The 131,228-nt window shown below is 44.9% G+C and overlaps 1 protein-coding gene across 2 annotated transcripts; it reads left to right on the top strand.

The window, feature by feature from the left end:
• The first annotated feature begins 26,255 nt into the window (after positions 1-26,255).
• On the top strand, positions 26,256-84,847 carry LOC138525853 (carbonyl reductase [NADPH] 1-like). 2 transcript variants are annotated; one of them, XM_069636121.1, is made up of 4 exons: positions 26,256-26,489; positions 29,263-29,594; positions 68,700-68,807; positions 81,631-84,847. In XM_069636121.1, the coding sequence occupies exons 2-4, from the start codon at positions 29,306-29,308 to the stop codon at positions 82,065-82,067; spliced, it is 834 nt and encodes a 277-aa protein (XP_069492222.1). In that variant the 5' UTR covers positions 26,256-26,489; positions 29,263-29,305; the 3' UTR covers positions 82,068-84,847. The 2 variants fall into 2 exon arrangements, with proteins under 2 accessions (XP_069492222.1, XP_069492221.1); XM_069636120.1 differs by lacking the exon at positions 26,256-26,489 and adding an exon at positions 26,804-26,980.
• The last annotated feature ends 46,381 nt before the right edge of the window (positions 84,848-131,228 follow it).

Genomic DNA, 131,228 nt, shown 5'->3' with positions numbered 1-131,228 from the left:
AGCGAGAAACCAATCTTTGCATATCAAAGAAGTAGGAACTTAAGAGATGAGCTGGTACAAACAAAACCAACAGTCGGAAAACCTATGACCCAGCGAACTGGGACTTTCCCTTGTTTACAGTGTGTTAACTGTAACTTTGTTATTAAAGGAAACTCCATTAACCATCCAAGAACGGGGCAGAAGATCATGCTTAAGACTTTCGCCACATGTGATAGTAGTAATATCATCTATGGCATTAAATGTCCTTGTGGGAAATTCTATGTAGGACAATCGACACGAACAGCCAAGTTGAGATGGGGAGAACATCGATCATGTATCCGTAATGCAAATGTGAATTCAGCTGTGGCACGACACTGGATGACCAATGGACATAACGTGTCACAAATAAAATTTGTGATTTTGGAAGTGCTAACCAAAAACAGCCCTCATGAAGATTTAGGCCAGCGCTTGAATCGCAGAGAGACATATTGGATCGACAAGCTTGGTAGCCTGGCACCCAATGGGTTAAACGAGGAGATTAACTATCACTGTTTTCTCTAATTGCGTTTTCTCTAATTGTGTTTTCTCTAATTGTTTTCTCTAATTGTTTTTCTTTGTTACACCTAACATCGTTTGTTTCAGATGGACACGAATACTCGAATGTATGTGAATGTTTCATATGATTATAATGCCCTGCATTCTGCGCGTCCTGGATCCCCCAGGACCCGAGGTGTTGTCTGTTTAGACAACACCACTAGCGGCATGCAGGCACATACTTCCATATTACATTATTAGCGACTTGTAGATACTTTTTTCCATTTAACACAGCTTTTTATAACTGTTATAGTATTTAGTTCTAGTATTTTGTCCAATAATTGTTTTAGTATTTTTGATTTAGTATTTTGTTTATGTCTATGAATGATAACACCTTCCCCCCCCCCCCCCCCCCCCCCCCCCCCCCTCTAAAGGTGATGACTTTTTTCACCACTTTCCCAGGAGGGCCCCTTAGTAAGAATTTTTATTATAGGTTTATTTTCGTCCAGTTTTTTTGACATAGGTCGTGGTCCGGGCCCATGTACACGGAGCCGTGATCACGTGCCGGGTTGCTCGGCAACGTATCCAAACAGGGAGGACACCTCGCCTCCCATCACGTGTCCTATTTAACAAGGTTGCTCGGCAACGCGCCGATGCAACGAAGGCAGTCTACTTTCAGTAAGACATGGTGAGAACACCTTCGTTCTCCACATAGGGTAAGTGATTATCCGAGATTACTACCAGGGATGTTGTCATATCTAGGATAAGTCCTTCAATAAAAATTTTTTCCTAATGTTCGCAGCACCTGCTCTCCGCACCCGGTAGAAGCAGCATGCACTCCGATAGCTTTCGCCATTATTCACCCACATGAGGTAAACACCCGATTACCTCCATTTTTGTTATAAGATGCTTTGACTGGCCTGTGTATTGATTTGTTTTTCTTTTTTTGTATTATCCTTCGGTTCCGTCTCATATCGTGGTCCGGTATGTGTATTCTTTTACTATTTGTGACGGTAACTGTTTATGTTGAAATATTCGTGTTGCTTTAAATATGGAAATTCGCTTATGTTTGAATTAACTATGAAAATGGTTGACATAATTGCATTTGAATGTTGAACTTTAGACTTGCCCTGATGAAGGATTTTATTCCGAAATGCATTGGCACAATTGAAGTCTATGAATAGAGTGATGGGTGGCTATCTCTTCCTCACTAAGGACATTTTGGTGGCTATTGGTCACCTCCACGCTTAAAATAATAATTTTCTAATTGAAGGATAAAATTATTACTGAAAAACCATCACACATTTGATTCTCGTATTTTTCAAGAGTTTACACTAAAGGATTCATCTTGAGCAGAATTACAATGAATATAGAACCCAATTTGGGACTTCAGAGAGCGGCTGTATGATTGGGTCTCCACCCAATCTTTGTTTTTTGTCGAGTTTCTGGGCCTGGGTGTCTCCAGGCCCTTTTTCAGCCAGCCCCTGCATATAGGATCCAACCATTTTTTACCTCAATAAAGACTTCTAATAAACGTCAGAAAGACGTGATATCTCTGTGGTGCCCACTCAAATTTGCTTTTTGCTTCTTTTCCTTCCCCCCATTGGGAGACACACAGCAGTGGTGGCACACAATCTTAAAAGTGATTACCTAACACATTGAATATGTCATTTGAGGATATCGAAGGTTTGTCTAATAAATGCGCAGAAACCTTAGGTTTCTCAACTGAGGAAGCATCAGCTATTCTGGAACTCATTAGCGAAACATCGATTGGTGTTCATGGTACCACACCAAAAGATCCGGCCAAACGAATTAAGCAATTAGAGTACCTTATACGTAAAGAGATAAACAGAAAACTACATGCAATAACCCTTGGAAGATATTTTAAAAACCAACGCATCCCAAGGGGTCTTCGCATTCAGCTTCGACCCACTTTGTGTAAAGAGAGCAGAGAGTTCGTTCGAAGGTGGGAGTCTATATTGAATAAATGCTCACTGGACCTGATCCTGTTAACTATCCAAGAGTTATCAAAGAATATAATAACCCTGAGGACGGAAATAGAAGAGATAGAGAAAGAACTGGTTGATACACTTGGGAGAGAAGATTATGACAACATACTACTAGAGGTCAACACTAAACTTGAGGAGTATAAATCCGAATTGGAGCAAAAGAAGATTAAGAAATTTAGAAGGGATACCTACGATTATATTAATGACGAGGTATATACCTGGATGGACAAATACGGCCAAACAGCACCAAAGAAACCATTTAGATACGCATCTGATAACACTTCTAGTTCCGACTCAGAAACTCAAAGAGAGTTGGATACTCCAGCAGAACAAAGTATAGAGAACCCTGTACAGACAACAAGCCCTTCGACGCGAGCACCACCCGCTGCATCTTTTTTAGGCGCCCGCCGAAAAGAACCCGCAGGGGGAGGAGGCAACGCAAGAAACAAACCTCTAACGAGATTACAACAGAAGAAAAGCTAGTGGTTAATATTTCAGAAAGGAGACTCAACAAGGCAGAAGAGGAGACTCTACAGAAAGGTCTCAGCTTTGTACCGACCTACGGTACTACCCTGTTTGACACAAAGATAGAACTATATAAGTTCGTTCGCAAACTGAAACTAAAAGTTTTCTTTAATGAACTGGAGACCCATGATAATCCAATTGAGATCCCAGACTTTCAAGAATTTAAAGTTAAGAGCGGATTTGTTCCACCTATCACAGTACCATCTATAGAAATATTTCAGAGATTAGTTACTCGGGACCTAGAACGTATCAACTACAGAAACCCTCCATATAGGAATTTGAAACCACACGAGATGAGATTGATTAGAGATTTATTTAGTGATAAGAGCATTACTTTTCGCCCAGCGGACAAGGGAGGAGCCCTGGTTATTCAGAATTCATGTGACTATGATGCTGAATGCAAAAGACAACTTCAAGACCAGACCACATACGCTAATTTGGATCATGATCCCACCCTCTCGATCAAACAAAATCTAAAGAGTCTTCTAACGAAAGCGTTTGAATTGGACTGGATTAACGAGCACACACAAAAATTCCTTCTGAATGAACACCCAAAGATCCCCTACTTCTATACATTGCCGAAGATCCATAAAGATGCCATGAAACCACCTGGCAGACCAATTGTTGCAGGGATGGAAAGCATAAACCAACCCCTGGGGGTCTATATAGATTTCTTCCTACAGCCATTGATACAAGGACCAGCACTTACACAAGGGATACCACCCACTTTTTGCAGAAACTGAGCTTGCTGACACCTTTGCCTGAAGACCTGATGTTCACAATAGATGTGAAAAGTCTATACACCTCCATACCCCATGACTTAGGAATGGAAGCAGTAGAATGGTTGTTACTGAGAGCACCTGAGATACGTGCCCAAAAGGAATTTATACTGGCATTATTACAATTTATTGCTGAGAACTCCTATTTTCAGTATGGGAACCATTTCTTTCTACAGACGTCAGGGACTTCGATGGGTGCCACTATGGCGCCCTCATATGCTAATAGCTTCATGCATAAGTTTGAAACAGATCATGTATTGAACAAACAAGAATGGAAGAAGGACATTAGACTATGGACGAGATACATAGATGACATCTTTGGGATTTGGAAAGGTACACAAGAGTCTTTTGAAACCTTCTTTATACATCTAAATAGCATTGACCAGAGGGTACAGTTTACCAGAGAGATCTCATATGAAACCATAACATTCCTTGATGTACAAGTTCATAAGAAATCAACTAGCTACAGCACCTCATTGTTTCGGAAAGTGACAGATCGGAACAATCTCCTGCATCGCCTCAGTTTCCATCAGCCGAGTTTATTGAAGAACCTGCCATACAGTCAACTATTGAGGGTTAAGAAAATAGTCAGTGATCCTGAAGACTACAGGACACAACAGATGGAAATGAAAGAGAAATTTCTGGCTCGGGGATACAAGCAGGATGAACTTGATCAGGCATCGAGCAGAGTTGATGCCATACCACGAGAAACTCTCTTATTAGAACAGAGTTCCAGAAGAAAGAGGGAATTGAAGTCACCGGTATTTGTATCTAAGTTCTCTACACAAAGCACAAAGATTAAGAAAACTATTATGAAACATTGGGAGATTTTCAAGAATGACATTCGAGTTCAAGATATCTTTAGCGAGAAACCAATCTTTGCATATCAAAGAAGTAGGAACTTAAGAGATGAGCTGGTACAAACAAAACCAACAGTCGGAAAACCTATGACCCAGCGAACTGGGACTTTCCCTTGTTTACAGTGTGTTAACTGTAACTTTGTTATTAAAGGAAACTCCATTAACCATCCAAGAACGGGGCAGAAGATCATGCTTAAGACTTTCGCCACATGTGATAGTAGTAATATCATCTATGGCATTAAATGTCCTTGTGGGAAATTCTATGTAGGACAATCGACACGAACAGCCAAGTTGAGATGGGGAGAACATCGATCATGTATCCGTAATGCAAATGTGAATTCAGCTGTGGCACGACACTGGATGACCAATGGACATAACGTGTCACAAATAAAATTTGTGATTTTGGAAGTGCTAACCAAAAACAGCCCTCATGAAGATTTAGGCCAGCGCTTGAATCGCAGAGAGACATATTGGATCGACAAGCTTGGTAGCCTGGCACCCAATGGGTTAAACGAGGAGATTAACTATCACTGTTTTCTCTAATTGCGTTTTCTCTAATTGTGTTTTCTCTAATTGTTTTCTCTAATTGTTTTTCTTTGTTACACCTAACATCGTTTGTTTCAGATGGACACGAATACTCGAATGTATGTGAATGTTTCATATGATTATAATGCCCTGCATTCTGCGCGTCCTGGATCCCCCAGGACCCGAGGTGTTGTCTGTTTAGACAACACCACTAGCGGCATGCAGGCACATACTTCCATATTACATTATTAGCGACTTGTAGATACTTTTTTCCATTTAACACAGCTTTTTATAACTGTTATAGTATTTAGTTCTAGTATTTTGTCCAATAATTGTTTTAGTATTTTTGATTTAGTATTTTGTTTATGTCTATGAATGATAACACCTTCCCCCCCCCCCCCCCCCCCCCCCCCCCCTCTAAAGGTGATGACTTTTTTCACCACTTTCCCAGGAGGGCCCCTTAGTAAGAATTTTTATTATAGGTTTATTTTCGTCCAGTTTTTTTGACATAGGTCGTGGTCCGGGCCCATGTACACGGAGCCGTGATCACGTGCCGGGTTGCTCGGCAACGTATCCAAACAGGAGGACACCTCGCCTCCCATCACGTGTCCTATTTAACAAGGTTGCTCGGCAACGCGCCGATGCAACGAAGGCAGTCTACTTTCAGTAAGACATGGTGAGAACACCTTCGTTCTCCACATAGGGTAAGTGATTATCCGAGATTACTACCAGGGATGTTGTCATATCTAGGATAAGTCCTTCAATAAAAATTTTTTCCTAATGTTCGCAGCACCTGCTCTCCGCACCCGGTAGAAGCAGCATGCACTCCGATAGCTTTCGCCATTATTCACCCACATGAGGTAAACACCCGATTACCTCCATTTTTGTTATAAGATGCTTTGACTGGCCTGTGTATTGATTTGTTTTTCTTTTTTTGTATTATCCTTCGGTTCCGTCTCATATCGTGGTCCGGTATGTGTATTCTTTTACTATTTGTGACGGTAACTGTTTATGTTGAAATATTCGTGTTGCTTTAAATATGGAAATTCGCTTATGTTTGAATTAACTATGAAAATGGTTGACATAATTGCATTTGAATGTTGAACTTTAGACTTGCCCTGATGAAGGGATTTTATTCCGAAATGCATTGGCACAATTGAAGTCTATGAATAGAGTGATGGGTGGCTATCTCTTCCTCACTAAGGACATTTTGGTGGCTATTGGTCACCTCCACGCTTAAAATAATAATTTTCTAATTGAAGGATAAAATTATTACTGAAAAACCATCACACATTTGATTCTCGTATTTTTCAAGAGTTTACACTAAAGGATTCATCTTGAGCAGAATTACAATGAATATAGAACCCAATTTGGGACTTCAGAGAGCGGCTGTATGATTGGGTCTCCACCCAATCTTTGTTTTTTGTCGAGAATTCAGCTAAATGTCACTTTAGTTCCCAGTTTTCTACATTCAAATCCAACTTGCATGCAGCTATTTTTTATATACACATTAAATAATTACTTCCTTCAAGTCATTTCAGAATATAGTTTTACATTGTATCCACCTCTTAGCAAGTCTTTCCTTGGCCTGGTTTGGGTTCATTTGTTCAGTTTTACACCAAAGTCTGGTGGTTTTAAAACGCCGGCTTTCTGATAGTGGTGAGCACCGGTATTGCATCCATTTTTGACATTAAGAAAATGAATTCCCCACAGTTCTGGGTTGCTTTTGGCAATCAGCATTGCCATTCCCAATGGTTTCAGGCTACTGTGTGTGTAGCCCAATGGTGGTTTTAGGCAGTGCCCTCCTGTGCTCACAACATAGGCAAAAATGGGTGGCAGCCTATTCTTCATGTTTTCCCTGTGCACTCTCTGGGGAGTTCTGGCCATCATGATGTTTTCAATGCCAGTAACGCACAGTTTTATGGTAGGGCTTGGATGCATGGGTAAAAACATCCCACAAGCCGGTGCCCTACTGTACACAATGTTAGGTTGTACATCAATGAACTGCACTCAGTCTTTATCTAGCAGCAACACATTCCAATGTTTTCTCAACAATTTGTAAATCACATTACTCTGTGAACAGTACTGTGTAATAAATAAACACTTATCCTGCTATCCGTTTTGCTTTTTGTTGTACATTGTTAATAATGCTCTGACTGTAACCACTCCTTAAAAATGTAGTTCTTAATATTTTACATTGCTCTTTGAAAAAATCTGCTTTACTACAATTTCTTTCTGCTGAGATAAATTCTCCATAAGGCAAATTCTTAGTGATACTATTTTTATGGCAGCTGTTAGCAAAGAGTTTTGTATTCACTTCAGTGGCTTTTCTGTAAGTATTTGTTTCAATCCTATTATGACAGAGTAATGTACCCAAAGCTAAGAAAGAAATGTGTGTCTGATCATATGTGTGTGAATTTGATATCAAACTCATTATCATTTAAAAATGGCACATATTGTATGAGTTCATGTTCAGTACCTGCCCAAATCATAAGGACATCATCATATCTACACCATTTTACTACCCACGAACAGATTCACTACTGAGGGAGAACATTTTGATCCTATAGCCACTGCTGTTAATTGCTGGTAAATGTTCCTATTAAACAGGAGAAATATATTTTTCAAGATCAGTTCAAGAAAGTCCAATAATATTGACTTTTCTAAGAAGTATGTGGCTGATCTCTTGTTTATAGAAGTATTCTATAGCTTGGATCACTGCCTCATGTTCTATTTAGGTATACAGTGCTACTACATCCAACGTTAGCAGCCAATAACCTTGTTTCCATTCTGCTTCTTTTACTAGCTACAAGATGTGCATACTATCTCTTGTATATGATGTCCAATTCCCCCCTAATAGGTTTATAAAGATGTCCACAAATTCTGAAATGGGCTCTAAAGTAGACCCTATCCCATTCACTATTGGTCTACCGGTTGGTAATTGTGTGAATGGTTTGTGTACTTTTGGTGAAAAATATTTAAATGGAATCCTTGTACATTCTAATTGCAAATTTCAAGTCATTTCTGGTAATCAGTCCTTCCTCATATCAAACTTTAATTAATTTGTGAGCTTCGTGTTTAAGAGCAATCCAAGGGCTGAAATGAACAATTGTATAGTTGCATTCTGTATGTAGAGGGTTCAACCCAATTTGGATATAGCCCTGTTTGTTTATTACAACAATATTCCCCCCTTTATCCGCTGGTTTAACTACAATGTCTTGGTCTAGTTGTATTTGCTTAATTTATCTATTCTCTTGGTATAGGATATGAGGAGTAGGTAGCAGGTACTAAGTAGGCATCAGGTTACAGTGTCAACTCAAGTAGGAGAGTATTAGGCTGTGTAGTACTTGCAAGCAGGTTGAATGGTTTTTCCCCAAACTCCCCCATACCTATCAGTTTAAGCAACCCTAATCCTCTTTCCGGTGATCTTAAACTCCCCCTACCCATAACCCATAAAAAACCTCTCCATAACCCTCTTCCCCTATTGGATGTCTTGTGGTGACCTGTCTACTAAGCATCAGGGACACATGCACAACCAAGGTGGGAGGGCCATATGCCTTTCAGCTACCGTGGTAAGGGAGTGGTTACGAATTCCCCTTCAGGTGTGACATAACAATCAACCCCCATAAGAGAAGATTGACCACCCAAGTCAAACGGAGTCCCACTCCCAGTCATCAGCCAATATACAGGGAATGCAGACAGAACTGGTTCAGTCGCAACAGGGGACGATGGCATTAAAGGCGCAGGTGAGTGGGTTGATCGCTGAGAGTACACTGTTACATGGGGCTGCATCATCTTCCATGGGGAGACCTACAACAGTGATAGTGAATCAACCATTAAATGTGCCACTGGCAGCCCCATGGTGATTTTCGGGAGACCCCAAAAAATATCTAGCCTTTCTAACCCAGTGCTAAATCCATTTCTTGTGCAAACCAGTTGCTTTTGACATGACACAAGCTAGGACAGTGTTTGTAATTTCCTTTCTGTCTGGAGATGCAGCGGCCTGAGCTATTCCATTAGTTCAAAAGGATGACCCTCTACTGTACAATTGGGATCCGTTTACCACCGAATTTTAATGATTGTTTGACAGGAAGCATGTTTTGTCAGCCCAAGATAAGGAGCTGCTTGCTTTGCGCCAGGGAACACAGGATTTAGTGACATATATAACACAATTGAATAGACTCATCATAGAGACCGACTGGCCAGAAGCCTTGAGGAAGAGTTGAAGAATGTGCTAGCACTGGTGGACCCATAACCCACTACCTGTACTGCACTGATTGATCTAGCTTTACGATTGGACCAAAGAATTAGTGAGCAGAGGGGGAGAGGAAAAGGTTGGAATTTCCATTTGTACGACTAGATAAGAGTGGAGAGTTTAGTACTAAACAAGGAGAGAGTGAACCTATGCAGATAGGAAGTATCTGGAGTCCCCTCACATCGGAAGAGAAGGAGAAAAGATGCAAAGATAATCTTTGCTTGTATTGCGGAAAATAGGGTCATTTCATTCGAAATTTTCCTAACACGCCACAGCAGAGGGGAGGGTCTAGGTTGAGAGCTGAGGCAGGAAAAGAACAGACTTTGTCCATAGAGGGGAATGTTTTGACGAGTCTCACACAATATAGGTTTCCAAATAGCATGCAAACATAGTACAGAACAAGACGCCTCATTTGTATATTTTAGTGACCTTGTTGTTTTCCACCACTAAGGCAACAGTGTCAGCCATGATTGATTCGAGCGCCACAGGGAATTTTGTGGATGTACTTTTGGCATTGAAATTAAAATTGCCCATACAGTGCAAGGACATCACAGAACTTGTTTAGTCAGTGGATGGTTCCATGTGGACCTCGGGCCCATCACCACTCAAACTCTGCCTCTTCAAGTGCGGTGTTTATCAGGGCACAAATAGATAACCTTTGACCTCATTGTGGTACCACAGTTTGGGGTGATTGTTGGAATGCCAGGCTGGTTGCTCATAATCCCTCAATAAATTGGATGGAGCGCACATTGTCCTTTGATGCTCCATGTTGCGTAGAGGCATGTGTGTGAGGGGTCAGGGGTTGCAACGTTTCTAGTGGAAGGAGCAGTTGGTCAGGGAAGCATTGGGGTAGTGGAAACGGTAATTCCAAAAATGTATGAAGAAGAGGCCGAGGTCTTTAATAAAGGGCAGGCAGAATCTTTACCGCCCCATCGGCCATATGATTGTTTGACTGAGCTAGAGGCCAATGCCAAGCTATCATGTAGTTGGAGTTACACCTTTACAGAACAAGAAACCCAATATCTCTGAAAATACCTGGATGACATGTTAGCTTTTGGATTTATTAGGGTGTCTAAGTCTCCAGTTTTATCTCCATTGTTTTTCATGCCTAAGAAGGAATCTAACCTGAGAACATGCATGGACTACAGAGCTTTGAATAAAGTGACCACAAAAAACAGATGGCCCTTGATATCAGTTTTGTTAGACCAGGTAAAATCAGCAGCCATTTTACCAAGCTGGAATTTAGGGGAGCCTACCATTTGATAAGTGTTAAGTCCGGGGATGAGTAGAAGACAGCATTCCGGACTAAGTTTGGATTGTATGAGTACCTGGTGATGCCGTTAGGGCTGTGCAATACCCCAGCAGCATTCCAACACTTCATGCAGGATGTACTAAGGGATTACATCGACATTTTTGTGATTGTCTATATTGACAATATTGTGATCTACTCCGAAACCAAGGAGCAGCATGTCCAGCACGCTCAGGCAGTTTTGCAACGGCTGAGGGAACACCGATTGTATGCAAAACCTGAGAACTGCGTCTTCCACGCTTCTCGGTTGGAGTTTCTAGGGTTCATTCTTACACCCCAAGGTATTGAGATGGACTAAAAAAAGGTACAGTTTCAGAATGGCCATCCCCACAGAATGTGAAAGAGGTGCAGTCTTTCTTGGGTTTTGCTAATTTTTATCGAAGGTTTATTGCCAACTTTTCCCAGATTATCACACCAGTCACTCGACTGCTCCGAAAGGCAAGTCACTTCAGATGGGACACGGTGTCATGCATGCTGGACATATTACCTCTGTACCTGGAACAACATCTTCACGCAGAAGAGTTATGCTCATAGAACTGCTAGACCGTTCTAGTCTAAATGGAGATTGTTTGATGCACTGCCGGGAAAACGACGTCTGCATTATTCACGCCGTTAAATTCACGTGATTCAGGTTAGTCACGTGTGTTATGGCAGTACGTTCATAAGCAGCGTGAATACGTCGCTCGCTGCTTCTGATTGAACCAATATGGCGTTTGGTAGCTGATACCCTTGATCTGCGTCCTCGCATTCTCTTCAGTTACTTCTTTGGCTTCTTCGGCGTGGCAGAACAGGCCAGGCAGAACAGCTGCCTCCACATAGACAGTATGATTGTCCGATTTAACTAATTCCCGAGGCTAAAAGTCCTACTGGTCTTGTCTACTCTTTAACTCCCAAAGAAGATGTTGTCCTGAAAGAATACATTGATAAAGCTCTTGATATGGGATTCATACGGCCATCCCAATCGCCTGCTGCCTCCTCATTATTCTTTGTTTCAAAGAAAGAGGGAGATCTAAGGCCCTGTATTGATTACAGAGCACTTAATGACATCACCATAAAGAACCAGTACCCTTTACCATTGATAAATGTTTTGTTAGATCAGCTAGGTACTTCCATGTACTTTTCTAAATTGGACTTACGAGGAGCATACAATCTGGTTCGCATTCGTGAGGGCGATGAATGGAAGACCGCTTTCAAGACGCGGTACGGCCTTTATGAATATCTGGTGATGCCCTTTGGCCTTTGTAACGCTCCCGCCACATTTCAGTTCTTCATGAACGACATCTTCAGAGACATGATGGACCGATTCGTGGTGATCTACTTGGATGACATATTGATATATTCATCATCTTTCCCAGAACATGTTAAACATATGTCTGCTGTCCTACAAAGGCTCAGAGAGAACAAACTCTTTGTTAAAGCCGAGAAATTTGTCTTTCATACACAAGAAGTTGAATTCATGAGTTACGACATTACCAATCATGGTGTTCGAATGAGCCGTTCCAAAGTGAAGGCCATATTGAATTGGCCCATTCCACATAATGTCAAGTCACTACAGTCAATCCTAGGTTTTGCAAATTTTTATCGCAGATTTATTTGTTCCTTCTCCAAAACAGTGGCCCCATTGACAGCTTTAACTAGTTCCAAAGTATCATTCTGTTGGAACCAGAATGCCCAAGCCTCTTTTGAGATGTTAAAGGAAGCATTTACCACTGCACCTGTACTTCAACATCCTGATCCTGATTGTCAGTTTATCGTTGAAGCGGATGCTTCCAGTGTCGCTATAGGAGCTGTACTATCGCAAGTTTGTGCAGAAACCAAGGAAGAGCATCCAGTCGCTTTTTTCTCTCGTAAGCTAACTTCATACGAACAGAACTATACCGTTACTGAGCGGGAATTGCTTGCGATCAAGGATGCTTTCCGAGAATGGCGACATCATCTTCTTGGGGCCAAACATCAGGTGTTGGTGTACTCTGATCATCGGAATCTTCAGGCATTCAAAACTATGAAATGTCTTACGGCTCGACAGGCCAGATGGCATGTGTTTTTTGCTCAATACAATTTCCAGATTACTTATCGCCCTGCCAGACAACATGTCAAATCGGATGCTTTATCCCGCATCGGTGAGGAGTTGAAGGAAGAACCACTGGTGCAAAATACGTTGTTGGCAGACCATGTGATATGTAGTTGTTCTGCACAACCTTCCCTAAAACGTGAATTACAGGAATAGGTGAAACAAAATCCCCGATTGGTTCAGGAACTGAATCGAGACATACACAACGGTTTGCCTTTCACACAAGGGGTGCTTTATCTACCAACAGTTACCCCTCGGCACAAGGCTCTCAGTTGGGGACACGATTCCTTGATGGCAGCCCATCCTGGACAGAAGAAGACCCTAGAGCTGCTCAAAAGATGGTGTTGGTGGCTTTCCATAACACGAGATGTTATAGATTATGTTTCAACAGGTTCTGTATGCATCTAATGCAAGAACACTCCTGGCAAACCAGTGGGTTTACTCCAATCCTCACCTGTTCCTCACAAACCATGGGAGATGATATCGATGGATTTTGTGGTAGAACTCCCAAGAAATAATGGTTACAATACCATATGGGTGGTGGTGGACTACTTTACGAAATTGGCTCTTTTTGTTCCCTGTATTGGGTTACCAACAGCTGCTGTCCTAGCTGACCTATTTATCCGGCATATATTCCGGTTTTTTGGTCTACCTTCAGTGATAATTACCGACAGGGGCTCTCAATTTGCGTCACGTTTTTGGAGAGCACTAAACTCGGCATTACTAATTGATGACAGGATGTCTAGTGCTTATCACCCCCAAACGGACGGACAGACTGAGAGGGTCAATAGCACTATGGAACAATACCTGCAGTGTTTGTGTCTGCAGTTTCAGTCAGACTGGGTGAATGTCCTGCCGGCAGCGGAATTTGACATAGTCATAGTGACATAGGTACTTCACCTTTCTATGCTCTGTATGGACAAGACCCCCGATCCATTCCTTTGGATTACGGTTTGTCTATGGATACTTCTGCAGCAGTTCGTAATGTCAGAGATCTAAAGAGTCTACAGACGAAGGTGAAACAGCAATTGGAGCAGGCTAAAAAACGAGATAAGACCTATGCTGATGCTCATCGAGTCCCTGCACCAGTCTACAAAGCAGGCATGAAAGTATGGCTGTCTACTTAGAACTTGACGATACCTTGTAAAAAGAAACTGTTGCCTAAGTACATCTGGCCATATGAAGTGCTCAACGTGATTAACCCGGCTGCTGTCTGTCTGGCATTGCCAAAACGATGGCGAGTGCATCCAGTATTTCATGTGTCACTCATCAAGCCATGCTCCGATGCTACTAGATTGCCTATACAGCCTGTTGCTGTTTCTGTGAAAGGTTCGGACGAATTCGAGGTACAAGAAATACTGGATATGAGACTACGTTCAGGTAGGCCGTATTATCTTTTGGACTGGAAAGGCTATGGTACCGAAGATAGGTCCTGGGAACCTCTTTCCAATATCCATGCTCCCGCTTTATTAAGAAAATTCCATTTGAAAAGGGGAGAGGCTGCTCCTTTGGGGCGTGGCACTGTCATGCATGCTGGACATATTACCTCTGGACCTGGAACAACATCTTCACGCAGAACGAGTTATGCTCATAGAACTGCTAGACCGTTCTATTCTAAATGGAGATTGTTTGATGCACTGCCGGGAAAACGACGTCTGCATTAGTCACGTCGTTAAATTCACGTGATTCAGGTTAGCCACGTGTATTATGGCAGTACGTTTATAAGCAGCGTGAATACGTCGCTCGCTGCTTCTGATTGAACCAATATGGCGTTTGGTAGCTGAAACCCTTGATCTGCGTCCTCACATTCTCTTCAGTTACTTCTTTGGCTTCTTCAGCGTGTTTTCTTCCACATGCAAATTCCTGGAGCTGCTGTCTGGAAGTCACAGGTTGGCCGCACTGTCTGCGTGCTCTTCAGTCGCATGAATTCTGACACGCGGGTTCCTGATTTCTTCGCATGCTGCTTTCCTGACTACGTGAAGTTGGTTGCGTGTAAATCCCACGCGGACGCTGTTTCCAAGCGCGGCTGTCCTGGGCGGCGTGTACTTTGGTCGCGTGTTAATTCTCACGCGGACGCTAGCGCGGCTGTCCCGGCTGCGTGTACTTTGTTCACGGGTAATACACACGCGGACTCTGGAACTCTTCAGGTACTGCTGCTCTGACTGCGTGCACTTCTGTTTGCGTATCGTACGCGATCTACTCTACTCTTTACACGCTGCGGTCCTAGTTGCGTGTCCTTGTGTTGCGTGTGAATCCTCACACTTGCAAGAGCGGCTGTCCCGGCTGCGTAAACTCGGTCACGTGTAAACCTGCACGCAGGCTTTTGAACTCTGTTGAAACGTGTAATTCCACACGCATACAATTCTTTGCTTTGGAGTGAATCCCTGGCACCTCTGATGAGATAACAGGTGGACTTATTTCATCATATTTCTGTTCTACGTGGGAAAGGAAGTATTTCTTTTTGAAGGGGATTGTGCACAGTACTTTGGGCGCTATCCTGTGGAGCACCAACCCGGTATCTAGCGTGAGCCTCGTGCCGTTCGGGATAGGTCTCCCTTACTAACCTTCCCCTCCTTTTCGTTGTTTCAACTCCTGGATTTCTTCAGAGACTTTGGTGGAGATTTCAGTTCTAAGCCTACAGGTCAGTGTTGTTAATTAGTGCTATTGATATTCTATGGTTGATTTGGGACAGTTTCTCATGATACTTTATTTATCCTAGGCTGACTTCCTATAAAGCTCCCACGCCCTTTCCAGGGATCCCTCTCTCTGCCTGTTTCACCGGTCATAGAGTGGTATCATTTGGAAGTTCTAATTTGACTTCACTACTATCAAGTTGTGTGAATAAGGATCCGGAAGAGCCCTACCAATTGTATCCTTTTTGGTTACCGTATCCTTTTCAGAAGATACCTTGATGATTTATGACACACGGAGGCAGAGGTGGCCCTCCGGGAACTAAAGGGGCGTTTTAACAGGGCGCCAATTTTACAGCATCCAGACACAGAGATACCATTTCAAGTAGAAACTGACACGTCTAATGTGGCACTGGTGGCGGTCCTCTCGCAGAGATCTCAGGAGAGGGTTTTGCACCCAGTCGCATTCTTTTCTCGCAAATTGACTAGTTGTAAGCAGAATTATTCTATCACAGATAAGGAACTGTTGACCATTCGAGCAGCCTTTCAGGAATGGAGGCATTATCTTATGGGTGCTCGACACCAGATAACAGTGTTGACTGATCATAAAAACGTGCAATACCTTAAGACCGCCAAGACCCTGAGTTGGAGGCAATTACAAAGGGGTCAGTATTTTGGGGAGTTTGATTTTGTAATCACCTACAGGCCAGGAACAAAATATGGGAAGGCAGATTTGCTAACCGGACAGCAAGCTTGTTAGATGACTGTACAGGAATCTCGACCCATAATAGTTGCAGAAAGGACTGTGGGTGGCGGTCACACAAGATCTGTTAGACAAGATTCAGAATCATTTCAAGAAGAGAGAATTGCAAGAGTGGTTGACTCAGGACGCTCTCAGGTCAATACATAATGGGTTAACTTATCATGCTGGCAAGCTGTTTCTTCCCACTACATTATTGACAGAAAAAGCATTACTATTGTGCCATAAGTCCCCTTTAGCAGGGCATGCAGGGGAACGCAAGACCCAGCAAATGTTGGGTAAATACTTTTGGTGGCCAGATATTAACATACAAGTGCATGGTTACGTTCAGCAGTGTGATATATGTATGAGGAGCAAGGCAGATCATGGGAAGAGGCGAAGATTGTTACAGCCATTACCCACCCCGGACGGGCAGTGGTCTCACATCTCAATGGATTCTGTTACAGAGTTACCTAAAGATAACAAGTACGACACCATTTTGGTGGTAGTTGATTATTTTTCTAAACAAGTACATTTCATTCTCTGTATTGGTATTCCAAGTGCGAGCAAATCAGCAGAGTTGTTTCTGCACAACATAGTTCAACTACATGGTTTACCTTACCCGATCGAGGCTCACAATTTACCTCACGGTTTTAGCGAGCATTTTGCTAGAAGCTGGGAATCAACTGTATGCTGTCCACAAGTTACCACCCGCAAACAGAGGTACAGACCGAGCAGGTAAATCAAACCATGGAGCATTACTTGAGATGTTTACTGGCTGATGGAATGAGCTCCTGGGTCTATGCCTTTTGGGTAGCAGAATTTACCTATAATAACACTGAACATGCCTCTCTGGGGATGTGGCCTAACATGTCTTCATATGGTCGAGAATAAAATATGCTTCCCAAATGCCACCAAGCAACAAGTAACATGCCAGGATTTATGGAGCGAAAACAGGTGCTTTCAAGCATCAGGCAAAAGACAGGTGCTGGGAGCAGAGGGAAGTTCCCCAGGCGTTCACATCTGCAGACCAGCGAGGACAGTGCTTACAGGTGCTCCAAGGAAGGCAGTGGGGTGAAGCGAAGTCCTTCGGAAGGGAACCCAAAGCCATGGAAAGGTACTACTCAGTAAGAAATGTTGATATATTGTGGACCATATGAGTTACATCACTTAGAATAAAAGGTGTTGCCACAAAAAATGATTCAATCCCAGGTTATTTTGCTTTTTGGTCATAGCAGAAGTCGCTCATTCGGCTGGTCCCATTCTTCCCAGATGTTTCACGGCGGAAGAGGAGCATCCCAATAATGGGACAAATGTCCGAAAGTTTGATTTTTCCCCCCAAAGGGTTCATTGCTTGCAGATGACAGTGGTGTAACAGCAGTACGCTAGTCATGTGACAAGTTAGGTCAGAGGTCAGACAGCGTTGTTTATGCACAATTGGACGTTTATAGCAGATGATGACTGGGTTTTATAGATAATGCAGGGTTTTCTTTTGGAGATATACTTGCGCCCTGACAGGTGCGGCACCAGGTCCTGAGTGATTCATCAGAGGCTACATGGCCAAAAAGGTGGCGAACATCAAAGGACACGTGTAATAGTGCTGTCTATGGCCCTCATTACGACCCTGGCGGAAATCGAAAAACGATGGCGGAAATGCAATACCGCCATCGAATAGCGCTCGGTGCGATTATGACCCGTCACCGTAAAGTACGATGCCATTAGCGACACCGTAGTGAACGCCAACGCTAACTGCACCAAGTACGCGCGCGCGCGCCATGCCAAACCGTAATTAGCACCATGGCGCAAGGGTACGCGAATTCCGACCCTAGCGGACATGTACTTAACGCCATCAAGCACGGCGGAAAGTACCATTCCGCCATGGTGAGAAGTACGGCATCGCGAATCAACCGTAAACGGCCCCACTGAGTGCCTGTACACCGCTCCCTGGCCACATAGTACAACTCCCCGTAGGTGCAACGAAGTCACAATGCAACCAGTGAAATGTACAAGTCACCCATGCATGCCAACGAACAAAAGAATCACAAGAGGGGCCAATGGGAGCTGCAGGGCACAGATGGCACGAATACAGAAGCTATACCAATGGACATGACCTCAGTCTCCCACCAAGAAACGCACGCAAACACAGGCACCTGTGACCAGCAATATTCCGATAATCACATCATTCCACCAATCCACCTGGCTGACCGGCATCTGTTACACAAAACCTAATCCCCCGCCCCTGAGCATGACATCATCAAAACAGTCATAATGGCAGCCCTTATCCCTGACCTCACTGGGCTCCGTAGGCAAACGCGCCCAGCACAGTACCACGCAACTATACTCCGAAGCTGGAACCCAATGCAGATCTCCTCACAATACATCGCTCCCCAAATAGGAATATGCCACATCACTTGCAAAGAAGAACGCTACACGGCCCATATCAGAATAGAAATTTAATGCACAACAAATTCACCAAGCCCATACAGCCATTAGGCCATGAACTCCAAAACACATTTCACCATTGTGGGCTGCATCCGCAATAAATGACCAGCTACTTCTTGTGTGACGCCCTGTTCCTTCATGGTACACAGGGGCTACATTCTCGTACGAAAAGGCAACATGGAAGCGCCTAGAACCGCAGGGCCGTCCCAATAGGGAGGCACTAGTCCAGCTGAAAGGCCGAAATGTTGCTCCGAGCCACTAGTACTGCGTAAGGGCATGTGGCCCATTGGCGATCGTCCCATAAGATCGTAATGCTGCTCCACTGATTAACACGAAGCAGCAGGTGTCGGGAGTAAAACCCATCTGCAGGAGTGGCATACAGATGGCAGTGGCAAAAGGGGAGGAGATACCTGTCAACCAAAAGAAAAGAAAAAGAATAGAATGGCCATCAGAACTACATTCGAACAACTCACTTCAATGATCACACTAGATCCACAGCCATATGCATGCTAGCCCACTCCAAAGGATCATCACCACCCCAAAACCACTTGCGACTCATAACTATCCATATTGAGGTGAAAACACCATCACAAACGAGTGTACCTGTGCATGCGTCTGTGAAAACAGAATCCATCAGATGGGATTGGTAACGTGCATGGACACAAGTGTCTGAAGGCGCGTCGAGACAGGGAGGGCTCAACAAGGCCAGATAGACGATGGTCCCACTATGGCAGCCCTGCATCACATAGCGCAGGGGAGGCGGACAGATTCCAAGAAGTCCTGTACATGGCAAACACCGTATCAAATCATCTGTCCATGCATCCATTCATCATTCCCTCATCCCGTAATGATAACGCCTGTTTCCATACTCACATAACATGTGAGAATTCCATTGAGTCTGTGCGTTATGCAGCCTGCAAAATCCACTGTGCCCCAGCCCGTAATTCCAGTGTTGTGAAGTAACATGTATTTGGGAACGTCCGGCCTCATCATCCACTTCGCTATTGCGCATCCCAAACTATTCATATCAATCATTGCATCCTCGCCATGGCCCCTGTCCCAAGGACACTGAACAATAGAACGTTATATTTGCAGTCAGACCTGTGGGCATCTCCTCGCCGCTAGCTGAAGACCGAAAGCGCCGCCCTTCGAATTCCTCATTTGCAACATCACGTCGAAAAGGCATCTGTGGCCGCTTGAAATCACAAATTAATCCATCTAGTGCGGCTGTGTGTGAAAATGGCAACTGCCTTCACTCACAAATGGGAGGCCCCGCCCGTCGGTGAACCTCGGTACAGTGATGCATGAGGGTCCACCGTTACTCGAGTACTACGTTCCACTGACCCTTCACAAGTCTGTTCGCGACTGCAAAGAATGCATGTGAAACAATGGGACCATAGCCGAATGAACATATCAACCAATGTTACACGGCCATCGGGTACTAATACATGATTGTAATAGCAAGATGCCATTCCTCGAATTGCAGCGTTGTGTGCGGGACGTGCTCGCCCAAAGGGGAGAGCAGCTTGCACAGGTGGAATGAATCACCACAGGTGGAGGCCATACAGCCTGAAAACACATAAATTGCACACCCAGTCTCCTCCCACAACCACACCCACTCCGAAATGCTACCGGCAGGACTCGCGATGTTGGCCCTGGGGGACCTGATAGCACTGCAAGTACTCCAACTCCAAGAAGAAGACGAACACCAACTACAACCGGCCGCACGGAGGAGACGCAGGAGGAGGAGGAGGGCAAGGCAGGGCCAGCAAGGGCTGCCAGCACAGCCACTACCACCACGCAGGCAGCCCGCAATCCCACGCCTCCGAGCACATCCGTTCAACCTCACTGATGAGCAGATCCACACCCTCTACCGTTTGGACCGGGACACCATAGCCGCCATTGTGGACATGACACAGGCTGACCTTGTCAGCATGATAGATAGCCCAACCGCCATCCCACCCCTACTGAAGGTGGTGTCTGTACTCCACTTCCTGGCCACAGGCACCTACCAGCACACAGTCGGACAGTTGCATGGCATTTCTCAGCCACTGTTCTCACGGACACTATTGCAAGTGCTCGATGCCCTCCTGCAGCACGCAGACGACTACATCTCTCTACCACGCTCGGAGCAGGAAATAACCAACACAAAAGTGGGATTCCATGCACTTGGCGGCATACCGGGTTGCATTGGTGCCATCGACTGCACCCATGTGGAATTGGTCGTCCCACATGCCATGGAGGCCCAGTACCGCAACCGAAAACAATTTCATTCACTGAATGTACAAATGGTGTGTGACTCCAACAGGATCATTACACATTGTTGTGCCCGATTCCCTGGATCAACCCATGATTCTATGGTCTTGAGGAACTCAACAATACCACGCTACATGGAGCGACACGCAGGGAACAGATCCTGGCTACTCGGTGAGTCTCATTTCATGCATGATGATGTGGGGTATGTGATGCGGCAATGACCTGGCAGGAAGGGGGGGGGTGCGTACGTAGCAATGGCATTCCACATAATTCGTTTATCGTCCACATACAGGTGATGCCGGATATCCACTGAAGAGATGGCTCCTCACACCAGTCCGGAACCCACGGGACCAGCATGAGGAGGACTACAACCATGCCCACTCACGTACCCGTGTAGTCATTGAACAGGCATTCGGCCTACTGAAGACCCGTTTCCGGTGCCTCAGCAGGTCTGGCGGGGCACTCCTGTGCCGCCATGAGAAGGTTGCAAAGATGGTGATGGCATGTGTCATGCTACACAACATGTGCGTACGTAGAAATGTGCCCATGCCCCCTGACGCAGAACTGCAAGCACCTGAAGATGGTCATGATGAGGGTGGGGATGTGGCAGCACCTCAAGGAGTCTGCGAGGCACAGGAGGGCCGTGAAATTCGTCAGCATCTCATAGATGCATGCTTCTAGCACTCACGCCTGGTGGCTGATACATGGACACGGGACTCGTGGCACTGTGTGTGTCTGGTACATGCACAAAATGGACTGTACGCCTATGATGGCCTAGTACACGAAGATCATTGTCCACACATCTCATTGGTTAATCGTGCATTGTTTATGGCATATGTGATATCATGTTGAACACCCTATCGACCCGCAACCCAAGTGAGCCCAACACACCCCCTCCACCCTCCTACCTCCCCCCCGAACACCAGTGTCCAAAGATGCTCATTGTCAGTGGGCAGTCGCTATTGCAAGCCCCCTCTGCGGGTATCAGGGGCACCCCTGCCTGTGGAGCGCAGGTTCCTCCCAGATCTACGTTGGGGGCTGCCCTGGACGGAACTTGCAACGGATGATGTCTCTGCCTGCTCACGTCCATGCATGTCCCTAAGGGTTTGTGAGAGCTCAGTGAGCACACGGCGCACTGCGGCAAGTTCGGCACATACGTCTTTGGACGTCGCATGCAGTTCCCCCCTGAGGCTCTCGGTGCTTCTCTCCATTTGGACTCTCAGGCTCTCGGTGCTACTCTCCATTTGTGCCCTAAGTGTCTCAGTTGATGTTTCTATGTCTGCCTTAGTGCCCCCACATCCATCGGCATGGTCCTTGAGGAGCGTGGCCAGTTGCTGCTGTTGCACGATTAACTGGTCGAGGGACTGTTGCCTCTGCTGGGCCATGGCCATTTGCGGTGGTGTCACAGAGGGGCTGTTCGCCTCATGTTGCCCTGCCACAGGGCTTGTGGGGGATGGCCAGTCGTCGTCTTGTGGGTGCCCCTGCGTGGTATCCTCATGGTGTACGGGATGGAACAGACAGGGGGATTGGGACAGGTCATGGATGGATCTGACTTCGACATCCCCGTCTTCTGTGTCGGAGCATGCTGCCATTAATGGGGTGTCACCTATGGTGCTGCTGCCACCAGAGGCAGTACCTTCTGTGGCATCCATTGGGGGGACCTGTGGTGGTGCTGTTGTGGGCATGCTGGCTGCTGGGGTGCCTGTTGATGTTCCCTCCTGTGTGCTGCCACTTGATATGTGCTGCTGCCGTGTCTTGATGCGTGCAGCTGAGGTGGAGGGTCTTTGGCCGTCGGTCTTGGCCCTCTTTGCAGGTGTGCTGGTAGGGGTGTCCTGGAGCTCGTCGTTTGGATCGGACCCTGTGGTGGATTAAAGGAGGGCGAGCGTTATTAATGGGTCTGTGGGAATTGGAATGGCAATGTATCACATGCATTGGGGTGGTACCTGAGGGTGATTTGGGTCGGGGCCTTGGAGGTGCTTTCATTTGTGTGTGGAGTGAGGGTGCAGTTGTTTGGCAGCCTGCAGTTAGGGTGTGCCTGCTGCACGTGTAGTGGGTGTTTTTGGGGTTTTTACTTATTTATGTATTTATTGTGAGTTTTAAAGTGCGCTATCAGGCCAATGTGTGTGGACGTTCTCCTGGCCATGTGTTGCTGTTGCGCTATGTGGACACATGTGAGTCACATGATTGGACATTGTGGATTTGGCATGGTTTTATTTGGGCCACCTACCTGATTCTCCGGATGTCTGCACTCCTTTCTCCATCCCTCCGACTCCCTCTATGCTCTCCATTCCAATGGTGGAGGCACAGATTTCTTCCCAGGGGGTCAACTTGATGGGTGATTCCGATCCTCCCCCGGTGGCTGTGGCAATGTTGCGGTTGGCAGAAAGTATGCTACGGACGCGTATCCGCAGGTCGTCCCACCGCTTCCTGCATTGCTGTGGGTTGCGGGGTGCGGTCCCCACCGCACTTACCCGCTGTGCCACCAGGGCCCATATGGCCTTCTTGTTCGCAAGTGCCGTCCTGGTCATTTGCGTGGAGAAGACGGCGGCGGCATTCTCCTGGAGGGTCTCTGTAAGCACGGTGAGTTCCTCACGGGAGAAGTGGACCTGCCGCTTGCGGTCGCACGCTTTCTTCGCTACTTTTCCCATTTTTCTTGGTTTCACTAGGGTGGATGACGGGTTGGGATGTGTCTCAGGGTGGTGTTTTTAGTGGTTGTGTGTATTTTGTGGTTTCATAGGTGTACGGGGTGTTGTTTCCCGTTCCGGGCCCATGTTTTTACTTCCGTTTCCGTATATTTACGGTCACCGTACTTTCCGGTTGGCGCTCACTGCGGTGTCCGCTATGATGGGTGGCGGTATTGCACCTAGGGCGCCGTACGGCGGCGGTGTGGGCCGTTTTGGGGTCATTTCCGCCATCGCGGACTTTGCACTTCCGCCATGGCGTGGTGCTCGTGCCCGATGGGTCGGAATGGGCCGCACTTTGCTCCATCGTGCAATGGCGGAAACGCTATTTACGCTGTGGCGGTCCGGTCAGTCACTTTCCGCCAGGGTCGTAATGAGGGCCTATGCCTCTTCACATGTGTTTTATGAACAATACTTTCTTGGTTCACAGGAAGGCCAAAGTCAGCTCGGTGAAGAATCTCCCAGAGTTCAACAGCTGGGTGGTGTATCACCACTTCAAGAGGTAGGGTATTCACATGCTGTAAGATGTGTTTCAAGATGTGGAGTGGTTGGATCAGCTGTACCGTCAAGACACATACCTGCAGCTGCTAATTTCTTACCCATGCAGAAGATTTCTCCAATGTTGTTAAAGGTATTGAGTGTGGGAGTTATCAAGTCTTCCTTTCAGGCTTTCTTCTACGCCCTGGTGTTTCGCCAAGTTGGTAAGACTGTTACCTGTGGCCCTTCGCAGGCACAGTGTGCACATTATAGTCTTTCTGGACAAAATGATTTTTATGTCACAAGAACGTGGGTTTTGGCAGCTCAGATAGAGACAACGGTAGTCCTACACAACAGCCTACATTCCTGATCAACTGTACAATGTCAGAGTTGACCCCCAACAACTGGAATTTCTGGAATACAGGATAGATACATTCTCCATGATGTTCCAATTACTCTGCCGCAAGGTGGAAGTGTGAAGAAGTAATTCAGCTCCAACCTTGCACAGAGGCTGCATATCACTGTGAGGGCTAGCCTGATTAGTGGTTCGGGTAGCCTCCTCTATTCAGGCTATATTCCCAGGCCTTCTACGCCACAGAGCTCTTAAGAGGTTCACGATTGGCCACTTGAAGAAGGGCTTGACTTATTATCAGATGTTGCTGAGTCACAGAGGTGTCCAGACAAGGTGAAGCTTGGAATGCGAATGCGATTATTGGACCCACTGCAGAGTTGGTCTGCTAGTCAGATTCTAGCCAGTTAGGATGGAGGGCTGAGCGCTGAGAGACTTCTATTAGGGGAAATCTTCTCCGGAAGGCCTCAGCCTCCCCAGCAATTGTCTAAAGTTTCTAGTAGGTTCTTTTGTGATTTAGTCACTTGTAGGAGACACAGTGAATATTGATGTCCGTGTCAGCACTGTGATAGATCAATGACCTGGGGGATACCCGGTCTAAGCTGCTGGAATTAATGGAAAAGGACTTTTGGCAATATTGCCTCGGCTGGGCTTAGTTGTCACAGTGGAACATCTTCCTGTTCTCCCCATTCTGTTACAAGACTGGAGATACAGGTATCTTAGGAACCTCAGCGATTGGCCCCAGGACCCGCTGGTGTTTTAGGTTGTTGAAAATGTGGGCCGGTTGCAGAAAGTTCTTCTCAACTTAGTGCTGCCCTGCTTGTTGAGCTGAAGGCCAAATCCTTTCATAGCAGTGACCATGCATTTCTGCTGCCAAGGGATTTAGGAAAAGGTTATGCTTTTCCCCCATTTGCCATGATAGCGTGGGTGATAACCAAAGTAAGAAGAGCACGCTCGTCCTCAGTGCTGGCGACTGCCTTTTAGATGACACACACATGATGTCATGCCCTGCTGGACCGTCCTTCAGATTTTCTAATCCTACTTCCCCCAAATACTGCTTCTTCTGACAGATCTCCTGGGAGAATTACATTCTCTAGAGTGAAGGTTGCTGAGCTTGGCGGGCTTGAGAGTTTTGGGTAAACTGGAATATCAATGGCCTTTAATGATTGGCTGCAGATCTCATTCAAGACTCATGGTCCTCAGGATTTATGAGGTTGTCTGACTGGGCTGGTGTTAGTGGTGAGGTTTTAAACCCCCATGATCCACCATACTTGTCGCTATGGGGTGTGAAGTGTGAGTTGCCTCTTTGAGGTGTATTGTGGGAATTCCTGTCTCAGCCTAAAGAAGCTGCCTGTTAAGCTCACCACTTTGCTTTATTTGATATTGTGCAAATGGGTTTCTGATGTGAGGTCTATGGATGTCTCAGGAAGGTGTCTAATGGTGTCACCTTGTAACGTGTCCTACGAAGACTAGTTCCAAGTTGGTGTCTTACCCAGCCTTTCCAAAGTATCCTCATCTTTGCATAGTCATTGTAGGCAGAAATGTGAAACTTAGCACACGTTGCAATCACAAATGTGTAGTCATCAGTGTCGTATTAAATAGGCAAGATACGATCTCTTCTGTCCACACGCATGTGTTTGCGGATTGGGGTGTGCCAGATTCACTTGACAGAGGTTGAAAGCTGCTGATTCATCCTGACTCGATGAAGCAGCGTGTTGAACAGAGGACACCACTCTATAGCAACGGAAACCAACGTGACGCAGCCGCAGGGTGCTGCCGGGGCATGCGTGAGTGTAGCAGGTCGAGCAGGTTTAATAGAAATTTGAACTGCAACAAAAACAAGCACTAATCCTCTGCCCACACAGGCGAAATGCATAAAACGGCAGGAATTCAGAAGGCACCGGGGAGAGGCAGATGTGTGCAGCCTGAGCTTGTGCGCGCGCACTAAAGAAACACAATGCGCGAGTGCTGCTGTACTCGGGGCAGACACAGGAAGTGCTCAGTGAGTAACTTGTAGCTGCATTCGAGGGAGCCTCCAGCTCGGATAGCGCTTGTGCAAGGAACAGAAAGTAAGTTTCTTTTAAGTACGAACGCGGGAGCTGCATCAGGGCTTACTATTTTTTACGTTGCATTGATTTTGAAGTCAGCGTGAAGGTCCACATCCCTATGTTTTTGACGTGGTTTGTCGCTTGGTGATTTGTCGTGCAGTATGTTTTGAAGTTGGGTTTTATATATATAAAGTGCTTCCATTGGCTGACTCTTGGCGCTGGAGTCAGCGTAGAGTGTTGAGTGATGTGGTAGGGTAATTTATGGTGGAGTCTGAAAAGGCTAGTAACAGGCTGCAATGTGGCTATCAGTGAGAACATATGAAATGTGGCTAGCAGGCAGACACCGGGGAGAGGCAGATGTGTGGAGCCTGAGCTTGTGCGCGCGCACTAAAGAAACAAACTGCGCGAATGCTGCTGTACTCGGGGCAGACACAGGAAGTGCTCAATGAGTAACTTGTAGCTGCATTCGAGGGAGCCTCCAGCTCGGATAGCGCTTGTGCAAGGAACAGAAAGTAAGTTTCTTTTAAGTACGAACGCGGGAGCTGCATCAGGGCTAACTATTTTTTACGTTGCATTGATTTTGAAGTCAGCGTGAAGGTCCACATCCCTATGTTTTTGACGTGGTTTGCCGCTTGGTGATTTGTCGTGCAGTATGTTTTGAAGTTGGGTTTTATATATATAAAGTGCTTCCATTGGCTGACTCTTGGCGCTTTCGGACTTGCACGAATATTGGATGGGTTTGGTCAGTAGCACAGGGAGCAATTGTTTATTTGGTCTTAATTGCTGCTTTTGCGTGAAATCAAACCTTTCACTGTTTGTCATCAGATAAAAGACAATTGAAAATGCATCACATTAACAATGCATTAGCATAAAAAAAAAGATTTTCTATAGTGTTGATGTCTGCAGATTGGAATGAACCAGGCTCTGTGTGCAGTAAACTTCTTGTTTTCTTGGGGCGTGTTTGAGCGTTATCTGCGGAGGTCGGTGAATATCTGTCAGACGCGGGTAATTGTACATGCCTTGCCTGTGCTTTATGGCGATTCTACTCGTTGGAGTCAGTGTAGAGTGTTGAGTGATGTGGTAGGGTAATTTATGGTGGAGTCTGAAAAGGCTAGTAACAGGCTGCAATGTGGCTATCAGTGAGAACATATGAAATGTGGCTAGCAGGCAGACAGTATTACAGCACGAAAAGAGCGGGAAGCATATATCTCAGTGCACTTAACCAATGAGTAAATATCACATTGTGAGTAGCGGGGAACAATTGTTGCCATGTAAATAACAGGGAGTAAGTATCACATTGCGGGTAACAGAGGGCATGCGTTGCATTGCTGTTGACCATGGAGCAATTTTCACAATGTGAGTAGTGGGGAGCAAATATTACAGTAGGGATAGCAGGGACATTATACCAGGGACATTATACCACAGTGCACATAGGGACATTATATCACAGTGCGGATAGCATGGATCAAGTAGCTCAGTGCAGAGGGCAGGGACCTTATATCACAGTGCGGATAGCATGGAGCAAGTAACACAGTGTGGATAGCAAGGACATTATATCACAGTTGGGATAGTATGGAGCAAGTAACAGTGTGGATAGCAGGGACATTATATGACAGTGCAAGTAGCATGGAGCAAGTATCACAGTGTGGATAGCAGGGACCTCATCACAGTGCGGATAGCATGGAGCAAGTATCACAGTGCAGATAGGGACAGTATGTCAGAGTGCAGATAGCATGGAGCAAGTATCACAGTGTGGATAGCAGGGACATTATACAGGGTTCGAAAATTAAGATTGGATAAGCAGGAGCTAAACGCATCTCCTGGTTATTGCGCATTAACCAGTGACCAGGAGCAACTACTGGGGAACGACGAGCTAGAACATAGCGTTCAGCAAATAATATTTCCACACAAGATGTAAACATATCATTTTGCCCATTATTTATTTCCTTTCAAACTTACAATGTCATATATATGTGTCCTAATGTTCATTTAGAGATTGTCACAAATGCACAGAGTTAAATTCACACAGGTGTGTCTGTTTGGTATCAGTTAGCTTGGGGAGCCAAAAGTATCTCCTGGTTGCGGTTGGTGTCAAGCTAACCAAGCTCTTCTAGGCTACAAGCAGGAGCTAAATAGCTGCCAGATCCCCTCAATTTCGAACACTGTTATATCACAGAGGAGATAGCATGGATTACGTATCTCAGTGCAGATAGCAGAGACATTATATCACAGTGGGGATATCATGTATTAAGTATCACAGTGTAGATCGCAGGGACATTATATCACAGTGGGGATAGCATGGATCAAGTATCACAGTGCGGATCGCAGGGCTCTTATATCACAGTGTGGATCGTACAGACCAAATACTGTATCACAGTGTGAATAGCAGGAAGCATACAGCACAGCACGCTTTACTCAGGAGCAAATATTGCTGTACGAAAAGCAGAGAGCAGATATCAGGGAACACATCTCATCGCAGTGCGGACCAGTTGACTAGGTAACAAATGACTCTGAACAAGCAGAGTCTCTAAGGGGGATGATGCAGCCTTATTTTCTCCACTGAGGCAATAGAGAGAAAACATTGTTAGGTAAGTGATGAAGGTTTGCTGGGGGGACTGGGAGGAGAGGATATGAGACTCGTAGAGTGTTGGGAGGGTGGAACGAGTTCAAAGAGAGTGACAGCTTACCAATGAGGGACAGCTGAGAGGCATATTTTAATGCATTCTGTATGTGGAGTATTTTAATAGATACCATACTTTTTGTGTATTCTCTCTCTGTATTTTTTCTATTGCAGGTCATCTTACGTCTTCAGAAAAACATACAATCACAGCGCGAGAATGTCACGCAGTGCCAGGGTTGCGGTGGTGACGGGAGGCAATAAAGGCATTGGTCTGGCCATTGTGCGGGCTATGTGCAAGCAGTTTGATGGGGATGTGTACATGACTGCCCGGGACCCCAAGCTGGGAGAAGAAGCAGTGCAAAAACTACAGCAGGAGGGTATAAAATCATTGTTTCATCAGCTGGATATCACCAACCTCCAAAGCATCAATGCTCTCAGGGACTTCCTGAAGCAGGAATATGGAGGCTTAGATGTTCTTATCAACAACGCCGGAATCGCTTTCAAAGGTAACACCAGGAATCTTTGCTTTTAGGGCAGCATTTAGAAAAACCTCTCTGTAGCAAAAAGTAAATATGGGATTGGTTCACTGTGGTGTATGGCAAAGGCACTCAGGGTAGAAAATCCCTTTCATGGTAAATGGTCTTCTTATAATTATGATTGTTCTTTTACAACATGCTTAATACTGGAGACCAGTTTCTAAGCGCAAGACCGGGATTCGAATCTGACTGCTATGCGTTTTCTTGCTTCCAAGACAAACGCGTTGCCCCTGAGCTATCCTCCCGGCCTCATGATAATCATTGCTGGAAGCAGGGGTACCATTTTCAAGGTACAAGTTACAAGCTAGCCATAAAGTCACTCGTCCCCTCTCAATTCTAAACACACAAACAGCACACCATTTCTTACTCGCCAAAAGTCAGTTTACACTAGCCAATGGCTAGTGGCAAGTGCACATTTTGCACCCTGCTGAAAGAATTCAGGCATACTCCCAAGTCCGATACCCAAAAGCAAAATCTACATAATGTTTTTCGAACTATCCATATAAAATACATTCAAATGCAGTGAATTTAAATGGGGAACATTTACCTACTCGATGGTTATCCGAAAAGCCTGTTATGGTAGGGGCCCTCCAGGGCTGGACGTGGAGATGTCCTAAGTGCTCTCAAAGATGGGGGCCGCAATCTTCACGTGACCTAAACTACTGAAATAGATTCTCCCACGCATCTTGTATTTTTCTGTTTTTACAGCACAAAGCTAGCTAGGCAGCATCACAGCGCGTAACAAGTAATTTGTGATGAAACGCGGTTGATGGAAGAGGAGCTTACAAGTTCTCATGCCTTAGCTAGTCCATACTATAGGAATGGTATATGCTTAGTGATGTGCAGAGTCAGGCGTTTAAGGGAAGAGCAATGGGAGCCCTAGTGTCTGAAAGGCACCCAGAAATCTAATTTAAATAACCCCAGGTACTTTAGAGCAGGGACCACCTAGATTATTCCTTGAGGGGGATTTGGATAGTTAAGGCGTTTGCCTTTAGGCCCTCACCTTTAGTAAGACAGGCTGTAGACAGTAGGGGTTACCGATCTCTAGTGACCATCCTGGGGTTGAGATACGCCTGGGTTGGGATGGGAACGTTCAGCTCTAGATTAGATAGTGAGGAACGGCCTTAAGGAGCCCCTGTCCGTTGAACAAATAACCCTTGAACTGTCTTCGAGAGTGGGTGTGTTCTTGAGGCCATCTGTGACTCCAGGTATTCCTTAAGACCAGCATATGTAGACATTTGTAACCTGGTGACAGGGCCTCATAACAGTGGTAACAGTACAACAAAGTGGTATTTTAAATGAAGTTGGGATAAGCATGGGATAGTCCCGAGGTGGGGTACACAGAAACTGCTACACGGCGTGAGTAGCCGATATTTACCCCAAGCAGTACTTTCTGTGCACCGCCTGCCGTAAATATTCCATCCGCTCTCAGCCAGTAATTCGGTGGTGTTTTGAAAACGGCATACATTCAAAATACCACCTGTCTTCGCCATTATCACCGTACCTACCATGCAGCCCATCTATCACTGTACCTATCATGCAGCCCACCTATCACCATACCTACCATGCAGCCCACCTGTCACTGTACCTACCATGCAGCCCACCTATCACTGTACCAATCATGCAGCCCACCTATCACCGTACCTACCATGCAGCCCACCTATCACCGTACCTACCATGCAGCACACCTATCACCTTACCTATCATGCAGCCCACCTATCACTGTACCTACCATGCATCCCACCTATCACCGTACCTACCACCGTACCTACCATGAAGCCCAATCTTACTGTCTTCACATGCTCTTCCAGTATCTTTAACCAGTGATCAAATCCTTGACAGCTACATTCGCTCAAAGGTGATTTCATTTGAGGCGGGCTATACACATTTGATTTTGTACTGCATCTGCTGGGTTCCATGTAATCTCATCGAAGGTTTTTTTTTCGCGATTTCTTTTACGAAAAAAACCCATCCAAATTTTTTTACATTATTTTTGGGGGGCTCCCCCCCAACCTCCCAATTTTCTTTAATTTGTATTCATTCCCAAACACCCACACCCCATATATATAATTTACTAACCCCCCCTAAAAAATTCAATGGTTTTTTCCCCAAAAAATGTGCAGTAAAAAACCCAGCGAAAAAACACTGATGCTCTGTAGTACTCGGTAGGAATAACATGCAGCTGTCCCATTAGCCGTATGCAATTAGAATGTTCAATGTTTTACAACCCTAGATACAAATGCCACTAGTTCAATGTGTCATGCTAGAGCACACACTAGATCAGGCATGTGTCACAGAAAAAACGAAAACCCTTCCAAACCGAAAAGGGAGCATATTTCACAGTCCAGACAATCAGCTCAATGGCTCCCGGTCAAAGAGCGAATCACTTTCAAAATTCTCACCCTCTCGCACAAATGCCTCACCCTCTCCACACCGTCATACCTATCAGAGACAATTACCAAATCCTCCTCTACACGACCCACCAGAACACAATACACCAACCTACTTCACATCCCGCGAATCACCCAGGCCACAGCTGGCGGGATAGGCTTCCCATACATCGCCGCCAAATCCTGGAATGCACTACCAGCAGATATTAGAGCAGAAAACTCGCTCCTTGCCTTCCGAAGAAGACTCAAAACTTCACTTTCCGTACTGTAAATTGCAATTGTTTTACCTAACCGCTAGCATTAACTGTCTGTAAAATAACCACCATACTGTAATTTGCAAATGTTCACTTATCTGTAACTAAGAATTGTTCTGTAACAAGCGCCACAATGCTCTGGGGCTGTTGCGCGCTTTACAAATCCGAATAAATAAATAAATAAACTAGCAACAGACTCTAACTGCAACCTTTGGCTCTCCACATGTTTATGACTGCAATTTCCATCAACCTTGGAAGGTATAGTGAATGGGAAGGAATCATGGAACTTGTAGCCCAAAACCCCTAGAGAGCCGCAGTGCCTAAACGATCTATTGCCATTGCGGAAACCTATGTTAGTCTTCACACCCCAGTACAAAGCAAGCAGAGTAAGAGTGAGTGATTGCCTAGGTGCCAACATGGCCCATTCCATTCTGCTGAGGTGTGTCTAACCGTGATGTTATCTTTGCATTGTGCAGTTTGTCTTTTTGTAATTATGACTCCATGATCATAAGAGAAGATAAACAAGCATTGGCAAAGCCAAACGGTTTGGCTTTTGTGTCTGCAGGCGATAGGCAGTTGCCAGGCACTGCCATGAAGGCACTACCTGGACAGCTGGAAAAGGGTGGGATTATGACATGCATGTGCCAGACACTGGTATTGCCAGGCCGGCATTGCCAATGTAGGAGTGTCTGGCAAATGCTTATCTGATACATAGACGCAAGTCAAAAGGTTGACTTTGTCAATGAGTGTTCAGTGCAAGGAACAGATATGCAAATCAATTGGCTGATGGCGCACTTGGTTAAGATTCTTTTTATAGCAGTTGCACATTTTCATAGCTGCAATGAAACCATTAACTCCCAGGAGACTGCTTAGAAACACCACTGGCAGTCCAAAGTCTGATGCTACTGCATAACCGAGCAAGCTCAAAAGTATCCCAGGAGGTTTTATTTTAGGTGGAAAAGGGCAGATATTGTGTGGGAATGGGCATGGGTATTAGCATGGGCATGGGCAGCCAGTGGGTGGATAAATAACCAAACAACACCCACAAGATGTGTGTATCTCCTCACATGCCATCCATTCTCCCTCATAGCGGTATTACAAGATGCAATAGTTTTGGCTTATAGCTTGTGCTTAAACGCCACCAAAACTGAAAAGAGGGCTGGGCGTTCAAATCCCAGATGGAATTCAATATGTTCATGTGTACAAGTGAGTGAAGGACAATTGCGTAGCGCAAATATCACAGACTTAACTTCTGCAGATAACTGTACTGCATGGAGAATGGAAGGTGGCCCCCAGGAGAAATATAGATTATTTAAGGTCTATCCTAAACCCCGCCCCACCCAAAGCTTTCGCTCACTGTACGTGGCCGGGAGGGGTGGGACTCCGCACCATGGAACCTTTTTCCCTAAAGACGCCTGAGTAGAAAGAGGCACAACCAGTAAATCTTGGTTGGCTGAGCAAATGTTCCTTAATGGAATTTAATAGCAAGTTGCGGAGAAAGACTGAGGCCATATTGCAAACCCCTTTTAGTAACAGCTGCCACCAAGTTAATGACTTGAGTGTAGTGAGGGCGCTTAATGGGGGTGTTTGCGGCGGGTTGACCCTGATGCATGGGAAATATTGCTTTTAGCTCCTGCTTCAAGCAATGCAGGTCCTAATGTGGCGTTAAGAAATCGTTTTTCTTTGATGCTATTCTGCTCTCCGTGCTTGACATTGCATTAAAAAAAAAACTCTACCAGCTTCCCACCTTGGGAGTAGCGAAAAAGAGCTTTGTACAAGCCCCTTTTCACTGTTCATGTCAGATGAATTCTAAAGGAGGGCTGAGGTGTGGGAGCGGGGCCTGGTGTTGCCAGAGGCTAGTATGGGGAATTGTTTTACAAGTTCAGGTTGGCATTGGGAGGAGCACAGGGGCAGATTAAATCTGGTGCCACAGGGTGTAAGTTTCAGTGAGCTAATGCAGGCTCCAGGGCCACCATGTCCTCTGTGTGTTCATGCCTTCCTTCAGGGGCAGCTCGGCCTAGTTGACTGCACTGCTCTGTGCCTTGTCAGTCACGTTTCTCATGCTCTCAGGCTTCTCTCCCAATTTCTCTACCGGGTCTCCCTCTACACCTCCTTCCAGGTCTGCCAATTGAGTAAAGCCCACATTCTCTGATTCTGAATTGGCCAGTCATCCCAACCGAATTACTCATGACTTTTAAAACTCTGCAGAAAAAAACAACCAAACAGTCCCTCTTAAATGGGACTCTGGCTGCCACCACGTACCATTAGAGAGATTTGCATAGCTGGGCTCTTTTGGCTGGCAACAGTTCCCCCACTTTTCCAAGGAAGCCCATTGTAGATTTCGAAATTGCTCAGAGCTTGGTTGGAGCTGTTAAGCCCCTTGTTATAGCCTACTGGAGCCTGGTTGGGTGGACACCAACAGCTACCAGGAGCTATGCTTGACTCCTAGGTCATATGGTGTTATACACACATACACATCTGAAATTAATTCAGTGTGTTTGGGAATGCTTATGATGGAGTACTAGGATACATTTAAAAGACTTTGATGGCATAATGGGTGATATATAATCATAATAAAAGTATTGTTTGCACCTCATGTGGTAGTTAGATTTGCAGCACGCTGTTTTGCTAGTTCCTGCTCACTCCGATGCCAGATAACCAGTTACTGCTTATCTCATCCTTACGTCGATTCCTACTTTGAAAACCCTGTTGCAGTAGCCAAGCCAGGTTTTAATTATGCTGACCACCACAAACCTTTACTCTTCGAACAACATTGTTATTTGTTTTGTTTGGTGTGGTGTAAAAATACACTGGTAATGGAAGCCTTACTTTTAATTCTCAGACATGTCATTGTCCAAGAACACCATGAGGTTTTTTGCCTTTCCCTTGGTTTTTTTGTGCCACAATTTATATTTTTATTTTTACAAAACAAAACGGAATAATATCAGAGAGTCACATAAAATGTCATCATACATACAACATATAAAATGGAGACGACCAAATAATAAAGGCCTGCATCATTCTATGCATTGGTGGCTATGTTTAAATGCCACCAAAACAGAATGAATGGGAAGCATTGAGTCTTGCTTATAAGAGCTTTGATGCAGATGGTGGTCGCATTGCTGTGGCGGAGAAAGTAAAAACCCTCAGACTTTATATGGAAGTATCGCTTAACGCGGATGACCATGTGAACCATGTGGTTAAAAACTCAAATTATTATTTGAGGGTCTTGAGACAGATTTGTTGTCTTGTCACTTTAAAAAAACGCGAGAAGCTGGTTTGAGCCATTGTCTTACCCAGACTTGATTACTGCAATTCCTTGGTAGGTGGGGCAAGTAAGGAACGCCTATGTAGGCTACAAAAGATCCAGAACAACGCGGTTCGAGCAGTTTGCAACATTGCTTGAGCGAAACGGTGTCTGGGGCCAGGAAAGAGCTCCATTGGTTCCCGGTTGCTGAGAGGGTTCAGCTCAAGATACTCATGCTAAGGTATAAGTGTCTGTTTGGAAACGCGCCCTCCTACCTGAAGGAGGAATTGGAAATGTATATACCGGCCTGGAACCTACGGTCTTCTGACACACTTAGCCTTAGCACTCCCCGGTTCAAGAGTTCTAGAGGAAATGGACGCTCCATTCCTGTATTGATGGCTCAGGCTTGGAATTCGCAGAGGTCTGCGAATCGAAAAGAATCACTTTGCGTTTAGGAAAGGCTTGAAAACTCTGTTATTTGCCTAGGTAGGGCCTGGAGTTTACATTTGGCCCTCTTGTGGTGTTTCTTGTCTGTTGCCGTTATTGTTTTTTGGTTTGTGTAGCGCCCTGATGCCTAATGGTTTTTTGCCTGTCAATAAAAACAACAGAAACATAAATAGAAATAGAAAATCCAAGTGATAACATAACAGATTGATCCTACTTCATTTTGAGGCAGGTTTATGCCTATTCTATTGATCACTAAGGTATTGTAGCTAGCAATCGATTTTGGGGTTTGGGTAAGAAGGGTATTTAATTTGAATTGTAATCAACTGTGGGGGGGGGCCATAACATGTGAAACGTATGTATTGATCTGTGAGTATTGCTGTTCCCTTTTCCATTTCAAACAGCTCCCCCCGATTTTACTCCACCACCTTGTTGTTTGAGGGCCACCTGGATCTTTGCACTTCTGTTCCAAGGGGAGTCTAGCCTCGATAAGCATGCGTGATATCAGGGTGCAAAGTCCTTTCATCGCGGGATGTTTTTTTCACATTTTTTGTACTGCAGAGAAAAAGAAATCAAAGTTTTTAGGGGGGTTAGAAAAATATGTTAAGGGGAATGGGGGATGAGTTTTTTCGTTAAAGAAATCTGTGGTTAAAAACCCTGCGAAAAAAACATTCCACAATGAAATGACATGGAACCGATATCAGGAACGTCAGAGGTCCTGCCTTTCGGTTATTCCCATTGTCTCCACTATCTCCAAGGATCAGAATCCTAGGGTCCATATGGAGGACTAGGCCACATATTTCTTGAATTTTTGCCAATATTTCTTTCCAAAATATTTGTGGCCGTAGTCACAATCACCAAAAATGCCCAACTTTTTGCAACCTCTCCAGCACAGAGGTTAGATGGTTGGAAGGTGCATATTCTTCGTGGATAGAGGTACAATCTGAATATAATATTAAAAGTGCATTCTTTCTGTATCGTATATCTAGGTGATTTCTTTGCTTTTGTCAATATCCCAGACCAATTCGTAGTGTTTAATTTCAGATTCAGTTTCTATTTGCTCATGTAAGACAGCTTGTTTCTTTCTAATAAACGATAAAGCTTTGACATCCTACCCTTCTCTTTGTCTTCTATATAATGCAATTTGAGTGGTGCCAGTTGTCTCAGCCCAGCTGCCCATGTCCTTGGATGTGAAACCCAACGCTCAATTTGTGTGTATCTGAATCTTTCACCCTGCCCTAGTTGGAATTTTGTTCTTGCTTCTACATAGAGGGGTGCCATGCATGAAGAAGCCAATAGTTTTAATAAGCTCCTGTGACCCCTTTGTTGAAACTTCTTCCAGTCCACCCTCGGGAGAACTCGTATTATGGGTGAACAAGGTCATAAACCCAGTTTTACTTGCAAGAATCGAAGGGCCCTGTCTCAAACTTGCATTGAGTATTGTGTCTCTTTTAATGGTAGAACCCCTTGTATTTTGCTACCTTTATTTAAACATTGGAGGGAATTAAGTGGGACTCCTGCTGCATGCGTTCTGTCGACATCCATTCCTTTATGGCTTTTGCTTTGGACCATTCCAATATGTTAATTATCTGGGATGTGGACATCTATTGTTTAAGGTCTACAAACCCCAAGCCATCCTTCAGCAGTGGAGCGTGTGAGGATTTTTGTAGTGATTCTCGGCCTTCAATTTGCCCAAACAAGTTTAGTGGGTTCACTTTGTACTTCTCATTTTGTTTTCTCTGGTAATCTCTCTTGGTAAATTCCTAAAAGCCTATAAAGGTCTTGGGCATATGTTCATTTTAATTGTGATCATTCTGCCTTGCCACAGAATCTCTTGGTGGTCCACATGTGTAGGTCCTGTGATAAATCCTAAGATAGGGGAGGGATATTTGCCTTGCATAAATCAGAAAGGTTGATTTTAGCAGATAACCAAATATTCTTTGTGTGTGTTTGTCCATCTAACAGCAAACTGTTCTTCTAACATGTCCATAACTTGTGGGGTTTGCAGATATTGAGGCCACTGGATTTTGTGTAATTTGTGGTAAAGCCTGAGACCTCCTGAGTACTGGAAGCTTTTACGAGTATTCCGCTCCACATTTAAATCTTTGAATATTGAGTCTGATTCTCTGTGCAAGTGTTTCTACGGACAGTGCCAAAATAAGGGTTGAAAGGGGGCTGATTTGTCCTCTAGCAATTGGGATTTCAACAGTAAAGGTACCGTTGTGTTTTATTTTAGTACAGGGCAGTGGTAGAAGTGTACCAAGAAATGCAGTGGAACAGGGACCCAGGCGGGGAGCTACATGCAACACATTGTTCAAGGGTTGCAGCCACGCTGCTTGACAGCCAATTGAGTTGAAACAGATTTCAGTTTAGCTGTAAAGCGATTGGGTGGCAAAGTGAAGAAATGTGTTTTAACTTCACAACAAACAGTTCCAGAAAGGTGAAAATGGTAGCAAAAAGTAAAAAATAAAAGTAGTGGAACTCTGCTTCCGACCGTTCCCGCTCACTTCGACCACTGCTACTGGACATTTTGAAAGCACTAATACACATTTTGTGAATTTTGGGTCAAATCCACAGGCTTCGACCACAGTTTCTATATGCCCCCAATCCAGTCTATCGAACACTGTGTTGGCATCCATGGACAGTATGGAAAAGTGTTGCCCATCCTTTTAACGCATTCTATCAAGTCGAACATATTCTGTCAAGTCGGACGATCACCTTATGTTATAATGTGTGGCTCTATTTATGATGAAGCCTGATCTTTCATGTGACTTATCTGGAGGTTTCATCCCTTCTTCCTTGGAGGGAGCCACCCTATTTGAAGGTAGGGAATGAGCCCGCTCAGCAAAATGCTCTATAGGGGTTTGGGAAAGTGGGACCTCACTGGGAGAGACTCCCTTAGGGGACAGGGACTCCCATTCCGTTAAGGAGGCATTGTAGAAAGTGCATTTGAACAGTTGCCTCAAGGCAATGCTGGCCTCTCAATGGACTTGACAGTTAAGAACACCCCTTTTGGATCTGGTAGCAAGAATAAAAAGACTTTCCCCCTTGAATGGACGTGGAGAAACAATATGCAGAGGCGAGCCTCCAATGTACCAACGTCATTGGGAGGCAGAGCCGCGATGCCGAGCATAGCAGACTGTGGCACGGAGAAAGACCTGGAAGGAGGTGCAGAGGGAGATCCGTAGAGAAATCAGGAGAGAAGCCAGAGAGCACGAGAAACGTGGCCGACGAGGCACAGCCCCGGAAACCATGCTAAACCTGCCAAGCAAGAGATGACCGAGTCCCTGCACACACTACGCAAAACCAGAGAGCAGCATAGGGGCGAGCGAAGGAACATTCCTGCTTGCGTTTTGGAGAGGAAGCCCAGGAGCTGAGGAGAATGCCAGCATCACTGGGTCAAAGTCACCTCTCTGGAGCAGGACCTGTTACAGAGAAGGTATGCAGGTTGCTCACAGTAGAGGGGGCTCAGAGACCAGATTGGGAGAAGGAACATAGAGTCTAGATCCCTAAAAGGCTTTTCAGGTCCAGCGAGGGACACTGAAATAAATAATAAGAGGTATTATGAGGGAATCAGCCAAACAGCTGAAAGCCACACCCAAAAACCAATAGAAAGATATACTAGAAAGGGATACACATACCCCTACGAGTCAAGTGAGAAACTGGGAACAAGAGAACCCAGGGAGCCTGGATGATCCTATCAAGCAAGTTAGGAATCATCCCAAAGGGAAACCAGAACCAAGCAAGTCTGGAATCTCGTGGGGAGAGACCCACATAGTTGGTGGAGGAGGGTTAAGGACATATCCCTTAATCTGCGATCAGAGAGAGAATTGACCTTTTTTTCTGAACTTCAGAGTGTATGCCATATACTTGAATTTATTTGCAACTCTGACAAGATGGATACAAGCTGATGTAGTCAGGAGATCTGTCTCCTATTAAACATTTGTGGGAATTGAAACTAGGAGAGATTCCTGGAAATACTGAGAAATGGCAGAGTAAAGAACACTCAGGGCAGCCTATATTGCACACTTTCCCCTAAAGCTGCTTTTCTAAGTGGTGGGGCCAGTTTAGGAGTTAGGATTTGGACAGAGAACAAGATTTATAATTTTGCCAAATTTTGACGTGCACCCTTGGTTTAGTTTGTTAGGTAGGGAACTTCTCCATTAGCAATAGGGTCAGTAAGGCGTTTTCTTTAATTTAAATCTTCTGGTATGCCACATTCTCTATCAGTGAGGGCAGGACACTCATTAGGCAAGTTGCCTGGATTTTGGCATAGATTTCAGCGTCTACATTTAACAGAGAGGTTGACCCATAAGCCTCACACTCTTTGCCTGGTTTCAGTAACAAGCCTGTCACTGACTCGATCATGGTGGGTGGTAATTGGCCAGAGGTTTGGATAGTATTAAGTAACTTGACCAGAGTCTTGAATATTTGTGGTTTGAATACTTTATAATATGTGGGAAGAAACCCATCCTGTCCTGGAGTTTTATTGCTCAGCATAGGATTAATGACATCTTTGTCTTCATCCTTGGCAAATGAGGTCTCCAATGCTTCACTATCCTCCTCAGACATCAGTGGGAGATTTTCTGTGGCCACATAGTCATTTTGTCTTGTGTGGTCTAAATGTAAGCCCTTCATGAGTTTCCCAAAGTGAGCTATTAAGATGTCAGATTTAGCTTTTTCTTCATAATGTGGTAATCCTAGTTAATCCTCTATGCAAGGTAGACGTTCCAGGTTTGTAGTTTCTTCAGTTGATATGCTACACAGTTATTGGCTTTTGTACACTCATGAATAATACACTTGTTTGGTGTAAAGCTTTATATGTGCTGTTTTCCTGACTAGGTGGGGCTCCAGTTTACCCCTTGCTATCTGCACTTTGTGCACATAATTTAAGGAGCCTTTGGATTCATGAGCTTTTTCTTTCTCAGATATCTCTTCTTTCAATTGTCCCTTGAGTAACCCTGTTGCTTTCACACAAGCTAATTGATTCTCACATGTAACATTCCCCTATAGTGAACCGTTTCCTTGAAAGTACTGTTGATAACCTCTGCAATTTCTTTTTTATCTATTGGGGTCATGAAGCATGATATCTTTCATACGCCAACGTGTCTTTGGTCTTTTGAGTGCCTATCTATTGTTAAACCTATAGTCACCAGTGAATGGTCTGAAAGTTGTCTACTGTTTATACTTGAAGTAGACAAATATGGACAGAGCATTGAAGACATCAGCAGGCAGTCTTTTGGTGAATTACCTCAATGTGCATGAAAGAAAAATGTGTAGTTTATTTCATAGGATGTTGAAAGCGCCACATGTCTAGTAATCCTGGTTCTCTCAATCAGTAATGTGGCTAATGCTTTAGCTTTCTTGAAGTCTCAGGGAGAATGAGCCAATGATTTGTCTTTCATCGGGTCAAGCACTACCTTGAAATTGCCTCTGATCATAACATAGCCCTCTGCAAGGGTTGCCAAGGTTGGAGTAAGTCGGTCAAAGAATTCTTCTTGTTTCTCGTTTGGGGCCTACATTGTTGCTAATCCTTTAATAGGAATCTCCCCCAGGATTTCTTAATTATGTCTGGGCTTTGAAACAGGACACCTTTAGCAAATAATATAGCTACTCCGTAGCTAGGGTTATTCGACAAGGAAGTCCAGGAATTGAATGAAAAGGGAATGCTAGTCCATGTTCCAGAGGGTGCCTCCAATGCACTAGAGCAATATTTTCTTGGTGGAGAAAAAAAATAACAGTGATGAGATGAATAATATATTTGAGAGTATTGCACGACTTGCTATGCATTTGTTGATGCACACACACACTCCAGAGTGGGGATTCGATGGCTTGCTTGATTTGAAGATGCAAATCTGTCAGTACTGGTTTGTGAGGCAGATCCAGACTGCTCACTGTTCAGATGAGGAAGAAGTAAGTGCTGGTCTATTTGTTTACTGTTCACTTTGATTACGGAATTGTGGTGCTTCACACAAGAGAGGAGGCTGATGCTGATATGGTTAAAAAACAAAGGGGGTGAATACAAGTTTATCTGGTCAACATTTCTATTATGGCCATCGTCTCGGGAGGAGAGGAGGGAGGATAGCTCAGGGGCAACATGCTCACCTTGGAAGCAAGACAAAGACGACACGGAGCAACACAGGTACGATCCACGGGTCCGTGCTTAGAAACCTCTGGGTATTAAGCGCGTTATAAATAACCAATCATATCATAGCAAACAGATGGTGGTCAGACATACAAGGATGGCAGTATGGTTGTAAGAGAACTGGGTTTTGTGTTGAACTCGGAGAAATAAAGTCTAAAATCCGGCTAAAGATACATTTCTTGCCTTTTGTACATCCATGATGCAGAGGGTATTGGATCACATTATTGTGGATATGTTTTCGTGGTAAAGGTTTATGCTGGGTTGGGTTTAGCAAAAAGCAAACATTGAGGGTAACCCGTGTTCTGAAAACTGGTCCACACATTCAGCAGGGGTGGGGAAACCAAACCGATAGCTGCGGAATGGAAGACTGCAAAGAGATTAAATAATAACATCCAGTCCACATAGATTATCCTCAGGCACCAGATGGAGCAAATGAATGAGGTAGATTCAAGGAAAGTCAAGCTCATCACATGCATATAATTCAGATGCTGACCAAAATTGTCCTTTTGTTGAGCATTTCCATGTAGGCTATTTTCCCAGCGCTTTTTAATTATCGGATGTTGAAATGGCATACATTTCTCATGGTTTACTCAGATGTTGTGACAGTGATTGAGGATGCAAGGTGAGGTATACATTAGTGGTAGAGTTACTTGGATGCCTAGAAAGGCAGGCAAAATGTGGAGGTGTACCAGATGCTGCAATAGTCAGAAGTGAGTTCAATAGGAAGTGTGGGGTGCAATATGAAGAGGGGATGGCAGGAGAACTGTCAGGATCCAGGATTGGAAACATTGGAACCGCTGGCAGTTCCGACGGTGAACGGTCTAGTCCTCACCCAAATTGGCGCCGGAGCCTATATAACCAGGCTCCGCCCACTTTTCGGCGCGTTGTATCTGTGGCTTGTTTACTTTCTCAACGCTCCGACTTTGGACTACTGCCATCCTGTGTTTACTCCCTTGATATCATACCTTCTGTTCCTTCCCTGTGCGTTAATATCTCTGTCCGTTGCCTTTTTTTTTCCCGTGTTCGCTAGCTTTCTACTTTAGTTCGAGGTCACCGCCGCTGTCTCTGGTACGGTGCCTCTCCTCCTCGCACTCATCCCTTCGCTCTAACTTTCTTTTTTTTAACATTACTGCTGCCTGGTCTTCCTCCTTTTCCGGCCACGGAGGTGCTTCTTGCACGGGTCTCCGCGTCCTTTAACAGGAGCTTCCTAGCTGGTTCCGCTATCGGCGGCACTCTCAGCCCTTCAGTCTTGTATATTCTGTCTCTAACGAGCGCAGAAGCGCTGCGCTTTGCCGCTTCTGCGTTGCCTATTCCTACCTCCTTGCCGTCTCGGCGTGCTGCTTCCCGGCGGGGTTCTTCCTTCCTTCTCCGCCGTGGTTATATTGCACTACGCTGTTTCAGGCTCTTACTCCTACCTCCCTGCCTTCTCGGCGTGCTGCTTCCCGGCGGGGTTCTTCCTTCCTTCTCCGCCGTAGTCATATTGCACTATGCTGTTTTGGGCTACTCAGAACATACCTACCTTCCTCTTCCTGACTCGACAAGATATTCTTCTCATATTCTCAGCTAACCTTCATAGACTATATTTGATCCTCCTTTCCTTACCTATCTCTCGCTCTGGGTTTAAGACCCTTCCACTCTGTGTCTTGACATTTTCTTCAGTAGCACTGAGTACGTCCTTTTACCTAATATCCAGGAAATTCAACCTTAAGGATTTGTACCATCTAAAGACCCCATCTTCGGAACCCACCTACGGACTAGGGTTTTTTCTGCCTACGGGCTTTTTCCCTAGAGCTGAGGCTGGCCCCCTGGGGTTCCCCTGTGACAGGCCTACTCCTCTGTCAGAGTGGCCTCCGGAGGGGCCAGACCTTACCTTCACGAAAAGAAGACCAGAACTCAGAAAGGCAAGGGACCAAGAGCTAAAGTGAAACCCAGCAAGACCAAGACGGATCCTTACGAATTTACCTCGGAGGAGTCAGGTGAGGAGAAAGGGGAGGTGGACTCGGATCTTGACAAGAACATTGAATCAAAGAGGAGAAAATGGACCGATAATCTGTTTGGAACTTTTGGGGGTTCATTCACAGCCAAGAGTCAGCCAACGGACAAGGTGCAACGTGCAATATTTGTGGGCCTGCACAGTGTGTCTACTGTATGTGAAAAAGTTAGGGGAACCACATTTGGCAATGTTAGCAGAATTAGAAAAGTAATTCTAACATTATTCTCTGGACAAGAGCATTTTCATTGAGGCAGAGTATTTGTCAAGGCTCAAGAATTTGGTGATGGATTAGAACTCCTAATGAGTCAGGGATTTAAATGATTGCAGTTTAGAAAGATAGTGTTCAGAGGCTTGAGGATGTGTCTAGTCTGTCTGAGGTGGATCTTTTGTCAAACAAATTGAATGCCAAGGTAGAGAGGATTTTCAGTTGGAGCCTGCACACTGAGGTACAGAGACTTGATGCGTATCAGCAGATGCTGGGGCAGAATGTATCAATTTCCCTTATTCACATTGATAGCAAGGACTCTTACGAAGATACATTGGTTTTAGGAGTACGAGTTAAGGTAGTGCCGTTGAGATCACAAGCTTGGTTTCTGACAATCATGGCAATGCAGGTAGAATCTCCAATTCACGTGCCTCATACGGTGGGGATCTAAGAGGCCCAGCATTGGAGGTGCATGAGTTGGTGGAAGAAAGGCATCTGGGGATTTTGGCTGCAGGATTTAAGGGAACAGTGGTTTGTGTCAGGTTTATCGACAGGAGCTAGGCAAGTCATTAGCTCCCAGCACAACAAGGCTGCACCATAAGCTTAAAGAAAGGGCTATGTTTGGTGCTGTAGAAAAAGTGTGCATCCCATGTTGGCAGAAGTGGGCCTCATTACAAGTTGGCTGGTGTGGAATTAATGTGCCAGTATTAACGTATTCCGGCACGTTTCTGCACCGGCAAAATACACGTTTGCCAATGGGGTAGTGGACTTGCCTCCAGCTAAGAGTCGGAGGTTATTCCGCCACCCTACCGGCAAGAATCGCCAGTATTACAGGCGCCTGTAATACCGGCAAAGGCCCCCATGAAGTCCTATGGGACTGCATGGAATGGGGACTAACGCCACACACTGACACTTGTAATCCGGTGGACATTCCATCGCACTGAGTGTCGGTATCAATATTTCAGTTTGCCGGTATCCTGGCGGATTTACCACCAGGATACCAGCAAACCTATAATGAGCCCCATTTTAAGTTATTTGAGAGCGTTGTTTTATCAAGGGCTGGTGTACAGGACTATTAATGTGCGTCGGTCTGTGATATCGGAAGGCTGGAAAAAGGAAGGTCTGCGGCAGAGAATGTTTTGATGTGTAGTTTAATGAGAGGCGTTAGGCTAAGAAAGGTGCTAAAAATGTTACGGGATGTGAACTGGTGCTAGGGATGCTGTTCAACTGGCCACAAAGTGACATAGGATTTGTGAAAATTGATGTGAAGAATAGCAATGGTTAGATTCGGTCAGGGCGGTTTTGGATGTCCATGTGCTGAGTGTAGACAGCCATTTGAATCATCTAGATCAGGGGTCTGTAACGGTTGCCTCGCCAGATGTTTTGGACTGCTACTCCCATGATCATTTCTCAAAGAGTATGCTGGATAGTTCTGTTGGGAGTTGTAGTCCAAAACATTTGGAGAGCCAAAGGTTGCAGACGGCTGATTGTTTTTCCACGTGAGGAGGACGAAGGCAATGACAACAACTTTATTTTTCCCACATGTTACGTGTGTGCGGGGTGGAGTGTTTGAAGGTACAGGAGGATATAACAAGGGTGCACGCGAGACAAAGAGAGAGGCATCATTGTAATCACTAAATCACTACTTTAATCATGGAATAATCACATACCAAAAAAAGCACAATACACACTTATAACCACAAAATATCATATTACAAATTCACTTCTTTTAACACCACTGACGTATATCAAAGAAACAATCATTAAATAGAGTGGATTACAGTGATCCAGATAGCAACAAAGTTACTTTAGCAGCTATCCCATTGTGTTTTTGTCATAACACACAGTGCAAATATATTAAGTACATTGTATGTAACTCTGGCAGAATTTTCCTACAGTAAGTATGGAAAATCAGGTCTACACTGTCGGAAATTGGTTCACTTGGGACAAGCTGTTTTTCCTAATTTCCTTATATTCCAGGCAAAATAATACAAAGTTAGTGGTTATTTCTGTTGGGCGGAAAGGGGATCTGTTATCTACAGCATTCGTTACAGCGTAGCAGGATTAACATGAACACACCTGAAACGTAACCTAGTATCATGACGATTAAACAATGAGGACCCGTTCATATACAGTTGTATCCCATTGGGGTGAGAGAGGTTCTCCAGCATTCTGATCAGTTTTTACCAATTCCCCCTGCTCCCTCTGCAGTTCATAGAATTCCAATAGCAGCATCCGAATTTTGATGACCAAGCTTATCCCAAATGTATCCTGCCATCTTCTGAATTAATCCAGGGGACTGCCAAAGTGTTTCCAGATATCAGATATTACTCTCTGGGTTAACGTAGCTTTTAGAATAAAACCAGACATATAGCAGGGAATGACCTGGCCTCAATGTTACTGAGTCTTCAATATATTGCAGACCCGTTTTTTATTGGACGCAAAAATGGGGGTTAAGGTGCTAGGGCCTAATAATCTTTTACAACTGTTTTGGTTCCTTTGCAAAGCTCCCCCTGTGTTATGCCCATGTAGCTATATAGTGCAACAGATTCTACTTGAGCTTAGTAGGTTCTCAGCATAAATCTAACTGGCTGAGCATTGAAAATCTTTGCAGAAAGAATTCCCCCTGCGGCTTGCATCCTACTAACCACCTTATGTTTTTTTTATTGTTAAGGATCAAGGATTTGATTAAGGATTGTTACGGATCAAACCTCCTGCCCAAGTAATTACAATGCTTCGCTTTAAAAAACACTGTTATGACTGTTTTAAATGTGTTGTGTTTATTTGTCATCTTAAATTATCTCTGTTTTCTGTATAAGCTTCTGTAAGCTTCTTCAAGAAACATGAGGTTTGCGCTTATAATGCACTGCAATCACTGTAGGCTCATAATGGATGTTCATTCATGTGTAGAACGAGTGGATGTATACGAATTGTTCGAACTACAATTGTTCGAATCACAATTGACCTTTGCACAATTGACCGAATTGTGAAGGTCAATTGTTACATATCTGCGGGGGAAACCCCCCGCAACCCCCCTTTTTATATATATATATATATATATATATATATATATATATATATATATATACGGTCAATTGTGCAAAGGTCAATTCGGACCCTTGACTTTCGATCAATTGGATCATTCGAACAATTGTGTTCGAACAATTTGGGTAATACCGAACGAGTTTGTGGATAAATGAAAAAGAAGCTGGGAAAGAATGCATCACTGTCACTCTCCATGTTTCACGTTAATAGGCGGAGTCACCAGCCCTTTCTGCTATACCTGCAGAGTTATTGGAATTGAATATACAGTATTAGCATAATTGTTCATTTTTTTTTTTTTATCGAATGATACATTTGGCCAGTACCATTTGATCGAAAAAAACGAACAATTAGATTAATACATACCAAACATGGGGAGTGGAGGTTTCAGGGGTGTCCCCCGCTCCCTATGATCGGTATGTATTGGCCTTGGGAGGTTGCGGGGGTGTCCCCCACTTCCTCAGTATTGGAGGTGGGGGACCAGAGGAAAAAAAGAAAAAGGGACCGTGCAGCGTCGGATCCGACCCGGGTTTGAGGGGGGGATCTGATGCTACAGGGCTGAAGTGGACCAGTGCGTGGGCAAACAGGTAAGTGGGGAAGGGGGTAGGGGGGTGTTGGTGGAATTTATGATTCTTTTTTTTCATTCTATGAACTCTATACAGAACCTAACATTCTATTTGCAATTGCGCAAAACCGTGCCATATACAAAAAATGATCAGTTGTTACATGCGTTTTATTTTTTTTCTGTTCGAATTGCCGTGCCCAATTTACATTCAATCTAACATACCTTCTTAAACGATGATTTGATACTCTCGGGTTACATAAAATATCCCACAGTTCATCAGAATCCACCAAGTAAAAGGCAGTTTCTCAATCCATTTAAGCAGCATAAAGTTGCCACGGTATCAGGAGGTAGAAGATTTGGGAGCTTTTTTTATTAACTTTGGACGAATGGCCACCCAAGTCCATTGGGACGATGACCTAAAGGTATGCTATTTAGCAGCTTTATTCTAAGGGGAATTACAGGCTGCATATGAAGCTATAAACCCACAAGGTACAACCTCCTTTCCTGGCATATAAATGGCACTATTAGCCTATAAATGGTCTCTGTTTATCCCATCCATTCTAATATTTTGGGACATTCTAACATTAACAAATGAAGGTCCCCTACAACTAGCAGGGCGAGTACAACACGTTCTGGCACAATGGTTGGAAAACAAAACCTTTTAGAAGCACTAGCTTTGGAACAGTTTATAACTGCCCTATCCTCCTCCCTAAACAAGGTATATTACAGCAACCTCAAACCTCGTTAGAGACGGTTAAACAGGTTGCCCAAGCCCATTCGGAAGCAGCAAAATATTTAAGACATATCCCGATAAAGTGAAAGTATATTACTGTATCCCTCAACCTTTCCAAACACATGAGAGGGTACAGGTAGAGGGAGTCTGGGCTAAAGCACTTAGCGACTCCAGCAGTAAGCAAACGGCTGTGAGGGCAGACCTAGTGTATTCACAAGATCTTCAGGGTAACCAAGCCGTTCAAATTACTTGTGTACATGGCGATGAAGAAACCTATCGCATGGTCCCTCTCCTATTAACAGTCAGATATAAGTCCACAGCTATAACAACTGCCATTGTACCCGTTCTTCCTGAAGAAGTAATCATTGGTATTGGCATGGTACTGACCTCCCTTAGTACACAACACTGTCCGAAATGATTCTCCTCTACTATTCTGGGAGGCCTTGTTCGACCTACCTGTTAATTCCATCTGGAGCTGGGTAGATACGCTATCAACAGAAAAAAAAGTATACATATGGAAGTTGGTAGAAAAATCTCTTGACCCAACTCAACGAAGAAGACAGCCTACCATCCACAGAGAGGTGTGGAAGCCAACACCGTAGGGGGAAGGGTGTGTTTCGAATTGCAAGTATCCTTCCCTTCTCCGCAAGTGGAAACCCCCCGCCTCCCCCTGTGAGGCTAGGGAGTTGCGCCCGCTCTGCAAAATCCTCCCTAGGGGATGAGGCAAGTGGGACCTCAACGAGACTCTCCCTTTGGGGACAAGGACTCCCTTTCCTTTGAAGGACTCCCTAGGCCAACTTAACTACCATATTTGCATACATAGGACTGCCTGCTAAAGTAAATAATGTGACATCTTTATCTTTGGCTGAAGGCAATGCAGCAAGACACCCAACTGTGCAAGAAAAGGAAGATGTCTCTTTAACAGGAGACGCATATTTAACTGTGACGAGTAGGAGAAGACGGAGAAAACCTTGTGTGCAGGCAAAGCCCCCTGACAGCATTACTCCTTGTGGAGGGGGAGCGAAAGCTATCCACAGAGCCCATGACTTTCATTGTGGCAGAGAACGCTAGTACGAGATTCTGGAGGTCTTCAATATGCAGATGGGAGGAGAGAATTGTGAGGAATAAAGGAGGAAAGTACTACCCGGTGGTGACTTACCACCAGAGTAGCATGGTGAGCCGGTCGTCCGAAGAATGACACAGAGATCACCGGTATGGGAAGCGTGTGCCGTTTCCAACCATGAGCAGCCGTGCAGAGCAGGAGCCCAATGAGGATTTGAGAAAGGGAACCCTGAGAAGCGAGAAAAACAAGAAAGCAATCTTGAGCGAGAGCCGTGCCCCGCCACTGTCCTCAGAAGACAGAGTAAGTCCATTGGGACATCATTATTAAGAGGAAAAAAACTTGTTCCAGTCCTAAGGACGAGAAAGTAGAACTAAGATTGTGTAATTGGAGTAGTCAACACATATCAAATAACCCAGACAGGGAAGAGGGTTATTTCATGAGGATAGCAACTCGTCCCAGTGCACAGGATGAGATATCAAGCAGAAAACCAAGTAACATAAGTAGTGAAAATCCCAGAAAAGAGCAACCAAGGTATGGAACAAACACAGCCTGGAAACAAGTTCCCTGGGAGGAAGGGAAGCAACTACTTTCCTTTCAATTTCAAGACTGGAGGCAGTCTAACAGTGAATCATATAATGGGAGACCGCATCTGAAACCCCTGAATGAGCAAACTAACAGAAGAGACTATAAGACAGAGAATATATCACAAGGACAGCTTAAAGAGCGGAGAAGACACTCTCCACAGTCTAGCAATGACAGCCTCTTGACTTGAAACCAGATGGGCTGCGTCAGAAGCGGCTGTAACACTCAAATGCAGTGCTGCTTGACGCTTCCTGTTTGTTTAGTGGGTCATTTCTTCTAATCCGTTAGGCTGCTCTGACCCGTTGCCTCTGGATAGAAAATCAGCTCTGACGGCAGGAGTTGCAGTGTTCTGCTGCCGAGTGGGCTTACGGCTATCCAGTCATCGGGCTGTTTTCATTTCCTGGTGCCTTGCTAGTGAGGTTCTTTACTGCCTGCCTGTTCCCGTACGGCTTACGGTTGAATGGTGGAAAAGCAAGTTTACAGGTATCTCTTGCCACGGACAATGGAGCGATACGCCCCACTGGTCGGACTTCCTATTCGAAAAGCGGCTCTGCTTTTTTATTTAAAATGCCTGTATGGTCTAATTCTGTGACCAAGATCATACATGTCTCGATGCCTATTGCATGATACCACGATTTCCAAGGTTGTGGTAATGACCCCAGAGCCCAATAAAAGATTGCCTTTCTGAAGTATTAGCACTAAGTTCGCGCAGGAGGCAGAAACTCTGTGCAAAGAAAATTGACCTGCCCTCTGATACTAGATACTGATATTGCCACTGCTCTGTTTTCTGTTTACAGTTGAAAATCACTTAGAAAGCAGCTGTGTCATCTAGACGTCTCCATCCACTGTAGCACACCTTTTAAGTGGAGACAGACTTAAAAATCAATTTTTGAACATACATCGCACTCTATCCTGGATATTGGGAAAAATTCCACTTCTGAGCTTTCAGGCCAAAATCACCACTGACCTTAAAAGATGTGATAGCTTTTGCGATTTTGGGGTATGGTTGGAATATATGGAGAAATCTGCTAAGAGACATTTTTCGTTTAAAACAGAAAAATGCTGCCAAACAGATCCCAAGCACTACCGGTGTCACACTTGTTCACTGATACAGTGAACAGCTTTTGTCAAACTGACTTATCATTTGAGAAAGTTGATAATTATGTACAACCCTGTCACACTCAGGGTAGGAATGAAGACAACACTCACTGTTATCAATCCTTACGTAAGTTATTTTTAATTCCTTTCTTACAACACAGACAACAAACTTATGTTTTTTGGAGTTGATCAAACACTTGTACTGAAGTGGTAAAATAACACTGGGGTATTCTCCTTCTCCCTTAGGTGTCTCTTTGGGGCTGATTTCAAGTCTGTCCTTGTCCTCTTTGGGTAAAACGTATGTTCATGGGCCAGCTTTCGTTTCCCCCAGTAATGGAGGGAAGTTGAAGGGTGTCTCTGCGATGTTTGGTCAAGCTTTCTGGACTTTTAGAGTTATTAGTGTACCATCGTGGGGTGCCACTCCTAGGAACAGTCCCCTTTAGTGTTATAATTGTATTCAAAGAGCGGTGTCAGCTTTGTTTGGGGGCCATTGTTGTTGTGGACAGAGATTTCTCCTTTTATGTCAATTTCACTTAGCTTCGCTGTGAGACAGCTTTCCTCCTCCAGCGGCGCTGCTAGGGATTACGTTCTGCTTGACTGCAGGTCAACTTTCTCTCTCTGCATGTGTGTGTCAGTTTAATTCCGGGTGGAATTTGTTGCACTTCGCACACTGCGCTGGCGCTAGTGAGAGAGAGCCTCTCAGCTGTTTCTTCTCCGACGATGGTCGGACGTGAAATTACTTGCTCTCTCTTTTCCTCAAATGCTCCAGGCTCTGAACGCGAGCCTCGTCGGTAACACCCCAGTCTCTGTGGCAACAAGATACACAGATTTCCTCAGCGGCGTCCCTCTGACAACGGCACGGCACGAGGCAGGCACTTATCCCTTTACGAGCCCAACGTGGCTATTGATCGAAAACAAACTTCTCTTTCTCTTCTTACATCAATACGGTTTTCCTCATGCGTTGTGGGCCTCAGTATGCCCATTCATACTCAACCTCTTTCTCTCAACACATGCCCTGATAACAAACCCAAAACAAAAATATTAGAGGAAAGTCCCTTAGCTTTTGGTTGCGCTTTTCTGGTTTGTTGCAGCATGCATCCATCATGCCCCATTGTCCTTCCTCCTGCAGGTATCTTTGCACCCCATTCAGTGCTGTGACACTCTTTGTGGCCACTTCTCCCTCAGGGCTCTCCCTTTGTGAGTTAACACCTTCACAAACCCACATTGGGTGTGTCAGCGTGTTCGAATAGTGCAGTAACGCTGTTGCTGAAGGTTGTTTCTTCCCCCACATCCATTCCAAGAAAGGAGTGTCCACAGACTTCCAATATTGTATCTCCTGCTATCGCTAAAAAAGTAGAGACTTGTCTGGATGGCACGACTGGGTATCCGGATATCAGACCCAAACTGGCTAATCTACTGAATCTGCGTCTAAGAAAGTCTTGAATGACAAATCCCTAAAGATGGTCAGAGACCTGGTCATGGCCATAAGAACTTAATAATCACTAATGTTGAAAAGCCATGGCAGAGAGAACCACGGCAAGCACTACTAAATAAAGTACTGGCATGGCTTCGTTTAAGAACTAGTCCTGGGGAAGTTCGAAGGTCTGATTTGAAGTTTCTACGAAGAGTAACAATTGATGACTAGTGGTATCTGAAGAACATGTAAAAAAAGAGAGAGGTGAGGCGCGCACTCCAATTCCTGGCCAATATACTACTACCTGAAAAAAGAAAAAGAATAAATGGGTTAAATCCCAAAGTTTCCAATTCACTGGGTTAGATCCCAATTGTTGCAAAGATATTCAAAGGGTTCGATCCCTTATGCTGCAGTGGTATTGCTGTTCTCCTCCTTCAAATATTCACAGGGCTGGATCCCTTATGCTGCATTTGGGCTGTTGTTCTCCTTCTAGCGCTTTCGTGTCCCAACACTCTTCAGGGAGGCTGTGTTGCCTTTCACTTCAGGTGATTCCAATTAAATTGCTAATGCAGTCTCTAAGAATTGTGGGAGCTGTAGTGATATCATTAGTTCATTTCAGGTGACCAAGGAAAGACTCCCCTCCAGGAGCACACATCTTACCCTTAGCAAGGGGAGGGGGGAAAACCATAACTATGATTCTCCACTGTAGGGAAAAATGTCCCCGGTGCTGCAGCCTCTGGAGTCGGGATCGCCACAAATTACTCTGAAGAACATGAATTGTATTTTGATGGGTTGTGGAACTATTAATCTCCCTGAGTTATAAGTATTTGTAAATATCTGCCCGTGGGCTCTTCGAGCGTAATACTTTTAGTTTGATATTTAACGGCCACCAAATGATTTTGTCTTTTGGGGACTTTTCTGATTGTAATTTGGTTGTTTTTATGTATGTTTTGTTCACCTAATTTTATTTGTCATGTCTGTAAATTATGTTTTTGTAATGCTTTATACGAATTAAAACAAACAAACAAACAACTCCACCTCAGGAAATCCTGGAGAGAAAGGGACTCATCACAATCTGGGTGGAGCGTTAAAATGTGGCAGTAACACTTTTACCACCGCATTTACTGCACGCCCAATCTCGATTTTTGGCCTATTGCTGGAGGTAAACATCTCCATGTTCTGCCTGTTTTCAGCGCTACTAGCGCTTGCACTAATAGTTCCAAGAAATCCCCATTGGGTCCACAGGACCCAATCGGAACGTGGATTTACCTCCCCACCACAACTTGGGATCTGGCGCAAATTGTGCCCGACCGAGTGTAGTAACGCTAATACCGTTGGGTGGTATTCCCTCCGCAATTAGTGCCGGATGAGGCCCAAAGTCTGAGAAGAATAAATAAGTGATAACCACAGTGTGAGGAAAGGTCTGAGAGGAAGTACAACACATAGGAATATGAGTATTTATTTAGAGCTACAAGAATTGATCTCAGAGACTATCAAAGGAGATTATAACCATAAATATCTGTACCACAGAGAAAATATCTAAATCCAGAGACTTTCAAAGGAACTGAAGAGACCAGGCGAAGATAAGACATTTCCTTGGTCTATTTAAGCTAGTTAAATATAGTGGTAGGGTCAGATAGGGTTAGTTTGGACAGAAGACATTTTTACTTGCACTTCCTGACAAATGACAAGCACCTTTAGTTTCTTTAGACAGGTATGGTATTCCCTCTAGTAATAGGGAAATGTAGGCCTTCTACTTATAGATAAATATCTTGAAATATGTCTTCCGAGTGTCCATCTCCTTCCACCCAGCCATGGCCCCTAACACCCAACATAAATATGCTAAATTCCTCTACATTCTTGCACGGGTCAGTATGCCATGATAAACAATAATTGATAGCTGACTCAAAGTCCGGAAAAACCTAGCAATGGCATCATCCAGCAGTATTATTATATTTGTTGTTTTACAACGCACTTAATACCAGAGACCAGTTTCGAAGCACAAGACCAGGATTCGAACCTATGTTGCTACGCGTTGTCTTGCTTCCAAGACAAACGCCTTGCGCCTTAACTATCCTCCCGGCCTATTGTGTTGTATTTAATTGTTCTATGATTAGCAGACACACTACCTTGCTATACCCTTGAACTCTCACTAGGCTTACGTAGACTTGGTGAAATGTGTATAGTAAAAGAGAGGGCGGAATGATTGCTATCAGATCTTATAACAATTCAGATTTTCAACACGGTTATAGAAAGTCTTAATTCTATTAAAGACACAGAGGCGAAAGATTATGCTTATCTCAAAACTTTACTTCTTGAGCAGAAAAAGATGAACAATAGTAAACACACAACAAGCATACAAACTACAAAAACCAATAAAGTTTGAGTCCTTGGTAGTTCATATATTATTGGTCCTTGACAAAAACATGTGACTTCCTTATCCAATCCGTATACTTCTAGTCCCATAAGCACTGAATACTCTTTGACCATATACTATTTGCACCTCAACCGGTAGATGCCAAAATAGCTATTATCCTGTAACTACCATTTCAGGCCCCTGTCAGTTTCCTGCCCGCATTGGAACCTACAAAATGAAATATATCTCAGAGTCCTGATCCACTCGGGAGGAAAATCTCGATACACCATTATAATACAGTATCATAAATCATCAGCACATACAGAAATTATACACATTCACAATTGCTAGGGTGGGATAATCCTTCACCTCTTTGTCTTTAATAGAATTGTGATTTTGTATAACGTTGGTGTTGAAAATCGGAATTCTTTGTCAAGACCGGAGACTCCAATTATGCTTGTTCAAAGCTTACCTACCACCAACGTTGCAATCCTCTCAAATGGTTTGAAGTAAAAAGTCTTGAAGTTCTATTCACTCGACCAATCTGTTCACTTTATGATATCCTCCAGCCGTGCCCCTACGCTGCACACTTTAGAGGGCATTTTCCCCACTCACAAAGTGAGCACAGTAGCTTTCCACGTTGATACCCGCCTGTTGCATCATCCATCTTACTCATCTCACCAGGGTTACAGTCCCAAAGGGCTTCTGCAACGCTGTGAGCAACTGAGTCACTCCTGCGGGCTGTAGGTCTCTTATCATCTTCTCAGGCATCGGACTGGACAAAGTTAAGGCTGGTTTGGGAATGAGTCATAAAATACCGTCCTCTAGCTGGTCTTTCTGCTTTTCATGTTAGAGAATGTCACCCCCGTTGGTGATACCGACTTCTTGCTAACCTCCAATGCTCTCACATCAGATACTCTCTTGCACGATATCAGACAGAGGAACTTTGTCACTTTGGCTATCAGAGCCTTCATGGTTAATTCAATGTTGTCAGGCCATGCTGAACAACAACCTCAATGCCCTATCGAAATTCCATAGCTGAGAATGTCACTGTAGGATGCTTTAACAGTTTTATGCCTCTCCGTAGTTTACATATCAATGGGTGTTCTACAACTATCCTTTCGACACGCGAGTGACCCGCTGAAATTGCAGAATGCGCTGTATTGATGGTCCTGTATACTTCCCTTGTGCATCCAATTGTGCTAGTAAATCTGCTACGGTCACTACATATGTTCCAGAGGAATGCACTTTCCACTCCATACACCAGCTATGCCATTGTGCCCATGCTGATCTATAGGCCTTCCTCGTCCCTGTAGCCCACGACTCCTCAATGATGCGTTCAGCCTCTCCCGATAGCCCCAGCCTAGCCCAGGATCCCTGGAATGTGCCCACGCAATGAGGTTGAGGCTGCCCATCTGTACCAACGGGTGACTGCTCCCCGTGGGTCCTTGCACAATTGACTCCCATCTCGGGAGAGCTATCAGTTTGCCGTAAGTCATTTCCAATAGATTGGGGAACCAAGCCTGTCTCTTCCAATCTGGTGTGACTAACACTAGGGAGGCCTTCTGCCTCTTTGCTTGAACCAATGTTCTTGATATCATTGACACTCTGTCTGGACCCTAGGACTGGAGAAACGCATCCATCGCTTCTGCTTCCGGATCCGGTCTCTAACTGAAGAATCGAGGCAACTGGTTGTTTAGCCTCAAAGCAAACAGATCTGTCCGACACAGGGCCCATCGTGCCATTAGGTCCCGGAATACCTCCACATCCAGCTTCCAATCGCTGGCATCCCTGAGGAATCTGGAGTTCCAGTCTGAAACTTCGTTCTGCAGGGCAAGTAGATATTCCGCTGTCACAGACACGTTTCTCTGTAGGTATAAATGGCAAAAGTATTTCGCTAACTCTGCTAGCATTTTGGATCTTATTCCGCCCAGCCGGTTGATGTATCTGACTGTGGACACGTCAATTTTGAAGAGTGCACATCATTGTACTCTCTCTTGGGTCCAACATCTCACTGCAAATGCCCCTGCTAGCAACTCCAGGCAGCTGATGTGAAGATTGAGCTCCCGACATGACCATCTGCCTCCTGTTGTGATATTGCTGTCCCATTCCAGGCCTCCATTTGCAGGAACCAACACTCCAATTCCACACTCAGTTCCTGCGATATCAGAATTCTTTGTTCGTATGAGAGTCCCCTCCTGCGATGCTGAATCTTTAGCCTCGGCAGGGCACTGTAATGGAGTAGTCCTGGGAAAATAGCCTGAATTGATGAGGCTAGATGCCCCACCGGTCTGGCTAAAGACATCATTTCTTTCACCAGCATGTGCTTGATCTCTTTTTTGATGTTTTTTACCTTGTTTAACGGTAAACTGAGGGTTCCCTGGTTCATGTCTACCATGAAACCCAGAAACTCCATGGTTTGTTCTGGCTGAAGTTGGGATTTCTCCTATTTCATTAGGAAGCTCAGTTGCTGAATTAGGTCTATTTTAACTGTTACTTCATCTCGTAGCAGGTCCCTGTCCTGTCATATTATACATATGTTGTCTGGATGATCAAATGGATGCCCAGCGCCCTTAGTCGGCTTACTGGGGTACCGACGCCAGACCGAATGACAGACATGTGAATTCCCATGTCTGACCTCCACAGGTGATCCTCGGGCATCCGGTGATCTGCACAATGGGTACTGTTAGATAGGAGTCCCTGAGATCTAGTCTGGCCAGCCAGTCCCTTTGCTGCAAAATGTCCCTTAGGAGGTAAATACCCTCCATTTAGAAATGTCTGTACATTATGAAGCTTCAATTCCCTTAGATTGATCCCCGGCCTCAGCTTGTGCTTTCCTTTTACCAGAAACATATTGCTTATAAAAACTGCCTGCAGCATTTGAAACTTGAATAATGGCTGCTTTTCGCTCTAGCTCTTTTATCTCTGTGTCCAGCCTCTGCCGGCCCCTTCACTTTGCACTAATGGCCTCAGCAGATTCGATTGCACTAGTTGGTTATAAAAATCTAAATGAAACCCTTGTATTGTATTTAGTACCCAAGTCTCTTCGGATATCAATCTCCAGTTCTCTGTGTTGTGCCACTCTCCCATCTACGGCGGGTATGTCTCTGCCTACTGTTTGTAAGTGCTGCGCTGCACATGCTCTCACCTGTGTTATGATGTTGTCGCTTGGTGTGACACCAGACCCTTTCCCTTACTCTGTCTCTTCCCCTCAAGGGGAAGAATGGTTTTGCTTGCAGTCGTCCTCCTCCTTTGTCGCTGTAGGACTTGCCATAAATGTAGCGGCTGACAGAGCCCGCCCGAAAAACCAACCCCACAAAGTCAAGCATCTTTTCTTGGCATGAGCGCCAAGATCTATCCAGACATTTATTCACGTCCTTAACATATCTGCCCATGAAGGTGAGCATACTTTCATTTATCTCTGGGGTTTTGGCAATCCCTTCAGGCAGATGTGGTCTGGGACACTACACTCTAAGCTTGTTTCTGGGTTCCTTGGCCAGCCGCTATTTTTGCCGGCGGCTCCCATTCCGACTACCATGGGTAAATGAGGGAGTCTGGGCCAAACCCATCACCATCCTCTTCATTCTCTGTGGTCTTCATTTTCTTGGGAGCTTATTTGTTTCTTTCCTCACTGGTTGGATGATATCGTTTCCACCTCATCTTCACTGGATTGTTCTTGCCAGCTTTCATCGCTCATCCAAGCTGTTCGAGGAGATTTCTTGACACCTGCTTTCTTTCACCATCGACCTCACTGGTTTTCTCTTGCCACCTTTCACCTTCCGTGGCATACCCGGGGCGGGCGGGTGAATCTGGGCAGCTTGTGTCCTAAGGGCTTTTCTTCCCCTTTCTCCCTGCCAGGCTCACCTGCTCCTCTGAGCTCCTCCATGCCTCGAGAGAATTTCAATCAGTCCTCCATGAGGGATAAATGCTGGGAACTATGTTCCGGACTAGCACCCATTGCTTTCTGGATGACTTGGCCCATGCTGGGCTGCAGCCTTTACTGGCTTATGTGTGGTCTTCCATCCTCAGTAGAGCTATTCATCGTGCTCAGTTAATGATATTGGAGATCCAAAAATACAGGATTCCTGGTCCTGTTCCAGTCACTTTAGTAAACAGTAAGTAAATAGTGGGTCAGGTTATCGCTGATTTAACAGCTTAACTGTTGTTTTTGGGACTGTGCCCGTCACAATGTGTACATATATATATATATATACATATATATATATATATATATATATATATATGTATATATATATATAACTTACTGCCAGTAGTGGTCGGTGTATGCTGGTTGTGTGCTGCTTCTTGGCAGTCTCTCTGATTAGACACTTTCACCACGCCTACTGCGGGTATATCCTGACACACAGCTGCCAATTCAAACAATTGTGCTCACGCAAACACTCATTGCGGTATCCAAGCACAGGATCGCTCACTCTCATTGACCGCCAACTGTCACGGAAGCATGATTGTCAAACGCCGGAGCTGTGGGGCCCCGTTGCACTGACACACCTTCTGTGACAAAGATTCCCCCTTCCAGGTGGCCCTTGACGGTGCAGGTGCAGGAGCACCCACCCCGCCGCATCCCGAAACAAACACAGAGATGCTCTGCCTCAAAATAAAACATACCCGCTGTGCTTGTACTGAATAAATCCCCTCAAGCGTGCATGCGGTGCTGTTCAACAAAAGAAACACAGTGAAATGTTAAAAATAAAAAAAGCTGTACTTCACTCGCTGCCCGAGCAGCAAAGAAAGAGGATATGGTCAAAAAGTATTCAGTGTTAATGGGACTAGAAGTATACAGATTGGTTAAGGAAGTCACGTTTTTTTTGTAAAGAAAACAATAATATATGAACTAACAAAGACTCAAACTTTATTGGGTTTTGTAGTTTTTATGCTTTGTTGTGTATATATTATTGTTCCGTTTTTGCTGCTCGAGAAGTAAAGTTGAGAGATGAGCATAAACCGAGCCTCTGGTTTTGACATAGAATTCTAAAATCTACAATTACCTTTCAGTGAGTGGCTAGCAGAAACAAATAACAGTTGAGCGTTTAAAGGTATGTTTTCCTGGTCTGCCTGGGGATACTCCTGTTTATAGACCTCATCCCTCAGCCTCCCAGGTGGTTGTGGAAGGTCAGATCATAGTGGTCATCTCATAAATCAGTCATGTTTGGTAGGCCACATATTTGTAATAGTCAAAAAGTGCCTCTGGTGGACCGTTACCTAATTGTAAATTGAAATCCCACTCATCACCAGTTCAGGAAAAGAGTAACAAAGGACATGTATCATAACGGACATCTCAGACTGTAGAAGAACAAAAATATATGGGGAGGGTTGCAGCAATTTATCACTGTGTCCTAAGCTTAAATATTTGAATCTGATCAACGCTCAGGGCACTATTGACAAACTAAAAGGTCAAGAGCAATAAAAGTCAAGAGCAAATCAAATACAATGACCACATGAGTTTTGTCCACTCCTATTTTGAGTTGCTGCACTAGATAAGGGTAAGTAGCCGTAAAGGAGACATGACCAAGGTGTCTTGGAACAAAACAGTAGTGTGGGTAGTTTGTTTCCCAGCCTGGAATTATTCCATTATAACATATTGTGAAGAGAGGTTGTCAAGCTATCAACCTCTGGTATCCATCCTCCCTTCACAGAGTCTGAGAAGACAAATCTACTGCGTTGGATTCCAGAGAATCCATCCATCTTGACTTGGGGTCCAATCTTGCGTCGGGAAGTGGATGTGGCATGCTTTTGACCCCTTCAATTCATTATAGGGGGCCAAAGAGATTATCTACAGGGATCGAGGGCAACATTATTTGTCCTTGTGTCACTTGGAAAGCTGACATGATTTCCAAAGTTGACATGATTACTAGCAGGGGATACAAAATAGTTTAGATGTAATATTACAACCTGCGGCTCCTCTAAAAGAATTCCAAATTTGAGCTAAGCAAGTAAATCATTAATTTCAGACAGGCCGCAGCATAAACTGATGGAGATATCAACTGTGGGCAGGTGGGTAAAAGCTTTTCGCAAAAGGCTCTGCCGGGATGTTTCCATTTTTGGGGCTCAGTCAATGAGGCGTGCTGTGGTGTAAAAGGTGTATATATTAGCGGGACAGTTGGAGGAGGCTATCCTAAAGTCTACCGTTTGAAGTAAGGATTCATTGTTTAGAAAATTCTATTTGAAATTGGTAGCGGAAAAAAGAATTTCATTAAAAGGCTTTCAATTTTAGCCTCTGTGCCTTCCAGTAAAGTTCAGCTGTTCCCACTTCTTAGTGAGAAGAAAGCAATGATGTTGTAATAGACATGGAAGATAGCATCCCACCTAGTAATTACCCTCTATGCCCCTAAATCGGTGTGTTTGTTATTACAAAGCAGTAGGTGTGCTATAGAAGAGCTAGCTTTTGGCACAATCATCATGGCAGAAAGGAAACCTGAGGAGGCAGCATACGCGATCAGGGAAGGGCATGTCAGCATGGAGGTAAGGTGGCAAACATAGGCAGAAGGCACTTAGGGAAGAAGTTATAAGAAAGGAAAAGAATGTTGAAATTCTAGATTGAAAAATGTATTTGCACATATATGCTTCGTTTTATATCGAGCAAACTTGGCTGTGAAACAACGATGCACTGTAAAACACTGAGCGCGCTGCTGTGACTTGCATAAAAGAGGAAGATATGCATAATGTATCTTTTATAATATCATTATTGTGTTCCTAGCAGGCAGTGGGGAACCTGTAGTTCATTTTACTGTGAGATTCCAACAATGTCAATAATCAAGGTTGTGATTGTTTTGCGGAGCTCAGGTCTGACAGGTAAAAGTTCTAGAGCATTAGGCGAGCAGTGGGGTGAAAACGTTTCTATGTGAAAATATAAACTACAAAAATAGCTACTTTTTCTTAATTTTAAAATCTCCAAAGATTTGGAATTTGTACACTTCATCCAGAAAACAATACAGCCTGTCCACCCACTTTACACCATACACTTTGCCAACTCCCATCAAGCATTTTGTGGCTCAATCCTTGCATTTGAGAATCCTGCATATCCCCAAAAAATCCATTTCCACTGCTCCACACCTTGCTCAGATACCCATTGTCATGGAAAACAAACGCTGGTCTGGAATCTCGTATGAGGTAGATTTGGTAAATCATTTATAGCAGCACTGCAGGGTGAGTTGCTAATATATGCCTCTGTAATGTCTCAGGGTGTTCATTACACCCGCTGACCCCCCATGTGGCTCTGTAATGGGCGATCCACGGTTTCCCGTGAGGGCTGAACCAAAGCTCCACAAGACCACACGGGGAAGGAAGCCCAAGGCAACAGAAAGTGATGCCATGTAAACAGTACCTAAGATAAAAGAACACTAATTGACAAGGGATCTTTTCTCGAACATGTCTAGAGACGGTCTCCAGGACTCTTCGCTCAAACGAGACACAGCTTAGAGACTCTGCCTTTACGATCCAGTCGTGACTCACCATATTGACGGTGGAGATTACCTTCCGGGTCGGTTGACCAACAAGGGGAACTATATCCCATGAAGTCAGAATAACACTGCAACTCCAACAAGAACGCTACAAATGAATTTTTCTTGATTGAACTTTCGCTTAGTTTTTTGTGATGTTGAGTTATATTGTAATATGTTGCATGTCCTACTAACCCCGCACACAAGCCCCTGAAGAATTTCCGGGTATTCAACACGAGACACCTTGTACGGAATGAAACATGTCGGGCACTTTTTATGGTTGTGGAATGAAATTTTGAAATTGAATGAAGGTAGAATGAATGGAATGTGATTGAGTGAGTTGTGAGTAATGAGGTATGGCCTAGTGCAATTAGCAGCACAGCACAAGACACTTTAACGGTTAAGTATCCTAACCACCATACTTACCGCTTTAAGGGGGTCAACACATGCAGAGACAATAACACACAAGGTTTCCTCAATTTTCTTTGGTAGAAGACCACACAGGTATTTCAACATTGTGAGTTTTAACTTTTTGTATGTATTTGACAAATAAAATATGTATATTTTTTGATAATTCGGTTGTCACGCAAATGTTCTTTGTAGTACTATTGGTGAAAATAGCTAGATAATGGAATCCACCTAGACAAGGTAGCAGTTACAAACCACAAGCTCTGTGTTTCAATTTATCAAGGGTTAATCCCTTTAGTTTAAGGGTTTGCTTGTGGTTGTTGTCCCTTCATCTCTCTCTGTTTGATCTTGAACACAAACATAGATAGCATACCAACCCCATGCAATCCCAGACTGTTACACTACCCCTCTATCTACAACTTTTATAGGTTTTCAGGGCATTGATTTCGAAACAATAAGTGAAAGATTCTATGGGGCAGATTCTTTCTGTGCAAATGCTGACTTGAGCATCACTTTACATCAAAAACATGTGCGTCTCCTCAGATGCCTCATAAATTAGTGCATCTACCCTAAAAAACACAAGCAAAGTATTTCAGACCATTTGTTTAATGTTGATGCTCTTTGTCTTATGTGATTAATACGTCTGAGAATAGGACAATAATGCATTTTTTGCAACTTCAGCTGTGGGGTGAGTTTACCTTGTAAAGTGAAGCACTTTACAAAGTGAACTCACTATAATTGTGAAAAACCTGTTCTGTATGACTTCTAGAGAGCCACAAGAAAAGTGTTTTACTTCTGAAAGTGTTCTCATTCCTGTAGATGTGTTCTATGGGTACAACGGTATGAAGATATGAGGGTCACGTAAGTGCTATCAATGGCAACACAAATGCACAGTACCAAGCTGTTGTAAAATGCCCCCACTATTTATTATTTTGTAAGGGTGTCGAAAGAAGGTAGCTGACACAACAGTGTCATGACTATTGTTATACACCTTTTTTTATAGTAAAAAGAAGCCCTCACTATCCCTATCTTCTAATCGGGGTTTCCCTGCCTCAAACTAAAAACGAAAGGAGCTGTCAAAATGTCTGTCAAAATCCAACTCCACTGTCCTGTGTCACCACCTACTTCTATCCCTCACACTACAACAAAAGAATAACTCAACAGAATGTTCCTTCTCTAGAAGAATGACTCCCTTCTCCTAGTTTTTGGGTGATTTCCCAGGTTATAGGTCAAAGGTTCGACTGAAAAGGATCGAATGACAAAAGGGTCGAATCAAAAGGACTGAAAACAAAAGGGTCTATTTTATTTTTATTTTTTTTATTTTTTTTTTTCGGGGGGTCCCCCCACAAACCCTCTTTTTTGTGGTAAAAACCACTTTTTTTCCTATACGAAAACCCCCAAAAATATATTTATTTTAAAAAAAATGTGACCCTTTTGTTTAAGGTCCTATTGACTCGAACCTATGGCATTCGATTCTTTTGGATTCGAACCTTTGACCGGACACCCTCCAAAAACGTGTTGTTTTGTAAAAGAATGCCAGGGGGAATGGCTCCCTTCCCCTGGCTGGTGTTTCCAATGAAACCTTTGTTGAATTCAACTCTTGGGACCAGGGGAATGAGTCCCTTCTCCTGGTGTTGGTCTGTACCTTCCAATATAGTTCACAATAAAGCCAGAGGGGAATGACTCCCTTCACCTGGCGTCCCCTAAGTATATTCAAACACTTCACTTTCTTCTCCAGGAGAATGACTCCCTTCTCCTGATGTTTGAAAGTTCTTTTCTGTATCTGTTAACTTGATCTTTTTTTGCCACTCTTTCACGATATTAGCAAAGTCCCCAATCCTTCTCTGAGTTTTAGTGGACCTATCTCTTCCACTGTGATGAGGAAGATTTCCTCGTAGGTCTGCTTCACTGGTAGTGGAGTTCCAGACCTTTCTATGGTTGTCAGCGGACTTATCCCTGCCACTGCGACTAGGATACTGTTCTTGGATGCACAGATATTCTCTGTGAGGGTCAGTGGCTTTAGGGCTACCACTGAGACGAGGAAACTTTCCTCATATGCACAAATCTTCACCTTGAGGTTCAGCGGCCCTGGGACTACCACTGAGATGAGGAAACTCTCCTAGTATGCAAAACTCTTCATTATAAGGGAAGCCAATCGGAAACTCTCCTAGGATGCACAACTCTTCATTATAAGGGAAGCCAATCCCCATGAACTGTACTCCATGGCCTGAGTTTGCTGGCCTATACAGAGAAACGGTAGGGATTTGGCCCCTGTTAAAGCGTTCTAAGTCCAGACACCCACCCAATGGGGGAAATAGGTGAGTTGTATTGTTTAGGGAAAGCCACCAATCATCTTTGGAGAGGGTGGGATATTTAAGGAGATCACATGAAGTGGGTAACAAGAGACCAGCAAGAGACTATGGTGGTAGAGTGGGGAGGCTGTTCTAGGAGAAAGAGTACTGCGAGTGTGCATGCTTGAAGAGGAGAGAACGGAGTTGTGGTAGTAGGAGCTATTGATAGTGAGTGGTAGTGAGAAGAGGGAGGTAGTAGAGGGCGGGGGAGTAATAGTTAGAACAAGGATGTAGTGAGAGTTAGTGATAGTAGGGTGGTGTTAGAAGTGGAAGTGAAGTGGTAGCAGCAGAGGAGTGGTAGCAGCAGAGGAGTGGTAATGGTGCAGAGGCTGTATTGATGGAGAGGTGGTAGGAGATAGTAGAAGTGGTAAGAGGAGAGGTAGTTGTAAGTAATAAGAGAGTTAGTAGTAAGTGGGAGAGAACATAACATCTGAGGGTGGAGGTGGGAAGGTGGAATGGAAGATCAGAGGGAAAGAAGGTTGAAATAGAAGCAGAGGCAGTATTGTAGGAGGGCGGGGCAAATATGCATGACTTGTGGGTGATTCCAAAAGAGCGAGGAGAGAGGAGTGTCGAAGTGGCCGAGGGATCCAAAAAGATGAGTATAGAAAAGACCCTTCTTTGGGGAGCATTAGAGAGTAAGTTGGAGGGATACATTAGAGCAGTCATGGTGGAGTGTCTACTATGGAAACCAGATTGAAGTGGATTTCCAAGTCCATTCTCCGCAAAGTACTAACTTATCAGACAGAAGACCACCTGCTGAAGACCTTTGATAATGGAAAAGGATGGAAATTGGGCTATAGGTCACTGGGACATTTAGGTCAGCAGGGGTTTTGACAAACGCAGTAGGAAGTTCCATATTTGGAGGAGGAAGGGAAGAGTACGGTGGGGAGAAGAGAGGGATAGAGACAGGTGTAAGAGCTGAGAGATATAAGAGCAGGTCTTTGGCCATTTGGGAAGTAAACAGGTTGATGGGAGATCATGATGGGTTAGAACTGCGAAGATTAGGTGCTAATTCAGAAGGGGAGAAGTAGTTGAGACTAGAAGGGGTAGGGGAAGAGGTGGTGGACAGAAGGGGGGTGGGCGAAAGAGAGAAGAGCTGTGAGAGTTTCATGAATTTTAGAAGTTTTAATGGAAAGGTAGTGAGCAAATTCATTCACAGAAAGGGAGGGGGCATTGGGTATTGGCTTGGGAAGTGTAAGCAAAGTTTGGAGGATGAATGGAAGTTTGCAAGGTGGTTAAAAAAGGAGCATTAGGTTTGTGAAGTAGGCAGATTTGGCAGAGTCAATTGCAGAGGTGACAGCATTAAGGGATTTATTGTAGGCGGGGAGTAGGGTCGGGGTCTTTGATTTGTTTTTGTGCAGGTGTAGTAGTTTGTTTTGGTTGTCTGGGACTCAGAAATGATCCAGGGTTGTGGACAGGGACGGGAAGTTGTGAATGTGCATGCAGGATAGGATTGGTCAAAAGGAGGTATAGGTGCAAAGTGAAATTCTGAAAAAGCATGGTCGATGGAAGAGGCATGAATAAGGGAGAGAGGCAGGAACAAGGTCTTCATATCATCAAGAGAAGGGGTAGAAGAGTCCTGCTTAAATTCTCTCTTGGAAATTAAAAAGGGACGAGGAGGAGTAAAGGGTGGAGGAACCAAGATATTAAAGTGAAGAACAGAATAACCAGAGGGTGAGTGGTCAATGGAGAAGTCAAAGGACGAGGGCGAAGTTGGGAGAAAGACAATTCGAGAGAGTTCCAATCTTAGTGGGTAGGCTGGCCATGGAGGGGCTGGTCAGATATGAGCATGTAAATTTCAAGGGTGGGTGGCTGTGGAAGGCTTCGGAAGGTTAAATAACCCCTGTATGACAATGGGGATGTTGTGAAATGTGATTCAAGAAGAAGGTGCAGGTCAGGGAAGGCGCTAAGGACCAGGACTTTGTTATATCCTAGATCAGTGAGAGGAGTAGTAGGGAGGAGTTCAATAGTGGCACATTCAAAAGAGGAATAGATGATGTTAGAGGGGGGCAGGCTGGCAGTGGTAAGGGCTTCAAACCTCACTACACCATCCTTCCCAACAGGTTTAAGAGAGTACGAGAAAGTAGCAGGGTCAGTGTGGAGAGCCGCTTGTGTGGTAGAGTCGTGGAAGTCCATGTTTCTGTGATGGAAAGAAATAAACGTTGAGTTGATGAGTCAAAATGGTCACTGATGTAGGAAAACTCAATCCAGAGGGTTTATGCATTACAGAGGCCAGGTGAAAGTGTGATAGGAGGTGTGGGTGGGAGAAGGCATTGTGCGGGAGGCAAGGGGAATAGGAGAGGTTGGAGATTGAGATCCTGGGAGAACGGACGCATCTGGCTTGAGGGGTTTGAGTGCAGGGGGTGAGAAGAGACATGGGAGGGGGGAGTTAGCTTGAGTTGTGTCTGAAGGCTACAAGAGAAGGGGAGGAAAAGAGTGAGTACAAGAAGGAATGGACCGAAGCCAAGATGCATGATGAAGGGTAGAAGAAATAGGCAATTGAAGCAGTGGAGAAATGGTGCAGCCGAAGAAGAGGGTTGCAGAGTGATAGGAAAGGCAAGGGGTAAATGTTGGCTGCGAAGGAGTAGATGCAAGTTCTGAGTTTGGCTAGAAGGGCACAATAAGTAGCCAAAAAATGATCAACAGGCCCAAAACTGGGATGTTCTTTGGTCTTTTTGAGGTTACAGCAGCGCAGTGGTAAATGGAGAGTTACAGGTACAACGGATCCCCGGAGAGAGGCAAAGAGTGAGCACAACAAAGTCATGGCATGAGTAGGGGTCAAGGCCCTTACAACCCTATCAGAACAGACAGGGAACTGCCTATTGCTACTTTTGGCCCTTCGCTGCAGACACACAAGCTGGACGCCCAGGGGAGACCTAATAACAAGGAAGGCAGTGTGTCACAGGAGCCTGACAAAACTATTTCACAGTTAGCAGGAACTATATAATGAAGGACTAGAATTAGAGGATACCTAAAACAAAAACATTATGCATGAACATACATTGCTACAGGCAGAACATGGTACTAAGCGAACAAGTTCCACGAGTGGTTGCCACTTCAGTATATGCTTGATGTGGAAGGCCAGGTATACAACAAAAAAATCAGGGAACTTCTGTTCTATGCTTGGAGCAAATTGGTTGTATCTTAGTTATACTTGATCATACAAAGTATGATTCACTCAAGGGCATTTGCAACTATCAATAAAGGTTGCTCGATGAATTCCTTGCATCACCAAAACTTGCAACGCCAATAAATGAGCAGATAGTAGAGTACATTAAGGTTTGCACTCGGCTTAAATTAATCTTGGGAATCCTTCTTCTTTCCAAAGGAGCCGATCCTACTCCGTTTGATGTTCAAGCAGAAGTGACTCTCAAGACAAACTTCTTTGCAACCAGAGACGTGTGTACTCAGTTACTGCCACTCATCAAACCTCACGGTAAGGCTATTATTCTAATATGCTTTAACAATTAAGAAACTTAGTGAGAAAACAGAGTTATTTCATAAGGTGTGGGTTGTCGCTCACTTCTGTCTTAGGGGAATTTGACTGCTTAAACTGCTAGAGGATTTTCTATACTTTCCAATTGAATTCCTACAACCACATTTCAACAACATAATTTACAAGATGTCATGTTTCGGCATGGTACAAACAACCACTCAACACCAATTTATTTCATTTCAGTTTACAGACCAGCAAAGTGATTGTTCTACGTTCAATGATGTGCCTGCTTATGTCCTTAAAGTAGCAATGATTGTGGAACTACTCTCTTGATTTAAAAGCACACGGTCTCCTGCAAATTTGTTAGTGTCATAAATGAATAAGAATAAGGCAGATCTGTTAATCTTAATGCGCAAGGTACTGTTGTAAGGCCCAAGCGACTTTAGGATGGTAGGTCTTCTCTCATAGAACATAGAAAACGCATGACATGCATTACAAATATTGTGTTGAAATGAGCCATGAATAATGTTAAAGAATATATTAATGTTAAAGGATATTTGTACCGCGCACTATCACTACAATGTTGCACTAGAATTTGGAACCATTTAAGGATATTTATCAAAAGCAAAAGTGATCGGGCACACTTATGGTCAACGCCTACCATGATTTGTGAATGGCCTGTCCTGCTTGTGTCACAGATGGCTTCAAAACCCTGATGACCCAGATGTGGAGTTTAGGTGTTTTATGGTCAACTTGAACTACTTAAATGATTTGTGACTTATGAAGACCTGTCTATGAGGTCTCTAGTATTGCCCTAGTCTTTCTTGTGGTCTTCCTCCTCCCCAACTGGATTTTCGACTTTAAGACTAAGGACAGGTTACCCCTTCCTTCTTTTTCTAGCTTAGTCTTGCATGAGGGCTTAAAGGCTGTAACCTTTTCTATCTGTCTCCCGTTGGCTCTACCTATGGTTTCCATACTTTGATGGTTTATGTGAGGAATCTGAGAGCATCCTCAATTCTTTCCCCAATATATTCTCCTCCCAGGTGGCCTAAGGAAGGCTGTCGCTCTCGGATCCTGACCTGGGGTGGATATGCGAGGCAGGATCACCTTGGTGGAGGAGACTTGGGGCATGGGGATCAGGCACCATGGGTGAGAAGCAGTGCCCCCCATTTCCCTTTTGTAAGGAGTCTAATGTCACCCAGGAAAAACAGGGCATTAACACTCTTTTTTTAAAAATAGGTTATATAACAATACAACAGTCATTATCGTTAATGCTTCAATAAAGAAATCTCAATTAATTAACCCCCCTCCCTACTGTCCCTCCCAACTCCCCCAAGACCATTATTTCCCGTATTCAGTTCAGTCTTTGCCGGATGACCATCATGGGCTGCTTGTGTCATCACTGGAGGAAACTTCCTCTCTTGGATGGAATAGTGACACTGTGAGCGTCACCCATTGTTGTAGGTGTTTGCTAGTGTCCTATTTCTGCTCTCGATGCGCGTTCTCACGTGCCCCAGTTTCTGCCGCAACCATTTTCGGAGGTTCCCACCACAATGTTACACTGGGGATATTGGGGCTTATCCACCTCATAGCAATGCGTCTTTTCGCTAGAATGTACATCAAGTCCTTGAGCCTGTTCAGAGGTTTGTTATTCTTGCTTTTTTTGTATCTGCCAAGGATGCACGCCTTTGGTAACTGTACATCCAAGGTGTTGTCTGCCCTGGCCACCTTTGTAGCAATTTGTGACCAGAAAGATTGTACCGAACGGCATCCCCAAAACATGTGGGTCATCCCCGCACGGGGTTCAAGCATTTTGGGCATTCTATGGCTCCTGCCCTTTAAATTTGGAGATGACTTCAGGTGTGAGGTATGCTCTGTTAATGAAGTAAAACTGCATAAGTTGCAGTCGGGCGTTTCTGGATACTTTTTTATGGTAGTGTGTTATGGATTCCCATTCTTTATCTTCAAATGGCAGGCCTAGCTCCTGTTCCCATTTCTCTTTGCACTTGAGGTCTTGCTTGGTTGTGCTGTCTAGCAATGTCCCGTAGACCCTCGAGGTTTCGTGTCCTCCCTTGACGGCGTTCAGCATGTTTTCAATGGCTTCGAGCCCATTTTCGAGGTTCTCTGCCTCAAGCCATCAGTTTGTGAGCTTTCTTACCACCGCTCCGTGGAGTAGGAACTGCCCTGTTGGTAGTCCCGAGGTCTCATGCAACTCTGCGGACGTTAAGATGCCCTGGTCATCCACTAGGTCACCCAGGGTGGCAATTCTGCAGGATTCCCATATATTCCTTATCTCTTTCAGGCCCCCTGGTCTGTTTATCATGGTAGCTGCTATCGGGATCTGGGGGGAATATGGGTCGTTTGTTTTTGTGGCTTTGCATGCTCGTTTCCAGATCTTGATTCCTAGATTAATTAAGTATGAGTTGTGTTGAGTTGCCATTGGCGGGGTCCAGAAAAAGTCCCTTAGAAGCATGTGGGGGATAGCCGGTTGTAGAAGCCGGGTGTCCGTTGTAGTTTTGTCTGCCATCCATTGTATTACGTGTTTCAGTTGGCCTGCTGGATAATATAGTTCAAAGTTGGTCGATTTTCAGGCCTCCCTTGTCATAGGGTCCCTGTAGTACTTCTAGCACGACTCTGTGCCTCCCTCCCTGCCATGGGAATCTTCTGCAGAGTTTGTTTAGGTCTTTGAAGAACTGCAGGAGGATGTTGAATGGGATGTTGGTGAAGAAATGTAGGAGTCGGGGCAATGCCACCATCTTAAGAAGCCCCGCTCTTCCTGCCACTGAGGGCGGTAATCTGCCCCAGAACTCCATTGAGCATTAACACTCTTGTCCATATTTCACTAGGAACCACTCTCCCAATGCCCACCACTCTGGTACTGAGACGAGGAAGAGACAATCCATAGTCAAATAGCCTCTTTTTATTAACACAGACAAACACAAACACCACTCTTGTACTGGGATGAGGAAGAGGGATGCCGAGTACCAAGACAGTTATGCAGTCAAGGAACATTGCCTGCACCTGGGGCCCAGGAGGCGGTATAAAGGGCCAGCTCAGGTGAGGCTAATGTGATTGCCTGGAAGTTTGCCTGGGAGATCCCTGGAGAGATTACCTGTGGAACACTTGCAGGATAAACCAGAGCTGAGACCAGGGAGACGCATGCCCGAAGCGCCCAAAAGCTGCAGAGTCTTGTCAGCGGAAGCGGATTGTGCAGGAGCCTTCATGAGGTCTCTGAGAGCAGAGCTGGTCTGCAGTCTTCTTGGAGTCGGCGAGACTCCTTTTCTGTTCAACCGAGGTGGAGGAGATCCTGGAACCGAGGTGCACCTAGTCAGGAGCAGCAACAGCCACAGACGGCGTGCTGACGTGGAGTGCAGCACCCAGAGACAGCGTACCCTTGAGTCAAAGGAGTCTGAATGACTCTTGGATGCTGTGGGGTGAACCACGTGGTTTGTGCAGGTCAGACCGCTCGCTAGTGAGTGAAGGACTTGGTAGGCAGTGTGAATCCCAGGCCAGTATTGAATTAAAGACTTTTGACAGTACGATAAGCAAAAGGCTGGGAAAACGGAATGAAAGGGTTTTCTTATGTATACCGAACTGTGAATAAGACGAAATTGAAAAGGCCAAGAGAGGGCCACGGAAAATCAAAGTTTGGAACATGTGAAAACACCCGTGAGCAGGGTGAAAATTCCCAGCAGGAGAGTGAACTGGGAATTTGATGATAATGGATTTAAAGTGACTGAAAGGAGTGAGATGAAACCGAACTGAAAGAAAGCAAGTGTGATTGAATACCAATTGAAAGCAGTTGGTGATATGCCCTGATACAAAGGAACTGTGAATTGTATAAGGAGAGTGCCATAAACATATAAAGAACTGTGTGTACTGAAAGCATAATCAGTGGTGAAAGCTTTGAGAACATTTGAAAGTATAAAAGTGAATGGTGGCAAACCAAGCATTGAGAAAGCTCCAAGAGAAAAATCCGATACCACTTTGACGCTGAACAGAGGCAGTGTAACTGTGGAAAAGAAGCAAGCAAGGTGTGTCGGTTGCATGACCTGTAATGGGTGGACCGTGTTGTCCGACAACTGCACCTAGACCGAATACACCCATCTAAAGTGGTTGACTGTCAAGGAGAACTTGGGTGAGCTGAAATTTAGGAGCGAGCTTTGAGATATTGGTGAAATTGAGGAAAGGCAACTCCACTAGAAAGGCTGGGAAGTGTCCCAAGGAATTATGTTGTCTTGGAACATTGAAAGTTTGAAAGTTTGGGGAAGGGAACCCATCTGTTTGACAAAGTGAACTGTCCTGAATCTTGGGGAAGGGAAAACCACCTTTGCAATAAATATTATTTGAACACTTATCATTTCGATGCTGACATCCCTACACATTATATTCAAGTAGTTGTGAGGGCAAGTATAGGTTTTGGACACAGACAGATATTTAGTTTGGACTTCCTGACACAGACCATCATTAGTTTCAGTTAGGTAGGGAAATTCCACCTTAGCATGGGGCAAGTCAGGCCTATTTCCACCCTTCTTCTTATTTTAATAAAAATGTGCGACCCAATCTTTACTCAGTTGTCTTTGTCTGCTTCCCGATGCCTTCACATTACCCAGCGCCTGTATCGAAGATGGTAAGATGATATCTCCACACTCTCGGCCACTTTCTCGCTCCTCTCCTGGATCTCTTTCTTCCGCTACTCTCTGGGCCTCATTACGAGTATGGTGGTGTGGCAGTAAGTCCATTATCGCTGCATTGCCACACTGCCATACTGCGGGTTTGGTGGTGAAGTGAAGGCTTTACTCCAGCATAAAGCTGGAGGTGAATCTACCACTTTACTTCCGAAAATTGGTAGAATTACTGCAGCGGAATCCCCACGGAGTTCTGTGGACCCCAAAAATGGGGACTTACAATGCCCTATCATCACTTATAATCCTGCTGTAAATCCTCACGGCTAAATGGTGTTCACAGTAATCCAATTTGGCGGTAATTCGATGGATTTACCACCAAACCCGTAACGAGGGCCACATTTGTTTCCTCTGATCCCCTCTCTCCTCCATCTTCCCTCTGATGTTCCTAGGTGCACTTTCTTCCTCTCATCACTGTCTCACCTCTCTCCCTACATGTGTTCCTCTCCTTTTATCCCCCTCATTCTCTTTTCTAGTGTGTTGGGACTCAAAGCTTTTGCTCTACTCACTATAGACTCAGCGTGCAGGTTCCTGGGTTCTGTAGTCCTGTAAAATAGTGAAAGGAACTCTGGACAGAAAAAAGGCTCACATTTATGGTGGGGAGATCAGCGGCACCAACATGTTTACAGTAAAAAAAACTCTAAGTGGAGTCAGCGACTGTCCCCTCTCCCACTAACTACCTCCCCCCACCTCTGGGATAGGGTCAGCTCCTGCAAATGCCCTGCTAGGCCCCCCATCCCAGGCTGGGAGTGGTCTCTGATCCTTTCTGACAGGGCTAAGTCCCTAACCCTGACCATTACAACCAATGTTCCCTCTAATATTTTGTTCTCTAACTTTAGAAAAATGGTTGGCTTTCATGCGCACCTTTATTTTCTATTTGCGCAGCTGCGTAACAAGGTAAGCCACTTTTAAACCACTTTGTGAGTGTGCATAGTTAGTGAGCTATCATCTCTGAAGAATTTGGAAGGGAATTTCCACTTCCTGAACCATTGCAATTCTTTACACATCAGTATACATAATATTGAATATGTGGTTATAAAGAGATCTCATCAGCCAGTCCAACATTTCAAGAACTGCTGCAGTACCTAGCAACAGTACCCCTATGCAGAGAAATCATGTGTATGCACAAAATAAGCATTGTAGGCTCAGTAAAAGCAATGGGTTTATCAATCAATCAAGTTTATTCTGAATAAAATAAAACATAACAAGCAATATATATATACGTAAATAAGATTGATGCACGGATTGTATAAAAACAGCAGTATAAGGTAAAATAGGATAAAATACAACATGAAATAGTCTAAAATATGAGCACACATACAGCTTGTTGAGCTAAACTGGTTACAAGCATGCACACACCAACAATACGCGGTAAAAAAAAGCTACCTTGTTCATTCTCCCTTTCAAAGCCCTCTACAAGTATTTGGCTACAGCTTACGGTGTTACTTCATTGCTCGCTTCTTTGCATGTTGAATAAGCTTCAGAAACGGTATACATACCAAAGACTACAAATTTAAGCTTTAAATATACTCTTCTCAAATTCAGATATTGCAGGGCAAAGCAAAAGGAAGTGCTGTGCCGTTTCCTGATCTGTCTAACAGTAGGCACACTTATTTTAGCACTTTTTATCCCATGTGTTCAAATTATATGCTAAAGGTAAAATTCCAAAAAGTACCTTTAGGAACAATGTGCCCAACATTTTAGGCGCCATTACATCGAAATATAGCTCATAGCGTGGTAATTACTTGCTTTTGCAGTATTTCAGTAGGAGATCGGAGAGCGGAATGTAGGATTAGGAGGTGTTGCTCGTGATTACCCCCGGGTTTAGCCACACATCCAGTTGCCCTATGCCCTCCAACAACTCTTTGACATGGACACACCATGGCAAGGAGCAACCTTTTGGTTGTGATGTGACATCATGTATGGCTCGCCTATATTCATAAAGACCAGAGGCACTCCACAGCCTCACCCAATATAGCACTGGCCTACTGGCAATCAAGTTCCGTATGTATGGTAAGTTCAGTTCGTCATGTAGAAGAATCGTTGGGGTGCTTTTAGGGAGACTCAGAATAGATTTCAAGAAAACATTTTCTTGAGTAGTTAATTTGGTTGCATTGGTGGGACCCCATATCTCAGCACTGTACAATATAGCCTGTCTCGTCTGGAGTTTGTACACTTCTAGGGTTGGGCGAGGAGCTCTATTTGCCCGATCTTTGGAAAATGTTGGTATGTCTCCTCCATATCTAGCCATGTAGTTGATGCTTTTTCTTCCTGCTGATGAAAATCCTGTGGATGAAAATCTTAGACCCATATAATCGTAACCCTTGATTTGTTTCCTGGGTGCCTTATCCATCACGAGCCTAAGGGTGGGGGTTCTTCCTTTTTCCAGTGAAGACCATTAATTTCGTTTTTTATGGTTCATTGTTAACCCCATCTCTTTACAGAACCCTTTGAAAATGTAAAAATGTTTTTTTTAGACCGACCGGGGTCAATGATATTAATACTGCCTCATCAGCAAATAGTAAGATTACACCTAGCACCTAGAACCTGGGGGTTAGGGGAGGGGAATTAGAAGTCAGAAAGACACAGAGAACTTGAGAGGGGTGTTGAAAGTGCCTTGAACCTGAAAGCAGTGCTGAGAAGCCTAAGAAAGTACAGAAAGATCAAGAAGGGGTGCTTAGAATCTTGCAATATGTCTAGAACATAGCTGTAAGAACCTTTAGAAAGCGCCTAGAGCCTGAGAGGTCTGCTGAAAATCTAAAATATGCTTGAAAACTGAAAGGGGCATTCAATCACCACCCCTGAAAGCTATCGGGAAAGCTGAAAATATGACAACCTAAGAAGAAAGATTTAGAATTGTTGAAGACTCAGAAAAGATACTAAGAAACCAAGATACAGAGACTTGCACTAACAAGAAAGGAGTAACACGGTGAAAGATCACTCTTTTGTTTTTTATTTATGTACAATTATTGAGCAGGGAGAAACCTAACGATATGAGAGACCCCCGATCTTTGAAAACAATAACGAGCATTTGAGACAAAGTACTTTTTTTTTTATTAACACTGCTGTGCAAAACTGCACACACACTTTAGTCTTTCTTTTATCAAAGTGTGGCGCATGGTCACAGACACACCCTAAGAGAATGGCAGGTGAGATTTTGGCTACCTTTTCTTGTATGGCCTCTTTTGTGGGTGCAGAGGAAACACGCTCATGATATCCACACGGGTTTGTTGAGGCAACATAGGGCTGTATTTTTCATACCATTTTTACGAAGTGACGCATTGTATTGTTCACTATTTTATTTTTATTTTTATTTAAAATGATATAGTTTATATATAAACTTTTCATTTCATATATCTTTCATTCGTTGATACTCTGATATATTTCAAGTCTTATTTGCTGGTTCTCTCATTGTCCTCATATTACGGATCGTCTGGGCTGCTTCTCACTGGAGCTTGTTTCATGATTTTTTTCCCAGAATGATGTTATGATAAATATCAGTTTGTTATCATGTCCCAGCAGTATTTGTGCCCATTGTTCATCTGAAGAGTGGGCTTCTTTGCTGATGGTAAAGTAGGTTCTGCATAGTGTTCTTTGGGCCTGTAGTGTTGGACATACCATGATGATGAGGTATAAGGTTTCTAATGTTTCTTTCTGATCACAGAATCTGCATTGAGTGTCTCCTTTGTCCTGTTTCTTGATTATCGCCAATCTTGCTCTGGTGGGCAGTAGATTCAGATGCAACCTCATGAAGAGCGATCTGATTCTTGGATCTGGAAAGATCATCAAGTAGGCTGGTAGTTGTGTTATTGGCCTTGTGTCAAGTGCGCAGTTCAGGTTTTCTTTGTAGGTATTTTTCTCCACAATTGTTTTGCACCAGTCATTCCATCTCAGTTTTTTCTTTACGTTTTGTGGGCACTGTAGCAACATCATCTCCCCTGAAATATCTTTGTGAACCAGGTATTGCTTCTGCTCTCCGTTGCCCATGTTGTTAGGTGTTGCAGCACGATTGTGGCAAAGATTTTCCCCAAGGGATCTAGCAGGGCTATTGGCTATAGTTGGCTGGATTTTCTTTTGGCCCTTGTTTGTATATTGGTATGAGCGTGGCGGACCTCCAGGTTGATGGTATTGTGTTGTGCTCATTTATTATGATTATGAGTTCGATCATCAACGTTGCCCATTGGTCTGGGTCCTTCTTTATTACTTAGTTTGACAGCCCATCAGGCCCAGAAGCCCGTGATGTATTTAGTTTGCCGATTATTTGGATGATGTCCTCTTTGGTACAGACAATGGACCTTTTGATGGCATTTAGAGTCTTATCAGTCACTGCCGTGTCCCTCTTTCCATAGAGTTTAGAGAAGTACTCTATCCAGTGCTTTTCAAGCGCATTTTGTATAAGATGATGTTGTGCCGAGTATGCCGAGTTTAGGAGTGCCCATAAGTCTCTAGTGTTCCGATTCGTAAGGCAGTCAAGCATTTGTTCTGCATCTGCCTGTAGTAATGCACTTTGATGCGTCTTTAACCAGTTTCGATAGGTATTTTATTCTTTTTTAATTGTTTGCTTGGAGCTTATATTGGAGTTTTTCTGTAGGAGTTTTGCATTTTTTCCTTAACTCTCTTTTTTTTACTCTGATTAGGGGATCATAATGATATTTGTGCACGGGTTTGTCGTTCACACTTGGCTTCATTGTTCTCTGATATGGAATCAGGAGCCATCCGTAGTTGACCTTTTCGATCGGAGGTTTCTCTGTCGACAGGAAGTTTCCTATCATTGCTTCTGTCTGATTTGGATTGATTCTTAGCCACGTTTGTTGCATGTTAAGTAACAATGGAGGAAGATATTGTTTCTGTCTTTGTGTGCCGTGCGTTGACCATGTCAATTTAAGTATGCTATGGTCACTGTAAGTGGGATGCAGTATTTCCATATTTTTTTGTGCCTGATAGATCCTGATGAGATGAAGATATAGTCCAGAATAGACTCCGCTGACCGCTGTTTCCAGGTTGGGATCATTTTGTGTTCTTTTTGATTATAGTATGTTCCTGCATTCATCAAGGATCTCATCTGCATTTCTTTAATCCCCAATTTTTCTTTGGTCGGTAAAAGGGTCAGATCTATGGCTTTCCCTTGTTGGTCCATTAGATGCAGGTTCAAGTCGCCACATATCACTATTTCGATGGAGGGATATTTTGTGATTATGCGGTCGAGTTCAGTCATGAGTTTATTGATAAAGGTTGTTTCATTGATGGCCACTGGGTTCCAGTAAAGATTGACAATGAGTAGGGTTGGGTGGTCGCATACATTCTTCTTCTGGGGCCCATGTGCAACTTCTCTTTGTAGTATAACATACTGTATCCAGGGATTTATATTTTTATATTCCATCGGTGTCCATGGTGAATCAAATCTTTATCTGCATCAGTTGCCCTGCTGACGGTCTTCCCTGTTGGTGGATTTCTGCTGGATTGTGGATGACCATGTATCCTTTGCATGCTGGTGGCTGCATCATCCACGTTTCCTGTAAACATATGATGTGGCCATCAGTTAACGTCGTGTGTGTCTGCTCAAAAAGATGTCCAAACCCCATAGTGTTCCATGAGACCAATTTCACCTCATCCTGGTTGGCCTCTGCTGATTATCTTTCTTGAGTGAATGGGTTTGATCTTGTGTTCCTCTCTTTGCAGTTATCCGTTCCCGATGTATGGATAATATTCTGGTTTCCTTTAGATCTCTCTGTTGATGTTATATAGGATACATCAGAGTCTGTGTATTCCGTGTACATGCTTCTCTCCGTTGATTCACGATAAAAGATTCTCTGGTTCCTCTGCTGGTCTTTTTTAGAGTTAGTTATTATATTCGTCATTGGTTCTGTTCGTGTCGTACAGCTAAAGACTATGTGATCAAATTGATTTGCGATGTCTAGTATCTCTAGCATGGTACACTTCGCCTTCAGTTAGATTTCTGCTATGTTGAGCGTGTCATCGTCTACGAATCTGACCAGGTTGATGTCCTTAGATCTTATGTGCTTCAATTCCTGGAAAGCTCCTAGTAAGCGTAGTGTGTTAGTTCTGTTTAATATCACTGGGCATGTTAATGGTTTTGTTTGTTTCAGTGTTATCCAGTACTTTTCTTACATCTTTACAGGGTTTATGAAGAATGGCGTTCGCAACAGGGGGTATGCGAAGTTTCTCTTTTCAAGCTTTGCGCTGTCGTCATTGATTAGGTTTTTGTGTTGATCCCTGGATCGTGGGTTTTCTTTCGGGTTGCGTTCGGGATATCTTCTTTCGTATTGCTCACTATCCATTCATAGATGCAGAGCAACACATTTGCATGGAGACACACCGAAACCATTTAGAAATGTGCCTACAATTGAGGTTGTCTGCCGTAAATGGAATTACTTTTTTATAACGGAGACAGCCCAGGCCTACTTCCTTCAGGTTAAATTGAATTAGAACTGCGTTCAGATTTTGTTTTGCCTACAAGCCTCCAGTGGGCTTTTAAGTAAACGAAAACATCTAACAAAGAAATAGGACTGGACGTCCACAGGCGTCGTTTGTAAGCTCCTGTTACTCCCGCTGCCAGTTCCCAACCCGTGGCTCATATCTCCATGTTCTGGGAACTGCCCGAATGCTGGTCCAACACTGAGCCCACCTGCTCTTATGGGGCGCTCTTTCTTTGGGGTCCAGAGCTGGGTTTTGGTCAACCAATTACTTGATAGTTGAGCTTCATTCGGCTTGCCTCCACTGCCACCGCAGCCCTATCTTGTTTGCTCTGCTGCATATTTGTCATATTGTAGGGAGGATAGCACGGCAGCAACATGCATGCCTTGGAAGCAAGGACACAGCGCAACACAAGTTCGATCCCCGGGTCCGCGCTTAACATATCATATCATGTGGAAACATTTAGATTCCCGGATGCTGATATTTCTGGTCGCTTGACTCATGATTGAAAGACTGGTGCACAGCATTTACATACCAGTGAATAGCTACTGACATGTATTCAAATGGGGATCCGCTCCCCTTCCCACCAGTATTTCTTGCCTGACTCCAGTGTGTGCATATGTTAATCTTTCATCCAAAAAGCAGGGACGATGTACTCCAGAAAAGGCTAAGTAGCAGGATGCCGAATCAGAAAAGGCTAAGTAGCAGGATGCCGAATCAGAAAAGACTAAGTAGCAGGATGCCGAATCAGAAAAGGCTAGTAGCAGGATGCCGAATCAGAAAAGATTAAGTAGCGGGATGCCGAATCAGAAAAGGCTAAGTAGCAGGATGCCGAATCAGAAAAGGCTAAGTAGCAGGATGCCGAATCAGAAAAGGCTAAGTAGCGGGATGCCGAATCAGAAAAGACTAAGTAGCTGGATGCCGAATCAGAAAAGGCTAAGTAGCAGGATGCCTAATCAGAAAAGGCTAAGTAGCAGGATGCCGAATCAGAAAAGGCTGAGTAGCGGGATGCCGAATCAGAAAAGACTAAGTAGCAGGATGCCGAATCAGAAAAGGCTAGTAGCAGGATGCCGAATCACAAAAGACTAAGTAGCAGGATGCCGAATCAGAAAAGGCTAAGTAGCAGGATGCCGAATCAGAAAAGGCTAAGTAGCAGGATGCCGAATCAGAAAAGGCTAAGTAGCAGGATGCCGAATCAGAAAAGGCTAAGTAGCAGGATGCCGAATCAGAAAAGACTAAGTAGCAGGATGCCGAATCAGAAAAGGCTAGTAGCAGGATGCCGAACGCGTGTTTATTTTCCAGTTTTAGGAAATGCGGCTCAGCAAGGTGTGATAAGTAGATTTGTTTAAAGGGCAAGTAGATTTCTTGAACGTTTGTGATATACAATACTCATAATATATCTTTGTTTTAGTTGCATTCTTTTTTTTTCTCCACGCTATGATTAGAGGGAGCATAAACATAGTACAATATGTTCACTGTTGTACGCATGAAGAAAATACTATACATGGTTATAGTTAAAAAAAATAGGTATTGTTTTTTCAACTGATATCGGTTAGAGCACTATCACTGAAATAACATGGGCAAAGGCCAGTCTTTAAAAAAACACATTTCAAATACATGTATGTATATGTAGTGTATGTAATGCATTTATGTTGGGCACGTGCAGTAACGGCCATTGCTGATCATTGCATTTCTTCTTGCAGGTAGGGTAGTGAATGTGTCCAGCATCGTTAGCTGCACGGCGCTGGCCGGGTGCAGCCCCGCGCTTCAACAAACCTTTCGTTCGGAGACCATCACTGAAGAGGAACTGGTGAAGCTCATGGAGAAGTTTGTAGCGGATACCAAAAATGGGATCCACCAACAAGAAGGCTGGTGCAATACGGCCTATGGGGTGTCGAAAATCGGAGTGACGGTACTGTCCCGGATTCAGGCGAGGGAGATCGAGAAAACAAGGAAAGCGGATGGCATTCTACTCAACGCCTGCTGTCCTGGATTCGTGCAGACCGACATGGCGGGATCCAGTATGCCCAAAACTCCAGACCAAGGAGCCGAGACCCCTGTATATTTAGCACTTTTACCCCACGATGCCAAAGGGCCCCATGGGCAACTTGTTAGCGAGAAGGTTGTTAAAGGGTGGTAAATGTGCCTAGGAAGAATCTGTTCACCGGCACCTATCACATTCAAAATAAAAGGCCAGATGTTACGGAGACCAAAGACCAATACAAGGATTTCTGCACATAACATATATTATGTCAGAAAGCATACAAACGCGTGCCACCCATTTATATCATCTAATGCATGCTTACATTATCTCTCTAAAACGGTGGACATGCTTCCACTGCCCCTCTGTATCACTGTGGATCAAATGATGTTTATATCCATGGAATAGTTCCTTGTTGCTACATTTCAACACGTATATTCCCTGTATGTAGCAAATTCAACTTTCAGCTTGGCGATACCCATTTTCAGTGGTATTTGCTGCATACAGCGAATGTTGCATGGGTGTAAACATTCTCAGTGCTGCTCAGAAAGAACCCCGTGCTCTTCTCTGACTCTTAGCCTCCTCTCATCCCAGTCTTTCTTGCTTGCAGGGCTATGGGCTGCATCACATGTCCATGGACAGGAAAGAAAGACTCACCACTCCTCAATGTTTGGGCATCCTCCAGTGCACTTCACCGCAGTCACTAATTCAATAATGTTTTAGATGCAGGGCTGCATGAAAATATGACCCTGACATACTCCTTTTCTTCCCTGTGTGTCCAAACCCCCAGACAGCTGCAGAAACTCCACCTCATTTCCATAATGCACTGTGGCATTCCGCCGCTGCGAAGGAACTGCCACACTTCCTTCTGTAAGTTTCTTTTCCGCTTCCAAATAGTTTGTGATACGAACAGACAAAATTAACAGCTCTGTTTTCATTAAGACACAATCCTATGAAAATTGGACCCTGTGAGTTGGTGCATGTATTTTATCAAAAACATCAGTAATAAAAAAGGCCTTCATTAACATAACCATCCTAACTTCTATTCCCGTTTGAGGCTATCAAGCTCTCTTTTAGAAAGCTTTGCATATTCTAAGAGACTTCCCAACAAGTACCTACTTTTCTTGAGTCTTGAACAGAGAGTGGGATAAAAATGCATGCATATGATTTCCATCAGAGATGCTTGGCAAACAGAAGAAGGCATCAGAACGCAAGGATCTTCTGTTGGGCGCGTCGGCGCACCCATTGATTGAAGCGGATGGTCTTTCATTAGTGGCCGTCATGTTTCTTGGACCCTCATCAAAGTCATACTTTAGATAATGACATCCAATGCTGTTTTAGGATGTAGGTCTGGTCCAGTTGACTCCATGTTTTTCGCATGCCCGCACAAAATAAATGTTACCACAGTGAATTGAAATCGGGGTGATTTACATAGTCTCTGGTTATAATGAAAACCTGCTGAGTTTCTGGCTCTCGAAGGCTCAAGTAGGAGACCCCTTCTATGAATGCTGCACCTCTACTGAGTCTAATTTCTCTTCCCTCAAAGCATTCAGCTGTTCCACTCAGTTTATAGTCATTCCATCAACAGCCAACGCATCTAATGCCATAACATCTAAACAAAAGCATCTAAAAAAAGCTTCTAATGCATTAAAAAAAAATGTTAATGAGAGTTCCCCCCAAACCATAATTTTTTTAACCTTTAAAACCCTTTTTTATTAAACTAAACCCTTTACCATCTAAAAAAATGCATTAGATGCTTTTTTAGATGCTTTTTTTAAGATGGTATGGCTGTCGATGCCTTTGGTTGTCGATGCAATGACCGGATACCGTTCCACTCCCTTCATCATCCGTCCTCCGTGCCATCATGGCATATTATTCTTTTTTTCAGTACGTCAAAATTGAGGATTGTTTTTGATAATTGAAAAGGAGTGTTGGAGCCCCTCAAATGAGAACGAACATGGGTCCAATTCCCTGTTCAATAGAATTTCTTCCACTCAGGAGGGTCTACAACCATGTTTTAGCTCCCTGCATGCTTCAGAGAGGAGAAATATGCATTTGCATATCAGTCTTTGTCCCACCCACAAGGGCAGCCCAGAACCGAAATGCTAGACAATTCTCCACGGAACAAGAGTACCATCAGCAACTCCAGACACGTGTTTCTGCATCGTTGGGCCTCCTCAGTGAGGTGAAGCTGAGCCTCTCAAGGCACAGTGAGCAAGGGGTCCATGTCTGGATTACCCTTGGTTACTTAGGGTGAAACCACAAGTTTTACAAAATTGAAAAGGAGTGTGTTAGCCACTCTATTCTGTGACAGGTACAGTGAGCTAAAATGTGGTTGTAGACCCTCCTGACTGGGCACCTTCCCATAGAACCTGTCATTTTGCCATGTTCGTTCTCCTTAGGGGGGCTCCCAGACCTTTTTTGTGCATTGTTTTTTTAGAAAGTGTTGGCCAGGAGGCAATGAATTCTTCCTAGTGCAAAGATGACCTTGCGTGAGATGGGGGTCCAATGGGAGAGGAGGAGAAGATGTAACACTTTGATGGCATAGAGACAGTCTCTGCTAGTATGAATTCAGCTGACCAGTTTCTCAGAAGAAAAATATTTGTTGTGAAATATAGAACCTAACAAATGTATTTCTTTTGGAACTTTTTTGCATATGTGCAACAGCTTAGAATGTGATAAAAATGTGCAAAAATCTTCCACGGGGGAAAGTCATTCACAGCTGCCTAGTTCTTCTCTTGGGTATATCTCTTGGTATTGCTCTGCACTTGCACCATCTGAATGTCACAAGGCCTAGTAGGACCGTTACTATTGTATTATATTCCTTTCTCCCCCTCACCCCCCGTCCCCCCGTGTTGCCTTGTGGCGCCTAGAAACACTTTTTGATGTACAGTGTGCCTTATAAATACTCAATAAATAAATAAATAAAATAAAAAATATATATGGCATTGTGTGATTAAACTGCATTGATTATTGTCAAGTGTATTCTCCTGTAATAGTCAACCGTGCGATATTAGGCTAAAAGGGTTGCATGCTCACCATAATCACCTTACTATATATTTTGCATATCGTGTACACTCTCCAATGGAAAACAAAACAAAATATAAAAGTACAAGTACATTGCATTTTAATGTATTCTGATTATGCTTTCTTGATCCAAGCTTCACCCATACAATCACATTGACCATGCAAGAGCAGCACAGTGTGTGCCACATTTTCCATGTTCTTCTTTCATAAAATGAAATTCCCTGGACACACACTGTAAGAAAAGTGAATGGGCAAACAAGTAGAATGACTAGAGGCTTGGTACATGTTACCTAACACAACATTCCATCTAAGGGCCTTTGGGCAAATGTGTGTCATAAAGCATCCTTAATGTAACTTAGAACTGACTACATTTAGCAATACAAAGCTTGAACCCTGCCAGAGGCATCGGGGTAGGCAGGCACGCTCAATGTAGCTATGAGTTTTGAGAATGTACTGTTGTATTAACATTTTTGGGGTCAGAGCACCAAAAAAGAAAGGGCATGCTTTATTGCTGCTAACCATTATTTGCACGCACACCCATTGCAACACACAGCACATGCGTGTTTTGGCATGCATGCCCTATGTATATTGAAAATGTAATTTCACTGAAACGTGTGCAGCGTATCGCTGGCAACAAGCACATGTGTGGTGTGCAGCCAGCGTGGCACGTAAACTATTTGCTTGTGCGCAAAAGAAAATAGTATCTGGAACCACCCAAAAATATGCCTTTTCTGTATGATGCAACAGGCTTAGAATGTTTCATAATCTTGCCCCAAATGCTGCGCTGGCGATTGGGCTGGGTCTCGCCTATCCAAGATCCGGCACCAGATGTGTAGCCAGATCTCGAGATCTGGCAAGAGTCAGTGCTGGGGGGGGGGTTTAGTAGGCGAAAAAGGAAGCGCCTGTGAGCAAACTGTAACTTCCTCTGGTGACCCCATGTAAGGGGTCACCAGAGGAAGTTACAGTCCTCAGCTACGACCCGTTTTATTTTTTTATTTATGCACTTTTCATTGGGCACATGGACCCGGGTTATTTATTTATTCATGCAGTGTTTGTCGGATACCTGTATCCGACAAAGATTGCAAAAATAAAGAAGTATACAAGTATCTGACAAACATTGCATGAATAAATAAATAGCCTATTAACTCTGAAACTATCACACACGATGCAGCCACCCAACTGCTTTCAGAGGGGAGCTGCAGGAACTGTGCCAGGTGTGGTTAAAGTAAAAGATAACGTTGCTAATGGCGAGCAGAAATCACCCTTTTTGAATAGTACTCAAGGGGGAGTTTAAAAAAATTAAATAAAGTGGGAATCAAATTGTGCATTTTAAAGTATATAAAATGTATTCAACTATTAAGCGCTAGCATCCGTTACCATTGCCAAAGGGTTAACACACCTGGTTATCCCTCTCTAAATATAATTTAACTACCTGGTTCCAGCCCGGTGTCAGAGGTCATGCAAAGGGCAGAGTGGATGACCTCACTTACCGAGCAAAGACTTAATTTCACTAGGGGAGAGGGAAGAAGCGGGGGAGAGGCCGGCGAAAAGGGTCACCCCCGCCGTCAAGACTGTGGATTAAAGGCTGACACCAGAAATATCTTTCCAAAGAATTGGTGGACTTCTCAAAAGAGCCTTAGGGATCACCAAGGGAATGGGCGAGTGAAAGAAATCAAGCTCCCCAACTGGTAGTGGCTAGTACTTCTGGTAAGTGAAATAACTTACTGGGGAAATGTAGGACAATTGGCTTTGAATGGCCTTTAGAACAGGAAAGTATAAGAGTAGCGGCATGTATTTTACGCTGTCCGCAGAAACCTGAGGAAAGGGGGCGTTCTTTAGGGATTTCTATACAAATAAATATTAAGCATGCTATGTGCACCTCTACATAAATGTAACTTTTTATATAATACATTGTGCCTCTCTGCAATAGTGTCCTGCAAATTAAAAAGGAATCCTTGCAGTTGCCACACAGGTGAAGTGTTGTGTTTTTAAAGAACACTTTCTTATGTAAAGCAGAAATGTACTAGCAGTTTTGCGAATAGGCAAAACACACTCAAGCTGTGAATCTGGAACAGGAGTGTGTTCTGAAGAATCCATATTGGAGTCTCACATGCCAATTTTGCCTAATGGTCCTTCCCTGTAGCAGCATTTTTCTGAGCCCCTACACTCGGTTGTACCTGTCCTAGTGCCCACCCTCTCTTTCTCCAAAATAGAGGAGACCGTCCTTCTCCCCCTCCCTTGCTTTTCTCCGTTCGTGTGGGGGTGTGATCTCTGCAATGCAACCCTACTTACCCGGTGCCGGCCCAAGGCCTACCACCGCCCTGTGCGAGATTGTGCACGCCCCACTCCCCGCCCACAAGTGCAGAACATCAGGGGGCTCAGTTGTGGCCGAACAATAGAACTGAGTATCCTGCTGTTCTTGTAAAGTGTGTTTAAGAGCACCTTGCCACCAGATCACTGTCGCGCTGTTTACATGACATTGAGCTGGAGGCAATGCGCCCTTTATTTTATGAGCCGTGGGTGCGCCCTTGTGCGGCTGCACCCTCTGAGCGCACCTTGAGTCGGCGCTGTAGTTACCCCACCCATGCATCCAAGATCACGCAGTCCCACACGCTCTCCCTTTCCCCTATTCACCCTCTCTGTCCCCTTTGCCCCTTACTCTTGTGGCGCGTCCTTCGCCTGCAGACCTCCTCTGCCACAGTTCTTCTGTGTGCCTGCTCCCTCTGCACTGCTGATGTGTAAAAAAAGCACGAAAACTTTGGGAAAACTGGCCTTTTGGCAACACGCTGCAGGAAAGCGGGGCAAAACCTGAGCACGCTGAACAAGTTAACTACATATATATCAATCAAGGAGCTTGCCATCCATTGTGGTGGCTTGCCTCCGTTGACCGCGGCGGGCCACGGCCGTTTCGGGATCACCCGACTCTGCACAGTTGCTGTGGGCATGCAGTGAACCACAGGCAGGGGGCACCCTGCTTTGTGCGGATCACCAGACAGGACACTGGGGACACACAGGCTGGGCTGCAGGACAAGGCCGCGACCACGCGGTATCCAACTCCCCAAAGAATGACACAGACACGAGTTGCTGCTTCCTGGGGCTCTGCTGCACTGTTCTTTACTTGCCAGCAGAGCCCCTTTTATTGGAGGAGCGTCATGACAATGTCATGACGCTTTCTCTTAAAGGGACACCAAACCCACACATAACTGGGCCACACATAACATCCCTCTTTTATTATAACAAAAGAAAAACCACAACACACTGCCAACAGCGACCCTGTACCGGGGTCTAGAAACATGGTGCATTCCAGTCTGCGCACCCGTACTATACTACACAATCACTGCAAACAGGTGTGCTATCCAGTCCCAGCACCGACTAACAAACTGTTCAAAAACTGCAAACAAACGGGTGTATCCCAGTCCTCACGCCCCATGGGGGTGGGGGGTCGTTGGCGGGCGCTAGGAATCAGAAGATGCTCCGGATCAAACTGGCCGCTTGTGCTGCTGCAGGACAAGAAGTAAATATTTTACTCATCTTCCTCCTCGGCAAAGTCATACAGTCCCCTCCTTTGCTCTTCAGCCAACTGGACCGCTGCCACTCAGGGGGTTTCCTCCTCCTGCTCTCCTTTGGCCCTCTCCCTGCCGGGGGTCCCACCATGCTGGCCGCGTTGGGGCGAGGCACTCCCGTGCAAAGTGATCCACCTTTCCGCACCTCAGATGTTTCCTTTGGCTGGACATTCATGTGCATGCAGGAGATCCCACCCGTACTGATGGCATATGGTGGCACCGGGGTCCCTCCATGGCCATTCTCCTCTCCTCGACAGCCTACCTCCTTGCCCCTTGCCGACGGCTGACACTTCCTCCAACATGACCCGTTGTGTAAGTGGTTTCAACCCAGCACTCCAACTAAGTCAATGCCTGGCGTGAGATGCCCAGCTGGAACCCTTATTTATTTATTTGTATGTCAAAAGTTCTTTTATTTCTGGATGATGTACCCTTATAACGCCCCTCTCTTTGAATCCCCCCCGGTCTCACTGAACCAAGAAGTAGGTTTGTTTTGCAAATTAAAAGATTTATTTGATAAATTGAACAATATATATATTACACTTTTATGAATATGAATAATATCTACATATCACACTTATTAATATTTCTACAATGATCAGCAATGGGTGGTATTACAATAATCAACAATCTCTTTAATCCATTAGGAGTAGGAATAGGAAGAATAATGTAGCAGAGAATAACTTTATGTGGGTTCAATGAATGCCATGAGATGAAATTAATGCAGCACAGAATCAACTTGATATTAATTCAATCAAAGACAATGTAATCACTCTTTCCCCCTGTTGCTACTCAATCCCCCCTAATATGCAATATGAAGAGATGGAATGAGGTCACACAGGTTTCAGGAATAACGATCAACAGTTGCAAGTTAAATCCCAATTCCCCCAGCAAGCTTAGAGAACAGGAATGATTTTAAACAGGTCAAATGCTTTTGAATGTAATATGAAGTGATGGGAAAAATGCTAAAATGACTTTAATTCGCTAAATTGATTCAGAACTAGTGAGAGCTGCTTTGGATTTGTTCGGGTAGGCACTAGCAATGATTGTTGAATGATTAGCAGATGTAAAACGAAATTCAGAAGTTGAAAGCAAGAAATAGCTATTTTTATATGAAGTGAAATTGAGCCAAATGCAAATTGCTGCAAACTTTTCAGCACGCGAGAAATGTGATTACAGAAGAACTATAAGGAATTGAAATGCGGTTAAATTTCGTTCCTAGCATGTACGGTTCAAAAGTTACAAAGGTTTTAGTAAAGGTCGATTTTTCTCAAAAGAGTCAAGATTTCAAAATGAAAGATGCGCTGTTGAAGATTTAGAACAAAGATTGGCTTACACTAAGAGGCTATGAAGATGCAAGATACCCGAATGGTCAGCCACCAGAACAGGGTGCCTCCGCTCTGACTTTTGCCCGCCGAGACACTTGTCTTTCTTCAGCAAAAATATTAGCGGAAGATGATTATCACTACAATTAGCACAGGATTATATGGATGAGAGAAAGATTCAGGATGGACAAAAGAGATTCTATAATGCAGTCTGGATTTGTTGGAATGGGTTGGATAGGATTACTTAAGACTAAGAGATTTGGTATGGACGGTTCTATGCTAAATACTCACAACTATGGTTTGGAATGGGCCTGTCAAAGATCTGGTCAAAGGTTTGGCCGGAATTCACTCGCCACCGGACAGGTCTCAGGCGCTTGGTTCTGCTCTCAGCAAGGCACTCTGGTCTGCACGGCCTCCTGGACTGGATCTGACGGGTTGGTTCTGGGTACAGCCCTGCTCTACTGGTTTGGATCTCTGGGTTCTGGCAAGGGTTCTTGGCCAGAAGCAGCAAAACAGCTCAGCTAGTCTGTTGGATTGGTTAGGCCCTGTGGAATTTTGGGGTTAAATCAAGTTGCAAGATTTTAAAGGCCAGCTGAGAAGGGTTCAGCTTTTTGGGTTGGGCCTTTGCTTCAGGGTTCTGGAGTCTGGATAGTTCTGGAGTCTGGATTCTCCTTCAGAGCGCTTCGCCAGTCGATCAGTTGATGGGTGAATATGTGTCTTTTCTGTCCTCAGCAGTCCCTATTTATGTATTTTCCAAGGGGGTGGGTAGGCTGATTATACTATGCCCAACCCTCTAAGAATCTGATAGGTCAGAGAATTCCCTCTCCCCTGATTTGAGAAGGAAACAGTGTGTCATGATATGTCCGAGTGACACTGTGTTTCTGGTCCAGAGAAAAACCATCCCCTTAGTTTTTACACAGAAAATCTATTTTTCATAAAAAACATATTTCCAATATCCCCAACTTGTTAATAATACATATTTACATTAAAGATTAACTAAGGTTCGTTTCTGTCAAAGTCTTATCTTCCTACGAGTTTTGGTTCACAAATGACAGTTTTTCGCGCTTTTGGTTGGTTACCCATTGTCGGATCTGTACAATTTTTTTTACATACATGCACACAACATACGAGTATATTCCTATAAATGTTCATATTCCTAACATTATAACAATTGCTACAATATTAAAATTTCCATGGTTCAGTCCCTGAATATCGCACAGATTCCAGATTAGTTTTAAACTGTGAGCGATCTTTTCATTTTAATAACCTCTGAATTCCATATTTCTACCAGTTCAGCACAATTTGCTATAAGTCTTTATCTCAAACATACAGTTTCTTCAGTTCCAAATCCACATTTTCAGTCTGGCCCACCTCCAAGGCTTGGCTGAGCCAGAGAGTAACATGAGCTTGTTCCTACCTGGGCGGGTTTCTGCTGACGCCCCAAATTAGCATTTCCTGTCAGTTCAAGAAACCCATTGTCTCTTTACCAGAGCAGCAGAGCAAGTCTCCTCCTCTTCTCATTAGCATCCAAATGAGAGATCCTCTCCTTTTGGTGGGAAGGAAAAGGGTGGTGTGTTCTCAGTGGGGGAAAAGCTCTTTGAAGTTTAGCTGAATCAGGTTACCTTACAGTAAATTGTGACATTGTTCTTTATGAAAATTAAAGTTACAAATTTAAAAATAAGCAAATATATCTTCAATTCCAGTCTTTTTCAACGTGAAAATTATATAGTGGCAACCTATATTGCATTTGATGGAAGTCTCTTCTTTCCCCACACTTAGATTTTGAGACACAAGTTTAACATGACAGGTTTAGAGATCGCCAGCTTCTGGCACAGGCGCGTAGCGGTATTGCGCCCATTTTCAACATATTTTTCCAAGCAAGCATCTTTAAATGTGGATTTTCTTCTGATAATGTACTTCTGCTGACATCGTACTTATGTGGATTCTTGAAGTAAAAAGATATTTAGCACCCAACAAGGAGGTTGGATCTTTTGTGTGGTTTGTGAACCATGATTTTTGCAAATTTGACAGCCAAGAAAAATGGATTTTCAAACAGCTCTGTGTTTCTCTTTGCAATGCATCATTACTTTTTCCAGTAGTTTCCTTTTACTTTGTGGGTAGCCAAATGATAGGTTTTGGCAGTGGTCTCCTGTGTTACCACTGACATAGGCAAAGAGTGGATTGGCAGCCTATTCTTCAGGTTTTCCTGTACACTTCTGGGTGATTTTTAGCGTGCATAATGCTTTCCGCCAGCCATTCTGATGTTCCTGATGCAAGCAGCGCACAGGAATGTTGCAGGGCATGGACTAGTGGGTTAAAACATCGCACAGTTGCATGGGGGCTTCCAGCTTGAGTTGATGCCTAGCTAGGTCCATGGCCGAGGCATGCAACTCTGCCAACTCTTAGGTGCGACTGAGTTCTAGTATGCGTTAGAGGGTTAGCGCAGGGTCCCCCAGGACTTGCTTGCGCAGCTTAGAATAGCTGCATCCATAGATGATCTGCGCCCTGATCTCATCCTCCTCAAAGTTACCCAGTGCACAGGATAACGCAATGCCACGCAGATTTCCATGAAATGCATCGAGGCTCTCCCCTTCCTCTTGCATCGCGCACCTCATCCTGAACCGTTCATAGTCCCTGTTGACCATAGGTCTGAAGTACTCATTCAGTGCTGCAACAGCTGCGCCGTATGACTGGTCTCTGGGCCGCAGGGTCCTAAACAGCCTCTGGACGGTCGCGCCAGCTGAATACAGCAGGGTTGGATGTTTCACTCTGTCCTTGACTTCCACTACCTCAAAATACAGCTCCAGGTTTTCCACCCACGCCGTCCACCGGGGTCCCAGACTGGCAGGTGCACCCACCACATTGAAAGGATACAGGGGCGCCAGCTGACTACCTTGTCTACACACCACTTCATTCTCATCATCCCCCATGATGATTGCCAGGCGTGCCACAGTTTGCTCTCACTCTTGATGGGCCCCACCGGGCTGATTGACCAATGTGGAAGTCCTTAAGGGTGCACTCCTTGTGGAGTCGTTACCCTCCCGGGTTCCGTGAGGTGAGAGAGACGAGGAACAGATGTGCGTAACACAGGGATTCCCCGGCCAGGCCCAAACCAAACTTGTGTGTTGCTGTCAGCACGTTGGCACTGTTTGCTCCATGGGCACGGCAAACATAGGCAAAGTACAGTATGTGCTTCCTGTCGGTGGGCCCCTGGCTGGGCTGCACACTCTGTGGGTGACGGAGGGCGCACAGGCACTCCCTGCGGAGCCGCTACCCGTCCGGTGTGTTCCTGTGCCTCTTCTCCCTACAGGACCCGTGTGCCAGGCAGTTTGGCCTTCTCCCTGTTTGGACTTCTCCCTGTCTCTTGTGTCTTTAATTTTGCAGCTGCTCTTTTATACGGCTTAGAGACTGCAGGGACTGTGACTCTGCTTAGGGACCGTGGCCTGACTTCACTGCCATTGCTGCGCTAATTTGTCCACGCCGCCTTTTCAAACAGCCCGCAACCTTTCCTTGCGGCCCAGCTGACTACAGGCCACGCCCTCTTCCTTTGTTCACCGTGCAGTTGGGCAGCTGCATGACCTCCATTGCCTGGATGCCACGTTCCCTCCTTTCAGGCCGCAACAGATTGCCACACAGTGTGGGGGCTTTTATTTTGATCTAATCTACCGCGAGCCCACCCTCCTCGTGGCTCCTTTGTTCTGTTCGCCACGGGCGCACAAGTACCCGCCAGCAGCTTCTCCCTCGTTCAGGGAGACGCCAGCTGTCGTCCACGTTCTGCGGCACCCCTCTCTTGTCACGGCCGATACCGCTTGCAATCTGGGCCGCCTCAGCTGTTCGGCGCTCTTTCCCAGTTCCTCCGACTCACTTTACGTGGCCTTGCCACATCCACCACGCAGATACTTCTTCTCGCCTCGCTCCACGAGACGAGGCACCAGGCGGCCCACATACAGATGTGCGCAGGCTTCCCCTCCGACCACCTTCGTCTCCAATGTGGTGGCCCGCCTCCGGTTACCAGGGTGGGCCACACCACGTGTCGGGATCACCTGACTCTGCACAGTTGCTGCGGGCACACAGTGAACCACAGGCAGGGGACACCTTGCTTTGTCCGGATCACCGGACAGGACACCAGAGGGCTGGGGGACCCCCAGCTGTGGCAGCGTCGGCTCTGGGGACACCCAGGTCAGGCTGCAGGACTAGGCCGTGACCATGTGGTATCCAACTCCCCAAAGAATGACACAGACACGAGTTGCCACTTCCTGGGGCTCTGCAGCACTGCTCCTTACGTGCCAGCAGAGCCCCTTTTATTGGGGCACCAAACCCACACATAACTGGGCCACACATAACATCCATGTTCATGTTCTGTGACATGAAATACAAAACATCCATACAATGGATTCACTACACCACAACAACGAAACAAACCACACATAGCCATGCACAACAGCACATGACGGCTACCAACCGAAAAACACACCTACGCTCATCAAAAGGTGTCAACCGAACTGAAGCTGCCAACAGCACATCACAGCTCTCTTGCTCTTTTCTTCCCCGAGTCCTACTAACTCTCCCCCACCCTCTTGCTTTACAGATCCGCCAGAGCACCAAGGGACCACGCAGGTGGTGCCAGTGCGCGATATAAGAACTTTTAACATAACAAAAAAATGACAATGACTTTCGGTATACTGGTGTGTAAAATAATATACGTTTAATTGAACTGCAAACCTATACCGACCATTATCAACTAGTATCGCCCATAAAGTGCATCATCCATATTGTAGGAAAATGCCTGATCTTGACAGCTTTTTTTTCAATCAAAACTTTTGCTACAATTATAGCTTAATATTGTAAACACAGAAATAAATGCCAGCCAGGAGACCAAAAGTACAATGATAGCTGTATGATAGCTGTATGCTTTATAACATTCTTGTCCCCCACGCATGAGCAATTGGAAGCATAATCAGTCATGCACAAAATAACAATGCTTAAAGATTCCAAAACCAGCGTATGGAGGGGGGTTTACATGTGATCCCTGGGACTTGCTCTGTATATTCCAAAAATAGGGACCAATGATGTTGAATTGAAGCTACCTTCCTTCCAGTTCCTAAATTTAACTCTGTCATACACCGGAAAAAAGTCTGGATTATTCTGGACTGGGGAGAAAAGACCTAAAGTGAATCTAATTCCACATTTGTGTGTCGCCGCTCGCCAGTAGTATATGGAGTTTGAGGTGGAAGTTAATAGTTTGATCTCAGGGTTCTGTTGGGTAATTCTTAAATGTGTGAGGTAAGGCAAGGCAAGGAATTGGTAAAGGGATTAGGTTCATTTTAACTGACGTGACCCTTCTAAAACAAGAGATTTCCTGTTTATGCCAGCCATCTAAATCCTCGCATAGGACTTCAAATAATTGTGGGAAATTACATTGATACGTGTGCAAGATCTTGTTCGCAATCTGGACCCCGAGATAATTTATATTAGAGTTAACCCAAACAATTGGACTAATCTTCGCTAATTCTATATGCCGTTGTTTTGTGATCAAAATCCCCAACGCACTAGATTTAGTATAATTAACCGCAAAACCTGAGGCCTACCCAAATTGTTCAATTTCCTCCATCAGCGATTTAAGGGAGGCATCAACCCTCCTTAGCGTAAGCATAACGTCGTCAGCATATGAGAATATTTTGTAGATTTTACGTTTAACCTGAATTCCCTGTATGTTTTTATTTGATCAGATTCTTGTAGCAAACAGTTCCATAGTTAAGGCAAATATCAGGGGAGAGAAGGGGCAGCCCTGCCTGGCTCCCCGCGATATCCGTATCTTTGTTGTCATAGCTCTGTTCATTCTTATTACCATAGAGTGCTGTTGGTAGTTGGCGCAAATCCATCCCTTGAAGGTATGACCTAGACCGTAGTGAGTGAGCACCTGCTCAATATAGCCTCAGTCAACCATGTCAAATGTTTTATGAGCATCAAGGGAAATAATAACTGATTCTATATTCGTGGTGGTGGAAATTTCAATAAGATTCAAGACCCTCCTGGTATTATCATGGGTGGTCCTATTGGCCATGAACCCAGTTTGGTCTGGATCCACAATAATCCTTAGTATTCACATGAATCTGTGGGCTAGGATTTTTGAGAATATTTTCACATCATTATTCTTAATAGTAATGGGTCTGTAAGCATCACACTTCGTATGATCTTTTCCTGGTTTAGGAATGTGGATTGTGCGTGATTTTTCATGTTGAAGGGGTATGACAGTCTGTGATTTGAAAGGAATTTAACAAGTTTGTTATTTGGAGAATCAAGATGTGCGAGTTTGCTTTGTAAAATAAGGCTGTAATCCGTCTGGGACCGGGGCAATGGTATTTAGGGATTTTATTGCCTCCTCCACCTCGGTCGGGGCAATATTGTCCTCAAGGGAGTCCATCAGCCCTTAGGGAAGACTACAGTAAGTCACACCAGTGAAATAGTCGAAGTGAAGATCGTTAGTTTTGACAGAACCCAACATTATATTTTGGTAATACTCAGGCATTATAGCTAATTGCTCTTCTTCCCTGTAATGCATTATCCTGTCTGGCCCCTTAAAGTTCTTGAACATTTTTTCAGGAAGGTATTCTTTTCAGTTATTAAACCAATATGCGGTTTGCTTTATTGCTATGGGCATAGTAATATTGTTTAGTTCTGTCCAGGGCTTGCACAGATGTGTTAGCCAGATGTAAGTCCAATTGGGATCTTTGTCCTTTCAACTTCTGCCAAATCTTCCATGTTTGGATTTGTGCTCCTTTTCCAATTCCTTGACCTTGTCTTCTAATTGGGCTTGGTGCAGCTTAGAGTATGACGCTGTGCAGGCCATGGTCTCCCCCTATGTACTGCTTTCATTGCATCCCCAGATTACTCCCTATCCTATCCCTGTGGATAGGGAGTAATCTGGGGTTATGTTTTCATTAAACTAGTTGGTTAGAGCGACCAAGAGCTCACTACGAAATGCTAAATCTCTTAAAATAGGATTGTATAGTTTCCATAGTCATTTAGGGGTTCTGGCAGATTGAGTACCCTTATATGCACCATCACAGAGGAATGGTCAGAGATGATACGCAGTGTGAGGTATACCTTTTCACGACATGGGAAAAAAATGCTGACATAGAAGCAGATCTGTCCATGAAAGGCCCCTGTGGACATGAGAATAAAAGGTAAAGGTGCAAACCCCTTCATTTGAGCATCTCTAAATATGTTATACCCCCAGTTCCCTCAGAAATCTCACCAATTCCACAGCGTGCCTATAGTCAGCTGTGGTTGGGGGAAGGTTTTTTCAGTGTCTGGATCTGGCCTCAAGTTAAAATCCCCTCCAATCATTATCTGGCCCTCACTAAAGGAGACTATTTGTGAAGTGATTGATTTTAGGAAGTAGTCTTACTTGCTGTTGGGCCCATAAGTATAGACAAAAGTGTACATTTGCCGAAACATCAGCCCTTTTCCAGTTTGAACCTACCCTGCAGATCCCTTCTCACTGAAATCTCAAATAGTAACTCCCTGCTCAGTAGCAACGCAACCCCCCTTTTCTTCTCCCCAACAGTGGCAAAACATCTCCTCTGGTATCTTTTGTGCAGAGGTCACCCTTCATCCCCAGCCAATAAATACATCTCCTGCAAACAAACTATATCTACAGATAATTCTGCTAATCTCTGCATAACGGATTTCCTCTTTGCTGACAATTTTTAGGCCTTGCACATTCCAGATGATCATACGTAGTTCCTTGACATTCTCCTCAGCGATCAAATTGTTTACAGTTCACCTGATTACTTAGCTGCTCTGCTCCTATGTTATACATTGCGTTTAAGAATTTGGCAGTAAGATTAAGTTGTAGCAACTCATTGACCCAGTGGCAGTCAAATATCGAGACATTCTTTTAACATTTCCCCTCCCCAATCTTAACCCCCACCCATTTTCCCCAACCCCATTGTTGTCAGTGAGAATTAGGGTTCACTCCAGGGGCCTCCAACGAGAACCTAGGACATCCTGTCCACACTCTCCTCCACTCCCTCTCCTCTCCCCTCTCCGTCGGTACTCACTGACCCTCCTCCAGCCACCCCCCACCCTCCTTCTCTTCCTTTCCTCTCTTCTCCCCTGATGAGGTCGCTAGACAAGTCCGATCTATGAAAGCCTCGTCAAAACAGATTCATCCCTGTTCCTCTAAAACTCTCAAGGACCACATTGATACCCTTGCTCCGGCCCTTACCGACTTCTGCAACCACTCCTTTGCCTCAGGATCCTTCCCCTCCCCTCTTAAGCACTCCCTTGTGCATCCTCTCCTCAAGAAAACCACAGCGGATCCCTCTTGTCCGGCCAACTATCGCCCAATTTCCATTACCCCCTTCTTAGGCAAACTCCTTGAAAAGCTGGTCATCTCTCAGCTAAACCTTCATTCTGATTCTGTTGGCTGTCTCCATGACCATCAGTCTGGCTTCAGATCAGGCAGAAGCGCGGAAACTGCTCTCCTGAATACCTGTGAAGATCTGCTTTCCAACCTTGACTCTAGCATTCCCTCTGTTCTCATCCTACTTGATCTCTCCTCTGACTTCGACACGGTCAACCATACCATCCTGCTCAACCGTCTCCAGGATAACTTGGGCATCACTGATCAGGCTCTGGCCTGGCTGACCTCTTTCGTCTCTGATCGACCCTCCCAGGTCCAACTTGGGTCCTTCCTTTCATATGTCTTCCTCTTCACCTGTGGTGTTCCCCAGGGGTCTAACCTCTCGCCCTGGCTTTTCAACCAATAACTGGCAACTCTCGCCCGCTGTATTGCCATTTTCTGCTCAAACTTCCAGTGCTACGCAGACAACACTCAACTCATTTTCAGGCTGCCCTCGGCCACCTCCTCCACCTCTCTCATCACTGATTGCCTAACTGCCATTCAAGATTAGTGCGCCGCCAACAATCTTTGTCTTAATGCCAGCAAGACAGAGACCTCCTCATTGGCACACCATCACCTTCCTTTCCCCTCACTCTCTGGCCGGCCTCCCTTGGCCCTCCTCCTATCCCCACCTGCGAGGCCAAGAACCTTGGTGTCACCTTTGATTCCACACTCTCCTTCTCCGCCCACATCGCTGATGTATCAAAAAAGTCAAACATCCTACTGCACCTCCTCAGAGGTATTCTTCCTTTCCTCTCATTCCCCCAGAAGCTCACTGGCCCTCATTAGGACCCTGGCGGTAAGGGGTTTACGCCAGCGTTAGCTGCGCCGACCCCTTACCGCCAACTACGAGTTCCCAAAGCGCCATGGTCACTTTTACGCCCGCTTTTTGCGGGCGTAAAAATCCATGGCGCTATGGGACCTTGGTGTTAATTACGCCACCGTAATGTACGGTGGCGTAATTAACGCCTTCCCCACTCCCATTGAGCCCTCTGGGGCCGAAATGGGAATGGGGAAGGGTAAATGGGTCAATGGGGACTTACCGCCCCGCCAACCTCGGAATGGGGCGGTAAGTCCGCCATCCGCCATGGCGTAAACGGACTTTACGCCATGGCGGAAAAGTCCGTCGATGGCGGAAAAAATCCGCCAGGGTCGTAATGAGGGCCACTGTCTCCCAAGCTCTGGTTTTCTCTAAGTTGGACTATTGCAACAGCCTCTTTCTTAATCCACCTGCCTCTACACTCCGCCCTTTACAACTTATCCAGAACAGGACTGCGAGACTTGTCCTTGGCCTCAAGCCCTGGGATCGTATCTCTCCAGCTCTGAAATCTCTCCATTGGCTCCCAGTGGATGCAAGGATTAAATTCAAAACCCTCTGCATTGTCCACAAGGCTTTCTGGGGCCTGGGTCCAACATACCTTCAGCTATCCCTCCGCAAATACCTCCCATCTCGAGCACTCCGCTCCTCTACCTCTAACTCCCTCAGGGTCAGTCGTTTCTCAAAGAAACGAGCTGGGGGTAGATCTCTGTCTTCGGCTGGGGCCTCCCTCTGGAACAGCCTCCCTGCCACTCTAAAACTTGAGGAGAACCATCTCCAGTTCTGGAAGCACCTCAAAACCTTCCTCTTTGCTTTTGCCTTCTCCTCCCCCCTCCCCTGTTGATTCTACTCTCCCTCGGCACCATGCACCTGGCCACCCTCTGTCCTCCGGGCCCAGGTACCTGCTCATCTTGCCACCCTCACGCACTGTCTCCGGGCCACCCCCTGCACTGGGGTCTGTATCTGTACCCATACAGCCCTCCCTTTTTCTTTGTGCACTTTCAGACCTACATGGCCTGCTGCCATAAACCCAGCACTTGCCACTTGCTGGCTGCACTCCCATTGTTTGTTGCCTTTTTATTTATTATTTTATTATTATTTTAGTTTTTTCCTTCTCACTCCGTACTCTCCTTTTGTTCCCCCTTCCATGAACTTCTCCCCTTTCCCCCTCTACCCTGCACTTGCACGTTCTCAATGTCACTGGGCCTGGTAAGATCGTTGTTTTTGTTCTCCCGTTCCCCTTCCCTTGCCTTGTTGCGCTCTGAAACACTTGTGTATGAGCGCGATAGAAATAAAATATCAATATCAATAACAAAGCCCAACTCTTGCAATTGAAATATAAACTTTTGATCTCAATCAATTCACCTAATATAACATATATGCACCTCAAACTTAGTTTCCTTAACAATGAACCATGATCAACAGTGGGAGCCAGCGAAGCCCATGCCCAGTGGGTATAGAAACTAGCAAGGAACCCTTAGCCACCTGGGCTCACCCCTCTTGTCCTTACGGGCAGGGCCTCTGGGCCTTCATGCCTACCCACTCGAGACCATGCTACAGGAGCCTTGACAGGCCGAGTACCCGCAACCACATTCCCAGCATCGGAATTCTCCTCAACCGGCTCAGGATTAAGCAGGCGTTCAGCTTCCTTCATCAAACCAATATTCCGGTTCTTGTCATCTGCAGTGAAGAGTAAGGTTGTGGGAAAACCCATCTGTATGAAATATTTCTTTCCCATGGCCATTCAGTCATGGGACACAAGTATCTTCCTTTTGCCCAAGCTGCCACTGCCAGGTCTTGGCATAGGGAGATGGAGGTGTCCCTAAATAGCATTCTAGGTGATTCCCTTGCCGCCTTTGTTAGGGAGAATTCTCTGTATAGGCTAATTTCCCAGACGTAGTGAGTCCCCTAGCAGCTTTGCTGGATTTTTGGGGTTTATTTTTTTCTCCTGCTAAGAGTGAGACTCTTTTTTTCTCCCACTCTTAGGCATGATTTGAGAATGTCCTTTGACTTTGTAAAGTGTTTTATGGGCTATGGGGTCTTTTACTCCATAGGGCTTCATGTGTTTTTGGGATGTGTGTTACACAGCACCCTCAGTGCAGTAACACAGGGGTGTCATAGTGACCCCCAAACATAGACTCCATACCCTGGGACTGACTACTGTCTCCCAGGGCATGTAAAGTCACCATTGCCTTTACTAGTCTTAAATTATGAACAGAACCAGTACAAACCATCATAGTGTGGAAGTACTGGTAGGGGTAAATCGATTGCCCCTGGGACTATTTTTCGAGGGGGCACTGTGCAGTCCCCCCTCGTCGAGTTCTGCTGGTGGCAGTGGTTACCACGTGAAATATTCCACCGGAATATTTCCTATGGGATTTTCCCATTCATTTTAAACGCACCACTTTTTTGGTGCAATGTTAAAGATACCGCCGGGTCATTTATTTAATATTTATTCCCCGGTTGGGTCTTTTTTGCCAGGACTCGGTTTTAAAATGGCGTTTGTGTTGGCCTCTGTAACTCCAACCCAAGTCGAGCCCTTTGTTCCACTTTTGGCGGGCTTCTGCACAGAAGCCTCCAAAAGTGGTGCCACTCTGTCTGGGTCTACAGGATGTGTGGGAGGGGGGAATAGGCACCCTGGACTGCGTTGCCTCGGCAACTCAAGTCACATTCTTGTGCGATTGGCCCAGTGGTGAGCCGCCCGGCTCACCACTTAGCATGTTTGAGTGACAGCTAGGACTGGTGAATGGGGGTTTTCTGCATAAAAGCAGGGCTTTGGGGACTGGAACTTCAGAAGTCGCCACAGGACCTAAAGAATCCGAAGAGGGAGAAGCTGAGCCGACCTGCAACAACGACACCACCGGTGGAGCCCTGCTGAACCGCCTCACCACTTCCCGATGACAGAGAAGATCTTCATCCCGGAGAGTCTTCTTCCTTTGAACTGGTGGGGTTAACCAGTTCATCCTCTTTCCACCTTCCTGGATCGTCTCGTGGTCGAATTGCCCGTGGCAAGCATCCCGGCCGGCGGATAGCCACGCTTCACCACTACCGCGAATAAAAGGGTAGTACCTTTTAACCGAGAAACTCCGCGGCTGGTTTCTTCCCTGGCAGTGCAACGACCTCCAGCTTTCCTCCACGTCGAGACCTTCTCTTCCCCTGGACGAAGCACCGACTTGCACCTGCTGCCAGGAACAACTGCCCCCGCTGGAGCTTTCTCACCATTTCAGGTACTGTGTCCCGCCTGGTCTCCCTTGCAACAGACTGTTCAAGGTGTCCCGTAAATCCTTGACTCTCTATCCTGGGGTGACCTGGAACCTGTTAACTAACTTTTCTGAACTGATCCAACTCCTTTTGAACTATCTGCAAAGACTTTTAAAGTGTACTTCAACTGTGTGATCTTGGGCACATTCCACCTTGCTCTCTCCAAGAGTGGGCCTGGCCTATGAACTTTCTTGCTCTACAGTAGACCCTGCCTTTCCTGACTTGCTGTGGTCTTTTAAAAGTGTTGGTATTGTGTGCTTTCCTAATTCTGCCTTTTCCCTCCCTTTTTAAATAATTATTGGAGTGCCATCTTGGTTAAGCGCTCACCTCTGTATTGCTAATAAGTGGGGTTCTTTTCCTAAGACTTGTCGAATAATTAATCAGGGAGGTGTATATATTTCTAATGACTGTGTTTGAACTTGCTTGACATATTAGTGCCAGTGTATTTTTACAAGTGTGTTTTTAAATAAATAATTATATACTTTTATACCCAAGCTCTGGTCAGTGTTTGCCTGTACTACTATATTTTTGTACCTAATGTGTATACTCTATATCGGAGGTCGCCAAACAGTCGATCGCGGGCGACTAGTAGCTCGCCTGAGCCTTTTCAGTCGTCCGCGCTGAAAATACCGAAAAATGCACATTTTCCTAACTTATATTATTTAATGGTGCATTTTCCGTGTTCAGAATCCGAACCCTGGTCGTGCCAATTGCAGGCGGAGAGCTTGGCTGCTGTGCCACTTGGAGCTGCTTGTAAATCCACTGAAAGATGTCAGTATCACGTTCTGCTTCTGCAGGCCGCCTGTAGTACCACAGTTGGCCTTGTGCACCCCCACGACACGCTGCTCTTGTTTTCCAGAGATGTTGGAGGGGCTGGGGCAGGATCATTGTGACCACGCAATGAAAATATCACAGTAGCACTGCTGCTCGCCTGGAAATGTTCAAAATAATATTTAAAAAATGGTGCAATTTCTTTCATGTGGCTTCTTTCCAAATCCCACACTGTACATTTCCACTTTAAATCACTTCCATGACACAGGTACACCCACTTTTAGTACATTAAGCGATCCATAGACACGCTGTACAGTAGAAGCCTACCAGTGTAGCTCAGCAGGTTGACAGACTGATGCTGAGATGTTATATATTCAAAACTGCAGGTTGTGAATCATGACTTTTTGCAATGCCTTATAAAAAAAAGTGCTATAAAATGTGTTTGGCCAGGGTATGGGTTGGGCTGGTTGCTTGCTTATATTCAGGGCTGAGCTGGGGATATTTCGGCCCCTGTAGAGAAAATCAAAAGTTGGCATCCATGAACGCACAGTTTAATTTCCTAAAAACTGCTTTCAGCATAACAGAAGCATTTATTTGTGATTAACCAATTTGACAAGCATATAACATCTTTATAAATATAACTTGTGCTGAAACACAGAGGGGCACACAAATAATGATAATGATGTGTTATTTATATAGCGCCTTAAAGCAAAGCGCTTTACAGAGCACATATTTACATGCAATATCACCCAACCGAAATTGGTACTCATTTATTGACCTCAGAAGGATGAAAGGCTGAGTTGGCCTTGCCGGGATTCAAACCTGCGACCTACAGATCACGCTCAGATAGCAGCAGCGAGCGCTCAACCCGCTGAGCTATCTTACCGGCAAATAATGGAGTATATGTGGTGTCTGACAAAAAAAACATTTCAAAGAAAAATCGTGAATGCAAGCAGCATTTTTCAATTTGGAAATTACTTTTGTTTTTTTTATGGAAGTGTGAAATGCACATTTGGAAAACAATAGTGAGCCTAGCATGTAGAAAGCCTGCATAAAACGCAAAGGAAGGGGCAAAAAAATGACAGGATATTTGTGTGGTAGCCCAACAAATAGCTGGCTTTTTGAGAGAGCTACTAATAAATAATAATGCAACAAAGAGGTTTTTGAAGTTCTTAATATATTCGTGAGGGCATATGGTATTCCATCTGTTTATAGAGGGGAAATAAACGAGCCAAAAAAATCTTGGTAAAAATTCTGAGGTTTATAAATATCCCCACCCCGATATCGCCCAGTAGTAGCTCTCCACTGTTGGCCTCCACTACAAGTAGCTCTAGCTAAGGTAAAGGTTGGAGACCCCTGCTCTATATACTGCCTAAATCTTCTTGATAGAGGTCTGACTGCTCAGCCACAGCTACCAGGTAAATCTGGGTGGTACAGACTGCTACCAATTGGGTTTACTGCCAACACCTGTAGTCTTAAACTTTTTGCAGTGGTCCCTAAGGGAACTGCACAGGTTTCTGCCTAACACTGGTGTACAGCGGCGGGATTTGTATTGAGTATACATTTTAGTGTGCTTATAGATACCTTAGTGCAACTAACCACAAAGCTTAGCACTAAAAAGTTTATTTTCGAACCTGTCAACTATGGAAAGTTATAGTCAAGAGTCCCTTGCTACAAAAACTGCTAATTGTTTAAGAGTTCTCTGTAAGCATAAGAATCTCCTGACTAAAGGCAAGAAAATTGAGCTAATAGAAAGATTGTTAGCAAACCAAAGTCTGGGTGATGGTTCAGAGGAACCCACTCTCCCAGAGAATGTAGATAACAGTAATGATATTGATATTGATCAAAGTATTGATAACCCTGAGGAAGAGTCAGAAGAGGAGGGTGAGGCTGCTGTGACTGTCCCCCCTAGGCCTCTGTCTGCTCTACCAGCTGTACCTACGGGACCTTTACCAGGTCCCACCATTAGTCCTCAATGTCTTGAACTAGAGAAAATGAAACTTGAATTGGAGTTTAAAAGACTTAATGCTCAAACAGAGCAACAGCACCAAGAACTAAGGCTCAGAGAAATGGAGCTCAAGCATGAGCTAGAGATGAAGAAATTGTCTGTTGAAAATGCTTCTCTCTCCGGATTCTCTAGGAGTTCCAGTCCCAAAAGACCCCGGATGCCTAAAGAGATTGTGGGTATGCATGAGCCTAAGTTGGATGTGTTGGATTGGTTGGCTATGTTTGAGTATAATCATGGGCTCCAGGACATCTCAGCGAATTTGTTACTTCCCTGTTTACTTCCCTGGTTGTTCTCTAGGCTCCCCCCTATTGCATCTGATGTGGTAATGGAGTTGGAGGAGGTGGATAGAAGGGATTATGAATGTGTGAAGCTAGCTTTAATAGCTAGATTTGGGAAGACCCCTTCCCAGTACCTTAAGAGGTTTAGGCCCCTAAAAAGAATGATGGCACCCCTTGGGCTACCTGGGTGAATGAGTGTTTGAAAAACCTAGAGGGATGGATTAAGGGTTACAAGGTGAACACTTATGAGGGAATGAGAAATCTTGTAATGTTGGAGTCAATTTATGATGCCTGCTCTCCTGAGCTCAGACAGCACTTGGCTGATTCAAAGGAATTAGATTCCAGGAAGCTAGCTAAGGCTGCTGACATGCGGGTTGCCAACAGGGCTACTCACAAGGATTCAGGGGTCACTCAGAAAAAGGATGAGGGAAAGCAGCCACCAAAAGGGAATCGAGAGACTTCTAATACCTCCCAACCTAAAGAGGGCCCCAAACAAAATAACCAGGGTAAGCCCCAGGGTAAACCACAACAGGATAGTGTACCTTCTGGTCAACCACCAGAAGGAGGTCAGAACAAGCCACCCTTTCAGACAGCATTTGGAGTATGCTATATCTGTAAGGCCACTGACCACATCAAAGGAGATCCAAGATGTAAGAGTAAACCTACAGGGATCAGCACAGTCTCCTTAGCCTTCACTCCTGAGGAGGAAGTCCAAATGGCTAATGCTCACTTTGAAGTCTTTGCTGAAGAACCTTTGGGTCTTCAAGCAAGTGTAACAGTAGAGTGCATGGGTCTGGTTAGTGATCAGAATAGGAGTGTGTACAACTCCATACCAGAAAACTCTAAAGTTTGTTATGTGGACAGTGTTCTTGTCAATGGCCAGGATACACCTGCCAGGCGAGACTCTGGGGCCAGCAGAACAGTAGTGGATGAAAGCTTTTTCAGTCCTGAGGATGTTGCTAGGGCACCCAAAGGTCCCACTAAGATGTCTGGAGGCCCTGTCCAAATGGTTCCAATTCTACCAGCCCTCATACAGTGTAACAACATGACAGTGATGATTCCTGTCAGTGTTCAGACTGAGGTGCCTGGGAGAGTCCTGTTGGGGAGTGATCTAAGAACTCTAGGAGTAGTATCCAGTACCCCCAGGCCTCCCAGTATGGAGACCCAGAACCAAACCAAATTGGCTAGAGAGGCCACCTTAAGGAACCACCCTAGGCCTGTGGGAACCTCTACTGAGAAACCCACTACAAGCCCTGGTGTTGGTAAATTGACCTCTGACACAGGCACATTTCAGGCTAAAATGTTAGGGAAATGGGAGCCCGAACCAAGCTCCATCATTATTCCCCCAGTTTTAGAGTCTGTGACTCCCCCTGCTTCTGAGGAAGAGGTGGATAGACCAACTGGACCCCTAACTAGGCCTAAGAGCACTGGTAATTCTCAGTGCTGGTGGAAAACCAGAAAAGAAAAGTCTAAGGCCAAAAACCTTCAGACTGTTGGACCTTCTACTGAAGACTCCAACTCAAATCCTAATCTTGGGAGTGAAACTCCTAAAGTAGGTAAGGGTAGATCTAAGAGGAAGGAGAAGCATGTACCTTGCTTATCTCCATCCCCTCCAACCAAGAGGCCCAAAACCCAACCTTCTCCCAACAGAGAAGTGGTGAGGAACTCTGGAGGACCCTCTAAATCTAAGGGAATCCTTTATAAGGGCCCCTTGAAAAAGCCTAACACAGGTTCAGAAGTTGTACCAACTTCTGAGGGACTGGTCAACCAGATCCCCTATAGTTTTAAAAAGACTGATGTTCCTCAAAGGGTTTGTAGGTCATATAGCTTACAAAGGAAAACCTTTGATTTGACCATAAAACATAGGTCAGGGTGTCTCCACCAAAATGCTGATGGTCTCTCTATGGTATTTATAACCGACTAGAGGTATGAGATTCATCCAGGAGTGGATTAAATCCTCCTGTTCCTTAGTCTGGGGGGGGGGAGCGAGTGTTAGGGAGAATTCTCTGTATAGGCTAATTTCCAAAACCTAGTGAGTCCCCCAGCAGCTTTGCTGGATTTTTTGGGTTTATTTTTTTCTCCTGCTAAGAGTGAGACTCTTTTTTCTCCCACTCTTAGGCACGATTTGAGAATGTCCTTTGACTTTGTAATGTGTTTTATGGGCTATGGGTTCTTTTACTCCATAGGGCTTCATGTGTTTTTGGGATGTGTGTTACACAGCACCCTCAGTGCAGTAACACAGGGGTGTCATAGTGACCCCCAAACATAGACTCCATACCCTGGGACTGACTACTGTCTCCCAGGGAATGTAAAGTCACCATTGACTTTACTAGTCTTAAATTATGAACAGAACCAGTACAAACCATCATAGTGTGGAAGTACTGGTAGGGGTAATTAGATTGCCCCTGGGTCTGTTTTTCGAGGGGGCACTGTGCAGTCCCCCCTCATCGAATTCTGGCCGGTGGCAGTGGTTACCACCCAAAATATTCCACCAGAATATTTCCTATGGGATTTTCCCATTCATTTTAAACGCACCACTTTTTTGGTGCAATGTTAAAGATACCGCCGGGTCATTTATTTAATATTTATTCCCCGGTTGGGTCTTTTTTGCCAGGACTCGGTTTTAAAATGGCGTTTGTGTTGGCCTCTGTAACTCCAACCCAAGTCGAGCCCTTTGTTCCACTTTTGGCGGGCTTCTGCACAGAAGCCTCCAAAAGTGGTGCCACTCTGTCTGGGTCTACAGGATGTGTGGGAGGGGGGAATAGGTACCCTGGACTGCGTTGCCCTGGCAACTCAAGTCACATTCTTGTGCGATTGGCCCAGTGGTGAGCCGCCCGGCTCACCACTTAGCATGTTTGAGTGACAGCTAGGACTGGTGAATGGGGGTTTTCTGCATAAAAGCAGGGCTTTGGGGACTGGAACTTCAGAAGTCGCCACAGGACCTAAAGAATCCGAAAAGGGAGAAGCTGAGCCGACCTGCAACAACGACACCACTGGTGGAGCCCTGCTGAACCGCCTCACCACTTCCCGACGACAGAGAAGATCTTCATCCTGGAGAGTCTTCTTCCTTTGAAATGGTGGGGTTAACCAGTTCGCCCTCTTTTCGCCTTCCTGGATTGTCTCGTGGTCGAATCGCCCGTGCCAAGCACCGCGGCGGCCGATAGCCACGCTTCACCACTACCGCGAATAAAAGGGTAGTACCTTTTAACCTAGAAACTCAGCGGCTGGTTTCTTCCCTGGCAGTGCAACGACCTCCAGCTTTCCTCCACGTCGAGACCTTCTCTTCCCCTGGACGAAGCACCGACTTGCACCCGCTGCCAGGAACAAATGCCCCCGCTGGAGCTTTCTCAACATTTCAGGTACTGTTTCCTGCCTGGTCTCCCTTGCAACAGACTGTTCAAGGTGTCCCGTAAATCCTTGACTCTCTATCCTGGGGTGACCTGGGACCTGTTAACTAGCTTTTCTGAACTGATCCAACTCCTTTTGAACTACCTGCAAAGACTTTCAAAGTGTACTCCAACTGTGTGATCTTGGGCACATTCAGCCTTGCTCTCTACAAGAGTGGGCCTGGCCTATGAACTTTCTTGCTCTACAGTAGACTCTGCCTTTCCTGACTTGCTGTGGTTCTTTTAAAAGTGTTGGTATTGTGTGCTTTCCTAATTCTGCCTTTTCCCTCCCTTTTTAAATAATTATTGGCGTGCCATCTTGGTTAAGCGCTCACCTCTGTATTGCTAATAAGTGGGGTTCTTTTCCTAAGACTTGTGGAATAATTAATCTGTGAGGTGTATATATTTCTAATGACTGTGTTTGAACTTGCTTGACATATTAGTGCCAGTGTATTTTTACAAGTGTGTTTTTAAATAAATAATTATATACTTTTATACCCAAGCTCTGGTCAGTGTTTGCCTGTGCTACTGTATTTTTGTACCTAATGTGTATACTCTATATACTGCCTAACTCTTCTTGAGAGAAGTCTGACTGCTCAGCCACAGCTACCAGGTAAATCTGGGTGGTACAGACTGCTACCAATTGGGTTTACTGCCAACACCTGTAGTCTTAAACTTGTTTGCAGTGGTCCCTAAGGGAACTGTACAGGTTTCTGCCTAACAGCCTTCATGATCCGTTCTTTGGCAGTGTAAAAGGGGTAAATGGATACTACGTCAGCAGGGCCACTCTGTAGCTTCTTTGGATATGTCCTGTGAACCGTGTCAAATTCCGTATCGGCTTCATCTGGGAGGGAAAGCATGAAACGGAAAAATGTCCTGCGCAAACTCCATCATGTCTTCGTCAGTGACCGTTGTACGGATGCCATGATGGCGGATATTATTACGGCATGAACGGTTCTCTGCATCCTCCTGTTCACCTTCAAAGGCCTCACATCAGGCTTCACGAACTTCAACCCTGTTGGAGCACTCACCGATCTTGTATCCCTGCTCACATATGGTAGTTTCCATCTCAGCGATTCCTTCCACTACCTTCTCCACTCGTTTATGCAGAGCAGTGATTTTTTGATAGAGCTTTGCTACCTTTCTGGTATTCCTTCTAGATTTCAGCAAGAAGATCCTGGAGGTCTGACTTCATGGCCAATAGCAAGGAGGGTTGACTGCTTGACGGGGAGTCAGTAGCATGCACCATTACTTTAACCCGTTCGCCTCTTTTGGGATTCTCAGCAGTATTATGTCAGAGGGAGGCAATGTCCAACTGTTTTCTGGACTCACTGTAGAGTAACTGCTCCTTCCTCAGCGTGGAGCAGCATGCTCATTTCGGGATGGCCAGGACCCAACGTGGATGCCGGGGGACCAAGGAGAACCCACCAGTAGGAGATAGACAGAATGCCACAGTAGAGAGGCGCTCCTGCTGCTGGATCCTGGCGAGAGCCATCTGCCTAGTTAAGAGTCCCAGAGAAGTAGGAGACCAGGGCTTACCTCCGCCGCCAGATGCTGGGCGTAAGGCGCAGCAAGAGGAGAAGTCAAAGAGCTGCAGGCACCAGAGGAGACTAGGGACTTTGCAGAAGCCCCCAGGATCCAGTAGAGTACACTGCGTAATGGCCGAGTGGTCTAGCTGTTGGCCTTGAGTAGGTGGCAGGTGCCATCTTGGATTCCTGGTGCGTTACTTTCAGAAACTGGAAACCTGCTTGACATTTGTTCCCCATGGGTAAAACTTCATTCGCTCTGGCACTCGAACCTCCCCCGCACCGTCCTGTAATCTAGAGGTGTGTAGTGATCATATGAGGGAGTTGCAGGGCACAGTTGTTGGATACCAGCTGGACGCAATCACAGAGCCATCCACCACGCCGCCATCTTTAAACATTTAATCTACGCTAGAAAGGGAAAGGCACAGGTATTGAATAGCTGGTTCAGTCTGATAATGAGGGGAAGATACCCCCTATTTATTCTTGTTTTGAGTCTTACCGCCTGACTACGAGTTTGGTGTTAGTGGTAAAACAGCAAGTTATTACCACTGCTGGATGTTTTAACACACTGCCAAAGTATGAGTCTTGTTACTGAAACTCATTTTTCTTTTGCCTTTTGTGTGGAGGAAATTACCTCCACATAAAAGCATGACTGCATTCACTAATACCACGTGCCGTAGTTAGCAGATGCAGTAAATACCAGACCCCCTGGATTCCGATATGACTCCAAATGGGGAATAATGTCAAGGTCTGCATGATTGCAGTATTTTCCACATGCAGAAACAGTCATCAGATCATTATGTTTTTTAAATAATTGAAGGATGTGATTGAATATAAGACCATACAAAAACATTATTTGAAGTAGTTTACCGGACAGATAATGCGTTTGTTGTGTTCCTTAGCTGGGACAGATGGCTCATACATTTATTTAGTAAAGGCATTTTTTAGTAAATATAAGAATTAGTTCAAAGGTTCCTGAAATAGGAGACTGTTTGCACTCATATTAACTAGTTTTCTGGACACCGGAGTTTTGTCATCCTTAAAAATTGATGAGTTATAATGCGAAATGGCCATAGCAGTTCGAGTTGTAAATGAAACTGATTTTATATAGGCAGACATTAAATAAAAGTCATTAACGCCACACTGCCAACACATGGTTTTGATATCATCTCAAAATAATATTCAGGTTCCATTCTGGATAGCTACATTCCAATTTGACATTACAAGATGAAGTGTGCAGAATGATCTGTATTAAACTTGCACATTTTTAAATGCTTACATGCATTACACACACATACCCATAACCAAGCCAATAAAGATGATAGGGAACTTGTATTATTATTCAGTGCATACAAGATAACAATTTGAAACAGATCAAAAGAGCTTTTCATGCCCAGGCAAAGGTTTGATATCTTAGCTTCTGTGAATCTCTCAGGCTCCTAAATCACCACTTACGAAAGATAAAAAATAGCAATAGTGCTGTGACTTAGGTAAGTGCGAGATGCACACGCATATCCTTATTGGGGAGGAGGAGAAAACTGCACGTGTGATTCCGTGCAAGTGAGGTCCTAAACATGAATACTTAAATGTCTATTATCTGAGTGGGGAGGCAGTTGGAGGGCATATGGTGAATATTTACTAAATTGCAGTGGCCAATCTCAAGCTTAAACTAAGAAGAATATTAATTGTAGGCACTTCTACCAATGGAATTATTCCTAGTGAAATGAGTTTAGTTGGGTGGGTTCAGGGCCCTAGCTCAATGAAAATAGAATGAGCAAATAAGAAAACTTGGAAAAATACAACAGACTGGGAGAAGCCGGCTGAACCCGAGGGCCGCATCAGGAACACAGACTCCATACTTTCCAGGGTGAAGTCCTTCCATGGCCAAGCTGATCAAGTGCTGTGCAGAGACCATACTTAGCATCCAGGTGGTGAAGATCCGAGACAGGTACCAAGATAAGAGAGACGCTTGCATAAATATGGAGGAATCTCAAAGACTGCTAGCCTAAGCAGAGTCCAAATATCTTGTTTCCAACCACAGCCCCTTTCAACGTGAGCATCCAAGTGTGACTAAGTTGCAGTAGCTACATACAACCTGAAATACCTGCACAGGTAAGTGTTTCTTTGGAATATGCCAACAAACGAATTCTCCAGGCCATTACTGGAGCAAGGGTCTATCTGCATCTGTGATTTGTGTTATCATAGATTGGCATGCCAGCCAATCGGTGAGCTCGAAATGTGGCATTTATTAATGGGAGCTAGCCTGTGTTTCCACCCGGCTGACTGGTGTCTCCACCCGTTCGTAGTCTCCCCTACGTTAGCGCTCCCCGCCAACCAGGGTATTGATCCTTTATTCTAAGTTGCTTTACAAGACCTAATAGTTTGCAAGAGCTTTAAATGCAAATGATCATACAATATTAAATAAATGGCCATGCTGTTCCTCAATGTGAACAAACGATTGTTTTATGCATCATAGAAAAACCCATAGTATAGTCCTTGGCAAGAGCTGCCCTAGTTGTCATCTGTTTGATAAAGCGTCATTAAGTTCCAAACCCTTCTTTTGCCTGGGAAGTCATGAATCACAACAGTAATTAATGCACTATTGACCAACAGCTATAAATACCCCCCCTTAATGGCTATTCCTTGTACACATTTTATGTTAGGAACTTTTCGACTGTAAATGGATGTAGTGCTATGTGGACATGCAGGCGGATATATCTGTAATCATCTGACTTTAGAAATCCTCGCAAGGGGCCCACCCAAGGGTTTACCTAGCGCTGCCACAGACCATTATCAGTCTAAACGCGGCGCATATAACCACCACTGCGGCCCTCTGACTTAAACACCATCTACCAGCACTGCCGATGTGGCCCCCATCGCGTGGGTGCAGCTTTTCCGGTTTCTGCCTCTCCACCTATTACCCCCACTGTTCCCTATGTGCCTACTCTGTCCCGCTTGTACAGCTTGCTTTTACAGGGACCAGTAGCAGGCCCCGTTATTTACTCTGACCTACAGACTTGAATTCACAAACTTAATTTTGTAACTACCTGTAACCAACTTCAACCACCTGTCCTGTAACTAGCACCCCACATTCATGTCGTTTTTCATGCTTATTTGCACACCTGACGTTGCCCCCTGTACCAGGAGGTGAGGCATTACCTGATTGTGCTTTCACGTGCGAGAGATGTTGTAGAGAGAGAATTGAGGAGGGTTCGGTTGTCTGCGCTGGGTGTGGCTGAGGTGAGTGGGAAGGCTTTGCAGGGAGGTGACGGGGTGAGAGGCAGATGGAGGAGCAGTGTGTTGTTGGATTTTGTGAGGCAGACGGGGCGGTGGGAGGAGTTGTGAGTTTTTGTGTGGGCTATGTGTTGATTGGTGGGTTGGTGCACATCACCCTATTGGATGGGGAAGCGCCTGCGTGGGTCCGGCCACGCATCTGATAATTAAGAAGAAGAAGAAGAGGATCCACCCTTAAGTTGTAATTTTAGGCATGGTCCCTCGTGTATGGACTGTGCGATTCACACTTGTTCTGTAATTAGCGCTTAGATGCTGTCAGCAAGTGGTCTGGTGACACGGTGCTTCCCTTCATACGTGTAGATAGTCGATCCTTGACGTGGTAAGGACGGTCTCGAGAGGAAGCCACTATGCTTGCTGAGCCCACAGTCAAGCCAATAGGCCTCCACCCAAGATGACCAAGTCAAAAGGGAAAAAGCCCAAAGGCAAAACATTTTTTTTGCCAGATTGAGTCCCAAATGGAGGAGAGGACGATGGCCTGTACTTTAGTTGGTATGGCATCCTTTCGCCGACACCTCTTTTTACGACGATTGTTTTGCCGCAGGAGTTTTTACGAAATAAATCTGCAAATTTTTTGGGGGGGGGCAAATAAAGGTTTGGGGGAACGGAATAAAAAAAATAGTAAAATGAAAGGGGGTTTGGGGGAAACCACCCCAAAAAATAATGTAAAAACATTTCGATGTTTTTTTTCATAAAAACTGCCCCAGCAAAACGCCCGTCGTAAAAAACGGGTGCCAGCAAAATAACATGGAACCCTTTAATTGAGTCTGGACATGGGGCAATGAGGCCTTACAGCAAAAATGGAAGGAGGCACTGAAGTCCCAGTAGATGTCTGATGATGCTGCAAAGCGGGGTCTCAGCAATAAGAAGTGGAAACCTAGTACCCCGAACGGAACATTGCAGTAGTATTGCAGAGAAGCCAAGATAACCAGCAGTGCAAGTTGGTATGCAGTCTTTATGTCGAATATTTTATAAAAAATGAACATATATGAAATATTTTATAACTAATATTTTTATAGAGAATGCATTTAGGGGTGGGGCAAAGGGTTAAATATTTTTGGGAAACGATTGGGGTGGGGTTTTAGAGGAAGGAAACAAGGGTTTGGGGGCTCCCAAAAAAAAGTGCTTTCTCTATAAAAAATGTCATTATACAATATTCAATATATGTTCATTTTTTATAAAATATTTCAGTATAAAGACATGTAACCGTGCCAGTTGAGAGGAATGGCAGGGAACAGGAGCTACAGTGCAGCTGCAGAGAGTAGGAAGGAGAACTACAGAGTCGGCAATGAGAGACAGGAGAGCCACAACATATCGGAAGGCAGGCAGCATGGGAGCTGAATGCAAGGAGTGAGAGCGGGGGGAGGCAGACGGCAGAGAATAAGAAGAACAAGCAAAGGACAGAATGCAGAGCTGGCTCTGCACACAGCGTCTTACCAGGAAAGTCAGAAGACGGGTTGCAACACACTGAATGTGAGAGGATTTCTGGGATAAGAATGTAAGAGGGACAAAAGACTAGACCTACAAGCACGTTAAGGAGGAACGTGCAGGCACAATCGATGCTGTCTCCAACTCCATCTGTTATATAACCTCCACAAAGGTTTACGATGACAGTATGACACGTACCAGGTTTTCCTGGATGCAGACGATGGAACTTCCTCAGTAGGTCAGGGGTTTTGAGGTGCGACACCGGTTCCCAGGTATCTTCTGAAGACGGATACTCCTTCCAGTGTACTAAATAATGAAGGCTGCCACGGTGAAATCTGGAGTTGCAGACGCAAGATACTTTGTTATCCTCAGGTTCATTTGAAAGAGTAAACATGGTCTTCTTTTTCTTGTGCTCATAGGGATCAGCGATGAAAGTTCTCAATAATGAGGAGTGGAAAACAGGGTGTAGCCTGTGTAATCTGAACCGAAAAGGCCACTGGGTTAATTTTGGAGATTATTTCAAATCGTCCTATGAATTTAGGGGAGAGTTTGGACAGTCGAACCCATCGGAGTAGGAATATGGTAGAGAGTCAAACCTTAGAGCCAATCTTAGGAAGCCAGTGGAGGTCAGAAGATTGTTTGAGAGCTTGCCTTCTTTGCTTTAAGTGGGAATAGGCATCCTTATGAGCTTGCGAACTGTTCATTAGAAGACTGTCTAATGATGGAATCACTGAGGTAGGTACTGCTGTGTTGGGTAGGAACCTGGGGTGCAGACCATAAGTGAGGTAGAAAGAGCTCATACCGATAGCAGTGTGGATGGAGTTATTATAGGCGAATTCCACTGTAGGCAAAAGGTCCACCCAATTGTCTTGTCTGGGATTGGTGAAACTACGTAAATACTGCTCCATGGTACAATTTATCGTCTCTGTCCACTGTTTTGGGGGTGGTATCCCAACGATAGTGCCCGTTCTATGCCTAATAATGTGCACGCAGTCTTCCAAAACACTGATGTGAATTGAGTGCCTCTATCAGAGGTAATGGAATCTGGGATCCCATGAAGGCAAAAGACTTCTTTGATGAATACGTTAGTATCATAGGCAGTGGGAGTCTTGGGAAGAGGGGTGAAATGTGCCATCTTTGAGAAGTAATCCACAACCACCATAATCACAGTACATCTTCTGGACAAAGGAAGAACCACCACAAAGCCTTTAGAGATGTGACTTCAAGGTCTCGTAGGACTGGGGCTCTGTTCTAGAAGTCCAATGGGTTTGCCAGTACAGTGTTTACATTGGGCACAAGTCGGACAAGATTTGACGTACTGTCTTATCTCCAGGTTCACGGAAGGCTACCAGAAGGAGTGACGGATGAGATCAAGAGTAGCATTGTAACCTCTGTCCAGCTGTCTTCCCTTCATGACACCACTCCATTACTCATCGGTGAAGCCTGTCATTGGGCACGACAAGTAGATGACCATGGAAAAGCATCCCTTCCTTAGAAGTTAGAGTTCTGTAAAACACATGAGGTTGCAGTTGTGCTGTGGCTTCTTTTACTTCCTGCAGAAAGGAAGCAACCGCTCCAAGAAACTTATTCCTGGAGAAAACAGGTTCAGGCTGTGAGTCGGAGAGGTCAGGTAATATACTCCGGCATAAGCCATCCGTCGAACCAGGAATATAAGTTATTGTGAAGGTGAATTGTGCAAAAAAGTATGCCCACCTGGCATGTCTAGCATTAATACAGTCCATCTGCTGCAGAACTCGCAGACCTCTGTGATCTGTCCTTATAGTGAAAGGTAATACAGCTCCCTGCAACAGATGTCTCCACTCTGTGCAGGCTTGTTTCATGGCCATGATTTCTTTTTCTATCACAGAGTAATTGAGTTCACTCGAAGCAAAGGTCTTGGAGAGGTAAGTAATAGGGTGTTCCTCTCCATTGAACTCTTGTTTAAGGACAGCTCAAAGAGCCCCTGCCAATGCATCTGTTTCTACTATGGAAGGAAGACTTTGGTCTGGTTGTCGTAGTATGGGGGCAGAACAGAATCTTCTCTTCAGTAAACCAAAGGCCTCCTCTACAGTCGGATTCCAAACAAAAGGGGTATTATTTTTTAAGAAGTGCCGTTATGGGAAGCACTGTGGCAGAGAAATCTGGTATAAATCTCCAATAGAAATTAGCCAGCCCAAGAAAGCATTGGACATCCTTTACCGATGAGGGAGCTGGCCACTTAAGCACTACAGAAGTCTTGCATGGATCCACGGCGATACCTTTTTCAGACAATATAAATCCCAGGTAGAGCACTGAGGATGCTTCAAACGCATATTTATCTGGCTTGACTAGTAGTTTGTCCTTTCGTAACCGTTCTAGTACTTCAGTAAGATGTCCACATTGTTCTTCCCTGGAACGGGAAAAAACTACGATGTCGTCCAGGTAGATAATGACCGATTGAACTAATAAATCAGAGAACATGCGATCCATGAAGCGGTGAAATACAGAGGGAGCATTGACCAGGCCAAATGGCATGACCTGGTATTCAAAATGACCATATGGAGTCCGGAAAGCGGTTTTCCACACATCTCAAGCACGAATTTGTAACAGATAGTAAGCTCCTTTTAAATCCAGTTTAGAGAACACTGAGGCTCCCTGAACGGCTTCCATAATGTTTCTGATGAGAGGCATTGGGTAGCGGTCGCAAATGGTCTCCTTGTTTAGACCTCTGTAATCTATAAATCTATACACTGTCTTAATTCGGGGAAATCTTTCTTAGAAATGAAGAACCGGGAGGCTACTGCTGCTGATTTGGAGGGTCGGATAGGCCGTTTTGTAAGTTATTATCTACATACTCTTTTAAAGCCTTTTTCTCTGGAACCTTGAGGGAAAACATCTGTCCAAAAGGAACCAATGCCTCGGGCATAAGCACAATGGTGCAGTCATCTGGTCAATGCGGAGGTAGCTCTCTGGGGATTGTGTCCAGAAACACTTTGCTGTATTCATGATATAATCTAGGCATGGCATGCACCCCTGCTGTAGAAGGCCATGTAACTGAACACTCAGCAACTGACGAATCCCTGTTAGGGGCGGCTAAACAATGGGTATTGTAAAAGCCAGAACAAAACCGCATGGTGGTGTTGGTCCAATCTATTTGAAGGTTGTGGGTTCTGAGCCAGGGTACACCCAGACTAACTGGAAAATGAGCTTCTCTGATAAGGTCGAAACTATGGGTCTCCTTGTGGTCGAACACCAACAGTGAAACCGGAACTGAAGTATGGGTGATGGGACCTGAGCTAAGGGGTTTGCCATCTACACCTTCAACTGCCTGAAACTCTGGGCGACTCTGCTGAGGGATGCCTTCCTTCTTAGCCCAAATAATGTCCATGAAATTACCAGCAGCACCGCTGTCTATTAAAGCTAAAGCAAGGATGGATCTGTCAGTGACCTGCAGAAGTAAACGGACACCAGTAAACATGCATCCGAATTGGCAGAACATGAATCTGCTGTACTTCGGGGACCTTCTCTCCTACCCCGACCGAGGTACACTCTAGGGTTGGGATCTTTTGTTTCCTGATCTCCTGGGTGGTACCTCGCGACAATCTCTAAGGTGGTGGTTACTGGAGCCACAGTACATACAGAGTCCTTGGTCTCGTCTTCGTTTTCTCTCAGAGGGGGGTTAAAGGTCCGCAGGCCGAGCCTATTTGCAAAGGTTCCTATTCCCTTGTTAGTTTTGGAGAATGTAGGTGCAGGTTGAGGTAAAACATGGGTCTTACCTTGTTGTTTCTTTCGTTCATTCTTCCTTTCCTGCCAAAGAAACTCGATCTGGAGCACAAGATCCATTAGCTCAGAGAGAGAGTTCGGACTTGAAACTCTAGCTAACTCATCGTTCAGATCCTCATGCAATCCCCTCCTGAAGATAGCATAGTGGGCTCCTTCAAGCCAACCTGCCTCTGTAGCCACCCGTTTGAAGGTACTTATGTTGGTCAGAATGTCAGAGGATCCTTGCTGAATATCTAAGAAGGTTTCGCAAGACTTGAAAGAAACCTTTGGCCTTTCGAACATCTGTTTTAGCAGGGCTAGGAAGGCCTGATAATCCTGCAGAACCGGGCTGGCAATGGTAACCAGGGAGTATCCCAGGCCAGAGCATTACCCACCATGTTTGTGACCATTAAGCCTATCCTTGCTTGTTCCGAAGCATAAGTATGAGGGCGGAAGGTAAAATGTAGAACACCAGCATCGATTAATTCCTTAATCGTCCTGGGGGATTCATTAAACTTGCTAGAAGCGAGTGCCATGGGAGGAAGGTCCGCAGGCTGGTCCTCTCAGTTAGCGACCATCTGCCTGACTGAGTACAGTATTCTCAGCTTTCAAGCCCTGGATTTCCAAAGATAGGCCTTGGACAGCAGCCAACAGTTCCTGAATATATTCTGTTGTTGCCACGTTCTCCGTAGTATCTTGTCGTTGCAAACTGTCATCCATAGGCTGAATTTCCTCACCTGATTCTTCCTCGCTTGACACAGCAGGTGAGTGATCTGGTGATGGAGTGCTTCCCTTCTTACATGCAGATCGTCGATCCTTGACGAGGTAAGGATGATCTCAAGAGGGAGCCACTATGCCGGCTGAGCCCACAGTCAAGGCAATAGGTCCCCACCCGAGATGTCAAAAGGAAAAAACCAGAAGGCAAAAAAAAAAAACTTTTGCCAGATGGAGTCCAAAGTGGAGGAGAGGACGATGGTCTGTACTTTAGTGGAGTCAGGACATGGGGCAATGAGCCCTTACAGCAAAAATCGAAGGAGGCACTGAAGTCCCAGTAGATGTCTGCTGATGTCGCAAAGCGGGGTCTCAGCAATAAGAAGAGAAAAACTAATACCCCGAATGGAACACAAGTATTGCAGAGAAGCCGAGATACCCAGCAGTGCGAGTTGAGAGAAATGGCAGGGAACAGGAGCTACAGTGCAGCTGAAAAGAGTAGGAAGGTGAACCACAGAATGTTAGGAGCGCCATAGCATAGTTCAGAAGCAGGATGCAGGGGAGTGGGTGAACGGCGTCACCAAATGTATGAGAGAGGATAAAAAGAAGAGTAAGGAGGTTGATTAACTGCAGTGAAAGCAAAGTGGGCAATTAGGGACAGGAGCGCTGTAGCGTGTCGGAAGGCAGACAGCACAGGAACCGACTGCAAGGAGTGAGAGAGAAGGTGGGGGGGGCAGACAGCAGGGAACAAGAGGAATGAGTAAAGGACAGAATGCAGAGCTGGCTCTGGACACCGCGTTTTATCTGGAAAGTCAGAAGACGGGTTACACCGCACTAATGTGCGAGGATTTCCAGGCTAAGATTGGAAGAGGGACAAAAGACTAAAAGACCTGTGAGTACGTTAAGGAGGAACATGCAAGCACAATCAATGGCGCCTTTTACCGATGACAGATGCCTCAGGGATTTGTGCGCTTCTATGAATCTAAAAATAAATAAATACAAATAAAGTAAATTACTTGCCTATTGTAAATTTGCTCCCATGCTATAATTGTGTGAGTGCAACCATTTTAAAATAATTTGAATGCCTTTCTGAAGGAATTGGCCAATTTGACCGAAATTATTTTACCGTATGGCCTAGTTGACGGAATTTAGGCTGTACAAAATGATCGTACAACCAAAAATTTGGTCAACTAGGCCATACGGTTCCATTATAGCAAACATAGAGAACAGGGTTGCGTGGGTGTCTCCCACTCCCGTTGTTCGATATAATTGGAACATTGGTTGTGGGCATGTCCCCCGCTTCCGGGATATTGGAAGCGGAGGACTTTTTAAATAAATCACACAAAACAGAGAAAAGGACCCTGCAGCGTCAGTTCTGAGTCGCGTTGCAGGGACGGAACTGATGCTGCAGGGTCAGAATGAAAGCGGACGCTGAAAGGTAAGTGGGGGTAGAGTGGGGATGTATTTGGTGAGGTGTGAGGGGAGCATGGATTTGTTGATTTTGGCCACAGGAAAAATGGATTCACAGCGAAATTGACTGCCATCAATTCTGCCGCAAACAATTTTGCTACGGTCAAATCACACAGATCCTTTCTGAATCCAGCAGCACATGACCGAAGCATCATTCAGACTAACCATTCATTTATATCTAACTTTCAAGAAGAAATTGATGTTCAATGTGTCATTTTATTACAAATTATTTCCAGGACAGATTGCTTGTCCATCCCATGTATCAAGATTCAAACAGGTATCTTGCATTACAAATTGTGACATGGTCTGAGCCTTTGATGTTGCAGGGATTAAATATATGTATGTTTCATATCATTTCAGAGATACAGGGCCTCATTACGAGTATGGAGGTAGCCATGGTGCTAATAGCACCATGGCGGCCTCCATACCGGGCTCCAATACCGGGTTCCTTCAATGAGGAATAACCGGGTCATTCCAACATTGGAGGACCGGTAATTCCTCCTTGAAGGAACCATTCCCCATTCCCATTGAGCCTCCATAGGGCTCAATGAGAATGGGCAGGGAGCTAATAACGGGCACGTTAATAACGGCCCGTTATTAGCTCCCTGTTCCCCTCGCGGGACCCGGAAAGGACGTCTGGTTTTACCACATGTCTGTTCCGGGTCCCGCAAAGGGAACCTCGTAGTAGGCGCTCCTGTAATGAAGGGTGCCGGTCCTGTACCGGTGCCCTTCATTATGGGAGTGCCTGGGTCGTAATGAGGCCCACACACTGTTATAAAACACTTTGGCCTCATCCCGATGTTGGTGGTAGTCGTAGTCATTGCGCTATTTGCACCATGACTGCCACCAATAACGGGTCCGGCACCGGTATAGTTCAATGGGGATTTACCGGTGTAGTCCGACCTTTGCGGGACCGGTAAGTCCCCATTGAAAATGCCATTCCCCATTCCCATTTGAGCCCCCATAGGGCTCAATGGGAATGGGGAGAGCGCTAATAACAGGCTCGCGACTTGCAAGCCCGCTATTAGCGCCCTGGTCCCTTAACGGGTCCCGTCCAGAACGGCTGGTCAGACCAGCCATTCCTGATGGCACCCGCTAAGGGACCTTGTAGTAGGGCGGTAAGGGATTACCGGCACTGGTCTCCTTACCGGGGTCCGGTATCCCTTACCGCCCACCTTGGAATGACCCCCTTTGTTTCTGTCCCATAGTGTATGGGTGGGATTTATATGTATGGAATCATTACATTGGGATTTACCTTCTGCTTCATTGAACCCAGAGTATTACGGTTTCAATGAGCAATTCATAGTTGCAGTCCATTGTTAAATTGCCATAAGCAGTGTCAGTAGATAATGATCCAATGCAATGATGTCCAGAAAGGTGCATACATGAATATTCCTCACTGATCTAGAATGGTTGATAACTTCTCACCAATAATTGTTTTAACCCATCTTCCTTACCATTGGCATCATCAGACATCTAGATTCTATAATGCGAACGAAAGAACCACGTTGATCGTTGGACTATCAAGTTAGACATTAATTTTAATACATATTTAATATTGACCAGAAGGGCTTCTACAACCTTATGTCTTTTATAGATTTTCTGCCATTTAGCAGGTAAATATTTGTAATGCAATAGAATATATTGCTATAATGAACCAATCTCTTCCATCACGGTAAAAGTGTTCCTGCACATATACACTATGTTTGGTTTTCAATAATATGATCATCTCCAACATATCACCTACATACAGCATATCCTATTACAAAACTCTGTGGTATCTATGTGGTAAATTCTCCCGGCGCGATTTTAAATTGGAATCTATATGCATATGCTTCCAATGTAGGCGTGCATGAGTACACACCATTTTAGGAGGAGGATGTAGTAGTAGCAGTACCATTAATATATATATATATATGTGTTGTGAGCAAGCAGCAAGTAACGCCGCGAAACACGTCGACTTTTTTGGGAAGGCCGAGAATGAAAGATGGCCGGATATTTGAGAGCCAAGTTTTTTAAACAATAAAGAGGTTATTACGGATATGCTGGTGGCGGTCTGATTTTGCAAGCGTGGTATGAAGGAGAGTGCTCCTCAAACAACTGACGGCTAGCCAGTTTCTTGGGAAATATATAATTTATTTATATATACATCCTAGCCATTATTCTGGAGTCAGATTCGATCACCAGAACAGGGGATAAGCCGAACTTGGCTCTGCCATTTCATGCTTTCATGTGGTGCAGCCATCAGTGCAGCCACAGTGGACAAGGGATCCAACTGAGTCTAGCAGAGACCTCTGAGCGAGTGGCAGAGGCCAACATCCACACTGGACTGGCTGGGTTGTATGTATTTATTCTTTATTTATTATTCATTTTTATAGTGCACATCAGAAACCAAATTGCCTCTTGGCGCCAGTGGTCGAAGTGAGTGGGAGCGGTTGGGAGCGGTGGTCCTCTACTTTTTTAAATTATGTTTTACAGCTCCTATACTTTCATTTTAAAAAGAAAGCGTTCCGGAACGGTTTCGTTTTAAAATAACAGTGTAGGAAGAAGTTAAACTTGCACTTTCAGTGCAATGCACTGAACATTCCCTTAAGCAGCAGGCAAATGTGTTTGGGGGTTTGTATTGTGTGTGGGAGGGGGCAGGACAATGGGGTTTGTGAGGAGCGGGCCGGCCAGCAGGGAATATAGTTCTACTACTTCTTTTCTTACACTTTGACCACTGCTTGGCGCTAGCAATAATAGAGCAGTGAGGTAAACATGACACAGGGAACTAGGAGAAATGATGGGCAGGGGGAAGAGGAGGCACAGTATGCAGACAAGCGGGGGTGAAAGGTGATGTATGCCAGAAAATAAAGGGGTTAATTGCCACTATCTATCACATGATGGATTGAATGGCTCTGAAATGAGCCAGAAGTGAGTTCTAGAGTTGGGGGCCAAGGTACCGAGAAGCATCTGTCTCAAAAACTCCTGCATCTGGAGGGTGGGATTGAGAGGAGGTTTGAGGTCAATAAGCAGAGGTATCGTCTTGGCTTGTAGCTTTGTAGTTGTGGATTTTGTATTGCTGATAATGAGGGGAGAGGCCATGATTGCTTTTGAAGATAAAATACAACCTCTTAAATGTAATCCCAGATGTAACCAGGAGCCAGTGAAGACAATTATGGGCATGCGTAGACGGAATTATACCTTTTCAGCTCAAACGTAAAGTGAAAGCAACATTTTGCACCCTTTGTAAGATGTGAATTTGGAAGAATAGGATTCTTGTACACAGAGCAATGAAACAATCCAATTTGGAATTAATGTGCCAACTACGATGGAGTCGTTTTCTTGGGAAATGTCAGAACCTTGAGCATCAATTTCATATGGAAGAAATATTTTGACTACATAGCCAAGTTTCCCACCAGCTCCTCCACTAACCTCCCCTCAGTGACCTTCACGACCTGTAAGCTCAAACATACTAGACGTATACCAACTAAGCCACACCCACATATCAATTGAATAAACTTCCCAGCAGACATCAACCAGAACTACACCACTACAATCAGCTTACATATAACAGTGCTGGTGTTGTGGAAAGGGTTCCTGTTGAATGACTCATACGCAGTCCACCTACGGAGTCCAACGTTTGCTTCCAGGATAAGCTTTATTGATACAGTATTTACAACTATGTACACGGTTCCAGTTACTCTAGGTTACATATATGAAGAAGAGGGAACTTGGGCTTGGGAGGGGACACAGCTGCGACCATCCACTGGCCACCATGATACACTTCACAGGCTATTCCCCTACTGACTCTCAGAACTCTCACTCTCTCAAACATACCTCAACAAATTCCATCAGGGATGCAGGATGGACAGCAGACAATTAAGATAGAACATATATTACAGTAGCCGAACAATTCATCCTAGCTCCATGGGCATCTAAGACTCCCTTCTGGACACAAATGCCTCTATGCTCTCGATATAGGACAGGTATAACTAGGCCCGCTGACAGCACGTGCAACACAACCACAAAGCAATCTTCCATTTTCCCTCTCTCCCCCACTAACTTCACCAAGCCCAGAGTACCTGAAGACCATGAAAATGGCAGCAGTGGGCAGTATAAATGCCGACAGCATAATATGCAACGCTAATTTGCAGTTATGATTCATATTGGCGTCCCAAAGGAAGCAGAGGATTTTAGTGGGAAAGACTGATCCAAGAAGGCAGGAGGCAGGCATAAGTGTTCGATTTGTTTAAGAAGATAAGAAGGGCCCATTATCAGAATTTCAACCTTGAAACTGTTGAGTTTTAGCAAATTGACACTCTTTTAGGGTTCTGCGTCATCACAAATACCGCCGGGATACCGCCAGGGCTAATGGCGTTATCGCCATATCCCCTGGCTATTAGCGCCGGATCACAGGTTTGAGTGAACGGTAATTCCAAATTCCCCATTGGGCCCATTGGGGAATTCCCCATTCCGCATTGGATCCAATGAGGAATTTTTGGTGCGATTACCGTCAGCGGTATTACCACACGGTAATTGCACCGTAAATTGGCAAATTCCCAGAGCATTTGCCACAAACCCGTGATTTGGCGGACCCTTAAATGCAGCGGTAATAGCGTTACTGCCGCATTTAAGGGTTACTGCCAAACTTGTGATGAGGCGAAATCCTTTGGAAATCACCTAACACTGGTCTTTCTTACCAAATAGGCACAAGTAAATCTGTGTATCTTTCACCTAGAAATAAAAAAAGGAGTTGGTTGATCTGAAAAGGTCCTTTAAATGTTTCCATAGATGTTAAAATGTAAACGTGTGAGAGGAGAGCCCTTTAAAACACCACATGGAACAGGGTTAGTAGGCAAAGTGTAATGCTCTGCATCCTGCTTTTGAGGAAACGGCTGAACCATATAATGGCATTGTCAGACACCCCTGTGATTGATTCAAGTCTTTGCAGGATGATGGGATGGCTGACACTGTCAGATGTGGCAGAGAGGTTGAGCAGAACTAGCATGGTTAAGTTGCCAGAGTCAGCTACCTGTAGAGCATCACCCCAAACTGCGACCAAAGCAGTTTCACTGCTGTAACTTTGGAAAATCCAGCTTTTGGATGATCAAGTGAAAGGTTTTCTTCACCAGGTTTCTGGAGTTGGACAGAAACGACGTCTCCTAGAATTTTAACTAGCCAAAGCAGCCAATGATTGGTTGGACGTTTGCAGATTATATAGGGCCGAGACAAGGTATTTTGAGCAGAGAGGATATCAGAGAATGTTTCAGAGGGTTTAGGACTGAGCCAGACTAAATGAAACTTTTTATGAAGTTGCAAACGTGCGGAGCGAGAATGTCAGCATAGCTAAGCCACAATGGAAGATGGGCAATGGTTGCCAGAATCTACAGCGGTTCTGAGTGCTTTGAGCAACTAGTAAATGTAGTCCACTGTTACTAGTTGAAAGTCAAAAGTGAGCAGTGGAGCACAGCTGATGGGATGCTGAAATGGTCAGTTCAATCGTAGGAGCGTTGAGAAGAGGCAATGTATTCTCTGAATAGCTCCATCTATCTGGTAAAGAAAGAAGGGGGTCTTGGCTATATAAAACTGATGATGATGCAGTGAAGGGAAGAGCAGTGACACATTTGTTAAAGAGCTCTCAGTGACTGTTGATGGCATTTCTTACTGTAAAAGACAAGTAGTCCTTTCTGGCTGCAAAGATGGCTTTGTGGTTCGCAGTGCAAGCATCGGACAGGGCTTTTTTATTTGTGGGGTATTGGCACTTGTGCCAAACTGGCTCTAATTTCCTGAAGTGGCTTTTCAGAGCTTTGAGTGCATCATTGAACTCGTGTTTGGAAGGCAGCCAAGAAGAACCTTTCTTGAGGAGAGGTGGGTGAGGCACCTGAGGCGCCGTCGAGGAGATAGCAAGTAAAAGATGATAATGTCAAACCCTAGTCTATAAAGGGATTGGTGGAGGCATTAGAGGAGACAGCAAGTAAAAGATGATAATGTCAATCCCTAGTCTATAAAGGGATTGGTGGAGGCATTAGAGGAGATAGCAAGTAAAAGATGATAATGTCAATCCCTAGACTATAAAGGGATTGGTGGAGGCATTAGAGGAGATAGCAAGTAAAAGATGATAATGTCAATCCCTAGTCTATAAAGGGATTGGTGGAGGCATTAGAGGAGATAGCAAGTAAAAGATGATAATGTCAATCCCTAGTCTATAAAGGGATTGGTGGAGGCATTAGATTAATATTTTTCGCCAAGGAGGTGTTTGCATTATCTGAACCAGGTTGGCTTGAATTTAAATTGGGCTTATTTCCCTGCAAATCATCATCCCTTTTGCTATGGAGGGACAATTCTTTATCATACCCACTTTGATGACTGGCAACATATGAAACCTAGAAACATCAGGCATCAGGTTGGAGTCAGAGCAGACTTCTCCCAGTTTACGAGAAATCCCAGCTCTTGCGGGAAATCCAAGGCCCTATGGATGTGCTCCACAAGAGACTGACACTCCTGAGACATAAAAATCGTTTGTCTGAATAGTAAATCATACTAGCAATTAATTAGTCTTTTATAGCGTGCTTAATACTGAATACCATTCTCTAACCAGGATTTGAACCTGTGTTACTCTACTTTGCCCCTGAGCTATCCTCCCAGCCCCACTTCTCACCCTGAGAGCCATTGAGGCGGGCCTCATTAATTTGATAAAAGTGCAGGGTGTGGAAGAGAGACCAACGAGTAGGCTCATTAATTCCCATACTTGGCCTTTCCAAAGGAAATGGACAAATCTCCAGTGCGGAAACAATATAGGAACCACTATATAGGCATTGTTCAGGTCCAGACAAGCTAAGCAATCACTGCACATCTAAAAAGGTGAATGTCTTTGATTTTCAGATGCCTGTACAACATCCAACCTATCCACGCCAATAGATTGATAATAGGTCAAAACTTCCCTTCCATGTAAAACAAGGAACACATTGTTCACAAAGCCCCTGGGCCATATAATTGAATGGAAAATGGCCCCCTTCCATCTGAAATCCTCCACATCCATGCTTATCAGTATATCCTCTTTTGCAGATACTGTCCCAGGTAGGAAAATCACCTGAAAGGAAGGGCCAGAGAATTAAAATCTGCATCCTTCCACAGTCTGCAGTACCCAGGCATCCCATCATATATTTCTCCAATAGCTCAAAATCAATATCATAGAACCTCCCATGCAGGAAAGAGACACATGGGTATGGTTCAACTGTAGTAATGGCTGCCTGCATGTGGTCTGACGTTCATTGGTTGTCTCTACAGCCTCAACCTATTTTGGGGAAGAACCTATCTTGCTAACTTCCTTCCCAATAAGGAGCAGCTCCACTGCCAGCTGGGGATCTGTGAGAATCAATGGGAAAGTGGTTGGCCTAGGACTGTCAAAACATCTGGAAGGGAATATCTTTCTAAAGGAATCTTGAACTCTAGTGCAGCGTAGGTCTCTGCAAACCTGCTCATCCAACTAGAAAGGATTGCTAAAAGGAGGCCCTGACCTTACGCCCTGACTCATATACTTTACTTTATTATTTAGGCCTCAGAGTGCACACAAAACAAGACAGAACGATACAACAAAAACTGTGCTAAAAACAGAAAGAGACCGGGGAGGTTTGACTACTTTACATGAAGCCAACTCCCCCAATTTAGAACCTATTTAATTGGGAAGACAACTGCAATACTTTGACGAGATTGTGCTATTGGCATTACCAAAGAGGCAAACTTCCCTTTGACTCCAACCCACTAGAATCATGGATTCCACCATTTGCCCAGTGTTCTTGGCTATCTTTGCTAGGTCTATAATTTTCACCAAAAGTACGGTTAGGCCTCAAACTATATACTACCATGATCTCCCAGCTTGGTTCTATCCTTCTTAGGTTTTGTAAACTACTTTGCAATAAATGTGACCATCCTGAGGTCCAGCTCAGGAGAATGTGCCACCTTCCCTTGTATTTTGCATACTCTAAGTAATTTTGGGTCTCACCCTAAGTTACTAGGGGAATCCCTTGCTCACTATTCTTAGAGAGGCACAGTTCCACCCTACTGATGAGGTCCAACCAGACTGAAACACGTGTCTGGGGTTGCTGTTGGTACTCTTGTTCAGAGGAGAATTGCCTAGCATTTCGGTGCTGGACTGCCCCAGGGCAGGACAGATATGTTTTGGTATTTCTCCTCTGTGAAAGATAGTGAGCTAAACAATCTGGGTAATGCTCTCATAACCGGGACTAATGTCTGATAGAGAAACACCCAGGACCCCCCCTCCCCCCGGTTGTTGTTTTGCTCTTTACCAACTAACCTAGGTCTGGGACATTCTGCTAGGGGCCTCGTCTTCACCTCTTTCTAATGAGGTTTTCTAATCCTCTGTACTTCATGATCTGTAGCAAACAGGCAAGGTGACCAGTTGGTTGATCTGGAGTGGTGTTGATTCTTGTGATCAAATATGTCATCTTCTATCTCTTTGCCTTCTAATAGGGGTAACACTTGGGTAGTAGTACTTGGCCCGCATAACATCTGCCTCTTCTGGGGATTCTTGGTCATCCGAGTTCTCCTCTGAAATGATACTGCATTCTATTGATTTCTGCCTCTTATCTCAGCTGAGCCTGAAACTCCTATTGTGTCAGCCTCTGGGGTCCAGTTTATGATGCTTGTCACAATAAATGCTGCTTCCAGCTTTTTGAATGTGGAATCAGACTAAAGAATGATGTCCTTCTGCATTTCAGATGAGTCTGGGTCTAGAAGAGGCAAAGTTCTTCCAGGACTTGTTACTGCTGCCTGTTGTGCCCCTAGAGCGCCTTACCACTCTGCCCTGTTTTTCATTGTGGGATTTTTTGGTGAGCTTACTCTTGCTATCTAGGACTGGCTTGAAACTCCCAGACACTGCAGTGCGCACAGTTTTGTGACAGGTTTGTGAACTGAGTCCCTTAGCACTCTTGTAATACTTATGGGTCAAACCTCATCAGTGTCCCACACTTCAAATTCCCCCCGTAATGCAATGACTCTAGAGGGTATTCTATAATGTTCATCCCCTCCTCATATCTGGATTCATCCGAGCTAAACATCGTTCCAAGTTAGGAATTTAGTGCATCAAAAGATAAAACAGAAGTGCCAAAGCTAGTGAGGTAGGAGGAGGAATGGCAACAGTAGTTTTTCTCTGAACGTGAACTGTAATACCAATGCATGCTATGAGCAGACGTGGATGATCTCCATGGACTTTGTATCAGAGCAGGGTCCAATGTTTGAATCAATGCGAAGCCCATCCCAGAACTGCCACCTACCTTCTCGTTCATTCAGCCCATGAAGCGTGTGTTAGTGGATGTCTTTGCATCTACTTACTCTGCTCCTCCTACTCTTGTGACTGACGCACACTCTGACACAGCCCTCTCTAGCATGCATCGTTCTATCACCAACAATCTGGACATCCTTGCCCCTGTCATAAGAATCCCTCTGAAGCCTACCTCCAAGTGCAACTCTTGGTATGACTCTGACCTTGCCACCCTAAAACGCAAGTGCAGGGTTGCTGAGAGGAAGTGGAGGATTTCAGCCGTATCCTCTGACAAATCGGCCTGCTTCCTGCTCCAAACAAATACAGACTTTCCGCCCTGTACAAGAAGCTAGTCCATCTCCAAGCCTGCGTCTCTGCATCCTCTAACAACACAGCCAAACTCTTTGAAATCTTCAAGGAGCTGGCCAATCCTTCTGCAGTCTCCACCTCTCCTGTTCCCTCCTAGGTCCTCTGCATGGTTCTGTTTTCTCACTTCACCACTAAAACTCAGGACATCCTGCCCTCGCTCTCCTCTTCCTCTCCCTGTACCTCCCTCAGCCTCGCTCTGGCCGCCTCTCCTATCCCCCTCCTTTCTCCTATTTCTATCTGACAACACATGATTATGTTTCTAGTCAGGTGCTCCCCTGCTCCTCCCGAACCAGTAAGGACCACATTGACACCCTCGCTCCAGCCTTGGCCGATTTCTACAATCACTCTTTCGCCACTGGATATTTCCCCTCTCTTCTCAAGCACTCCCTTGTGCACCCTCTCCATGAAGAACATTCTGCCGATCATATCTGTCCAGCAAACTATTGTCCGATTGCTATCACTCCTTTCCTGGGAAAACTCCTGGAAAAGCTGGCCATCCCCCAGCTTACTCTCCACACTGAATCTGATGGTTGTCTCCATGACTATTAGTCTGGCTTCAGAGCAGACAGAGGCATGGAAACTGCTCTCCTGAACACCTGTGACGATCTGCTCTCTACTCTTGACTCCAGCCTTCCTTCTATCCTCATCCTTCTTGACCTTTCCTCTGCTTTGGACACGG

The sequence above is a fragment of the Ambystoma mexicanum genome, chromosome 7p, assembly GCF_040938575.1.
Source record: "Ambystoma mexicanum isolate Mex_15411 chromosome 7p, UKY_AmexF1_1, whole genome shotgun sequence".
In the NCBI taxonomy this organism is placed as follows: domain Eukaryota; kingdom Metazoa; phylum Chordata; class Amphibia; order Caudata; family Ambystomatidae; genus Ambystoma; species Ambystoma mexicanum.
The sequence above is the reverse complement of the archived record's forward strand: the minus strand, read 5'-3'. Positions and strand labels throughout refer to the sequence as shown.

Coding starts and splice junctions, on each gene's coding strand:
- LOC138525853 (XM_069636121.1), top strand. CDS start 29,306: ATGTCACGCAGTGCCAGGGTTGCGGTGGTGACGGGAGGCAATAAAGGC. Junction 29,595..68,699: donor CGCCGGAATCGCTTTCAAAG/GTAACACCAGGA, acceptor TTCTTTCCAAAG/GAGCCGATCCTACTCCGTTT. Junction 68,808..81,630: donor GCCACTCATCAAACCTCACG/GTAAGGCTATTA, acceptor TTCTTCTTGCAG/GTAGGGTAGTGAATGTGTCC.